The following is a 130,371-nucleotide window of genomic DNA, read 5'->3' as shown; positions in this document are numbered from 1 at the left end:
TGTTATCCTTTGCTCAGACATGAATTCAGAAGGGACAAATGAACCAACTGACACAAAACTGCATTAGCAAAAAATTCAAAGAGCTAGCGACTGTGTCATTCAGTAAATTTGTTTTATATTGCTCTATTCAGTCTTATTATAAACCACAAAAATATGAACCATTCCCAGCACATTATTTTGCATAAAATGAAACATATACAATGATGGATATGAATGAAGTGCTTGGACATTTTAGCATCACTTTAAGTTTAATCCTTTCCACCTTATTCTAGGAAATAGCAAACTGAAAACTAATAGTCTTACCATTTTCACAAAGGTGTCAAAATTACTTCTAAGATCTCATAAATTCTCTATAAATCCAGGCTACTCTAATTGATAATGTCCATCTGCAGCTGCTTTTGCTGCAAAATATAACAGTTGCAGCAAATGGCCCTTGAACTTTATCTAAGGTGAACAGATCAGGATGTCACATAGATCAGGATGAAAAATCTTCAGCAGTGCCTGGAGAATTCCTCACGCTCTCGCAAAGTGGCCAGGCAGACGTGGCCGACAGCCAGACCATATGTCTCCCCTGGACCCTCTTCTCATCTCTGTATTTAAACCTCCAACATCTGCCTTCCTCATCTCTCGGCTCAAGATGCTTTGGAGCTGTGCTGCTTCCTTGTGCATAAACAGTTAACATCTTATTCTTTGTTTGTTTGCATACAATACACAAATTTATATACATAAGAAGGAGAAGATAATCCACTTTGCAGTGAACTTTGAGAAATTTCTTTCTCTAACATGTCTTCCATTGTTCTCTTTCATTCGACATAATTTCCTGCAGGAAGCAAAATAGATAAATAAATAATGTATTCAAATAAAGTGTTACCGAGTTTTGTCTTGTTTGACTTTCTGATATTTTTCAACTTGTGAAGCTAAATAAGTTTTCTACGCTGCACTTCGGTCTAGTTTCTAGTGCAGATATGTTGGTGTACTTGAAATAATAATATACAAACTTATATTTCCTGCTGAAAAGCTACTTGTAAGGTAGTTCTGTCTTATTTCATGTGTACTAATATATTTCCACTAGAAACTAAATCAAAAATACTTTAAAAGATTTTATTTTTATTTTTTTGCAGTGTGCCGTTATCTTACGAAAAAGCTAAATGACTTTAGAACACAACATCTTGCCTCAATAATCTAATAAATTTTTTTCCTGTGTTGTGAACACAGCTTGATGCCATGATGACGGTGTTGAGCACATCTGATGAGGTTGAGCAGCTGGTTCTGAGGAACACCGAACTGACAGATGACCTTTTGTTCAGTCTCGCGGGGGTTCTGAAGAACAGTCCGTCTGAAGTCACGTTGCTCAATCTCAACCTGAACCTCATCGGCCCCTACGGCGCTCACATCCTGCTGGACGTCCTGAGAGTAAAGCCGCAGGTCCAACGCTTACAGTAAGTCCATGGTTCCACCCACTTGTATTATATCGGATTAAAATCTGGCGTAGAAATGAATTATCTAAAAATCACAACATGTCATGCAGTCATGAGATTATTTAAAATGGCTTACCCTGACAAAAAAAGACGGTTATATAAATTAAAGAGACAGGGCAAGCATTTCTACTGGCTAACTTTCTTTTTTTTTTTATATGAACAGAGATTCCCCTCTATAAACTCACCTCTATAACTTTCTGAGTTATGTCCTTTTTCCACAATAAACAGTCTTGCTACAGCTTTATGTGAATTTATACTGACTCAACAAAAAGTGCTTTACATTTACATTGAACCACTCTTTAGCAATGCATACTTTGCTTCCCAGTGCCCAGATATCTCTGTTTTTTCAAATGTTACATCTTTAAAGAAGAAATGGAAAAAATCTTGATGCCGGACTGGAGTGAGCCATCCTCAAGTTGTCAGCTCTCAGTGTCTTTGTGACACTGATGGCAACAACGTGACTAACCGTCTTATTTAAACTTGGATATGAGCTAATTTGTTGACACGACTAGTCCCTGGAGTTTTTCATTCTTTTCACATTCACATGACTCAGACGCCAGAGAGGGCAGACTTAGCAGTCACAAAACATTTTTTATGAAAACTGTCAGGTCTAAAACTGAGTTAAAAGCAAAACGTCCGTGCTCAAAGCAAATGTTTCGACATATAAACTAAAAATAATTATCAAAACTACTTTTGATTTAAAAAAAATTAAAGTAAAACAAAAAAGAAATTAACCACTCAAATATTTGAAGTTTACTGCAATTGTATTATTATTTGTAACAAAATTTGGAAATAGATAAACATAGGAACATACATTTTTCTGCATCTACTCCTACATTGCTTCTTCTTTATTTTTGCAGCTTGTTTGGGAACAAACTGCGTGACCACGGAGTGCTGACCCTCTTGAGTGGCATAGCGGAGCTGCAGGATCAAACTGCAGCAGCTGCCGCAGCCGTCTACCAGACACTGCTTTTCCCATTAGAGCAAAATGCGCTGCTGCAGCTCCCCACCGGGTGGAGCTCTTTTAGGGCTTTTACGCTTCTGGAACTGGATATTGGTGGAAATGGCCTCGGCAGCGACGGGGTCAAGGTTTTAGCATCGTACATGAGATCCCACTCACAGCTGCAGTACTTGGGGCTGGCACAAACGCGTAGCGCGGATCTGTCTGCGTGGAAGGAACTTTTCGACAGCCTGAAAGGCAACAACTCTCTGACTCAGATCATCTTAGATGAGAACAATCTGGGGGACCCCGGAGTCAGGCTGCTGGCAGACATGTTGAAAGAGAACACGAGTCTGCGGCAGGTGGACCTCGACAGGAACGGCATCAGCGATGTGGGAGGAAATGACATCATGGGGGCGCTGCTCTGCAGAACTCAGGTATCCCTGACACATCTTAGCCTTGATGAGAACGCCATGAGTGAAGGATTGATGAGCAGGATACAGGAGCAGATAAAATGCAAATAAAACCTGCAAGAGCGACTGAGTGAGGTTGGAAAACACCAAAAAGTTGTGCAGATTAAACAGCCTTGATCCCTGGTGTTCACTGTTTGATGACAGATGAACAAGCTGACTCATTTAATTTGTTTTATCATCAAACACATACACTCACACAAATGTCTGTTCCTTCCTTTAAGTGGGTGGCCTTCCGAAGAAACGCTGCCTCTCGGTTTAGTGCAGGCAGGTAGTGTAGGAGGTCTGTTTGCTTTTGAGCCGCGCTGCGGTGTGGAGGCATTTTCAAAGACGTTTCAATGAACTGAACCTTTCTTCTGTGCAGCGAGGTTACATCTGCACCTTCACCTTCCCAGCAGCATGCCCCCTTGCGACTCAACACCCACCTCTTCTAAAACCGACTTCATCGCGGGGCTCACCGATCCCTCTGTCGTTTTTTATTGAATAATTTGCTACCTCTTCACCAAAAAGAAACCGCTATGAATCATTCCACCCACAATATTTACGAGTGGATGACTTACCCGCAGCATTTCCACCTCAGAACTTTACAGCAGTCGTCAACACATGCCGATCTTCACTCCTCCATATCAGAAGATTGGTACAGACGGCAAAGCCGTGGCACATCACCAACCCTCATTTACTTCTTCTTGTCTTTTCACGTGCTAGACAGAGCTTCTATTCAGAGGGCGACGGAGAAAAAAAGACAGAACTGGGGAGAATTTATGTGAATCTCAAGGCCATCATCTCATTGTTCCATCATCACAGACATTCTGAGAATAACTGTACCTGTGATCAAAGCTTGTCAGGGTGGTAATTATCTCATCCTCTCAGGGCTGCCGTCGGTGAATCTGCCGAAACCAACCCGTCCATATTTCATCTGCAGTCTTAGCAAATTCCTTTCTGTGGAGCCCTGATAAAGATGCCTCCAGAAGGATGACAGATAAATGAGACTGACGTTTCTGAAGATCGCATCCACGCTTTGCTGTTTTAGACGGAGCTTCTGTTTGGGATGTCACAAGGTGCCATGAAAAAGTTTCTGCCTCCTTAACGGTTTGTTTTTTCAGCTTTTTAAAACCACTTAAATGTTTCAGATCAAACTAATTTTACAGTCTGACCAAAATGACCAGAGTAAAAATAAAATGGACAAATCAACAATTCCTCTACTAGGAGGCTTCAGGTAGCTTGGTTTAGACCAATACTCTGTTCTTCACAGTCGTCATTTGAAAACTGCATGTTGTATTTCACCAAAACCTTATTCAAGACGCTGTACATTTCTCAGCCTAGGAAATTTGTCACGACACAGATTTTTTCCCCCTAACTTTTTACTATTTTAAGGCCTCTGAACCCACATTTGAATTAAAGAAAGAGATACACCATTAAGCCTGGATAAGCACAGGCTGGTAAACAGGACCTGCCCTGTAATTCAAAGACTCTTTTGGTTGGGGCGTTGTGCGTCTCTGTTACAACTGAACCTCACATCACTGATCCCATTGTCTGTCTCCTAATGTACTTGAAAGAAATCCTGCAGCATCACAAGCTTCTTTCAGCTACTTTTCAAAGAACAAGACCTTCAACCACAAAGACTCAATCTGGAAGGAATTTTCTGTGCGCTGTTCAGCCACCTGAGGTTGTTCAGTCTGTCCGTTTATTGTGGAACAATGAAGTTAAATGCACAGTTCATTGGTTTTCTGCAATTTCCGTGCTACTAGTGAATAAATGCCTTAAAACTTTGAAAAGAGAATGAATTATTTATCCTGTTACATGGTAAATCCCTTGTTTGTGCAAACACCCTGAGCCAATAAAGCTGCTTCTAATTCTTCTGAGCAGGCTGCAGCTGATACACAGGACTTCATTTTCAGGTAACTGATACTTTGCTAGAAGCAAGCTGCAAAATAAAAAAAAAAGGTCTTGGAAATTGAGTTTCTTGACTCTGACTGAAGGCAAAAATAAAACAAATAAAGTGAACAATGGTTCACTGTCCAGACTTTGTTTAGGTTTTCAGGGCAGGAGGATGTAATTTATTCTCACTCAACTCAAAGGTCAGTGTCTGTTTGCTGAACCGGTTCTTTTTTTCGTGTCCTTACAAACTCAGTTTTTGGATGAATAATGGTGCGCTTCAACATCTTTAGTTAGTTTGCAGAAATCCTTTTGGCGTGAGGAAGATCATTCTTGACAGAAGTTTAATCTGCAGATGGAGGTAACTTTAAAATGGGTAAACAGACATTGGATTCCACAACCATGTTTATGACAACATCTTATGTTATACATACAATAAGAAATACTATTTGATAGTTGTTTACATAGTGGCTGCAACTCTAAATTTCCCCTGATTTTCCCTTTAGTCATTTTGAACTAAGTTGCTTGACCACTGTCTGGAAACCATTGCGTTTCGGTCAGGATAAGTTCATACTTTAACACTTTTTCAAACAGGAAAGTATTCTTGACAGCAGCTTTTAAATTACACCCTTTCCAAATTGAAGACTAAAGTTCTTCATAACACAAACCTCGTTCCGTGATAATTTAGTTCAGAAGGGTGGGCAAGTCGGTGTATGTTTGTGAATGATAAACAAAGCATCCAACTTTTCATGTGGTGTACTTTCATTTACAGAAAACAAAGAATCGAGGGGTAACTGCAAGGTCGTCAAACCCTTTGTGTCATACAAGTTGGCTCTGGATTTGTTTTATCCGCTCAATCCAAAGAGGTTTTAATTCGGTATCTTTTTTTCCCCAACTACCCCTGAGACACGCTACCAGCCCCAAACTCTTGCCAGGCTTGGTTGCATGCTAATTAGGCAGACTCAGTTCAGATTAAGACAATAATGAACAAATTAAAGCGGAGAACATCTGAGCTGTTGTGGTAAACACGGAGAGGAGGGCAGGAAGTTCACGTCGTCTTGTATTTGAAGCCTGCAATGCAGCTGCAGGTGAAACAGCATGACAGAGGATGAATGTGGGAGTCTCCTTTTCCACTCAAAATTAGGATCATGTGTTCAGGCTTACGTAAAATTTGTTTTCATTAAAGTTGGGGCAATGTGCTACTACACAAAACCATCAGGGAGGAAGTCATTTAACGTTTCCATTTCCTTAACTCCTAATGTTAAACTTTTCTCTGTTGTTGTAAACTGGCACGTTCTCTGCGTTGTAGAACAAAACATTCGGATGTTGTTGAAGTGAAAGTTTCGCTGTCTACTCCTCAAACAAAGGATCCCGCTGCCGTTTGACATTCGGCAGAGAGAGCTGGTTTTTCAAGATGGATTATTCAGCAGCAGTTTGATCCTCTGCTCAAATGTCACCACAACAATACGTCCAACTTGGCGGCCGCGCTCGTCTTTCTGCAGCTCTGTCTTTCTTCTGTCTGAAGGCTATGTGGCCTTCAGACAGATTAAGACGGTTTTGTCCTCGCGCATTGTTTTCCATTCTGTTGAAGTAAAATCCTTGTACAGTGACGTACAGTTTTCTGAATAAAATTTAGAGATCACAACACAAAAAGTATCTAAATTAACAGGGTCATGTAGGATACAGAAAAAAGTAAATTACCATAGATATAACAAAAATATTTAACTTGGTCCGCAAATGAAGTGGACTTATTTACGTAAATATGTTTAGTGGCATTAAATGGTGGCTCCTAGAAGAACGTGCCTTACATTCAAGATGCAAAATAAGTACACAAACCATAAATAGACTTTTAAATGACCAGGGGCTTACCATAGCCTGCAACTCATTCTCTCCTATGGACATATCACATTAAATCTGAATTCAGGTCCTGCTGATTGAAAACGAGCCCAGGGGTCTTCAAAATCCAGTAATTATCAGTCGTTCTTGCATTAATTTGGTGTGAAACGATTTAGATAAGATGTCTGACCATAAAATACAAATACCCATATGTTGCAACCCTAATATAATAGAAGAGTCATAAACATGGTGAAATGATATGTGCTGCAGCTGGGTCCCCTAAACAAATTGACAGGAACAGGAATGTATCACTTCTTAAGAGTTCAGTATCCCTATTTAATCTCTGATTGATTCAATAAAACTTTAAGAACCGTTGTTTTTGTGTACTTTGTGGGAAGAGAGAGCAGCAACCTTTGCTAAAAAGCAGTTTGTTTCCTCTTTTAACTCAGGTTTATTGATTTTTTTTCATCACTTGGGGTTGCACAATACAACTTACATCACCATATTAAGATGAAAATTGCTCTTGTGTTAGCCAAAATTTGTCTTTTTACACATTTACCCAAACGCAGAGCAGCTTTATAATTTATTGCAGTTGGACTTTGCTCCCTTGCTGTCTGCAAAATGTTCCACTCTCGTAATGACCAGCCCTTATATTCATAAATCTGCAGCTTGTATAGCCTGTAAGGCACTTGTTTCACTCAAATATGCTGCCAGTAGTGGTGACAGTGTTGGTGGCAGCAGTGAAATTGAATCAAATTTGCGATGCTGTGTGGCAAAAAGCCCAAACATGACAATGAACAAACTGTTTATTTGAAGGAAGACAATAAAACGTTAGCTCAAAAACTAATTACTCTCTCGTTTTCGAGTTGCTCCTGGTCATTACTTTTATTATCCATCGATCTTCCAAATATTTCAACCTGGGGGTTGGTGTGGATCACACTTCTGCTGCTGATGTGCTTTCCTCACACCTTCACCTTCATACCTGCCTTTAGGGAAACTCCTTCAGTCATCTAAATGTCCCTTCCAGCTCCTCAGTTCTTCCCTGACCTGCTTCACCTCTATATCCCTTCTAAAATCTTTGACCTCTTGATGCTGCTGGCAGATGCCTTTTCCTTTGTCCAGTTTTCTCTCAGGGGAAAAATAAATTTCAAAGTCCAGTCTTTAACCCTAATAAACCCTCGCCCTCATTTTGATCTTAAAGGGCAACACAACTCAATTCTAAGCTCATCTTGTGTTTCTTCCTCCAGTTTTATTTGCACTGTGGGAGCCATTTTTTTGATTCACGAAAGAACAGGGTTTTAATTTTTAGTTGTTTTTTTTTTAAAGCAACAATTCAGCATGTTCATTCATATAGGGGCACTCAAAAGTAAACCCCAAAAAAATGCATTAATTTTAAAATATAAATATATTAGCTTTATAATTTGATAACAGATAATATTTTCTGCTTACGGCTTGACTTCTTGGGGCAAATTTCCTGTCCTAATGTATGGAATGAGTAAATGGAGCACCAGGGCATGATCTTATTGGATCCAGCTGTGCCTCCTCAGAGGTTGCCTGCACTCAAATTCCCAGGATACAAGAGTACAACAGCAGAGGTCTGTGTTTATCTGACCAGAGTTTCCATCACTGGAAAATGGCGGGGAAGGATGTGTGTGAAATGCAATTTTTTGGTACTTCTTGTAAAAATAGAACTAAGGAACTTCAAGTGCTTTCAATCTTACCAAGTTCTATATGTAATAACATGTCAATCATTCAGTGAATGAAATAGAATTATATGGATATTTTACACACCTGATTTTGACACTGGATTGCAGGAAAATTTTCTGAACAGCAGGCAGGGAAGGAAAATAAGATTTATTTGCAAAATACTTGTTTAAAATATAACCCTCCATTGGTCAGCACTGCATTAGCTCTAAAAATGTTTTCTATTCTGGACCACCAGCATGGCTCTGTCTGCAAAAACACCTGTCTCTAGAAAATGATTACATGAAAAAGTTTAGCTAAGTAATTTTAAGCAGTAGTCTGTATCTTTATGCATTTTGTTCAAACTGATACGACTCAAGAGTTAAATGTTTGAAATGACTCTTACTAAATGATATTGAGAAATACCTGAGTAAAATGTAAGGAACCTTTATATTTACAGGAGAAATAAAAGGTCTTGGAGTTGAGCTCCTGGGGATTCTGAAAGAGTGACAACTGCACTGATGGTTTTGGTTGTTGACAGTAAAGCTTAAGCTGCAGGAACCCTTTAAAGGTTCCTAGTTCATGTCTTTCTGGATTTCCATCACAGCAACCTTGAAGTAAACCAAAGCCAGTCTCAGGTCCCAGTTTGATACACCAACCTCGTGAAACCTTACTCTCCAGATTGGAGATCTTCATCTCGGCTCCTCCGCATGCTCTGAGGACATTGCCTTTCCTGTCTGTGAACTTAAATTTGTGGTAACAAAAGCTGACATCTGATGTTGCTCAGACAGGTAGATGGGAAGTGATCTTTCAAGGTGGTGGGCTCCCTTACTTCCTGACCACGAGACGATAAACTGGGCTCTGTGTGAGGAGGAGGGATCCAGTTGCAGGCAGCTGAATCGGGGCTCTGTTGGTTCTCTCCTGGACACTGTCACAGCTTGTTTGTTGAAGGTGGGTCAATGAGGACTTTCTTTGGCAGAGGAATTTCACTTACACACACACACACACACCAGAACCTGTGCACCGTATATCCCTCTATGTACAATGAGAATGGATGTGAATGCAGGTGTCAGGTGGAGGGAGTTTGTCAAAAGTAGGCATTTTGATAAAAGTTTAAAGCCGTTAAGTAATTGTTAAATTCTATTGTCAGGTAAGTGTTATGTTTGTTTTTGTGTAATTAGACCTAACGGAGACAGAGCAGGTGTGAAGTGCAAACAGGCTAATTGTTACCAGGTCAAATAATTTTCCAAGTATCTCACCACAACATGATTTATTTTGGTGAGTTGTCACCAAATGCGACGTTTTTAAAGCCAAAGAGCTAGTGGGTTTTAATAGAGCCATGAAAAGGTATTTATCCACATTTTTTGCTACACTTATGTTTTTTAATATCAGCCAAAGATAACCTCAGTAAAAACAAAATGCAGATAAATGACAGGATGTTTTAAAAGTATGGATCAAAATCACATATTTTGTCCAAAATTGTTATATTTTTTGAGAATTCACTTATTTTCTGTCAGAAACAAACATCTTGGTTCAATGGGAAACTATCTATCCATTATCCCAGCAATGCTGCTTGGGGGGGCTGGTAATTGAGGATTTCACATCTACATCACTCAAATGCTGTAACTACTACTATCCCTAAAATAAGTGAAAAAAAGAAGAAGTTATTTTTAATTTCAGTGTTGGGTGGGCACTGTGGGGGCTTTTGCACGTGCCTCTGGAATGCTTGCTGCGGCCCTGTGCACGTTTTAAACGTAACATTCACGTAGTAAGGAAGAACATTTTATCACAGTTGACCACGTGCAGCCTGAGGGGGAAGACACACCTTCAGCTGCAGCTCCAAAGTGTGTTTCCCTGGATGTCAGCTGAGGGCGATAGAGGGAGGTGCCCCCTCCCCCAGCTCCCCCACCTTCTCCCGGTTCTCAAGATTTCCCTGAGTCCACAATAAACTTTCATTTTGGAAAGTCGTCACACACATACACACTTCATCCTTGCGCGTCATCCTGTATCGACAGGAAAGCTGCACAGCATTATTTTATTCTTGCTGTTGCTGATATATTACAGAACTCATGGAGAAGAGACGGAAAACTAAATAAAAGAGCGCACAGGTGGAGCGTCTTTTTTTTTTTTTTTTAAATCCAGTAGTCATCTTCTTGGAGACTGCAGAGAAAATGAAGACACGACAATGACATCAAACGGCATTATCAGTGTTTGATTCTCGCTTTGTTTATTTTTTTTTAATTCTTACTTTATTTTATTTTATTTTATTTATTTTTTTGCGCTTTTGCTCTGCGCACAGCTCCCCAAGGAACACCTGGGATGGAAAAACTTTGCCTCCTCTGCACTCTGGATAATAAAATCTCCCGGGAAAGAATGAAGTAACCGCTATGGAGCCGGACAATGCCCCGAACTCCAAACTCAAAGCCACTGGAGTCGGGGGGTGAGTCGACACACTAAATCAGCGCTTTCCTTTAATACATTTCATGGTTGAAAAGGTTCAAGATGAAATCCTAAATGTCTTCTTAAACATGTTGGAGTCTGAACTAACGAGTGTTTAGAGGGGGGCGGGGGAGATGCTGTTTGTAATGTGCGTGTAGCGTTGTAAAAGCTCGCAAAAGTACTTGCTGAGCTGAGAAGTTTAGATTTGTATGCAGATATGAAGTGGAGCGGGCGGGATTCTTTAATACGTTGCAGATAAACGTGTGGAAACAATTCCGCCTGTTCTCTCTGCACAGTTCAATGAAAGTCTGAGCTGTTCGCCTGAACTGCTCCTCAACTTGTTTCAGAATGAATTGCCAAACGATCTGGGACTGATTTGTGGGAGATGTGCGAGAGGCGGAGACGGTAATCATCTCCTCCTTCCTCTTTCCCTCTCATCCCCGCTGTGCGTCTCACTCAGCTGGCCGACCGGCTGTCCCGGAGGGAGGGGGGGGGGGCATTAGTTTTTTAATAAGGCCAAAATGTTGCATCGTTCTGAACTTGTTGAACAAAAGAGTTTTGGTCACACACTGTTTCTGCTGCTAATTTATGTTTAGTTTAGCAAGTAAAGTGTTTTAAATGAGTTTTAAATGTTAAAGATTCCCTGCCACAGCTTCCACATTCAACAAACACACTGCAAAACTACTGAATTAAACCATTAATCAGTTTCAGTTAAAAAAAAAAAAATCCAACATGATCCAGACAATGGTTTAGATTTTCATACTGTACAGTCGAAATATGTTGGATTAATGTCAATATGTAATTTACTCAATAGGAAATCTCTCATGGGAAAAACAAATCCCAAACCACTCACTGTAAAGATGTGGTTAAGTGATTACAGGGAGAATGTTTATGGGGTTTTGCTGGTCTAAATTAGTTTTCACTTTACTTTATTCACACTTGTGAAACAATGTGTTAAGTATTGTATTAGATAGTTGTTTTATGTAGACCAATGCTAAGTGTTGCCAATTCGTGAAGTAAAAACAGAACAACAAAAAAAAATCCCATTGAATTCCCAACTGAAGTAAAACAATAAATCTGAAAAGTGCGGCAAGAATTTGCATACTTCTTCAAGAGTGTGTATGTGGTAATTTATGGGTGTCTCATCCTTAAGGACTGATGTCCTGACATTTTTAGATATGTCTGTCCTTTTGTAAGTAAAACCTTATTTTCACCTGCCTGCCTCCTTCCTGCATTTGGGTCCAGCTCTTCAACATTTTAGAACAATTTTCAACACCACGCTGGGACCACCTACTCAGCTTAGAAGTACCAACTCTATATTGATTGCCCATTTACATAAGCATTAGAAAGCACATTTGTTTACATTTATGCGTGTGTCACTTATGCAGCTCCCTTTCTTTTGCTGCCCTGGGCAACTGCCCATATGACAATTATATAAAAAGCAAAAAGAAAAATGATAGAAAAAGCAATCACCGTCTCCTTAATGTGGTGATTTAAAAAGGTTGCACTGAATTGTATTTCAGGATTTTAAAGACTGAATACAAATGTCATATTTTTCATTTACATTTGTAAAAAAATTGAAAAATAATTCCTTCTTCCTCCTAAATGCAATAATTCATGTTGATCTTTCACATAGCATCCCAATACTGTACATTGACAAAAATGGTGTACCAATGCTTGAACAGCAATGCAATGGTTTATCTAGTCAGACAGAAAGATAAATAGATGTCAGTGTTTAATAAAATGAGTAAAAATATAACTTATGATCAGGTTTAGAGAATACAGGTCACATTGTATTTAACTTTACAGTCTGATATATATATATATATATATATATATATAAAAGTAAATGTCACAGTTAAATTAAAATATAACTGTCCTGCTGACCAGGCTTTTAAATTAAAAACATCTGAAGCTCTAAAATTTAGACTTTTTGAGACTTTTCTACAAAATAGTAAAGCTCCAATTTTAAGAAAATATAAAAACTTACTTGGACGATTAAAGAATGAACTTTTACTATTGGTGATGCTTTCCAAACTTCTCTGTCCTTGTTTTTAGGAGAGCTCTGATTCTTTGGACTGTACTGGTTTCTATCTGTTCTGTGAGGTTTGCACAAGCACAAGGTAAGAAAACCGAGGAGAAAGATGCAGAAGTAAGGTTTTTATTCCTACACACTGTTTATCTGGTGATATCTGAAATGTGAGGAATAAAGGATTAAAAATTTGGGATGCCTTCAGTGGATTGAGCTTTAACATACTGAACAGATAAAGTTTGAACTATTTATATGGAACAGCAGTAAAACATAGGATATATGTAGAATTAGTCAACTTGATTCAAATTGTTGTATATTTTAATTATATCAGGGGTGATAAGCACAATTAGTGGCTTGCATTATTCTTTTAGAAAGTCTCTCTTATATATTTATATTTATGATGCTATGTGATGCACTCTGATGTCAGCAGTTCTGTTTTTGCATCCCAAATTTTTAACAAACTTCAACCTTGTTTTGAATCCTTTACAAGAATGTTGCATAACTTTTAAGAAAAAAAAAAAAAAAATTCTAACTCTTTTTAATCTGACAAAATATTTTATATTTTTTATATTTCGTTTTAAAACGATCTCTTTTTTTTATAATTTTTTTCTCCTTGAGTTTTGATGACTGATCGCTGTGTGGCTTATAGAAAAAAAGCATCTGCTAATAAAATTAAAGGGCAGAAAGTTCTTGGAACGTAGCTAGTTATTTAAAAAAGAGCCTTAGTTTTAAATCAGAGCCTTATTATTCCATTTTTTTAGTGCTGAGATGATTAACAGGGTAAAAAAATGTTTGTAACTATCCAGGGTTTTGAAAACTCAATGCAATATAATTAAGTTAATCAGAGTTGAAGGTTCTTGTCTTTTTGACTGAAAACATTACATAGTGGCATGTGCAGGCTGAATAGACTGGATTCATGCAGAGAAATATCTGATATTTGAGTCTTACTCACACATGGATCAGAAAGAGATTCTAGCGATATTCTAACCTGGAGTAGAATGCCAGAGTTTCACAGTATGTAAGGACTTACACAGATGTTTTAAATAAAAACATGTGAGAAGATTGAATCCCTTTTTTATAATAGCAACAAAAGTTCATGCTGCAGCAAAATAATGCAATTTATTGACTATAAGGTTTTTTATGTTATGTGTAGATGTCGTCAGTGTGTACAAGTAAACTTGCTTATTGCAACATGTATAAAATAAGCATATGCTGAAATTTTTTGAAATTATTAGATTTTCAGCTGTTTGTCTTGTGTGTGTGGGGGGGGGGTAAAGGAACACTGTATCAACCATCTGACTCAGCAGTGCACAGCAACAGGTAGGGGAGGGGCTGCTTTATAATTCAGACAGTCAGATAAGTCACTCTGGAATTTCCTCTGCCATCTCATTAAAAGAATTCAAAACTTGACACTTCATTATCAAATAAAAAAAAATACATTTAAACATGGAGGACATTTACTGTACTTTATTACTCGATAGTTTTTTTTTCATTCATCCATATTCTTTCACTCATCCAAGGTTGGGTTACCACAGTAACGGGTCCAGGCTTGTAACCCTCGTGTTCGAAGACCATATAAAATATATTGTCCCTCTGATAATTTCTACACATGCAAACACTAAGACCCCAGATCAGGATTCAAACTTCTTGCTGCAAAGCAACAATGCTTCCAGCTGTTCAACTGTGCAGCCCTCTAACGGAACAATTTCTTTTATTTTCCTCTCGTACATGCAGGGAGAAACTGTAAAGGAACTGTAAAGGCTGCACCGAGTGCAGGGGAAAAGACTTACTCAGTGGCTGTTCTTCTGTATAAATTTTTCTTTCTGATTTAGTTACTTTCTTTCTTGCTGAACTTGTCTTTGCATCAAATTTTTATACACTTAATACTTTGTTATTTTTGTTCTGCTCATCAGGAGGTCACCAAGAGCTGCAGGCAGCCCGCCTACCCACTCAGATTAAAACATGATGTGCAGAAAACCCTGAGAAAACACACCACACAATCAAAGAGCAATTTTGCTTTCTCATACCTTATTAACAATTCAAATCAGTGCTGCATTAGAAATTGACTGTACATGGTCTTTTTATGGGATGTCAGGGATTTTTTCACTTTTTTTTTTCTCTTTTCCTGAGTTTCCAAATCTGGCTGATCTCCTGCTGCCTCTGCAAACCGAGCAGGGTTTCCCTCCTCCTAACAGGATGTGTGTCTATTCTTATTTTTCTTCTGCTGAGCTGGAATTTATTATTCAGCAGTTTAATTCAATCTAGCTCACATCTGTCTGTTTTTATAACATCCAGTGTGCGTGTGTGTGTGTGTGTGTGTGTGTGCGTGTGCGTGTGTGTGGGGGTGTGTGTGTGTGTGTGTGTAGGACCTAAATACACAATAAGCTGTTTTAGATTGTGCAGTGGTTAAAAAAAATCCCCCCTCCCATTTTCTCGTGTATGTTTAAACCTTTTGTAATACAAATGACTGCAAGTGTGACCTAAGACAAAGAGACTTTGTCTTAATGAGTTTTTAAAGCCACAAAGATCAGTTTTATCCTTACATTGTGTTTGTTTTTAGACAGTGGGGTAAAACCTGTTTTCTGTTTTTATAATTCATGAGGACTGAAAAGCAATTTGAGAAACCACAAATAGTTCTGCCCTGATGCTTCCTGTCATCAAAGTTAGTTTTGATCTTTGAATTATTTACTTGAATCATTTTTCTCTAGGGTGGAATAACAACAACACAAGCAACTTTATCTGTCCAAAAAAAGTAGAGATGGCTGCAAGAATGCACAGGTGTTAACCCTGAAAGCACAATGTCTTTTAGCAGAGGTGTATGTATATATTTGAGACTACATATGGAATAGAGGAAATCCACAGTAAATTCAAAGTTGTGCATCCAGTTCTGTAAAAATGAATCGCTGAAGCCGTTTGTGGTTCAGAAACTTGTTAAAAGAATGTCTGCCCATAGTGTCTGCATGGTGTAGCTGAACTTCTGATTTTAACTCTCTTTCGTACTACAGTTTTCTTGCCCATGCTACAGGATGTAGTTGCTTGAAGAACAGACATACTATCTGGAATGCAGCAAAAACAAAGTCTGCCTCCTTTTAAACTGAAATGTGGGTTTAATTAAGCTCTTCCTCAAAGGTGTGAATCCAATTTGGAGCAATACACCGTGCACACAGCACAGCAAGGTGCGAACATTACTCACATTTTCCTCCCATGAGATGCAAGTAGCAATTAAAACCTGCGGCAAGCACTGCAGTATGTTTCTGAGCACAGGCTCCCGTCAGAGGAATCATCTTTAATCAGCAGACATTACCAGATAACATTTCTAGCTATGCACCTTACATTCCCACAACCATCCCCTCCGGGGAACTGTTCAGCTTCTGTTTGCTGAGATTGTCCTAATTAAGTCTTGATGTAAGGATTACATAATATCCAGCAACCCCCTAAAGCAAATGACGTATGACCCCACATGCGGAGACTTTAATGCAGTCTTTTTGCTTTAGGTTTCAATTAGTCTGGCTTTGAAACGGTAAATTCCCAGTATTGCTTCACGACCCATTAAATATCACTTCAGTTCCTGCTTTTTTAATTTTGTTCAGTTCATGCTTTGATGCAGATCACTGGAGTGAAAGACGGAATGAAGAGTTTCACTCACTTTTTTACTTTGAACGTCTCCCACAGTGCGATGCAGTGTATGGAGTCGTTTTGTACATATCTAGGTTGAGCCTCCATCAAAGAGATGAAACTGGGAATTAAAAAATGACAGCAGTGCATCTTTCAAATCCCACCCAAAACACAATGACTTCTCTCCTGTTTTTATTACAGATGTGGACGTCTTGCAGCAGCTGGGGCTTTTCGGGCGAAGGCCGGGTGTGCCACCACCAACAGGGACTCGCTCCATTCCCGCCGGTGTCATCCCCGTTAAGTCCGGCTTCATCCTCACTCCGAGGGCCCGCCTCCAGGTGCCGCTCCGCACCATCATCCCTGCTAGCTACGACACCAGCAGCCTCTCCCTGATCCTCAGCCTCTCTGCTCATCGCTTCAACAGCGCCTTCCTTTTCTCTGTTCTGTCTAAGAGAAAGAAAGTTCAGCTCGGAGTGCAGTTCACACCGGGGAATGTTTTTGTACACGTGGGGCACAAGAACTCTGTGAGTTTTGACTACGACGTCTACGATGGACGGTGGCATAATTTTGCTGTGGCTGTACGAGACCGTCAGGTATTTTTGCACACATCCTGTGGTGAGAAGAGCTTACATGGAAATTTGTCCTCGAAAAAGGACCAGAGCCTGGATGCAGAGGGCTCCTTCTTGCTGGGCAAAATGAGCCACAACTCCGTGCCGTTTGAAGGTGCAATCTGTCAGTTTGACATTTATCCCTCGGCTGAGGCAGCTCATAACTATTGTGATCACATTAAGAAACACTGCAGAGAAGCTGACACATATCGGCCCGTTTTTCCACCCATGCTACCTCTACTCTCAGACCCGGATATTACTTTAACTCATGCAACTTCACCATCACTGACGGAGAGATCTTTAGCTACAGAATATGCTGTTGTGTCTATTTCTCCACCAGCTAATGTTGGATTGGAAAACCCGCCCAAATTTTCATCTCCGACTGTTGCCGCATCTCTTCGGATCATAAATCCACCGGATCAGAAACACTTCATCAAAAACACAAATCAGAGGGATAGTGAGTCTTCAGGAGCTTCTGGGAAAAGTTTACTTGTGCCTGTCTCCGTCAGACCGTCGGCAAATCTCAGGACCACGGCCCTTTCCACTCAGGAGTACGTTCCCCATGAAAGGGAACTGACCACAGTAGCTCCAAAGAAACCTGAGCCAGAAGTGACCAGCGATTTCAAACCAACCACACTCCCTGCGGTGACTCCAGTTGCAACAGATGGCTTTCAGACATTTGACCTGGAGCCGACCCAGTTCTCACTGCTGGCTGGACCACCTGGGCTGAAGGGAGAACCAGGACCTCCGGTGAGTGGTCAAACAAATGTGTATCAGAAATCTCTGAATTGATGTGCTCGTGTTTGGTGTGATGAAGTCCAGCTGGAAGAAATGAAACAAGGTGTTCGAACTGTAGCAAATCCAGAGTTTTGTTTTGAACTTTCCAGGGTCAGTCATGGAGAAAGTGAGCAGGTTGTTGTTTCAGTGTTATGTTGTTTTCTTTTGTTCATTCATTGCCTGTATCTGAAATAGGTGAAAGCTTGGATTATATAACCATTAAAGTGTGTGGTGAAGTGATCTTGACAGTGTGGCTAATGCTAATGGTAGAGAGTTTTCCACTTGCCTCAGTCCTTTGTTTATTTTCCAAGTTGCCAGTCATGCATGTGTGAGGTCTTAGGTGCTCTCAGTCCACACCACTTTGGTGCTCATTATTGGGTGATCATTCCTTTCAACAGCTGTGCAATGATCGAACTTTGAAGCTCACTTAGTGTGTGCAGTGAGGTGTAAGATTTCTCCGAGGCAATGTGTTACTACTTACGCCAACTTCTGGAATGGGTTAAAACAGTTTAATGGATAAAACACTACTATGCTTTCAACTATTAAAATTTGTGTTGTTTAAAGCAGAGAAGCTTTTAGGCTCAGGTAGGACTTGGTGGTAGCAGGATTTTCTCCTTTAAAGAAATCTTTGCTTAAATCCAGTGGATTAATTATCAAAGTACTATTGGTTTTCATTATTTTTTATTGCAGAAGTCAAGACCAGAAAATAAACACTGAGCAAACCTAAAATAAAGCAGTTTATTAAAAAAAAGAGATTTCTTTTGTTCACCAACAGATCAGACAAAGTTAGCAACAAGTGAATATCTGTGTTTTTAAGGTAAGGTGTTGGGGGTATTTGTGAATTTATTACAGCTACACCCCTTGTTGTTCACTTCCACTTCAAGGAATTTATAAGAAAAAACAACACAAATCTGTTGCTATAACAATCAAAGTAACTGTGGGACAATGTGTTGTAGGCTCATCCAGTCAAGGTTTGCCTTCTCCATACATTATTTTTGTTCAATGGTAAGGTGGTGTTATTGTCTGAGATACATTGAACATGCTCCTTTGTTCTTCAAAAAGATTTCATTAATCTCCAACAATAGCATGTTTTCAACAATCAACAATTAGTTCACTAAGGTCTACTGAGTGCTGTTATTTTCAGTTTTTAACTGCAGATAAATAAGTTAAGGCTGTTGTTTCTTTTTTCCTAAATGCTGTCTGATAAAAGATGTAAAAGAAGTCAGGGTTTTTTTTAGATGCTAAATTAACTTAGTATTTTCTGCAAGTCCAACAAATAGTCTTTAATCGTTAACTCTGCCAACACATCAGGACTTCCTTTTTTACTCCAAAATAAAAGCCCCAAACATTAATGCAAAATGTCATGTAGTAAGTACTTACTTTCATGTTTGGGGCTCATAATAGCTTACACTTATGTCACCTAATTAGGTCACATGATGACAACACTTTGCAAAACAGACTTCATTTTGTCAAGCATACTATGACACTTTCGTATCATGAGACTTTTTAGCAGTCTGGTTAGGACTTTCCGAAAGTCTTAACCAATCCTAAAAGGGAGAAAAATCCCTCTCCATATGTGTCCTACATCAGTTCTCAAGGGCTGGTATCCTGCATGTTTTTCATCCTTTCCCTGGGTCAACATCTGAATCAAATGAGGTTGCATTAGCAGACCTCTGCAGAACTCTACAATTTTAAAGAGGTAGTTGGACCATTGGAATTAGCTGTGTTGAAGCAGCGCACATGTGGAACTGCCAGACCACTTCAAGACTGGAACTGATCACCCGTGTACTGCACCGACTGGCAAGATCTTGTTCAGCCAAGTCTCGGTGAAGGCTGGGTTATGCTGTCAGATGCAATTGAAGAATGACTTCAGCTCCAACGTTCTGCAAAGTTGATGTTGCAACAGAAAGCAGTGCATGCAGTGTGAAAGATTCCCTACTGATTGTATCCATCATCAAAACTGGTTCCAATAGTTACATGAGAATCAGAACAGGGCCAATGAGCAATGAAATACAAAGACATCATCTAATAATTCTGGTTTTCTTTTAAATAGTGTGCATTTCTGTCTTGCTTGCTCATTTGAGAAGTACGTATAGAGGTACGGCAAGCTGGAGGTGTCAAAACCTTGGGCAATGTTCTGCTGGAAAACCTGAATCCTGCCCTTCAAATGACACCATCAACTTTGCAGTGAAGTTTGAGGTATTAACTTATCTTGATGCCAGTTGACCATCAAAGATGCGGTGGAGTTCTCGTCTGAATTGTCAAAGTTTTTCTTGCAAGATAAAAGGTCACCTACTCAGGCGCTTACAAGAATTTACTGCAAATGCTTGCGGATGCAAAATGTAAAAGTTTGGATAAGTTCTTAGGAAATTGGCTGAAGCCGTGACTTGGCTCTGACCTGATTAGTGGCTGAAGCTTAAACTGCTTTGTCACGTGTGGATCGCCTGATGGTTGCAATCGACAGGATCTAAAGTTTGCTAAAAAGCCTTCTGGCTTGTTAGACTATTTGCCGGTTAATTATAATCAAACATGGATTTCTTTCCAACAGATGTAAAAGTCGTCAGTGTGTTTGGGATTATTACATAAACACAGAAGACGCCATCGAGTTGTTCTTGGGCCTGTTCTCCTCTTTTTTGTTTAACTGCTTCAGCTGTGAGAAAGTAACTTAAAATCCCACGATATCAAACAAAATCAGGTTCCACAGACTTGACCCCTCATTAAATTTGACCTTTCGGAGCTTTGTTAATCCATGTGTGAAATTGTTTTAAAGCTAGCTGATGCTTGTAATTAATGTGATTGGTTGAGGCTGGAACCTGCAGCGACCTCCCTGCCAGTACAATGACTCAGACTTGCAGTCTATGCAGTGTTGAAATAATGTTGGTTGAATGAGGGCCTGCATCAACTTTTAATAGGAAATCCTCACACAAGGAACAACACAGTGACTGCAAGTAACACCTATCTAACTTCACCAAACATGATAAAGTGGAAAAAATGTATTTAACTGAGTGAATGTCACTCAAAGAGTGCGTGCCTTCTTTCTGTGTTTTTCTCCTGACATGACTAAAGGCTGTATCTTTAATTTTGTATTTTGTATTCATAGCACTGATTCATTTTGACTCTTGACTATTTTTAAATATTTTCCTTTCAGGGTCCCCAAGGATTTCCAGGATTGCCAGGAATCCCAGGAAAAAGGGGCCCCAGGGTAAGTGACAAGTTTGTCATGTTGAGTCTTCAAAAGAAGAACAACCCTTGAAGTTTTTCACACTTTGTCAGGGTTTAAGCACATAATTCAGTGGAATTCTTTGTGGTTTTATGTGATGGAGCAACACAGTTTAGCACATAATTTGTCAAGTGGAATGAAAACAATAAAACGTTAAGCTTAGCTTTTCTTTTTTATTCTTTTACAATAAACACCTGAAAACTGTGACATAGTTTTGTATTCAGCCTTTCTGAGTCAATTATTTCCAGAACAGTCTTTTCCTGTAATAATACCAACTTGTCTTTTGCAGCTTCTTTTCCTTCAGAGTTAACATTAGTTTATCTCTGTCCATCTTCCAATTAGTCTTTTCTTTTGCTGCTGAAGAAAAGCATCTCCATCAAGACACTTTCTGAACATATTCATGAGGATGGGGAGTGTAGTTTTCTGACTTGTGATGTTCAGCCTTTATTGTCATCTGGTCAAAGTTGTGGTAAACTTTATATAAACATAACTCTAATGACTTCTTTTAAATATGTCTTTCTTTGTTCCACTCTTCCATAAAGGTCAGATTTGTGGAGGTCACAGTTAATAGTTGTCCTACTGGCAGATACTACAAATTTAACTTAACTCAAGGGACTTAGAGAAAGAAGTTAGACTTTCTTGTTTTGAGGAAGTTGCTTTATTGTGGAGGGATAAATAGACAAGTTAATTTTACATTTAATGGGCAACCATTTCCATCCTGTGCAATTCCGCTTGATTAAAATCTGGCGTTACAGACAGTCTGGGCTTTCTCCTGTTTCCTTGGATTATTTTTGGTAGAATTTCAACCGAGCCAATCAGCGAACAGGACAAATCGTGGACGGTGATGTTGATTTTCTGCATTGGTTTAGAACTGTAGTCTGCCTGTAGTTTTAGCATTGACAGAGGAGAAGGTGAACGGAGCCGTTAGTCCATGTTGGCCATGCTTCCAAATATTGAATCAACATTAACAGCCACCTTGTTGGGCTCGGCACTTCTCTCTTTGCAGTGGAGGATGGTGGCTTAAAGCTTCGTAGCATCGAATCGGCACATTACGTACGTCACGACTCACTTGAACAGACTCCACGGCTCCAGGAAGCAGTCAACAGCCAAGTGTCCTGCACCTCTGTACGAAGCAAATAACGTAGAACAAGAGGCTGCTGTTGGAAAGAAGCTAAAACTGCTGTAATATGATCTCTTTCTTGAGTGTCCATGGAGCCTCACAACATCTGAACTATGAATCTTTAGCTCCTCCAGAGTTACGCTGAGTCTCTGTGATTATTCCAGTTTACATGGATAATGATGTCTTGTCAGGTTTGTTTTGGGAGGTTTGCTTAAAACCTGACGTTGCATTAAACCTCTCCACAACTTTCTGCCTTACTTTTCTGCTGTGTTCCCCAGTCTTCATGTTTGTTCACTCATGCTGCCTAACAATACTCTGAGGCCTTCACGGGACAGTTGTGTTTATGATGTTTATATTGAGATAAAAATACACACTGACAATCTCTGTTTACACAGTTGCAATGCATTTTATTTAGACGTATTCGAGTAAAATGGGTTAAATATTGCTTCTTACTTCAGAATTATATGCTGTTTGTTGGTGTGTCACATAAAATCCCCATTAAATACAATAAAATTTGTAGTTGCAACCTGACAAAATGTGAGAAAAGTTCACTTTTCTTCTTTTGCATGGCATTATACCTTCAGACAATTACTCTCCTTTCCATTTTCCCTTCTTAGTTCGCCTTTAATATTTGCTGCATTCTCTAATTCCTGTGATGCTTTCATCAAAGCAAAGTGACACCCATTAGTTGAGTACTGACATAGAAAACTTTTTAGCACTCTGCTTTTGATCACACTGAACATGCAGAAGGCTCTTTGAAGTGTGGAGAATTACTTAGCCAGGCGTTCGTTTGCTTTGGCTCTGGGTTTGTTCAGGCTGCGCTTCACTGCTGCCAAGGTCAATTTGTAAATTTGAAGTGCAAACAACCACAATCTACAGATCTGTGGACTGTCTGCATAGAAAAAGGAAAAAAAAACTGATGTTGCTACCAGTGTGCATTTACATTTTCAGAACCAGCAAAAATAATGATTGTTAGAATTATACTATAATGCAGGCAACATGTTATAATGGAGGGACACTTCTCACGTGTTGGGTCTGCAACCTTTCCCTTAATTTCAAATTAAAGTTTATTTGTACAACAGAAACAAGGCAGTTCAAAGTACATTAAGCATAAAGCACTTTGTGTGTATTGATGATTTTAACGATGACTCTTGACAAAATGTGATGTTTGTTACTGGTTTTCACAGCTGTTGAATATATGATATGTTAATGATGTTTTTTATGCTTTCATGATGTGAAGCACTTTGAACTGTTATGTTGCTGAAATGTGCTACACAAATGAATGTGATTTATTCATAAAAAACATCCGATAGTCACCAATTGTGAAACAAGTAATAGATATTATATTTTATCAAATGCCATCATCAGAATCATCAATGCACATCAAATAAGCAGGTGGGTTTTTAGCATTGATTTAAAGGAACTCAGTGTTTCAGCTGTTTTGCAGTTTTCTGGATGTTTGTTTCAGAACCTTTAATCCGAGCTTTACATTGAGCTGAGGCTTTCAAACTACCTAAAAAATCCCAGTAGAAACTGTTACCGGTGTGTTTTTATGTTGATGCTGCACGCTAAGGCAGCACTCATCTGTTGAATTAAATCAAGCAGAAGTGAAGCTTCGTATTTCAGTGGTAGGACGCCTGTTAGCAGACCTTCTGATGGAGGCCTTGCACTGCTGGGATTTGTCTGTGTGCTACCTACTGTAGCCGAGCCGTGGGGCCTCAGGGGTGGGTCCAGGGAACCCAATCTCTTTAAACACAGAAGAAAGAAAGCTTTGTCCCCATCTTATTTAAGGCATTTAAAACCCTGTCTGGAGCTCAGTCGTCCTGTGCAGTAAAATCTATAGAGCTCATTCATCATCAAACTTTTGAAATCCAACAAGTCATGCCGGCACAGAATCGAAGGGTATTTAAGTTTCCCTTTTTTTTAACTTTTATTTTTTTTGGCTGTGTGAAATATCCTACATGATTCAGATGATTAGGGGAAAATGCTCAACAGCTCCACAACTTAATCCACAGAAACTCACAAGTGGACTCTGGAATAAGGAGTTTCCTGATTCTATTTTTAGAGTTTATACTTATTAAATGGACATCAAGACTCTTTCATTTCCTCTTATTTGCAACAATTTGTTAAAAAAAGAATAAATAGACAAATGTTTGAAGAGAAAGATGTATTTAAAAAATGATTCAAATAAATTACAGAAGGGCAAACATGTAAGTCTGTTTACCAAGTAAGATTTGATTCACACAGAAACGCAGGCTGAAGCCCAGGCCACGTCCAGTGATGAAAAAACTCATTCTTTGCCATCGTGCACATCATAATTCAACTGCACCATTAGCTGTGACCTGAAGTCATCCATTTCTAGTAAAGCATTTGATCCAGGCTGAGGTCTGGACTTTGACTGGGCCGCTGCAGCACTTTGATTAATCTATAATACTTTGGCATACAGAGTTCATGGTCAGTTAACCGACTGAAAGCTGCCAAGGTCCAGTGGCTACAAAATGAAATTTAAAATCATCACCCCTTTGCCACCACAGCAGGCAGTTGGTGTGAGCGTTTTCTGCTGATACGCTGTGTTAATTTTCACCAGCATATCAGCAGGGAAATTTCTCCACTGTTAAAAGTAACATTGCTGCAGACATTTTGCGGTTTATTCAGCTGAATCTTTGCAAACATTTTGGATCAAAACTGGGGTAAAAGTTTTATTTTAAGATGTTTAAAGAACACGTTGCATGGAAGCACAAAATGATCCCTAAATTAATTAATCGATGCATTTACAACTTTTCCAGCATTGACTTGTTCTTTAAGTGGGGCAGTAAGTAAAGAGGAATTATAGAGCGTTGGTGCTCTCATCTAATTTTATTCTTATATGGTGACACAGTTTCTGAATTCCCAGTTATTCCATTATATATATGGAATGTAAACTGAAACACTTGACAGCACCCACAATCCTTCTAGTATTTGTAAAGGTTAGATGCTCCAAGAAGCTTGGGATGTTTGTGATGAATTTTACCCTCATCAGGAATCTCTGATGTTCAAAGAAAAAGTCCAATCTGCAGCAGACCATGACCTCATTCCAGCTCTTCTTCCTAGGCTGGATATTGAACAGACTGCAGGGAGGCACAAACTAAGCAACTCAAAAATATTGGCAAACTATGAATAAAAATGTGCAGCATGTCCTGAAAGCTGCAGGCATTCTTACTCATCATAAAAGCTGAAGCAGCTGGAATCACACAGTGCTGTTAGGAGTGTTACCTTTCAAACAGCAGGGTGTCATGTCTGACTGGTCAGACGGTCTCACCACCGCTTCCACCTTGCAGCGGCTCTAACTCATGAAAACATCCACGTTCCGCAGCCGGCTATAAGCCTGCCGAGAGCCAAAGTTTAGCCGGCCCTGTAGGGAATGCTTGAGAGTGGATCAAACGAGGCTTTGTGAAGGGAAGCTGACCTGCAAGCATGCAGTCGGTACGTGATGCAGAGTTCGTGCAAAGCCGGGCCCATTTGCATAAATGTCTTGAGAATGATTGACACTACATAACATAAAACACAGTCTATAGAGAGTAGAGTTTTGGCAGCACTGTTCTGCCACTGTTTGGCTGGTGAAGAAAGTTGAACTGATAAATGAAAGTCATGTGTTTGCATGCTTTCACGGTTCCTCGGAGAGCTCTGTCATCATTATTGACTGGGATATTTTCCATTGATGCTTACGCTTTAGCTAACAGGGAGCACATTTAGAGCTGAAATTACATTTTAGTGGCTTACAAAACATTCCAGTATTACAATAAGCAATTCATGCCATGCAAAAGTAGCATGTGCCAATCTGTAGATTTTTAATTTGCTCAATATTTCATTGATATTCTAAACATAAACTCTCTGTGCTACATAAACTTAAGAGATGTTTAGTGGTACCAACATATGGTGCATCTGGCTAGCAGACATTACTGTTGGTCCAGAGGGGAAGATTTAGTTCACATTTCCATCTGTTAGAAGCAGATGTTTGGTTAAAAGAATTTATTAAATGAAAGCATTAGTGTTATTGTTTATGAAAATTGTTGCAGTGAGGAAAAGGTGAGCAAGCAAGTCAGATTATCAGTTGTTAAATGAAAAGACAAAACATTTATTAGTTTAACGACGCAAAAGAGGACTGTCATCAAAATAATGTCGACATGGAGGCAAGATTTCTCTGAAGACCTGATCATTGAATCAGAGGAGGTGATCAGCTCCTCAAAAAATACTTATACAGCAATCTTTTATATTACAACTACAAAATTTGTTACATTTCATTGGGATTTAGTTCCCAGACCAATACAAAGGAAAGCAAAATTGTGAAGTGAAAAATTATACAATTTCAAAACTTTAACAAATACATTTCTTAAGTGTGGCATGCACACGTTAGAATGGGACCAACTTTTGCTGCACTTGCTGCAGATTTGTTCATCGTGGGAATGGATTGAACTCTGCACTCTGGTTTTCCTCCCGTCTGTACATTCATCTCACCTATTCTTTAAGGGTGACAGGGGAGCTGGTGTTTATCTCCAGCGGTTATCGGGCAAGGGGCGGGGTCGCCAGTCCATCACAGGGCAACACAGAGACACACAATACAAACAACCATACAGACACACTCTTTCTCCCAAACGCAATAGAGAAAGATTAAAATCTACTTACAAGAGTGCGGGAGGAAATCGGACTACCTGGAAAGAACCCACTCATGCACAGGGACAACATGCAACTCCATGCATAATGACAGCCTTTGTTGCTCTGAGGCAACACTGATGCCAACTGAGTCAGTTCTAACTAATTGACTTGATCTGATTTAAACCGTCCTGTTGTAGGTCTGACTGTACTTTGTTGTCCTGCAGCAACATAAGCATCCACTCTTGTTCTTTGCAACCTCTAACAGGATGAATATTATTTAGCTCTGTCCATCTTCCCATTAGCTTTGACCAGCTTCTCTGTCTCTGCTGAGAAAGGAATCCCCTAAGTATAACACCATCATCACCGTGCATCCTGATGGAGATGGTGTGGTAAAGTTTAGACTGAAAATAGGTGATTTTTTTTTGCACTCTTCCTGAAAGTCCAGATTTATGGAGTGCACCAATAGTACCATGCATAATATTTTGTGGATCTCTGTAGCATCTCCAGTATTACCATGAACCTCTTGATTGCTTCTCTAATGCCCTCCTGCCAGGCCTGTCAGTTTAGGTAAATGGCCATGTTTTGGTAGGTTTGCTCTTTCCATTTTAGGAAGATGGTTTGGACATGCTGAACAAGATGTGTAAAGCTTGGCATATTTTTTTTCCAACCCAACTCTGTCTTATTTTTCACCACAACTTTTTTTCCTGCCCTGTCTGCCAAACTTCTGGGGTCTTTTACATAACCAGAGTATGTGTACTGAGATTAAAGTACACACAGATGAACTCTATTTAGTGAGGAGGTGACGTTCGTGTATCATAATAAAAGCTGGCTGAATACTGAGTGCTGAACTTCACTGCATTGTTTGAAAAATAGGATCAAATTGAAATATGTCATTGAATCTGTCTGGATTATTGGATGATTTCCCCCCTCGTCCCCCCCTTTTTTTTTTTTTTGCAAAGAACCTGTAAAATTGAACTGAATACAAACACATACTCTTCACACTTTTCAAACCGACTTTTATTTTTGTTTTATTTTACGATTTTGTGCTATTTTTGTTGACGTTTCACTTTAAATCCCAATAAATAGATTAAAGTTTGGCTTTGATAGAGTGAGAAAAATTACTTTTGCAAGTCACTGTGTTTGGCTTTAAATGACTTACTTTGAAATAAAACAAGTGCAACCTTTTATCTTTTATGATTCCCCCCAGTTGCATAATTGTTGTGCAAATGATGCAGTGTTTCCAGTCGTTGTGTCCAAAGATTTCAATTGGTGTGTTGTGGCTTTATGGCCAATAAAAAACAGTGGCACCTTTGTTAAAGCCATCAACTCTTGTTGCAAACCATGCACACAAATGCCCCTCCATCTGCAAGCCTTAGGTGTAACGGTGTGTGTTTGTGTGTGTGTGTGTGTCTCGTCAGCGTTAATCTGCTTGTGTTTAGCTGCTGGTTCCCACCTAATGGTTCCTTGTCAGGAGCTCATTCCAGTAATTATTCTAAGCACAAAGGATCTCCATTCCTCCTCTCACCTACCTGAAGACGGATGGACCGAGAGACTCGTTCTCACCAATATTGCTGCCCCCTCTGGGATGCCACCCGCCCAGCCTCTCATCAGCTCTCTGCCTCCTTATCCTATGTACGGCAAGAATGCAATTTGTAACACTCTGTCCCAGCCTCCTTATTTCTCTCCTTCTCCTTTCGCTCTCTATCTGGAGGTAATGACTTCCATACGTTTTCATATTGCAAGTGAAAGGGGGAATGGTCTGAACAGAGGAGAGGGTGGAGGAAATCTATAGATGAGCTTCTGTTAAGTGTCTCCATATGTCCAGCAGCCAGCGCCGGGGAGGAAAGAGGCTTGGCCAGCTCGGGGGAAGAGGAACTGCCTCGGCTGTTTGACTCCTTTCCACAGCGTGATAACAGACAGACGGTGTCTGAATCCACCCAGCTGCAGACTTACACCTCTGCTCCCTAGTCTGCTGCGCTCACAGTAATTCTATCCAATGACTCCCACCTCCAGCTTAGTGGGGGGAAAAAATGCCTTTGCTTGCAACCCATGGAAATTCTGACCAAGATGAAAAACTGAGAAAAGATACAGTAGCTCGCTTTTCCAAGCCATCTGAACATGTTTCGGGCTTTTTTGTTTTTGCCTGAGAGGATTTTTTTCCATGCTCAGCATTTCATTCGCGCTTCACTCAAGCACCTGGTTGAAAGGAAAACTCTTGGATTGATATTGAAACTTTGATTGCTCAAATATTTCCACTTTGTCACTGCTTGCAATTGTGATCCTCTCAAACCACCAGCAAAAAAAAAAAAAAAAAGAAAAAAGAAAAAGTCCTCTTTTCTCCTGTGCGTTAAACTCCCTTGCATGATGCTAACATTTCAGATTCCTGATTCAAAGCATTTCAGGAAAATATGTAGATAGAGCGGTCATCATTTATTGAAGGATTAGGAAGAAGATAATCCACATGCAATAACTTTACCTGCAACACAGACACACTAGGCACCTTTACTCAAACCAAAAGGACCTGCCAGGCTGAGCTGTACAGTGGAATGAGAATAGCACACGTGTAGCATGTAGCATTAACTCCTCCTTTGACCAAGGGTCTTCCAAATCATCCACATGATCATCATCACCATGTGTCCTCCTAAGTCATGCTTTTCTTTGTTTGCAGGGCCCTCCTGGTTCTCATGGAAACCCTGGTCGACCTGGACCGCCCGGAGTGAAGGTGAGGACATAAGTGTCTCCGATTACGTTAACACAACATTTTGCAATACGCACCACATTAATGTGATCCAGATTACTCCTGCTTAGGTTTTTTTTTTTCCCAAGTTGAAGATGAAGCTGATTGCAGTTTGGTTTCAGGTTCTACAATCCAACTTGAAATTGTTCTCAAGTCTGTCATTCCTTTGACAATATGGCTTCTAATGAAAGCAGTCTTGTGCTCTGTATGCAATTATGGTTATAAATGACAGGATAATACTGGGGAATATTTTTATTCCTCCTCATCAAAAAACAAAGAGAAAAAAACTGGAACTGATCATATTTTTCTGACAGTAAGCATTTCCTTGTTTTTCGTGCAAAGGACCACAATGACGCTCTAAAATAATTACATCAGGGTTTTTCAGGATTGTTTTAGTTAAGCAGTTGTTTTAGTCTATTAAAACATTGCTAGCCCATTTTTGTAAATACTCTTATGTGGACGTCTCTTGATCTGTGTCCAGTAAATGTGTTGTACATCTGTCAATATATGCGTGCCATGCAAAATCTGACTCAGAACTGTATGAGAAAATTAGTCAGCTCTTGGGAAGAGTAACATTGCTGCATGTTTGTGCCGTTTGTTGGATATCTTACCAACAGGAACTGCAAACCTTTATTCTGAACTATATAGTCAGAACTGAGACAGATCAGATTGTTTGTATGATCGTTGAATCATGAGATATTTATAACTTATAGAATGATCAGCTTTTGATTTACATGATCAATTAAACACTCTTGTCTGGATTTTATAGCTAAATCGCTGTCTAAAGTGTTCACAAGCTTTTGAGACTTTAATGTGAAAATGTTACCAGAAAATAACAATCAAATATGTCAGAGAGGAAAATGTAAAAAGTAAAAAAGCTGTAATAACCTTGCATATAGGTGTGCACACCCTTATACTAATATTTTGTTCAGTTAATCTGATTTATTTAAAACATCCTATCTTGTTTAGCTGTTTATCTGTTTGATTTTCAGGACTGTCTTTTATTGAAATCAAAGAATCAAAGTGATGTAATTGTACATAGGTATCAGTCAGGGGAAGGAAACAAAAAATAATTGCAATATTACAACAACCTGCTGTGTTCTTCTTTAGTCTGAATGAAGAGGTAGGGTCACAGTACAAGAAAGAACCCTTTTATTTAAATGAAAACATAGTTTATTTGTTAAAATCTCTCACAATGTGTTATGGTCCAAAGGAACCAAACTGCATGTGTTGGGCCATAATCCCAAATAGTGCTACGTGTGTTTATGTAGATCTGCCTCACTAAAAAGATCACCACTGAAAATAAAACAGGGTATTGCTGTGGGGGTCACCTTTCTTCAAATAAAATAAATTTTTTTGTTAAAGTGGATTAAATTATGGAGAATTCAAAATGCTGCGTAGTTTTGACTCAAATCTTTTTTAGAGATCTGCTTGAAGGCTGAAGAAGGTTTTAGTATTGTTTTTATCATGTAAGTGTATCAAAAATAATGGGTTTTCTAGAATGATCAATATAAGATATTAATTGTTTCATTAAATGTAGAAAATATGTGGAAATTATTAATCATGACTTAATTTTTTCAGATCCCAAAAACCTGTAACTATAACAGTGGTGTTTAAACTTTTGAGAGCCGTGGCATTTTTACATTCTGCCTGCACCAATGCAACAATTAAGATACTTAATGTTTAAATTAGTTCTAATAGAGGCTAATTCAGTTTGTCCTTCATCTGTTGAAGTGAGAATGACTTCCACTGGTGTCTCTAGTTAACGTGTGTGTGTATTTTGATTTGTGTTCTTGCATTTTGAAACATCTAAAATTTAGTGCCCAAAGGTTTAGCAAAAGTTTATTGTGTGTGAACATCTAAAAACTCAGAATATTGTGGTTCCAAGCCAGCAGCAAATTACAGTTGCACTGGTGTTGTTTCTTCTTTTAAGGTTCTGTTGTCTTGCTAAACCGATTATTGTTCTGTTTAGGGATATTTTGAATGGATTTCATGCATTTTGATGCATGCATATTCTTGTATCTCCTCCTAAGTTTGGCTTCTCTGTTCGCTGCTTTTGTCCTTGGAGGTCATCATTACCTCATCTTGTTCTTAATTCAACTTGGCACCGCTCGGTACTCCTCGACAGCAACTCAAACTCTTTTATATACCCCTTAGTTCTCTCTGTTCCTTGTTGGATTCTTGTTGTTCTCTGCTTGTCTGCCTGCCACATTTTACTCTCTCAGGAAATCCATGCTCTACACTGACCTTGTATACTGTGCAGTTGGAGTCTTCTTCTTTTTATTTAGAGCAGCCGTAATATTCAAGCCAGAAAGCATGCAAGGAGTTGAGAGAACACTGTGGTTTAAAATGCAGTTCAAATGACTTGCCTGTTCTTGATTCACTAAAGTTCAGGGAGTTCAATGATGGCATTGTTATACCAAAATCACTAACACCTCTTTTAAAGATGTACAAAAAGCTAGAGGATTACATCTGTCCCAGTAAGTTTATTTTGTCTGTAATATTGATCTGAGTCAAAGATAAAGGGTTTCTCTATACCTGCAAATCATTGCTTCATTAAAATTAGTCAAATTATATTTTATTTATTCTAGAAGAGCAAGAAGCTTAGAACTGAATTAAAATAACACACTGCATTTCATCAGCATTACCCTATTCACTCCCCAAGAATGTGGTGGGCACTGCTGTCTCTGTCCGTTTATGACCTCATCAGAGTTTCTGCAGGTCAGCGTCAGTGTGAACCTACAAAATGGTTAAGAAAGCTACAGAAATGTATCACCTTAAACATGCACTGCTTCATAAAGTTTGTATTCACTCCCTGTGGAGCCGTTTGCTGAAGCGCTAGGCTAATGTTAGCAGGCTTTTTCCTTGTTTTGATAACAGATTCATAATCTGTCTCATTATATTTTTAAGGTGACAACAATAAACTTGAGTCTTTTAGCTTTTTTCGGTCACTGTTTAGGCTTTATGTTTAAACAGGTTTGGTGAGTTTTTTTATATTTATAGTTTTTTCTTGGGGAACACCTGCCTTACTTGAATTTATTTATTATTACTATTCATTAGTAGTATTAAGATAATAACATATTTTTAAATGAGGGCAGTGAGGCAAAATTTTTGTCTTAAAACAATATCTGGTTAAAAACGGTTAAATCAAACTTTTTAAATGTGTTTTTGATAAAATAGCCTGGATGTTATACAATGTTATATGGTATAAATGAGGAACATTTTCACAGCAGGAGCCTTAAACAGGATAAACCAGATATTGTAAATGAATAAAGGAAAGGAGCCTCTTTCCGTGTTTTTGTGTCTTAGTCATCCAGTGTTTGTGATTTTGCTCACTTTGCATTTTTGTGGTCAACCCTTCTTGGCTTTCTGTTGCTTTCTGAAAAGGTCATTCGTTTCCTTTCTGGGAGAAACTAGCATTTTAGCTTTTTTTCTGTCTCACTAATTTGCATGAACCCAACACAGCCTGTATTCCAGCTGAGCACTTCTGTCAACAGGGAGGCATTTTTTAGCTCCATAATATTTTAGCCTGCCATAAGAAAGAGAACGGTCCTCTAGACAATATCACTCAGTGAGTGATCAATAAAAAAAGCACATTACATTTCTGCTTTTCAAATTATTTCTGGCTGAAAAATCACAATTAGCAGGTTCTTTGGGCTTATTTAAACAGAATGTGCTCTTCTGTTGTTCATGGATATTTGCTAAGCCAAGCAATAAAACCGTGACTTGATTTAATTTGAAGTATTTGCACACAATTTTCAAACTGCAAACTGTCAGCTTGAAGACAGATCTCTGGATTTATAAAACTGACCCACACAAACAAAATCGTATTGTGTATTAAAAGAACTTTATCTCCTAGATTTCATTATTATGTAATCATGATATATTTTTGACTGGGTCATTTTTCAATTATCTGCTGCTATAAGTAGGATGTCTTGCAGTTCAGCAATGCTCTTTCCTTTTCCTGATGATAGTTAAAAAAAATGCTGTGCAAGACTTCCAACATTAGGAATATTACTTTATAACCTAATCCTGCCTTAAGTTTCATCACAACTTTATACCTGACATGCTAAGTGCTGTCTTTGGTTTTCAAAATGCTGTTTGATCACTCATACAAACTCCTCAGGTTTCCACAGACGAGAGATAAAATTACATACAAGTCAACTCTTTTTTTTTTATCTGAGGGAATTGAATTATTTATTTATTTTGTTTTAAGATATGAGAGAAAAAATCCACTGAATACAAATACTTGCCACAGTGTTTTTTTTATTTGGAAAATTAAATTTTGTGAAATTCTTTACTGGTTTGTGTTGGTCTGTTTCAGAAAATCATAATGAAATGTTTTGAAGTTGAACTGTAATTTCACAAAATGTTGAATATTTCAAGGCTTCTAAATATTTGCAAGGCATTGTAAAAGTTCATTGAACAACTGCATTGACAATGATTGAATTACGCAGGATCTTTAGATACAAATGTTTATTTACCTCTCCTGACATAAACATTTTGGACAACATATTTGAGCTGAATACCTGCTAGGAAAACAATGAAGTATGCATACGATTCGAAGCTTTTCAGATTTAGTTTTTGTTGCAACTTCAGTTTTGTTTCTTGACATTTATGAGTAAGGTAAACACAAAGTGGGGCAAAACTGTGAAGTATAAGGAAAAGGGTGTGCAGTTTTTAAAATTTTAGACAAATGCAGTCTGAAAAGCATTTATTTAAAATCTGATGGTGTTTGTTTTCCATCAAACCTCTCAGGCCTTCGTGGAACAGCTGCTGTAGTGATGTTAAATTACACACAAATGAACATCTGTAGACAGTTTGTTGCATTTATTTTATTGAGTGGCGTTAGAGTAAGGGGAATTGATTTCAAGAGCACTTTTCCAAACCTTTCAGTTTTTTTTCAAGGAATACATATATCTTTTAAATCATTTTTCTTGCATTTCACAACTATGTGTTACTTTGTGTTATTCTGGTGGAATTTCATGCAGAATTTACAAAAGCAAATCGGGATGAATGGAGATTTTTGTGTCAGTTTCATCAGCCAAAGATAACCCACTCATGAACCTTCTCAGCTGCAGGATTGTGTGAAATTCATCACAGTACAGGACGGTGAACTTCCACAGTTGTGTGATTTAATTCCAGCCAACTCAACCCTGTAGCGTTTTTATTCGTGTTTCTGCTTTGCGATAAGCACTCACACAGGAAATGGTCTGGTCCTCCTCGGAGCTGTTGTGTTGTAATTGCTCAGATTACAGGGAGGCTCCTTCACCAGACACACTGGACCTTGAATGCTGACCCAGACCGCTCGGCCAGGATTCCCACTGCCTGAAAAGGGAGAAGAATGTTCACCATTACTCCCCATCTCTTCTTGCTGGCTTGTTGTAAACTGAGTTACGGGAAGGAATAAACTGACTGCTCGTTTGTGTAAATACAAGCACTGGACTCCTCCAATAAGTACAATGAACTCATTACACTGTAACAGTGTCAGTAGAATGTAAACAGCAAAGTTTCCTGCTCCTTCTCACAGGAAATATTGTTGCAATGCAGGGAATATTCAATAAACACCAGCTCCTGTTTGAGGAAATATGTTGTAAATTTTGAAAACATAATAATTCTTTGTTGTTTATTTTGTAGGGACAAAAAGGAGATCCTGGAATGTCACCTGGTCAAGCCCAGAAAGGACAAAAAGTATGCAATGGTACCATCTTTAAAAAAACAACTTGACGTTGTTATGACATAATGATGGTTCGTTGTGTGTGACCTAATTGATATTTCCAGGGAGAACCTGGAATGATCGGCCCACCTGGACCGCCCGGCCAAGACGGACAAAAGGTAAAAACATTAAAAGTTAACAGATCTTATGTGTGAGTAAGATTTCTGAGCCTAGTGATATAATTTCAGTCATAAGAAATGAATGTTCTGCTTGTTGAAGTTAAGTGAACATACACTGCGAAAGGAGCTGGTGTGGAAGCTGAATGATCATAACATACGAATGAACGATCACACCTGTAGAAAGTTTAAACAGGATTTGCTGCCTCACATGTAATACTGTAATACATCGTCAGTATTACAGGCCTCTGGTTTTCTAAAACATCTCAACTGAAGTGGATTACTGGGTGAAAAGTTTTACCCGCCGTCTCCAAACGTTATGTCACTCGTTCCTTGGAGAGCTCTCCTCTGAAAAGTAGGACAAGTTTGGAATGTGTCTCAGTTCTGTGATGTGATTCTTCTCATGATGTAAAATATTTGACTTTCTCTGCATACTGCTGAGTTGTTGCTGCAGAGAGAGAGAGAGACTTTTTGCAGCAGTGTCCTCCACGGTGTTATTTTGTCGCTGGCCTTTTCCCAAGCCCTTCACAGTAATTACAGACATCAATAGAGGATATGCCTGTTGGGGTTTTCTACCAAGCATTATAGGAAATGACTAATTTTGTTTTTGCATTAAGGTTTTTTTTTTCTAAATTAGTTTTTTTAATTATTCATCTTTTTTTGCTTACCTATGTGTAAAGAAGCTCAGTTCTTACGAAAGTTGAAAACCTTTTTAAAAGTAACAAAGTTGACCAAAGTCTTTGTTAGTTAAAACACATGCAGTAACAAACATAGTAACATTTATAAAAGGAAAACGAGCAAAAACATAGAGGACAATACATAAAATGCCTGTTAGGAGTCAAACATAAGTCCCAATAAAAGCTGGTGTACATTAAAAATAAGTTTAAAAGTCTGATTAGACTTTTCAATATCAATTGTCAGGTTATTCCAGAGTCTCTTTGTTTAGATTTCAGCTGTGCTGAGAGCATCTGGTTGGTGATCCTGTGCTCCTTTAGGGTCAGACAGGTCAAGCAGCTGGACCAAGCCGTCATAAACCTTAAAGTAAAACAAAATAACGAGACGATCAAGTCCAAAATATGGAGTATTTGTTAAAATTTCCTAAAGCAAGAGTGTCTTTCTTGTAACTGTGCCCCTCTGCTTTTCTAATTTTGAAAATTTTAATTTCAAATCTGTCTATAAACATTTCAACTACAAGGATATAAGACATAGTTCTTCCAAAAGGGAACCAGATGATCAAATACAGTATTCTTATGTACCCTGTTTTCACTTAGTGTTTAAAAATGATGTGTTATCCAACCACTGACATCTTGTAGACAGATAAAGAGAGCATCCAAGATGGGGAAACAAGCATATGATTTAAAAAAGAAATAAACCTGGATGTCATCAACATAAAATAGAGTACTATATTCCAATTTTTTCTCTCCAACTAAAATAAACAAAATAAATCATCTTGGTTCTGCTGAAGATTAGCATATACCTCCTTGCTTGCAGCTGTGTTTTCTCGCAGTAATTTAGTTTTTTTGGATTATTCCCTGTGACAGAAAGTTCCTGTAAAGCTAAATCTTGCTGCACCTGAAGCATTTGCTCTGTAGTTGTCCAAGCAGCCAGTAAATCTCTGGACCACTTCCACCTGATAGATCTCTTACACCGAGACGTCTAAGTCCAGCAGAACGATGAGAAGGAAGAGAGGTGAGGATGTTAAGTTGTTAACCACAGGAGCAGGATTTCCAAATACAATAAATGTGTGTGAAGCACACTTATACAGCTAAATGAAGGTCACAGAGGGTGAAAAATATCCAATTTCAAAGAGAAATAAATCTGAATGTCATCAGCATAGCAATCAACAAAATGTTTGCACTTCCTGCTTTGATTTGATTTGATTTGAGTTGATTTATCAGAAGTTTTAGTTTATGTATTCTTAATCAGTTTGTTGAACATTTAAATGAATATTTCTGCAAGAATGTTGCTCATTTTGTTGGATTCCTATGGTTGCTTGATTTTACACAGAATTCAAATTTTCTAAAAGATGCAGTTTAAACACAGAAACATTCCCTTTGATTCTCCTTCTCATTAAAATGCTTTAATGGTTCTCATTAAAATATCCTCACTCACTTTCTCCCAATCAAATTAAACTTTTTGTTTTTACAGAGCTTTCCTAGCTGGTAAAATACGCTGTTCTTAAGTAGGTGAAGAGTTAAAGCTCTTCAGACATTTGGTTATTTTTGCCAGTAGGCTGAGAATTGAACTGAAAGAGTCTGGTGGATAAAATGAGACAGAAGAAGGGAAACTTTCAATAAGAGAAACGCAGATCTTTTGCAAAACAGCATAAATAATTATGACTGAAACTAAACTTCTTTTTAATTACGCTGGAGGGTTTGTGTCTTTTGAAAGCTGCTGTCAGAGTCAACCCTGAAGGAGACGGAAGCAAATAAAAAGAAAAGGTTGTTGTGGGGTGAGGATTTAGATGCTGCATCCGTGGTAATTAAAACAAAAAGCATGACAAATCTTTGTCATTAGCTTTCTGTTTTCATAGAGAAACTTTCTCGAACTACTTTAAATGTATCCTCAGCATAATGAGGTCTTCGTGAGTTCTCCAGCCATCTGTTACGCAATCAGACGTTGCTGACAGGAAAAAAGTTCTTCCATTTAAGAACGTAATGGGAAGCGTTATGTTAAAAAAGAAAGAATTGCGTCTTGCGTTATGACTCATGGAACATGGAACCATGGGAAAAGGCTGATAATCTCCTGAGTGATTCATGGTCAGCGTGGACCTTTACTGGACATGGAGCAGCTTGTTATTGCTACTACGGTCCTGTCGGCTGGGTTTCTCAATCCACTGTTACAAGCCTGCGTTAGCCTGTAAGAATTCAACTTTGCACAAGGATCAGCCGACAGCCATTCAGCGTATTACAAGTCTTATCCAGCTAATTAAAACAAGACAGATCCACTTGGCTCTGCGCAAGGCCACCAGACACCTCCTTGCTTGCAGCTGTTTCTACTCTCAGGATTTTCTTTGTTTAATCATTCTCAGGCACACAAAGCCCCCCAGAAATCGGAGTATCGCTGAAATTCCACCAGATGCAGATGAAACTCAAGCATTTGCTTTCTAGCTGTCCAAGCAGCCAGTGAAACTTTGACCCAGTGCAGCATGATAGATCTCTTATTACTGAGTTTTCTGCTCAGAAAGTGGCCCACTGCCAAAAAAAAGTCTTTCCTCACTGTGGGAAATGTGTAACGATGTAATGGGAAGGTTGCCGGGGAGTCATTCAGTGGTCTGAGCTGTAAAATAGGAAAGGACTCGTGTATGTGTGAGTGTGTAAAATTCAAACACTGTGGAGAATATTACCAATTCTGGACCATAGAGTCCTTTATACAGCCAGCTTCAAACTTTGGCAGACTGAAATAAAACTGTATTTTTCATGAGGTGTGCAGTTTTTCTTCCCTGTCCTGCTCCCCAGTTTTGCAGAGTCAAAGCTGTGTTTGCTGATTGATTTATGAAAGCGAACAGAGAAAGGCCTGCCTGTTGTGGCTGGGGGTTTGTGTCACATTGAAAATAAAAAATCTGTGTAAAGAATAATGCATTATTTGTCTGACAGGTGTAGTCTGTTTCTTCTGCTGTAGACGGGGGAGACAGTGAAGCTGGCCCAGTTTGCTGCTGGCAGCAGGGTTGCTCTTTTGTGATTCAAATCGATAAACAGCAGCTTGAAGTTGTTCACATTTTGTCACATTACAAACTCAAGCTTGAGTGTGTTTAGGGGGGATTCATGTGATCAGCCACTGGCTCATCTGCACATCTAGAGACAGAGATTTTTGACTATTTATCTTTTTCAAAAACAGATCAAGCTGAATCAGATTTATTTGAGTGTCTAAAACAATTGTTTTCAAGTGTTGCCAGACATTCGGCCAGACTGCATTTGAACTTTGACTGGTCCATTGTACAGGATTTGATCTTAATTAGTTAATTATAACTCTACCATGTTGGCTGTAATGTTTAGTTTGTTTACACTTTGTTCCACATGTTTGCTGTGTCTTCTACATGACTTGTGGCAAACTTGTTCATCCTGTGGCTTTCATTCAATGTTGGCTTTCTTGCCACTCTTTAAAATTGCCAGACTTGCTAATTATTATGTTGATAGACTTTGCAGCCCAGAGTTGCCACCAGGAGGCACATGGTGACCTAATGATGCTTTAACCTTCACGGCTTCCTCCCTGAACTGTTTGCTGTGTTCCTTGGTCTCCATGATGCTAATTGTTCACTAATGTTCTCCAATAAATCTCTGAGGCCTTTACAGAACAGCTGGACTAAAAATGAGATTAAATTACACACAAGCAGACTCTACTCAGTAATTAGATGACCTCTGAAGGCATTTGTGTTCACCGAATTGGATTTAGGATTATCAGAAAAATTAGGGTGAATACAAATGCACAACGGCTGTTTAGATTTTTAATTGAACGGAAGTGAATACCTTGTAGCATTTTCCTTTCACTTCACAGTAATGCACTCCTTTGTGTTGGTCTGTCAAACAAACAGAAGTGCAGTTGTAATGCGTCAGAATGTGTGTAAGTTAAAGTGACGGGAATCATTTTGCAAGGTTCTGCATGCGCAAATGAAACCTTTTTTCCCCCTTTGTTTTCTGCTTCACATTTGCTCACAAAAACACTTTCTAGCTTTCCAAATCACTGCATCATTTTACCTGTTTGCAGATAAACAGCCAAAAAAAAAAGAGATGGACTGTGTACAATTTGACTAAAGTAATTAAAATTCTTGGCACCTTGAAAAGAAACAAAGAAAATTGTTGCCTACTCTTTCAGTGTGAGGAAAGTGTGGAATCACTTGTGAAGCTCTTTTAAAAGATTCAGGCCCAATTTCTTGTTTTGGCCTTGCACCTCCATTTCGATGGATTACAGTGCCTCTTTTCTTTTGGGGATCAAGGAGAAATGGTCATTCGGCTGTTTAAATGGGCCCACAACATCCCGACCCAAGGACTCCTTTCAAGAGGGGCACCTCATTCTTGTCAAGAGGAAAAGTAAGGCCATGTGGGATTGGTTATTTTTTTTATACTCTTAGCAAACGCTTTGAGTATCTTTGTGTTGTAAATGGCTTTGATTGGCTGATATTGATCTATTTTTTCAGTTAAATGTATTTTTGCAGTGAGTAACTAAAAATGAAATGACCTTTTATCTTATTCTGAGAGATCGACCTGTCAGGATGATTTTTCTCAACAGCTTCCTGCCTGTCAGTCTCGCTCTGCTTCAGACTTTCAGATCTGCCTCTGTGTCCATCAATATTAACTTTCGCTGTGAAGTCAAACTATTTTCAAACCAAACTTACCTCTCAATCAGCACCATTTTACTGTGAAAGGCTGAGACAGCCATATGGAGGGAATAAAAGAGTGTTTTAGAGCTTCCTGGCCTTCCATAAGCACGCCCGACATATGCTTCCTCTTCTTGGAAGCAAAGGCTATTAGACTAGAACAGCTTGCAGCTTATATAAACTATCCTGCATGTTGTGTGTCTGTTGAATATGATGAATAGGATCAGCTGAGTAAATGCTGATGTACTTCATCATTTAGATCAGCTGGAGGAGTGACGTGTGAGCTGCACCTGACTGGACTTGCTTGAAATAACTCCATGACGTTGGTGTCATAAGTACAACAAAATTTTTAAAGGCAAGTTTATGCTTCTCAGGCGGCTCAGCTGCAAATAAACGACGCAAGGTTTTATCTGAACCTGCAGTTCACAATGAGTCTCTGTAGATATCAGAACCAAGTCGAGTTTATTTGTATATTTCAGTGACAAGACAGTGCTTTCCATCATAAAAACATCAAACATGAGTTACAAAACAAGCAATAAGCATTATATTTTGTCAAATGCCATCATCAAAATCATTAAGCAAATGTACTATGAATCAAAGGGAACTCTGAGCAGGTGGGTTTTAAGCCTTGAGTTAAAAGAACTCATTGTTTCAGCTGTTTTCCAGTTTTCTGGAAGTTTGTTCCAGATATTAACATGCTGCCCAAGCTAATCTGATAAGTGGGTTTCACACATTCGATGTGTGAAAACATGCAATATGTGACAGAGCTAATGAATGTTACAAAGATGATATGACTTGAGATAAACAAAGGAATACTGAAATGGCGGTTTAGGTGTTCAAACTGTGTAATTTTACTCCTACTAATAATAATACCAACAAAGAAGAGGTACAGGATGGTGCACTGTTGCCTTGCAGCTAAAGTTGGGTTCTGATCCTGGCCTGAGGTCTTTCTGCATTCAGTTTGCATGTTCTCTGTGGATATTTCAGCCACCCCCCACGTCCCAAAAATAGCATATTAGGCAAATTGGTCTCCACTTATTTCCCTTGGGAGTAAGTGTGTGTATATGGTTGTTTGTGCTGTGTGTGTGCCTCTGTGTGGCCCTGTGATGGATTGGCAACCTGTCTGGGGTCTGCTTTACCTTTGGTCCAATGACAACTGGGCCCTGCATGGATAACTGGGTGTAGATAATTGATGGATGGAACAGTAAAGGCATAACAGAACATCTGGAAGTCCTCGTAAAACATTTGCTGCTGCTTTAGAAACATCACCAACAATTTATTGCCACAGGGAGCATGAATGCTTGGTATGCATTGTCCAAGTGGTTCTTTCTGTTATTCATACTGATGACAGCGGAATGACAGTGCAATCCTGCTGTGAATTTACCTTTAAAAATAAATACCTGCATGCAGTGGTGGAGAAAGTACTCAAAAAATTTACTTAAGTAAAAGTACAAATACACAGTCAAAAATGTACTCAAGTAAAAGTCAAAGTACCACATTAACATTTTACTTAAGTAAAAGTAAAAAAGTACTGGCTTTTAAAAATACTTAAGTATTAAAAGTAAAAGTACTTGCTGAATACATAACCTAATCGCTAATATCATTAAGTGAACTGATCATATTTAATTTTAATACATAAGAAATGTGCCATTTTAATGAACAATGCCACAGATTAAACATGTTCTTATTGTGTTTATCTGTAACAGTTTATACTTAGATATGTGATTCTATGAATCATAATTTCAGGGATGGAAACATCTTGTCTCCTGTCCTAACATAGCATGAACTTCATTAGTGACATTTATTTAGAAAGAAATCCAACAGAAAGGGGATGGAAAGAAGGTGGGTGAGGGAGAACATGCAACCAAGGAGCCACGTAGCAGAGTTGTAGTCAAGACCACTGAACCCGAGACCAAGACCAGCGCCCTGTGCTACATGACACAATAAAATTAAGTTTATCAAAATTGGTTCTCGGATTGATCTGAAAGATCCACATTCCCATAAAAACACCTAGATGTTAAATACTTAGAGCTGAAATTTATTTAACCAGTATCAATTAAAACTCATTTCATTCTGTTTTGCTTTCATCGCTGTGCTACAATCCGCAGAGGTCTCCTGCTATCCCTAGAAAAATAACACCCTGGACGGTTGCCTATATTGCCCATGTCAGAAACCACAACTGAAACATCGCAATTAACGGTAAATATTCAACTATGAACACTGTCCAACGGCCCAACAAGAAACCAAGCAGAAGGAGCACCGTGACTGTTCTTGCCCTCCCTCCCCACTGCGATGTTTGCCACCATGACAGGAGACGAAATCAATCAATGAGCATGCTCTGTGTTCATTCAACTTTTACTTATTCGGCGATTAAATAAACGTGTGTATGTGTTAGCTACTGCAGTGTACACAAGAACCCAGAGAGGCTTCGGTCCTTAGGACTTAGTAGAGATTGGTCCAGAAGAATCGGATCGTTCCTGAATGTCATATTATACTATATTGCACTTTGGTCACAGCGTTGTCCCATATATGCGACACCTCAGTCAACACACAATGGCATGAGTGACAACTTTTTTTCATCGCAGATGCAGCATGTGTCTCAGTCAGTACAGCTAGCTTTGCTAGCATCACGTCCACAGATCTTACCTTTTAAGTTTTCCTTCCAAGTGACGCTAAAAGTTGCACGAAGTCCCCACCGTCTGTGAAAGCGAAGCGTTGCTGATTTTACATGTCACCATATCTCATGGTTTATGCAGCGCTATTATATTACTGACGATTAGACGGATATCCACCACTGCGCATGTCTGGAGCTCCGCGTGCGAGTAAAGGTGGAGGCGATGGGTGACAACAGACAGTAAGTCATTGCTTGGATTTTACGGCGCCACCTTAAGTCCCTGAACGTCACATTTTAACGGACAAAAAGCTCAATGCGACGTGGATGTAACGAGTAACGCGACGGTTCTGTAGAAATGTAGTGAAGTAGAAAGTACAGATACTTACTGTAAAATGTAGTGGAGTAAAAGTAGAAAGTATCCATTATTAAATCTACTTAAGTAAAGTACAGATACACGAAAACTGTACTTAAGTACAGTAACGAACCACTGCCTGCATGCAGCCTAAATGAGAGAAAATGGCCCTCTATATTTGGAAACCCAAAAAGAGGAGAAAAATTCCCCATAAAACATGCAACATATGGAAAATACTTGATTTTATTGCTGGTAAGCACTTAAAAAGTGTAATCTAATAATAAAGGCAGATGTATATTTCATAGGGTGACACACTGAAACCAAGTTTAGAACAAAAGTGCTTAAGGAGCTTCTTTTTCTACAATGAAATTGAGCGACTAATAAGCACCAGCTATGACTGTGACTTTCCATCCTGTCACAAATCCTTGAGCTTGTTTACATTTTCCTAGCGTTTGGATCCATCAGTCATGTTCTTTTAAGAGCTGACACCTGCTTTGCATCCAGTACTTTTAGATATCTCACCTCACACTCATGTAAGAACATTTTAATATTATCCTCTTTAGTACAACCTGCTGACAGGAGTGCATGCTTTGTATGACATTATTGTCTACATTGATGCTACTTTTCCAGCCTTTTGCCGCCTGTTGTTTACTCGATCTGCCGCTGACAGGCTGACACAGCTGGCGGCTAATGACTTCACACTTGAGAGGACAGCCTTGTTCATTCCTCAGAGATAATTTCACATCTCTATCTTTGCTACTTGTGAGCCTTGATTGGAAGAAGATTAATATATTTTATAACCAGCTGGTGGAGCCATTGGAGATCAGAGGGTGTGAAGATGACCATTAAATATCCTTCTGGGTGTCAGGTGTTACTGCCTAATTGGTTTACTGGCTTTATTAATTTTAAACAGAGTGCAGAGGTGGCAGTTACTAAGCAAACACACCAATAGCTGAGCTGCTACAATTAAAGTCGGTATAACTCCTGTGTGTAAATAGTAAAGAACTGCTTTATTAAGGACTGCACAGTCAACACAGCTGATAAGTGGTCTATTAGTTTAGCAGCTGTTAAATTTGTCTTACCTGAGCAGCGTTGTAAATGCATCTCTCCGTACTTTAGTAAAATATTTGTTAGCAAACAGAAGTTCCTCTTTTCTATGGAAAAATGTAATTTTTCCCCCATGCAGTGGTGACTGCGGCACTCGTGAATACAAACCTTACTGCTGTGTAATTCATTTGTTTGATATCTTAAATGTGTTGAATGAGAACAGGAACAGGAACAATTTAAGCTTCTAAACTGATTTTAGATGCAAAATGAAGTCCAAGTTTAACAATTAGAACCGCAGAGTTCTGGTTTGATGTTCAGCAAAGTGTGATTTAGATGCCAACTGAACTTCTTAAATACTTTTTGCTGCCAAGAAACAAGAAAAGAAATCCAGTTGCTCTCCTTCAGTTCTGCTCTGCCTAACATTAGGACATTAAAAGGGTTGATTAGAGATTTGTGTATTTACAAATGAATGCACTTCACAGTACTTTTGTAAAAAAAAAAAAAAAAAATGAAGACAATTCAGACTTGCAAACAGCTAAGCTATATTTTTTTCTTCATCAACAGGGACAAAAAGGCTTTTCTGGTCCTTGTGGTCATCCGGGCGAACCTGTGAGTAAGCTTTATTTCAACTGATGCAAAAGGTGCGTCAACTTGTTGCAGACGCTCTCTGCAACAAGAAAGCAGTTGTTGCTGCTGTGAATGGAGACGTCAACACAGACGTGACATGTTTAATCCCTCATCTGAAGACCTTCTGTGCCTGCAAGAGAGAAAGCTGATCTAAAAGAACCACCAGTAAATTGTTACAAATTTAAATTCAAAAATAAGTAGCTTTTAAAAAAAAAAAGAGTCAAATCATTCCGACAAGCTATATGTAGTTCACAGGCAGTTGTTAGTATCAGCAAGAGATTTTTGGCTGAAGTACAAGTAGGGCAAATAGTTTGAACATCAAGAGTCATTCCTCCTCCATAACATCCTCCGTCTCTTCTCACCACTTTCTAAACTTTGCCTAATCTCTCTTTTAAGGAATGTGCTGTCTCACAAGCAGAATAGGAAGAAATTTATCCTTTTATTTTCTAACTAAATTATATATTTTAGCTTAATTATGTGTTTTAAACTTTTCCTTTTAAAAACAGCTCCTTCTCAGAAAGGTTTTGATATGCCTTGGTAGCCAGCTCAGTTCCTGCCTGCTTAAGTATGTTTTTTGTGTATTTTCTTTGTGTATTTAATAACCTAATATGTTCATAAATTTTTACTGGATCACTGTGGAATAAATTACATGTTTTTCCATAACCTGTGGCTCTTGGACAGTGTGTAAGATTGTAGGGTTTGGAGCTAGACAGAAAGGCAAGAACATGCTGGGATTTGTTGCAAGGCAGGGGAATTTTTTAATTAATGGAAAACCGGATCGGGAGCCAACTAACATGAACAACGACTGACCAGATGTTCCAGGGTCAGGCCGGATTCTGAAGATGCTTTAAAGGTACAGCAAATGCTCACTGGCAGCCCACCGCCGACCCCACAAAACGTGACATCAGTCTTCAATATAGATACAGAACATCATTCTTTGCTTGAACTTACAGATTATTTTCCGGAGCCTGCAGTTAAGGGACTTTAATGTTTTATTTCTGTAATTCGAAGGTTACTTTTCTGGGGTTTACAGGCTGTATAAAAAATCCGTTATTAAATTATCCGTGGTCTTTTGCCCCTATGTTTAAATCTTTTGCTGTATAAACGTTGTGTTATTTCTTCCATTTGATACTTCAGAATTGTTGTGCCTCTTAACGCATGACTTGCTCGGTTTTAAAAGGCCACTGAAACGGCTGAGACGTAACTGTAGCCAGCGTATGTCATAAATGTGGTTCGCTGTGTGTATACTGTAAGAACAGCCTATAATTTGTGGCATGCCTTCACTTATTGACTTTGTTTAGTTTTTCTTATAAACAACATGTAATATTAAACATTCCTCTCAGAGAGACGCATTTACTTTGGTCTTGCCACAAGGGAGGAATGACTCATGTGTTCATCTGTGCATTATTGAAGATAAATGGATGAAAGCCAAACTGGTCCCACAGTAGTCGTGCCAGCAAGTGACTTGACCACATTGTAATCTCACTTGCTGTCAGATTAAATAGTCTGAGTGGCGATCTTTGTTGTGGCGCCTCAGAATTGACTTGACTAAACAAAAGGCCTTTACTGAAAGTTTGGAGAGTTTAATGGTGTAATATCGGCAACTGCCAATTGTTGGAACACAAACACGTCACTTATTATTATCAAGTTTTATTTCTACATTTGCTTGTTCTCTGATACTGCAGTCAGGCTGAAAGAGAAGCTATCTGCACATAAAAAACAATTTTCCAGAGAAATGCTGGCTCCTTCTGCCGATCAGCTGCTCCTTCTTCTTTTTGTTTTCCACCTTGATCCTTGTCCTCTTCTACCTCTGACTTCTGTGCTGCCTTTGTTTCCACAGGGTGGGCAGGGAGATGACGGAAGCCCTGGGGCCAAAGGCTATCCTGGCAGGCAGGTGCAGTAAATCTAGTGTTGCGGTGCTGATTGAGCAGGGACAAGCACACACACACACGCACACACACATGCACACGCACACACACACACACACACACACACACACACACACACACACACACACACGCACACACACACACGCATAGAGTGAATAAAAGTTGGTGATATTTTATATATTGGTATTTCTTCTTGAGACTTTTGTGCTTCCTTTGGCTTTTCAAAATAGTTTTTTGATAAGTAAGACAAAAAATAATAATATTGCTAAAAGTCCTAGCAATATTAATATGTAAGGTATTGTTTAGTACAACACAAACAAACTATGCTTAAATTATCCTCTCACATAAATATTGATCATATTTTGACAACTCCAAATAAAATGTTTCCAGGGTTTACATAAAAGGAACAAGAACCAGAGCAACAGTGCTGAGCATGAAATCTCTCCCTGGAAATTCCAGGACTTGTTAGGAATGATGTCAAAGGTTTCCAAAGTAAGCGCTACCCTGAAAGGAAGAGAGTAATAAAAGTGTGACTAATGCCACAGCTCTCTGGGCACAAATAGGCTTCCTCTGTCCAGTTCGAACTGTGGGCGTCATCTCCTGTTCCAATTCGTTGTAAAGTCTTTAACATAAGAAGTCAGAGCGGTACAGCTTTACAGTTCCTTAACATTTCATTTATGTTTTGTCTCAGCTTTAAGCAAAATCCATTAAAAACGTTTGGATGACTGCCGACATCTTTCAAGGTTATGATAAAGTTTGGGCGCAAGTCTCTGTGCTTTCTGCTTCATCGTGCACAAACAGTAAAATGTAGTGGATTAGGTTTTAGCACCCCCTACCATTTCTACATTATGAATCACTCAGGCTTTTGTGGTCATCATTATGATACTCTGGTGAGATGCATTGAGCTCAGGATTTATGTTTTTGATTGCAGAGAGAGAATGGTGAATTGAATTATTGTATTTATAGGTAATAAAGTTATAGATGTTGTAAACTGCAGTCATAATTATTATCAGATGTTTCAAAGGCTTAAATTCTTATTGTAATTTATCCCCATGCATAACTATTTTTTATCACATTTCGTTTTTTTCAATCACAATAGGTAAATCTCTTTTGCTATTTGCGTTGACAGAAATGTTTTACTGTGTTTAACCTCAGGGTTTGCCTGGACCTGTAGGAAAAACTGGACCAAAAGGCATCAGTGTAAGTAGATACTGAAACGATATCCAGTGTTTTTGTTGTCCCCTTTATTACAGACTGTTTAAGATCCGGACCTGAAATATCTCTACCACGCTAATGACTATATAATTGGTTGTTTGTACTTTATGTAATTGTTATGCCTCATTTAAATAAAATGTGAAATGTTTACTGCATGCCTGTTAACCCAGTGTAGCCACATGAAACCTACATAATAACACATTTACAATACCTTGTAAAAGGATTCATAACCCTTGAACTTATTTTGTCTTGAATATTATGCGATAATGCAACACAAATTAGTACGTATTTGTAAAGTGGAAGATAAAAATATTCACAGTTTTCAGAACTTTACAGTTTAAAACCCTGAAAATGTTGAGCCAGTTTCCTCTGATATCCTGTGAAAGTTTACATTTCAACAGAACTGCGATACCGAATGTGTAGCTGGAGATGAAAAGGAATAGTTTAGAGTGTTCATGTGCTCGAACAGCAGAGTCGGAGTCATTAAACCGGCTGTTCATGGATGTTTTCCATCCAGTCTGTCAGAGCTCAGGGTGTTCTGCAAAGACAAATGTGGAACGGTGTCAGACTCTGCATGTAAAAAGCTGATGGAGACAAACAGCAAAAGATGTGGCTACAAACAGGTACTGTATGCAGTGCTTTGAGTTGTTTTGTCATATTAAAGCCCAATAAATTACCATGAAGTTTGACTGTAATATTACAAAAAGTGTAAAAGTTCAAGGTTGTGAATGCTTTTGCAACACACTGACATTGGTAAATTCTCAGTGATAACAGTACACAGTTTATTTTATTTTATTTTTTTCAGAAAATGATTCATAATTTTCTAAGTAAAAGTAGGGTGGATGTTACCATGTCTGCTTTTCTGCTGGTTAGGTTTTACACAAAGATCTTCAGAGATCCCTGATGCGAGGGTATGTGCCCTTGGACTACATCGTGGAAGCCAGCACCATGCAGTCCATGGGCATATACACTTACCTCAAGGCCTGGCTCCTCAAGACTTCAGCCTGTGTCAGAAACCTGGCAGAACTGTCACAGATGGCAGAGAAATCTGCGTTAGTTGTTCTGATAACTCACCCTCCTGAACAATGTCACCTATCTTTTTCTTACTCCCGCTTTGTCCTGTTTTATCATCCTTTTTCTCATTTCATTTATGTGTGCTTTTTCCATTTCTCTCCTCCATCTTTTATTCATCTCTCCAGGGTCACATTGGTGTCCCGGGGCTTTTTGGCTTTTCTGGTCCTGATGGAGAGAGAGTAAGTATTAGTGGCTGCAGAGTCTTGCCTGCAGGGTTGCACTGTGACAGTCCATGGGCCAAATGATGAAATAGAAATACATTTCATTGTTGCAGAAATGAGACACTTGAGGCAGATTTTTACCAAACTAGTAATCTTTAAATAGTGTTTGGACCGGCCCTCACACCACAGCCTACATACAGTGGTGGATAATTCTTGAGTGTAGAAGATGAATATACTTTTATAGAAATCCAGCTATAAATCAAATCCACACCATCAAACCACTGAATCAAAACAAAAGGATTCATGTGACTTTATCACATTTTTTTTTTACGTTAGCTGATGTGGATAATGACCAAATTACTGAAAGCAGGAGTAGAATTTGTTTTTGTATCTAAAAAAACAAACAAACAAAAAACAAGTGTTATTGTTTTTATCATGTGCAAATTTGTCAGAGTTGTTGCGTCTTGCGGGCAGAAATCATGCTCTGATTTCTGTCTCCTTTACAGGGAATTCCTGGTGTGCGTGGGAAGAAGGGCAAGATGGGTAGGCCGGTAAAGTTTTCTCTCAACATACTTTTCATTGTTAAGGCAGCCTTGTGGCAGTGACTTTGTTTGTGATCTATGGGATATAACAGTAATGCAGTGATACTGTAAAGTCTTTCAAAATACCGCTCCTCAGGCCCACTCTTTGATGGTAAATCCCTTTTGGCTTTTCAAGTTGATATGCAGAAAATGTTGCTGAGCAGCATGCTAATGCACTGGCTTGTGGGGAATGTGAGTATTTTGAGGAGGCATGGTACAAGCTTGCAAAAGTATTCATACCTCACATTTTGTCACATTATAATCTCAATATGTTTCATTGGGATTTTACATGATTGACAAACAGAGAAGTTAATAAATCAAAGTCATGCTATTGTATGTTTTTTCTTTTTATTTTGAGCTATACTGTTGTAAACCTTTTGCAGCTGTTTTCAGGCTTTTTTGTTCTGATACCCCTAAATGAAATTCAGCATGATGTTTAGAAGTCACCTTATTGTATTCAGGTTGTTTTACTCTGATAAAGTGAAGTACAACCTTGACAAGTGTCCAGGCATGCAGCTCTTCTGTGAAGACCTCAGGGGTATTCATTCGTTTGTACTAAACAGCTTCGTGAATGTTATTGGGTCATGAGGGTTCATGTGTCTGCAGTGCATCGTGGTTCTTGCTGAGTTTCAGGAATAACTTGGCCCATTTTATACTGGAGCTCTGTGATTCGTTTTCTGTGCTTGGCCTTAATAAGAAAACTTTGTATTTTTGACAGTTTGGTTATTACTGGGCTGTGGTGACATCATCTATCTATCTATCTATCTATCTATCTATCTATCTATCTATCTATCTATCTATCTATCTATCTATCTATCTATCTATCTATCTATCTATCTATCTATCTATCTATCTATCTATCTATCTATCTATCTATCTATCTATCTATCTATCTATCTATCTATCTGTCTGTCTATCTGTCTGTCTAATGGGTTTGGCTCTCTGGTGACTTTACCCGCAGACAAAGAAAGTCTGATGTCATCGGCGCCTGGAAGCAAACTTCCCGTTATTCCTTGCTAACGCGGAAAAAACAGTAATGTGCTCATGGACACGTGTAGAAACAGGATACTTCCCATGCGCTGTCTGGTAGTACATGATTACTAAATATTGTTACGCAATTACGGTCTATGACATATCCTGAGGTTGAAAAGTATGCATGTGATAGCCAAGTCATGAGCGTGCTGTTTCTCTTCCTCTGCAGTGGGAAGCAAAGTCTGGTGTTTTCTTTCCCGAGTCAGGAGTAAAGTGGAAGAGAAAAGACATAAAAAAAGGACATTTCAAACTGATTTTCTTCCTGCAACAGTTTCTTTAGTCAGAGCTGGATTCATAGCTTCATAAATGCTTTACAAAAGTATTTATAAGTTTTCACATGTTGTCACATTGCAACCACAAATGTGTTTCAGAGAAATTTTATGCAATGCACATAGTAGTGCAAAGTTGAAAAGTACAAAAATTCTATTTTTTACAACTGAAAACCTGAGAAGTTTATTTGACTTTTTCCAGGATTGCCTCGTATTTAGCTCCACTTATTTTTCTGTCAACCCGAATGAACTTCCCTTTCCTTGGTGAAGAAAAACATCTCTACTGCATGATGCTGCCTCCACCATGTTTCACTTCATGTAGGGTTTTCTGGATGATGTCAAACGTTAGTTTTCTTTGACACACGGCAAAGTTTTGAATGTAGGTTATAAAGTGTCTCATTGGTCTCATCTGACCAGAGCCCCATTTCCCCCCCTACATGTCTGTTTTATAACTTTACATGAAGGTCAGGTTTACCGACTACATCACGAATAGTTGTACTAACAGATTCTCTTGCTGCTCCTCTAGTATTCAACTGGATGCCCTGACTGATTCTTGAAGCAATGCCCATTTTTGCCAATTAGCTTAGTTCAGTGAAAGTGGACAGCCATATTTTGGTTGGATATTGTTTTATAATGTAATCCTACTTTGAATTATTGGTCTTCAATTCTGCTGTTTGTTTACAGATTGCCTAGGAAAGCAATGGGTAGTCTACACTAAACTTGTAACTCTTCAGTAATTTTTCTATTTTTGCAATGAAACCTAAGACGTTCTTAATACACACGATCCTCTCCTCTCAGCCTGCCAACAGGAAGTGAGGCAGATCTCTTCTTTGCTGCCATCTGTCATTTGTGTCCCAACAGCTCTCACTTTCTGTAGCCAAGCATTGATTCATGATATGTGGCAGATTGCATGTTGACCTTGGCGTTCTGACAGGCACATGATGAGCATGTGGCGTCACGGCTGCATTACATACCTCTTGTTCTGTTTCTATAGTTGAAGACAGAGGACCATGCATCAAAAAAAAAAAAAAAAAAGGCACAGTCAGCAGTTTCTTGTCCAAAGCAGCTTTATTCAGCCATTTAGGCAAGTCCTGGGGGTTTTGCTTTGGGGGCTGAGCGCACATATAGACTCTCGTCACTTGAAAACACTCAGCCACGGAATTTCCTCAGAGTCTCCCAGGAATGGAAGCACTGGGAGAATGTTTAATGGGATTTGCTTGGCTTGACTCTGCAAACTTCTGTTTTGGGAGCCACTTTGTCGATCCCCAGTGTTTGGTGTAATCACTTAAATGGCAAATCATGTGATTTCTGAATACATTCAGCATTAAAATGAACACTCTGAGTGTGTAAACATTGCAATGCCACACACTTCCCTTTCTGGTTAGCTAACCATTTTGTTTGCGTGTGTTCTCAGGGGTTTCCTGGTGACTTTGGAGAGCGGGGACCGCCTGGCCCTGATGGGAACCCAGTGAGTGGAACTACATTAAAATGAAATACGCCTTTCATGCAAACACAATTATACCCCAAAGAGATTTAAATTGATTTCAACTGCTGATTACACAGTGCACTGTAATTTCACACACACACACACAAAAAATCAACATTGGTTCTCGTCACGTCTGCTGCAGCTGCAAAAAAGCTGCATCATTTCTCAGAGATCCAGAGTAACGGAGTCTAAGCTCTCTTGCATATTCAGGACCATTTCAGTTCGATACAGGAATGACCACAAAGCAACTCCCTGCAGTTGTCCCACTCACCCATCATCATCCATGCTGATGTGAGGGCAGCAGCAGTTTGACTCACTGCTCCTCTTTTCGTAGTTTGACCCTAACTGCTTGTGATTGACAGGGTCAGTGTCAGATTAAAGACTGGCTGACCTCCAACAGCCTGCTGCAGGCTACATTTCCTCTCCCTGCAGTGGGAAGCAGGGATTTTCCATTTGGCCTGATTCATGTTGTTTCATTCTCAGAGAGACCCAAGGAGGTGACAGGAAGGCCACACTGTGCTGTGTCCTCCATCTCTCCCCTTTTTGCGATGTTTAGAGTGGATGGAGGCAGGGTTTGGACAACAAGCCAGCCTGTATTAGGAGCCAAATCGTTGAAAAGCTAAACGTAGTGGGGAAGAATTTTATTCAGCTTATTAGAGGGGATAGGTCCAGCATTTATCAACAAGAAATATAAAACATATTGTATTCTTTGAAATGGTTGACTAATAGAGACCCACAATCAGGATAAAACGAGAGTACGCCGTTTTTGGAGCGTAAGAACATGATAAAAATGATCTGTTTTTGGGCATTTTCTAACTTATATACATGTAATTTTGACTCTAGAAGAGTTTTGTAGCAAAACCAAAGCCAAAATAAAAAGCTGTTTAAAAATCAAGAACACCCTTGCTGCATCTGTAGGATTTAAGAAGAGAGGGAGAGCTGCTAATCAAAAGACCTGGAATACGTGAGAATCAGCAAGATTGACCAGCTTTAAACATCTATCAAAACCAGCAGAAAGTGTCTTTCCCTTGAAAGTATGTTGCTGTTTAACTTGGCTTTGCACCGTTTGATCTGAACAAAGGAACAGAGTAATTAGGACATATGAGACCAAAGCGTGTGGGCATAATACATTTCATATGACAAAACAAAACAAAACAAACAAACATGCAAACCAAATGCATCACCTTGGTACAAACACAGGGCATTGTGAAGTCATAAAGGACCAGGTGTTGTGCAGCCAAATGTGAAGCCAGAAGCTGGACACATGGATTCACTAAAACTGAGTAATCAACAGCAAAATGATCCCAGACCTCAACATGATTGAAATGCTCTGTTGTGACTTTAAAGAGTGTGTGTTACCTAAAATTTACTTTATTTACTTTTTTTTTTTTTTGCTTTATATCATGTTATAATATTGAGGTATGTTTTTCTCATCAAAAACATATCTGTAGTTTTGCTTTGATTCTTTCATGCATGTTAGATAAATCCTTGAATCTCCTGTGGCAACCATTCAGGGCTGCATAAACATTTACTTTCACAAAGCTGGGCGTCTCCAGCTTTGTGAAAAGTGGGGGGTCTCCTGCCGAGCTTCTGTCTCACAGGGCTTCCCTCCCCCATGGTTCCCTCGCTTAGCTCCTCCAGACTAGTGGCAGCAGAAATTACCCGGTGAAATTGCACATCTGCTGAATTTATCAAACAAGCTTCTTCTCAGTCAATAATGACTGGAAACATCATAATGGAGGAGCATTGTTGTGATGAAGATGGATTGTCAGAAAGAACTACAGCTTCTTAAAGAGACAGAGGCCCAATTTCAAGTTGTCAAACTGTAAAGTCTTTCTTTTGAGATATGTTTAGTATATGCAGCATTTTATAACTGAAGCTAACATATGTACTGTACCTGAAAAATACATAATGCTGCCCCTTTATAAGAATTATGCAGCAATACAATTTTGCCAGTATAATGAGCGATAGCAATGGAGAAAAATGGGCCAAAATTCTCCCTTAATGATTTGAGAAACGGATAAATTCATACGAAAAATGACTTTATGTAGTTGCTGCTAAAGGAGGTTGTAGAAAACATTTGAATTTGATTAACCACAGGCCTCTCATGCAGTTTTTCCATTTTGGCTATGTCTTTGTTTAGTCAATAACAGCATGGTGTTGTGTGCTATGTTTGACTTGATCTTTTTTATTAGGTTCTAATATTTTCAAGATTAGAACTGAGAGAAGGTGTTTCACCCTGTTTCCCCTGACCACATAAACTTATCTTAGTTGCATCTGATCTCCTGGTTCTTGTTTGTTCAGGGTGAGCTGGGAGCCCCAGGTCCATGTGGAGTCACTGGCCTCATTGTAAGTGGTGATGAATCTTTTTCTGCTTCTGATCTTTTAAAAAATACTTTATTTTCTCATGTAATGTTGCTTTAAGCTGCAGTTTTAAAATGAAATTGAAGGCATTAATTGAAATGAAATGTAACAATCGTCTCTCTTTAATTACAGAGAAGATAATAAATAAATGTCTTAGATATTTGTGAAGATTTTTTTTTAATTATGTTTTTCAAAAGTGATGTGGAATTTGTGTTTTGAACGTTGTGTTGGTTTCAGGGAGACATGGGCCCTAGCGGCATGATGGGCTTACCGGGGTTTCCAGGACTCAAGGTGAATCCAACCGTTTGGTTTGTAGATTTGGTACATTATGACAGATTTAGTTGCTTGGATGGATTATGATTCAAATATGAGTTTTATTGATCAATGAATCCTTTCTGTTGATTTTTGCTTTGCATTTGCTTTAAAGGGAGTACCTGGAAATCCAGGGGTAGCAGGACTGAAAGGTGATAAGGTGATCTGCATATGTATTTCTCATATTATTATTTGTCTGTATACAGGAATATCTGAGGTGCTAATATATAAATGTCATTTTCTGGATTCTGATCAAAATGAATGAATTCACACCTTGTACAGCTGATCATTGAGTAGTAAATTGGTGTTTCCTTTGTGAATAATTTTGATGCATCCTGTTTGTCAAAGGGGGACGTGGGCTTAACGGGAGAACAGGGCGATTGTGGATTCCAAGGGGACAAGGTAAGAGTTTACTGATCTGACTACAGCCAGATTGTTTTTCAGTGACTATACATGGTCTGCCTCGAGTTAAATCAACTGTTTGTGTGTCAAGGACAAAAGTGTGCTTTTCATTATTGTTATAGATTTATAAACCTGCTCCTGTTCTTTGCTTCCTGGTGATATTTGAAGTAAATGTGGACTTTATGCTGCAGGGCCGCCGGGGTTCCCCTGGGTTACCTGGTCCTCGTGGAAAACCTGGACCACAGGTATTTTCTGTACATCTATGACACAATAAAATACTGAGGCAAAAATGTCCACTTCGAACAGCTCCTTCAAATGCATATTCTAACTTTATGCAGAACTCGTATGTGTCTGAGGATAGTTTTATCTTTTTTGACCACATGCTAGCTTTGTTGTAGCATTTGGCTAATGGGCTTTAAAGGGTTTGTTTTATTGTTGAAAGATAGAACATTAATAGTGCTGGTTTATTTGCTGAAGAGCAAATAAACTTTATGATCTTGCATTTGTGACCAAGCATCAATGATACTAATTTACCCCCCAAAAAAGAAATTTTAAACAGAAAACTCAGTTTCTTGCATTTGCACCCTATAAAAATAAACCACTTGGTTCCTGTGTAATTCTTTTAGCTACAGACATTTGTCATTTTAATGTGCAGCCTTAATGCACATTAAAATGATAATGTGTGTCATTGTCATCTTTATAATTGCATAAAGATGGTGTGGGTGTTTTTTCATGTTTCACAAGGTGAAACAAGTTGTTACGTTTTCAAATAATATCTTATTTACTTTAACTTACCAAATTATTTTCAAGGTTTTAGTGCCTGTGTCTCTTCATAGGGCAAACCTGGAGAAAAAGGCCCTGATGGCATTCCTGGTCCTCTTGGTTCAGAGGTAAATTGACCGTATGTTCTACTTCGGTAAAGAATGGCCAAATAAAATGAATAATTTTATACAGTATATGTCTCTGCACAGTTGTGTGGTTGTAAAGCAGTGGCTCATTTGCTGTGATTTTCAAAGGGCTTCCCAGGTGACATTGGCCCACCAGGACAAAATGGTCTAGAGGGACCGAAGGTTAGTAGAGGGACATGTACTCATTTCCACCAGAAGAAATGAAGTGAATTTGTGCCCTCAATGTTTCCTCCACAGGGAAAGGAAGGGACAAGAGGTTTGCCAGGTCCGACAGGAGCACCTGGACTTCAGGTGAGGTTACTTGTACTTATTCTGCAAACAAGCTAAATATGTGTGAAATGTATTTTCCTTTCAGCTTCGGCAACTTTCTTTTCATCAGGGTGACGAGGGGCCAGTTGGGCCAGCTGGACCCGCTGGAGCCGAGGTGAGTGCTGATTGGATAAGCTCTGCAACCTAACACCAGACAGAAAATAAAGTGACACTGCAGGAACTCTCACAGAGCGCCGTAAAGCGTGCTGAGCGGAAGCACACATGTGGCTCTGCCTAAATTTAGCTTCGGATGAATGAGTAGTTTGGGTCTGTTAGTTCTTTGGCTGACTGCGCTTTCTATTGTTGTAAAGCTGTTTTGAAAGAGGTCCTACTGGACAATGTGTCCCCATATTACCAGACTGGTCAGCAAATTGCTATTTACTATGACTGAAAAATATATATAATTGTAAACAAAAACGGTTATAAAATTTAAACCCAAGTCTTCAGATTGACCAGAGAAAGGAAGTGTTGTTTTAAATCAAAACTTTTTTTTTCATTATAATGATAGACCAAAGTTTACTTATGTAATATGCTCAATATATAGTACTTACTATATCGCTATCTCAATATTAACAGTATGGAGTGTATTCAAGTTAACTTTCTTTTAATTCAATGCTCTTTACCTACTAGCACCGATGTCCTCTAAAGTCATTTTACAAAACAAACAGGTTCAGTTCATATAATATCATATTGAAGCCAAATCAAACCAAACTCAAGTTTTACTGGTCCAAGATATTCCAGCGTAGCAAGATCTTACAACCACATCCAGAAATACAGTCCAATGTATCCAATTCTTTTACAGTACAGTCAAGTTGATAATTTACTGCCAATTAGTAAAAAGTATCTACCTAAGGTAGTCCAGACAATTGCATTGAGTAGTTGACTTCGCAGAAATCCCTCCTCTGTAGCAAAAATGAATGGCAACAGCAGACGGGCCTCAATTGGAACCAGACCCTGCATGAGTGGCCATTTGTCATCGCTGGGGGTAAAGAAGAGAGAAACAGACAGAAAACAACAAAGTCCTGGCTGGCTCATGCATACTTTCTATTGGAAAGAAAAACAAGTAACTTGGATAATAGCAGCAGTATGTTAGTCAATGGTTCAAACAAGGAAAGGGACACAATTAACGGTCACTAAGTCTAAACCTATAGCTGCATAATTTAAGCTGGAATAATCAGCCAAACAAATTATAAACTTCATTAAAAGAAAGTTTGAACCCTGCTGCTTTAAAGATCTGCCTATGAACCACCAGGAAACATGAGAGAGCAAAGTACTCCTTTAAAACAAATACAGATCTTTAAATGCAAGATAGAGATTATTTACTCAGAGCTTTAGATGTGGAAAGAAGAGTTTTAAATTGGCATTTGGCATCTTTTTTTCCAAATATATAAAAACAAAAACATTCCTCCCAAGCTAAACTACTGCACAAAGTTTGCCAGATTTCATCTCATTGAGGTTTACTTTAGTTTGTCATCTCCCAAAACCATAAATGATAGAAGAAAACAAACACAGATGACCAAAAGAGTTTTGTTAGTAATGAGGCCTTTGATGCTGGAAACCGATCTTTGTTGTCTGAATTATTAAGATTCCTTAAGGGATCTCTTTGTTTTGGCGACAGATGTCTGTTCCTTTTGTGCCTCATCCTCTGAAGGGAGAGTTAGACTGACACATGACAGGCTTCCCTGAAGAGATATACTTTATTTCAATTTGTGTGGAGGTGTACACTTCTCTGATTTTTGTTTTCTGTTCAGGGCAGGCCTGGGAGGCAGGGATTCCCTGGACCGACGGGCTCAGAAGGACCCAAGGTCAGACTTCAAAGTGGCACAATCACTGCTGAACTACTGTCATCTTTAAATGAACATTTTCTATCCAGTTCTCTTTTATAGCAGCGTATCAACGGAGTGTGTGTAAATTAGATGTTAATTCTCAGATACCACAGGGGAACTAACTTCTAAGCTCATTTCATCTGAACCAAAAGGAAAAAAAAACTAAATGGCTGAATAAGTTTGTGAAATGTTAATTTAGCTACTTTGCTGTAGGGCGAGACGGGGATAACCGGCGAGGTCGGCAAGCTTGGCGAGAGGGTAAAGGCTTTTCTCTCTGTTTTCTAGTAATTTGTGTTTGACACCCACTGTGCGTGTCTGTTATATTCGAGCCCCTTAGATGAGTTGTCATTGTTGGGTAGTCTATAATAAAGTTCACAGATTCAAAACACAAGAAAGATTATTTGTTTCTCTTCTTTAGGGACTGCCAGGCTTTATCGGACCTATTGGGGAGGCAGGAATGGCTGCAGAAAAGGTTATTCTAGTCCTGATTCTTCATACTTTGCATGGATCCTGACCTCCAGAATATGTCCAGTGACAATAATTCAGTCAATGGACAGAAAATGCCATTTGAAATTCAATACAACAGCATGGTTAGGAATGGTGGTTGTCATTTGCAGTGTGACATTTGTTGATGACCTTTGGTTTCTCAGGGGGATCGAGGGAAAACGGGTGTCCCCGGACCTCCAGGTGAACCTGGGCCGATGGTAAGGAGTAAGTCTGGACCCCGTCTCTAGGACCAGGGGATATTCAGTTCAACATTTAGAAGGGATGTGGGAGAGATTTCCTCAGAAACACTGATTTAAACAAGTATTTTAGGATTCAGAATCAGCTTTTTCAGGGATTTATTTCATGATTAAGTTAGTAAAAATTATTATATGATTTGCATTGCATGCTCAATCTATCAGGGTCACTCTGGACTACCTGGAGAGACAGGCCCACCGGGACTGGAAGGGATTCCAGTAAGTTTACTATTACTTCAGGTTCATCTAAAGTATTCATCTATTTGTGGGCGGTTGTGGTTCCTAAACTCTACAAATACTGGATTACACTGTATTTATTTCATAGAAATGGCTTGGGTTCCACTAAGATGTCATGCAAGACACCTTATCTAAATTAAACAAATACCTGACAATAATTTACACATCGAAAGTTAACACTTTTAAATCAGATTCTAAATTTTCTCATGCATGAAAATACATTTCTAATTGGTGACTCATTTCGAAACAGATGGATAATAGTCGGTGCTGGTGAAACTAATGGTTAGAAAATTAATACTGTGCTTTAACTCCATTCTGTGTTTGTAATTAGCTACGTCTAATTAAGATAAGAACATAGCTGTTCACTGTATATCAGTTTCAATGGTATTGGATGGTGGAGCTAAAATAATGTTTTTGCACACATGCAGGGCCCAACTGGTTCACGAGGATCTGCTGGCATCAGAGGACCCAAAGGCAGGAGAGTAAGTGACTGGAGTAAACATTAACAGTAAATGATTAACTATTGGTGCTGCATATGATATCATGATGTGTTTGTTACTACTTCTACTGTTTGTGCAGATATACACAAAAAATTGTATATTTAGGATCTTACTAGTTATTTCTCATCTCACAATAAACATCAGCCAAAATCCTTGGGTTTTTGCATGTTGTTGCCATCAAATGGAAAACTTGTATTTTCAAACTGTAATTTTTCAGGACATGAAAATAACATCTTGCTTCTAAATCTACATTTTTGCTGTTTGGCTGAAGTTGCATGTGTACAGAGATGATCTAGGTTTAGTTTATGTGATGTATTTGACAGGGACCATGAACAGGACCGTTTATCAGAAACAATGAAAGATGCTTTTTACCAGACTTCAGCTCTTTGCACTAATTTCCATCTGCAGTTCATCAACTTATAGAACATTTTACATAAACACATAAAACAATAGGGCTGCACAGTGGCGCATTTGGTAGAGCTGTTGCCTTGCATCAAGAAGGTTCTGGGTTTGATTCCCAGCACCGGTCTTTCTGCATGGAGTTTGCATGTTCTCCCTGTGCATGCGTAGGTTTTCTCCAGGTACTCCGGTTTCCTCCCGCAGTCCAAAAACATGACTGTCAGGTTAATTGGCCTCTCCAAATTGCCCTTAGGTGTGAGTGTGTGAGTGTGTGTGTGCATGGTTGTGTGTCTGTGTTGCCCTGTGACAGACTGGCGACCTGTCCAGGGTGACCCCGCCTCTCGCCCGGAACGTCAGCAGCAACCCTCCCGACCCCACTGAGGGACAAGGGTGCAAAGGAAATGGATGGATGGACATAAAACAATACAATTTGTACTGTTTACAGACACATTCAGTTATACATATTGTAAAAAGTACATTCAGTAAAACGTAATAAAAATATTATATATCCTGTATTCATCCCTTACCTTTTTGATATTATCTAATCAAGTAGAGTCTAATGTAGTTTTGTGTAATTTTGGGTTTGTTTGTTATTTTTTTCCTTTTTAATGCTGGCACATCTGCATTCCTATAAAGTCTTATTTCAAAGCTAGACTACATATTTTTGAGCCTTTGTGTAATTTTAGCTGTGTTAGGAGTTTATTCCTTTCAGTGATAAAGGAAAAAGGCAGATTGTCCTAATACTGTGTTTAGGACAGTTTGAGAATGGCACATTGTGCATAGTTGCTACAACTAAATATCTGCCAATATCATAGTTTTCTGCTCCAGAGTGCTGTTAGTTAAACATTTAGTGCTTGTACCATTAAAACAAACATCAATAAACAACAAGCACTGGCAGTTATACTGCTGAGATTTGTGCTTCTGTCTCCCCTTCTGGGCAGTAAAATGAAAGTAAAATGGTCTGCACTCACGCTAATATTAACAAGTGACAACGCCACAACAAACCTTTTTTACTGTGAACCGTCATTAATTAAGTGTTTATGCGTAAAATTGGAAGAAAAGCCAAAAAGCTAATACAAGAATAAAAGAAGAGTTTACTATTTCAGTGCAACAAAGTAAAAACATATGTTAGTGACATTTCTAAAGCATTTTTTAAAGAACTTTTAAAAATCACTAACTGAGCAGGTCCTGCCTGGAAGGAAGATATTCATATCTTGTGTCGTAGTCTTTGAGTAGGCTGCCATCATTTCTAAATCCCTTATGCTCCATGGCAGATAGAGGCTGGAAGTTTAAAAAAACAAACAAAAAAATAAATATTCTGTATTTCAGTTAACCTTTCTGCTGCTCCTCTATTGACCTCCAGCAACAGAAAATTATGTTTTCTGGGTTGGATCTTCAGCACGATGTCTGATCCAAGAGTTAAATGCATGGATTCAATAACTACGTTTTGAATCCATGCAAAAAAATCGCTAGAATTCAGAACAAAGTCGATAACAGTCTAAAATGCTTGCATTGGTTAATCGATCTGGGCACATCTCTTTTTCAGATGTGTCATCTCAGTTGAAACTCAGAGGCTTCTTCCTTGTTTGTTGGCTTAACACTGAAGTTCAGCCCTACAGCAGTCTCGTCTTATCCTTCAAATTGTTTTAAAAGCCAAATTTTGCTGTCAGAAAAATAGCTCCTCAAAATTCACAGTTCTCTGTGCTTAACTTGATGCATTTCTGCTGTGATTTGGGCTCTTTGTAAGTCAGTCATCACTGTCATTTCCTCTCATGTGTCTCTGCTGGAAAGGCTTTCCAAAGTGAAAGTAGCAGAGCTCCAAGTCGACTGAGTACTTGTTCCATTAATTTGAAAAATGGGCAATATATATATGTGAAAAAGTGAAGGAAATGAAATATAAATCAAGTTTGTAGTCAGTCGTCTCTCTTTCCCTCTTGCTCTCTCTTGCTCTCTCTCTCTTAATGAATAAAATCGGGGTATCTGTCAGCTTGTAGATTAATTAGTTTTCCTTATCTGGGAGCTTTAATTGGATATTTGGCAGAAAGGAATTTAGGAGATACGTATACCATAAATGTGAATTTTGAAAATACAATATTGACATTTCAATTGGACTCACATAGATGGACTACAAGATACTTCTTGATTCAGTGATTAACCTATTAGTAATTTCATGATTAATTCGGTAAAGAAACAAAAGGGAATCAAAGAAACATCAAACTATTTACTATGTTGGATATATTCCAAGCAATTCAACACTCCAGTAAAAACACTTTTATCAACAAACTCACTGACCTAGAAAAACTCAAATGAAATACTATATGCAAAATTTTCATGCATAATTTGGAGGTATACGCATCTGACTGAAATCTGAGGAAAAGTGTGAAAAAGAAAACGGAGATAATTGAAAAAGAGGAATTAGCTATGGTGAGCAACCTTGATCTGGAGCTCAAGGTACCAGTAAATCGGCCTGATAAAACTAATGAGGAGACCTCACTTGGTTCTGAAGCCAGATTGATGTGTAACCTCTGTGGGACGGCTGAATTTGAACCTCACCAGGCGTTTTTTTCACACTGTCAAACTCTGTCAACTGGAAAATCGCTAGAATTCAGAACAAAGTCGATAACAGTCTAAAATGCTTGCATTTATGACATTTGCATGATATTTTATATATAAAAAAAATAGCCTTGCTGGAACTTTAATTTTTTATAGACTACAAATCATCACACATCCTGGATGAAATCGTGTCGAACATTTTTAACAGACAAGTAATCGATTCAGAAATATTAGACAAAAATCCAGATATTAAACACAACTACATGCCACCAAATCTTTAACAAGTTGATTGGGATTGATAAATGTGATCAAGGTTTTCTTGGTTCTCTGGGTTTTCTCAGGCCATTCCAAACTCTTCTCTGTGTCTGCATGTGACAGCCACTGTGATGTTTTCAAGCTCTCATCATAGAGGAGTTGGTTCTGCGCTACTGTGCACCATTTCTGTCTGTAGCCTATTATTATTTAAGTTTTCAGGAAGAGGCAGCTCCAAAGCACTACATGATATGTTACTGGCTGGAAAAAGGATGTAGAGGGTTTGCAATGTATTTGGAAGAAGTTTCCATTTCTAATCGCACATTAAATCCGTACTTAAAATGATAACTTATAAGAAAAAAAAATTCAAAAGTGTGCAGATTTCTAAACAGGCAGAAAAAGATCATTACTCTAAAATGCATTATTTGACATGTGCTGACATGCATCTACATGAACAAGCCCAACAGCTTCAGGGTCATAAACAGTTTGGAGAATCTCCTCTGGAGAACAAAACATTATTACAGATCAGTTTGAGGTGATGATCAAGGCATTTTGTATACATCTTGCTCAGAGATGATTCATGTTTATCCATTGTTTAAGCTACTGATATATGCATACCGCTTTTATGAACAAAAACAGCTCCTTTAACTCCCAACATTACAATGTCCCCAAGTTAACACTATAATTTATTAATGATGCTTATACTGAAAATATTTGATGTGTGGATCTTTAAAAAGCGATTTAAATTCATCCTGTTACTCCATGTTCAAAAAACTGATTATAAATTTTATTTGTGATCTCGCTTTTTATCACTTGAGAGCCGTTTTAGGAATTATGTAAGAAGCAGTTTTATTCTGGCTGGGTTCAATTTATATTTCTTATTTAGAATGCTTTTAGGAATATTTCCAGAAGTACTCTATTTTTCAACTGAATAGCTTCACTCAATTTTAGGGGCAAGAATAACTGAGCTTCAGGACAGCAATTTCACTCTGCAGGCAGTACCACAGTTATGCTTGTGGAAAAGTGGGGATAAACTTCTACACAGTGGGATTTGGGCGCACCACGGAGCTAAATTGCAGATGCCAAGCATTTGCTAAGTAGCTACAGTCTGTTTCTCCTGAGTGGGGAAAATCTAAAGGACACAATACGAACAAAACTGTCCCAGCTTTCCTTAGAGTGGATATGGAAATGTAATTTATTCAACAACATCAGCTTCTGGGTCATTAAAGGACATCTTTCTAATGCTGTTGATCAATAATAACTATTATTTTTTTAAACAGGGTCCAAGAGGTCCTGATGGTCCACTGGGGGCAAAGGGGTCAGCAGGGGTCAAGGTGAGCATGGGATAACACACTGAAAAGTGACCGTAGCGCAAAATGTTCAAGGTGTGTTGATTTTTTTGTACTGAAACTTACTGTGATGTTTGGCCTCAGGTTTTCATAACTGCATATATGAAAATAAAAAAAAATACAAAAATTGAACCTATAGAAAAACAAGTAGTCTGTTAATCTTAACATTTTTTTCCCCAGCTGAAGGACGTTGCAAGACACTCTTAGAAATAAACACCTAAAATGCCGAGTTGTTTATCAAGGAGCTTTAAATAATAATGCTGTTGGTAGCACATTATGACTTGAGGGGGATTTCAGGAAGCTCATTTATCTCATGCTGTTTCTTCGCAGGGGCCTGATGGTCCACCAGGAAAATTGGGCCTCCCTGGGGAAATGGTGAGAGAAAAGAAAAACATCAATGTTTTTCTCTGCTAACAAAAAGTGTTTGAGCACAACCTCCAGTCCTGGTTGTGCATTTGTTCAAGTGGTTTTTCTAAAAACTTCAGATCAAAGAACTAGTGTGTTGGCTTGAGATGTTATAAAACAGATACCATGTCTGTTTGATCACATAGTAAAATCATGTGAAGGTAGGACACCTCTTAATATTCAGTACTGAACAAGGACATTTGTCCATATTAATGCCCAATCATTTAAGCCAAAGAGATTTAACTGCTGGTGAAAGTTTGGTAGAAACTTATTATTTTTTTTACTAGAATGCCCACCTTTTGAATAAAATAGCATTTATCTATTTCACATATTTTCACATTACAACTATAAACCTAAACCAACTAAAAATGGTAATTATGCTTAATTTGTTAAATATCTTTGCCAGAGTCTTTATCATAATTATTATTGTTATTATTTTTGATCATTCAAGTAATTTGCACTTAATGACAGACAAGTAACCAATAATTACCCTGCATTGTGTAATATAAAACTCATGATTTCTGTAGAAAATGCCATAAAATGCCAGAAACCATATTAACCATATTAACCTAGAATATTTGTCTTGTCCTGTGATCACATTCTTCCCATTTTTGTGGTTTTGCTGCAGGGAAAGCTTGGTGAGCCAGGCGAAGCCGGGCCGAAGGGATTTCCAGTAAGTGATTAAGGCTAACAGAGTTGTCTATTAGATTGGCTCAGATCAGTTTTAGTTTTTAAATGTGTATTAATACCATCAATGCCATAATTTCAGGGTATCCCGGGCCCCTCAGGACCACCTGGAGCCAAAGGAATTGTAGGAGAACCAGTGAGTTGATTATTCAAATTCAGCTTCTATGTATTTTAGTAGTGTCACCCTTTAACTGTCAGTCTACGGGAGAACTACAGTGTTAGTTATGTTTTTTGGCTCTTGCATGAATTCTTTTCTTTTCCTGAGCTTTTCCTAGAAACGTCTATCCAGTTGGAAAAGCTTAAAAACATCCTAATCCTCTTCTTCCTCCCTCTGTCCAGACCTCATGGACATGAACAGCAAAGTATGGTGAAGCAGGGACAATTTGATTTACTCCATTTCCTCTTTGTAGAGGCAGCTTTATTGTAGTTTCAGTGTGCCTCTATATCAGTGGGTCAGTTTTACTCACATTCAGAAGCTTTGGTTTATTGTTTGAAAGATTCTGAGCCCTCCAGATGATCTTGCCCCCACAAATACTCACTTTCTGCTTAGTTCTTATCCATTTTCCCATTTTTTCCCATTTGCTGTCACTGCCAGAGGTGTTTATCTTACGCCAGAAAACGCTCTTAACCATTTTTATTGATGCCTCTGCTGTGCTGCTGCAGGGGTCATCAGGGCCGGCAGGAACGATCGGGCCACTGGGGGCAATTGGACCAACGGTTAGTTGATCACACAGCTGGCATCAGAACTCAAGCAGCGTTTTACATTAGTGCCAAATATTAAAGGCTGTAACTGTTTCTGAAAGGGACCTGCTGGAAATGATGGGGAAAAAGGGCCGCCGGGTGAATCTGGAGAGAAGGTGAGGAGAACAAGATATGAAAAATGAAATGCCGTGGAATTAGAGCTGCTCAGTGCTCCAGATGTACATGTGGAGGTTTAAAAACACGCTGCCTTTGCTTTAGTTTTCATATCCCTTAAACTGAATTACATTTTAACCTGTTACAAACACAAAATTCAGTTTTCTTAACTGAGATTTAGACCAACACAATGTGGCGCAAATGTGTGATGTAAAAAGAGAGCTGTACCTGGTTCTTAAAGTTTCTTTAAGTATGACTTCAACCCTCTTTTTTTCTGAAACCCCAAAATAAAAACAAGTGTAAACAATCGCCTCTCGATTGCCTTTTGCCTAATCTGTCCACATGAGCGTTAAAATTCAGTAGAAATCCAGTTCTTCTCCAGAAATCTCAGAGGTTTAATACAGAACATTTGCAAACAAACATTATAAAGATTAAAATAGAACGGTTTTCATTAAAATATATTCAAGTCAAATGAAAGTCAGTAGGACGATTTGAAGATTGCTGCTCCAGATTTAGCTAGTTGATTGTACATGTAGAAAGTTAGTTTCTACATGTACAAAGCTGGCTGAGACATTCTAAAAAAGACAGTAGCTGTAATTGTTGTGAAATGTAATTTTATTGACGTGGGGGTGGTTAATGCAAATCACTCATCTGTAATAAAATATGAAAACCATCTCATATTTTGTAAGTGGTATAATTTTGTGGACAATCAAGGTGAATGATTGTTTTTTTTTTAACTCCAGCTGCTTTAATTAAAGTGCCACGTTTGGGTATGCATCCTGCAGGAAAGTGGGAAGCACAGATTTAACTTTGCAGTCAAAGGTGGTAGCTATATTTTGGGGCATTGAAAAATATAAAGCAAATACTTCATAGTCTTGATGGTTTGCTTAACAGGGTTCTGTTGGCTCGCCTGGCAGCATTGGGGAGCAGGGCTTGATTGGCCAGAGAGTGAGTATCATGTTTTCTTCATGCAGTTTTCATCCTGAAAAACTCTCAACATTACTATTGTTCATTTACACAAAGGTGAATGCTAAAAGGAGGATCAAGCACCATGATATCACAGTTTAAATGTGCTTCTTGTTCATTGATTCTCCAGAATGGGGTGAGACTTCGTAGTCGTCTGTAAAATTTACGTTGAACTGAACTCGGGTTGTACCTATTAAAGTGGCAATAAAAGTGTGAGACCTCTGAACTTCAGTATTTATTGGATGTCAAACATTATTTCTAAATGATCATTGCAAGCATATGTTTTTGAGGAGACACTTGGAATGAATAACGTATAAAGAAGTAAAAACATTTACTTTTTATACATTTTCTTGTCATCATATGAAAACTATATATATTTTATGATTTGTATTTCAGGGTGAGACAGGCATTGATGGGGAGGCTGGACTAAGTGGACCACATGGTACCTTGGTAAGTCTAAAAAAACACTAAAATTTTACAATTTCAAACCCTGTTGAACTCTTTTTTTATTGCACTAACTTACTGCCACTAAATGAAGCATATTCGGCATGTTGGCTGCACAGTGTTGATGCTTGGGGAACAAAGTGAGCAGAAGTTATTAAAGCTGTCTGTCATACATTGCAACTTGAGCAAAAAGCTGTTTCTAAAATAACTGAACAGCCCAAGACTCTGCTGAGCTTATGGTTGTACAAGGCAGTTTTAGTTACACAGAATTGGAAAATGCTGCAAATGGATTCTGGCCTTCGTGGAACATTTTGGTGGAAATCTTGGAAACATTTTCAGCTTTTGTTATTTTTTAAGAGCCAAATTTTGTGTGCTTGTGGAACATCCAACTTGAGATTTTACAAAGAAAATAAAGGGAAGAAAAAAAAAAACCAGTATGTTGATAGCAGAACACAATAAAACTCACAACCTTATGTTTCGTCATTTTAGTCATGAGCCGAATTTGAGAATATTATTTCTTATACTTTGCCTATATTTGCAGTGCCTAAGGCTCAGTACCATTTCTCTCATTACTGTCTCCACCTTGTGTTTCAGTGATTTGGTTGAGGGCAAAGGTCAAATGCTTACAAACCCTTAAAAACAGTCCACTTGGAAACAATGGGGTTGAAGCTGTGCTTGTAGAAACCTCTCATAACTGAGAAAATAACTGAATAAACATTTTCTCTAATAACATTTTACATCTACATAGATATGTTTGCAATTACTATATTCAGATTTGCTGGTAATCTGTGTTAATCTGCATTAAGATTACATTATCGCCACAACAATGAATAAAATATGTAAATTGACACAAGCCAAAGTATTTTGTCTCATCAATTTTTGGTCTTGACTTCTGACCTATAGAATCAGGAAATTACTTAAACAGAACCTGTCTGTCAATATAAGATTAGAGAAAATATCTGAGAAAGCAGCAAAATATGTAAAGAAATTCAAGAAGACATGAGAAACAAAGTAACTGAATTCTGTCGGAGTGGAGCGAGTTACAAAACCAATCCTAAGACTTTGAGACTCCAGTAAACCACAGTGGGAGCTATTATCCACAAAAGTAGAAAAGATGGAGCAGTGGGAAACCTTCCCAGGAGTGGCCAGCCTATCGAAACTGATGACTCATCCAGAAGGTCAGAAAAGAACCTGAAACAGAATCTGCAGCTCTGCAGGCCTCGCTTGACCCAGTTAAGGTCAATGTTCCTGATTCAACAGCAAGAAAGAAGTTAAATCCAATTTAGATGTTTTGGCATTACTTTGAAGAGACTCATAGATCTTGCTGCCCAGAGTGAAACAATCTGATTTTAGGTTTAGGAGATCTTTCACGTTGGGCCAGGTTGGCTTGGTTAGTTTTTCCCCACCTTAATGCATCAAACTAACATTTAAAACGTTATGTTTTTTATTTCCTTAGCCTATCTTTGAGGGATGTATTTGTTTTCATGATGCAAAACATTTCAAAAGCAAAAACAAGAAATCTGACAGGACATTTTCACACACCATTTTACATCAGCTTGCAATACAAAATAATGTGTGCTGCAGGATTGGTCACTGTTTACATGATGCAGTCATATTAAGTCAAATATGTTTACACATTAGAAATCATTAGGAACTGACTAGTTTTTCAAGAAATATTCTACCCACTCCCTGAATTAAACAGGATTTTTTATTTGTATTTCCATATGCTGCAAAACTACTGTACATGCAAAAATACTGTACACCTTGAAGGATATACATTTATTTACTTAACAAGTTTTCCACCACATGCTTTTCTTGCAAACACATGCCTTGAGTGGGAAGGAAACAAAAGCTTCTTGTTCTGATTATCAGACATGAAATAGTGGGAGAAATGTGTGTGAACAAGTGTGAAATAAATAAAAGAAACAGTGAAGATAAAAAGAAAAGACTTGTTTTCTATTCTCTTTGAAGAAATAATAATTTGGATTTTTGGTTAAAATCATGTGTTTTAGTCTCACCTTCTTTGTCCCTTTATCAGGCTATGTCTTTCACTTTCTTTTTTGTTTTTCATTCATTTTTGATTATATTTCCTTTGATTTTACACAGAGATCTGTTCTACGGTTGCATTAATTTGGTTCTTTACGAAGAGGTTTTTATAATTTAAAGACTCAAAAAGACCAATCTTCTTCTTTCAGACAAAAAATCCTTTAGGGCTGAAGTTCTTGTGCTTTGGCCTATTTTACTGTGACATAAAATGTTGAGGGATCATAAACACCTTGGAAAAAAACAAGTCAAGTCATTTTTCTGTATTTCATCTTTGAAATATCTCCAATTCACAGCTTGCTGTGTCTAACTGATAAATAAGTCATGGTTTTGTGTCATTGTAGTTCCACTACTGCGACTCTTTGTTTACATGCCTGAGCTGTCACTGCAGAAACTTCACGCTGCAGCTCTGAGCGCTGCAGCAAAACTTTTAAGTAGAGTCTATTGAGTGTGAGGCACACAACTTCTCACTGTAGGCCTTTTCAGACACCTGTGAATAATGGATACATTTTAAGGTTTTATTTGTAACCTTGAGCATTTGGTTGATATTAGCACCATTTACAGATTGAGCATCTCTGCGCTCACCAGGTAAAGGTTTACTAGCTATACTACTGAGAAAATAGATGAATATAAGAGGCCTAACTTTTGTGGCTGTGGATCCTCGGGCTCTGCAGTAACTGGTGTTCTGGTATTTGTTCATTTGATGATGTAGAAAATTGAAAGCGGGGAATATAAGGCTGAAAGGACAAGCTAAAGTTTTACTGCACCATCACCACTTTTTGGCACTTGGGGATAAAGATGTGTGAAAATCCCAAAGATAAATGACTTCTTTACTGAAGCAGGTAGTTGGAAAAAAATCCCCCTTTAATATGAGTAAAATTATTTAAGGGGGAAACATTCCAGTGCTAAGAAAATCTATTTTTATAATAAATACATTGCTTGCTATCATCCCTGCTGAACATGTCGTATAATCTCCTTTTTCCAATTAATGCTCAAGAGTTAATTTATTTTAGGAATTAAATTAACTCTAGCAGCACCTTTATGACGTTTTTCTTAGATAAAGAATGATGATTTAAAAAACAACTTTTCTTTCACTCAGTTGGAAAAAGCCATTTTTTTTCTCAGACATTTGTGATTTGTGATTGCTTTTTTGAATCACCATATCATCACAAACCTGCTCAATAAATGTCAAACTCTCTCAGGGCATCTAAACTGATGAGCAAAACATTATTATTATTTTTATTTTTTTGCTCATTTTGTTTGATATAAACACAGAATTCAGTCTCTCAGAAAATTAAATTGTCTTGAATTGTAACTCACACCATTAAATAACATCAAGAAAAACAAGAATTTTAGATTCAGAAAGTGTATCTGTGTGTGTGCACTCAGCGGTTGTTTTGGGCTCCTTCAGCATGAATTACAGTGAAGGCCGTCATGAAGCCGGTGGTTCTGCTGAGCTGTTAAGGAAGTCCAGCTTGCATTGTACAACTTGCATTGTAGACGGGTGCTGAAAAATGTAATGTGAGGTCGTTATCTCATAAAGCTTGTCAGCAGGTGGAAGCATTTCCTGCCACCGACTTTATGCTGATGTCCTTGATTTCCAGAGTAAAAGCTATTTTTACTTTCTCCTGAATGAATTACTAAATTTACGAAGTCTCAGCAGCTGAGAATCCCCTCTAAGAGTTTGTCTGCAGCTTAACTCAAAGGTGTCACCTTTTTATTTTCTCAGGGCGAGAAAGGAGATGGCGGTCCAGATGGGGCCGGTGGGGACAGAGGTGAAATTGGCCTGAAAGGAAAGGAAGGCAGACCTGGTCCTCCTGGACTTGTGGGGGTCAGAGTGAGTATCTCAAGAGCGATCTTTGATTCCCTTTCAGTTCTAATGAAGACGGCTCTTTTTGTCCACTAAAAGCCCTCTGCTCTATCTCTCGGTTAACAGGGTCAGGAGGGCACGCCCGGCAAAATCGGGGAAAGAGGAAAGCCAGGAGAAAAGGTCTACCAGTTCACTTGCCTGCAGCAAAGCACACCTTTCATTGTAGTCGGCTCTCAATTTGCTCTGTTGGACAGGGACTTGAATATTCCTTTGATGAAGCTGAAAACAAACTAGGAACTTAGTATGCTCCATAACAGCAGAAGTGGAGGTTCTTGACAAATAGATTTTCAGCATTTGAATGTTTGAATTGTCAGATTCCTCCCACATGCGTTCAGGCGTGTTGGTACATACCTGATTATTGGTATGCTTTCTCCAGGGGAGCAAAGGTCAGCAAGGTCACTTAGGTGAGAGTGGACCAATCGGGGAGCATGGAGAGCCTGGGTTTATTGGACAGAAAGGGGCAAGAGGAACCACCGGCCCCGTGGTACGTTTTCATCTGGGGGAGGGAAGGACTTTGCCTTTAATTTTGGTCAAACTTATTATTTCTATCATATTTTTTGTCAGGGTGTTCCTGGACGAATGGGCCAACAAGGTGATCCAGGCATAGCAGGTTATGAGGTAACACAAGTTTTTATCAGAAGAATCTATGATAAACCTTTAAGCCTTTTGTTTTAAAGCTTTTAAAAGGATATCAAATGCACTTTAGTCCTGAAGACATTTGTCTTAGGCTGCCATAAAAATTGTTTTGTTTGTTTTTAAACAAAAAATAAACAAAAAACGCCTTGAGAAACAAGTCTCCTGGGTTTGACATGTCTTTTTTATTTGTGTTGTATGTTAAGAATCGTCTGTTCTTGTCTGGTGGATTAAACAGAAAGAAAGATAAAGATCAGATTGAGAAAAATGATTTATTTTAAAATTTTACTTAATATCAAAAATATTTTTTTATATATCATGTCCATAATTCAAATGACAAAATAAAAAAAATAGTTTAGTACGGTGTTATTTACTTACAGATCCTTTAAAATGACGATCTCATTCTGTAAACCCTGTAGTTGTCATGATTACTGTGTGAATTTATCCTTTACAATTCACTCCTGCTGAGCCTGAAGCAGCCATCTGCCACAGTTTCTTTTCCCAATTTATGCTTTACAGGCCGTTCATTTTGCATGTGTTGATAGCTTTAGAAATACCAAAGTCTACATCAGACAATGGATCATAGCCCACCAAGTGAGTTCAACTGAAATTACTTTAGGGTTGTTTTATTGATGTAATAATGGAGATCAAAGTTATTTAGCATTGTGGCTCAAAATCTGCAGAAATCTTCTTTCTAACAGTGAGGCCAAATGTGAAATTACAATGTTTAGGATAAAATATATATATTTACCAAGTTCTGTGTTAGATTCAAAATCGTTCTCCCCTTTACTCGTCTTGTTGTCAGTAAATCCATTGGCAAGAAACCCGGGAGTCAACTTCACCAGCAGTGACTGGCAGCTTGACTCCTTAAGTTTCCGTTATATCAACTAAGACAATAAATTTATTAGAACTGCTTTCTGGGTCAGATCCCGTCTTGGAAATCCATGCTAGTGGTCAGAGGTGTTTATAAGTTTTTAACCTTTTGACAATTAATCTAACCATATAAATGACTTAAAAACACTTAAACCAGAGTTTGTGTGGCTTCATTTCTCATTACTGGTTTGTCTTGTTTTTAACACTGTGGCAAAGAAATGTACTGCAAAGTATTTAAATTACACGTTATTCTTGATGCATTGGTCTTTAAACTTAACCAAAAAGTCTCAAATGTATTAGATTTTGTTACCGAGAGACTAAATCTGCATCTCAAAAACATGTAGAGGTTATAGTTAGTATCACCAAGTGGAAGGCTGCCGCTACGCCAACCTGGACTTAAAGCAGGACCACAGGCTGACTGCCTCCATGCTGTGGTGCATTGATGCTGTAATTCACACAAAAGGAGTTTTGACCAAGCACTTTAAGATTTTTTTCTTCTTAAAAATCATTCTGTATCTGTAAATTCATGTTATCAAAATGAGCAGAAATAAACACCTGAAATATTTTACGTTGTGTGTAATGATGCTACATAATATACCAGCTTTATTATTTAATTGAATACCTGAAATAAATTATATTTTCAATGATGTTATAATTAATTGAGATGTAACTCTATTTGCTGATGAATTTGAAAATGTGATTGGTTTTGCTCCGTTTGTGTAAAAGCATTTAGTTTGTCTTTCTGTTTTTGTAGGGTTATGTGGGACCACCAGGACCGCTTGGACCCCCTGGATCGAAAGGTGAAAAGGTATTTCAACCATTTATTTGCCGCCTATAAGCCACCGGCTGTCAAATTCTGTTATGAGCCCCGGGGGACTTGTCATATATCAGATTGTTTTGGTGCACAACTACTTGTTTGAGACCAGATCTCTGTTCCTAATTATTGCCTTCTTGCTCTGTCTTAGTGTCATTGTCTGTCCCCAAAGTTACCCCTAATTTAATCTGTGATATGAACCTGGACAAAGCCAATTAACTCAGCACAGTCAAATGTGTATAATTAGCCAGGCACCTGGACTTCTTCTCATAATTTTGCAGATATTAGCCACATAATTTGTGTTTATTTGACAGGAGCACTGTGTAATATGTGTATACACTGTGCACCAGAGTTTAGTGATACACTCATTTGCATTTTTTTAGTCCCTGGGCAGAAGCCATCTGGATGCGGTTATTTGTTGTTTTCTCATTCCCAGTATCCTCTATATAATTGCTGTTGCCTGCGCTCTAATTAATGCAGTATCACGCTGTCGCCCAGGCCATTGTAGAATTTATGATTGTCAATTTAGCGCCAGGTACTTCTGGCACTGAAACTACAATGTCAATACAAATCTAAATGATAGTTGAAGGTACGGCTTATTGCTTTTCATCTGTGCAGTTGTCAGGTGTCTTTGCCCCCTAGCCTTAACTATTTATCCCTCTTACAGTTGCATTGTTGGGATCTGTATTTATTTATTTCATTCCCCGCATGTGCAGCATGTAATTGCTTAAATTATACACACATCTATTTCTATTGTTTAATGAATACCATGAAAGCTCCCAGAGCAAACCAGCTTCATTTATGTGTAATAGGATCATTGCAGGTAATAGTTTGGAGAATGACTTGCCTTTCTTTAAAAGACGACCCCCTGCTTTTAAAGAAACATGCAGCACTGCCACTCCTTCTGTTCAGGTCACTGGATTTAATAGTGAAAACCTCTGACTCTTGTCTTTGGCTTCTTGCTCAGGGTGAACAGGGAGATGACGGCAAAGTAGAGGGTCTTCCAGGTCCCCAAGGTGACAGAGTGAGTTTCCATCCTGGACCAGGTCTTTGTGTGCCATGTGTTAGCAGCACACATGGCACACATTGTTTTCATCTGAATTCAGGGTTCTCCCGGAGACAGAGGGGAACGAGGAGAGCCAGGTGACCCAGGACGCATAGTAAGTTGGCATAAGACGACAATAATATCCCCCAAATCTATAATTACAAAAATGAGCTAAAAACAAAGAGACAATGACCTTTGTTTGTTAGGGTGAAATTGGTTTCAATGGGCCTAGAGGTGAAGCAGGTGCATCAGGTCTTCCTGTAGGTATCCACTTTCTGGCTTCTAACATGTTAAGTATCATTTTACCAGTCATATATCAGCTAAGTCATACAAAGTCCAATAATGTTTATATGAATGATCCTTTTCAGGGACATCCTGGGCTGAAGGGACAACCAGGTCTGAAAGGATCCAAAGGTGATCAGGTAAAGGCATAAATTAAATAGTTTTGTGGGATTGAGTGAGAATGTGAGATTATTTGTTCAATTTCATATACATTTTTTTAACCACAAATTCAGAAGATGGCTTTTTGTTGCTTTAGGGTCCTAAAGGAAAATCAGGCGTAACTGGAGCATCTGGGAACAGAGGACCACCAGTGAGTTGCACTGACACGAGGTCTAAAGTGTATCCACCCCTTTGTGCTTATCTCTGACAAAAAACAAAAAAACATGAACACTGTCAATTTGATACAGTAGAGGCTTCCACACTTCCCATATTTGTGTCCTCTGTCACTTTTATCAGCAGTTAAAACTGTTTAATCCGTTGTTAACATGTTGTAACCTGTTTTTCCGAGCCGCCTTTAAACGCAACATGAGCGACGCTCGCGCTGGGTTTCCACCTGTGAAGGAGACCTGCTGCTGCTGTGCGGAGCTACGTAGGTTTGTGTTAGAATCACGGCAGCAAACCAGCAAAACGCAAAGAACTTTTCACAGTTTTTCACCCAAACTAACCGACTGAGTTGAGTAAAGCTGTTGGATGCAGGTAATGTTAGCTAAAAGATGACTAGCTAATATCAATACAGAACCTTAAGCTTAACAAGTACCTTGTAGGCTACCGATGTTGGTGTCTATTTTCAGCTATGTACATTCATTTTGCCCCCAAAAAAGTCGATTTTCCCCCGTCACAGGCGTCGTTTCAACCAGACAGCCATTTGTAATCCATAGGGGGGGGGCGCAGAAAATGTTTGGAAACCACTGCTCTAACTGATGATGTGTTGAACCTCCACCTTAATGCCACCTCTCAGCTTACCAAGGCTGGTCACACCACCCTGCAGAAGTTCTGCTAATCTTCCAGATTATGTTGTTCACAGTCTTCCTCAGGTCATTTCACACAGTTTATGTCAGAAGTAGTTCTGGACTCTTGTGTTGTTTTGGATGTATGCTTGGGTGCAGAAGGTCATGAGCAGGGGTCCCCAAACTTTTTCCTGCGAGGGCCACATAGCTGTTCCTTTCTGTGGTCGGGGGCCGGTCTTAGTTTTTGCAGTAAAAAAAAACAAAGAAATTCTTGTCGACGGGGGGGGGGGGGGGGGGTTCTGTATTTGAAACTGTCGAGCGGGGGGGGGCGGGGGGGGGGGGGGGGACGACGACGACGACGACGAAACATTCGTGCTTTTGGATAGATTTTTACCCAGAATGCAAATGGAAAAAACCGTGAGTGAAACGGTGACTGACGAGTATATATTCCATTGAGGGAAAGTAAGTTTCACATTTGCTCAAAAGCTCCCTGGTGGTTGAAGAAAAATCCACATATAAACCGGAAAATACAATATATGAAAAAAAACACTGAATGCTCTCTGGTATGAGCAGGCGGGCCGGATCCGGCATTGTTCAGGGGGCCGGACCAAATGACGTGGCGGGCCGGATCCGGCCCGCGGGCCGTAGTTTGGGGACCCCTGGTCATGAGCATGATTTCACTAAATATTAGCTTAACCTTATGTAACCAGGTTTTGCAAACTAATTTTACAGAATATATTTGCTTTTTTTTCATTTATAGGACAAGGTTTTGATTATTTTAATCTGTTTTTTACACCACAAAAAAATGACCTTTTAACAGGGGTGCATACACTTTTTAGATCTACCATATTTTTTTTGTCAAGGAGTTGTTGTACATATTAAACAGGATTTATTTTGAGTTTTTTTTTTGTCCTGAGGGCCCACAGGGGCCGTCTGGCCCACATGGGGTCCTGGGCAGGGAGGGACTGGAGGGCCCACCTGGGATGGATGGCTTACCTGGTAAAGATGGAAGTAATGGAGTCAAGGTGAGCTCACTGTCTGAGAAACATATTTAAATGAGAGAGAAATAATAATAAAAGAAAATGTATATATTTTTTCTGTTGCTCACTATTGGTGCTTTGGAATTAGGGGGATCAAGGAGAGGACGGAGAAGTTGGTTTACCTGGAAAACCTGGGATGCCAGGCGGAAAGGGGGTGACGGGACTTTCAGGAAGCCAAGGCTCCTTTGGCTCAAAGGTTTGAAGGCTGGGTTAACCACCTTTTTTCATTTTAACTGGTTGTGCTAAAATGATAAAATGAACTTCTCTAAATAAGAATGCACAAATGTATTTCCATTGACAGTCATAACAGCCAACAAGCTTTAATCTGTTGGAACAGCCTCTCTTCGCATTTATGTTGCCTGTTTATGCTACTTCTTTATTGTGCCTGACTCCACTTCAAGTCCTTATGGCCTCTCTTACAACACCCCCATTCAATGCAGTAATCAGTGCTGCAAAATAGATGACAATATTTATTTGAATGGCCGTTCCAGGAATATAAAAATGCAAAGTTCATGACGTTTGAGAAGAGAATTAATGACACCCACAGAGAAGCTGCATTTATTAGTTCTGCAGTTATAATGAGTTTTTATCTCCTGGGCGACTCCTGGGATAGGAAATAAAATTCTGTTTAGGTCATATTTTGGAAACGTGTTGGATTTATTAGAGTTGAAGCTTTGATTGTTGTTTTGTACCCCAATGTCAAATACATATTTTAAGAATGCACCTGAATGACATTATGGAAAGTAACTTGGGAGTTGCATTTTCAGCAGTAATATTTTCATCCAGCCCACACTAATGGGGTTGTGAACTATAAATTTGTTGTAGTAGTAACTTCCACTAGTTTGTCAACATAAAAGTGCCCAAGCTGTGGCGTAGTGGCAAAGGAAGATGTTCATGTGTGTGTTTCAGGGGGAGAGGGGTCTGCCAGGTCAGGTGGGCCCAGCGGGGAAGAGAGGTTTTGTCGGTGTGATGGGATTACCGGGAAAGCCAGGAGACCTGGGAGCAAAAGGCCAAACAGTTAGCAGAGATTTCCTTTCAGTTGACCAAATTCCTTTAAATGACATTATTATTTTATTTTCTAATGGCTGCTATTTTATTTTTGTCAGGGGGATAGCGGTGAGCAGGGCTACCCAGGAGTACTGGGCATGTTCGGCCCAAAGGTGAGTAACTAAGGACTCCTTGTATCAAGTCTTCAACTTTTGCATTTCCAAACATCAGTCTGGAGTTTAGGCTTAGCATTTAGCAGCAGAATGTCCTAAAAATTATGTTCAGGGTTACCCAAGGTACTTTTGTTAAGATTAACAACCTAAAATTATCTGGAAGTACCAATGATTATGTTGTGTTTGAGAGAATTAGGCATCAAAGCCAAGAGTATTATTGTATAATGCCCCTGGGTGGCCTCTGCTCAGCCACAACTCAGTTTTATTTTTAGTCATTTTGTACTTTAGATAAAACCAGCTGATAAAGCTGGATGGAGTTTATTAGTTTAAGTCTTTCATATGAAACCCTCTGAGTGATGCCAAAAAACTATCCTGTAATGGAGCTCTTTGTAAATAACTGTTGTTAATGCTCAGTAGTTGATCTAACTGTGAAGCTTTTAGCAAAGATAGAAACAGTAAAAGTGGGATTAAAGTCTAGAGCACATGTGTCAAACTCAAGGCCCGCGGGCCACATGTGGCCCGCCATGTCATTTTATGTGCCCCCCCAGCATTTTATAGGCTGATGATTGACTTAAAATTGGTTTTGAGCACGAATTGATTAAAAACTACGTCTCCCACAATGCATTCCGATTGTTACCAGTCAACATTGTTATCCGTTATCTTGACCGACAACATAAAAAAAAAATCGGTCATGTACTATTTTTATCCGTGAAATTACAATCATATTAATATCGGCTATTTAGTCGCATTTTATGTGGTTTATTTAATCTCCGTGAATCCAGATCCCATCACAAATTACATTTTTCTCCGTAGTGACAAAAACCACTGACTGAGGCCCCAATAACTTAATAAATTAAATTAAGTGGATTTACTTAAATTAGCATCACTTCACCCGCTGGGGTCTGAACGCACTTCCTCCTGGTTCCCATCTGCAGAAAAATCTGTGCTAATTCATCAGTCAGTTGGATCTGTCTGATCCAAACAGATCAACTGAACTCTGTTTTACCCTGTGCGGTCCGGTGTGCGCTTTTACTAGGATTTATTTATTTATTTGCGTGGTTTCGCTTCTCTGAAACGGACAGATGTTACGTCTGCAGCTCCTCCAGAACGCCGCTCTCCTGGGTAACGTGAACCCAGAAGGCTCCATTTGTTAAATCCGCTGGATGAGTTACTTCCAGCGGTTTCTAAGTCTTCGCAGTCTGCAGTGGTTGAGCAGCGAACTGTGCATGTTACAGTCTAATTAACTTTTGCATTGTAATTTATTTCCTCAAGATAAACTACTGGCTCCTCTAATGGATTAACACAACCAGGTGGATGGGAAAACATAAATGAACCATTTTTAATTTTGAAGTGTTGATTTTATTTTTGAACCCTTATTTATTGTGAAGTGTTGATTTTATTTTTGAACCATTTTTAAGTGTTGATTTTATTTTTGAAACCTTGTTTATTTTGAAGTGCTGATTTTATTTTTGAACCCTTTATTTTGAAGTGTTGATTGTGTGAAAGACCTTAGACATGAACTACCCCGTATGGGGTTTGAACCGATGACCTCAGCATTGCCAGCACGGTGCTCTAACCAGCTGAGCTAACTCACCTACCTTACAAACTGTTGAGTTTCCATGGATTTAAGAAGAACTTACCACAATGAAGATTTGATAAAATGCTTATATTCTAATGTTTTTCAAAACAACATACATAATATTTTATTTTCCAGAGATTTTGTATTTTGAAGTGTTGATATTATTTTTGAACCATTTTTAATTTTGAAGTGTTGATTGTATTTCAGAGATATTTTTTTATTTTAATGTGTTGAACCATCTTTTATTTGTAACAATTGATTTTATTTTATAGCCATTTAGCCAAGTCTCTGTAGAACCATTTGTCTCTGCTAATGACATTTTCTGATCCCAGGCTTAGTTTATGGACTGTAATGTGAAATTAGGCACAATTATAAGTCTGACAGTTTGTTCACCAAGTTCCTGTGCTCTCTGAGAGGATCTGTGGTATAAGGATTTGACTTTGTTCCATGCCCATTGTTGACATTAGTCTCTAACAAAATGTGGATCATCTACCAGGAACAGTGGAAAGAGCATGAGTTTCTGTAGTGTAGTGGTTATCACGTTTGCTTCACACGCAAAAGGTCTCTGGTTCGAAACCAGACAGAAGCAGATTTAGTATGTTCTATTCATCACAGGTGTTTACTAAAGGTCAACAAGGGTCTGTGGTGTCATGGTCTGTACTCTGAATCCAGGCATCTGAGTGCAAGCCTCAATTGAAATTTTCATGCGTCGCATCTCACATCATCAACTTTGGAACCTCAAATTGAAACAGAGCAGAGAAGTTCAGTTCCTGTAGTGTAGTGGCTATCACGTTTGCTTTACACGCAATAGGTCTCTGGTTCAGAAACAGTTTTTGTAGGTTCTGCATCTTTTGGGGTGCAGTGAGACAATAAGAGTCTTCCCCTTTCGTGTTCCATGCCAAGTTGATTGGTTCATTTGCCAATCGACTTCAATGTAGGCTTCTTTGAAATCAAAGTTACTTTACTTCAATTACCAATTGGCAGTTCTATGGGGTAATGCACATGTGTCAAACTCAAGGCCCGCGTGCCACATGTGGCCCCACAGCATTTTATAGGCCGATGATTGACTTAAAATAGATTTTGAGCACAAATTGACTACAAACTACATTTCAACCAAAGGTTTGTAATGCGCTTCCTAACCAGACGCTCCAAAGCATCCGGTCCATAACTCTTCAACACGCCGTCAGCTCCCGGTCAGAAAGAGGCATTTAGTTCAGAGACCATGAGATAATATTCAGAAAGGCTGTTTTTAATTAATTGATTTCAGTTGCCTCTGAGACTAAATCTTTGCGTAAAGTCTATATTGTCTGCCCATGTGACTTGTTTTTATTATTTGCTTGCTCACCTTTAAACACTGATTTAAATAATGTAATTTTTAAACTGAGCAGTAATTTTTACATCCATGGAAACTCAAATGTAATATTTAAAACTTCAATACATAAAATCAGTTATTTAACAATATGAGGTGTTTAATTTATTTTTAACATTGATGCTAGGGGTGCCCAAGTCTAGTTTTCCAGAGCTACCATCTGCAACTTTAGATGCATTCCTTCTCTAACACACCTGGACCATTGAATCATTATAAGCCTCTTCAGACCTGAATGAGGGAAGTCAACCTTTTGTCTGGGGTGTGTTTTAGCAGGGATGCCCTCCTGATCTGTACCTTCAATGTGGCCCATTGAGGGGGGCCAATATGCTGCAGTGGCCCTCGGTGAAATTGAGTTTGACACCCCTGGTCTAGAGGCTCTAAAATGTCTGGTGATTGTCTGGTAAAGCAACGCTAGTGGAGGATTTGAAGCTGAAAAGACACAAAAATGACACAAAAAATCTTATTGAAGTAGTTCTGACAATCAGTGCAAGAGTAAAAAGGGTAATCTGCTCTATCTTGTATTTAGGGGATGTAACAAAGTTAAAACTGCATTAGAATATTGATTTTCATAAAACAATTTGTCTCATAACTTATGAAAATCAATCTGAAGAGAAAATACTTTTCATTTCCAATCATCTGATTACGTCACATTGACAGAGAACATGATATTTGTTTGTTTATTTAAAATCAACACACAATTAGTTTCAGCTATGAATGAAAATGTTTAAACTAATAAACAAAATTAGCAATCTAACATGTTTTCAGCCAATCAATATCAATCAATATCAACTTGCTACTGATAGAGATGTTAACCTAGGTAAACATTTTTTAAGATGATCTTCTTCCCTTCAAAATTTGTGAATGAAAAGGTTACCTACCCCCGGCTTTAATCAAAGTTTCTGAATTCAGCTCAGTGGACGAGTTAACTTTGGAGGGAGTTGAACAATTTACTATGAAATCACTGTGTCCTTTTATGCATAAAGACCATAACTGCTTGCACATGTGCTATCACACAAACCAACAAGATAATAACAACCTAACTGGATCATTAACTCTTTATTTGAGATACTGTGCTGTCATTAGTGTGTTACCTTTGACTAACTACAGCCTTTAAAGGCCATTTCAATTGAAAGATTACAGTTCATATCTGATAATCTCTACATATCCTTTGCACCACAAAGATTTCTTATTACTTTTCCTGAGGTCTGTTTTTTAACTTGCGTGTCTTCTGCACTGAGATGTGTTGATGTGTTTCCAGGGACCCCCAGGGGACATTGGCCTGGCAGGAATACAGGGACCAAAAGGACCGCGAGGATTGATGGTAAGCTGATAACAAATAACAGCTTGCCAGCTCAGTGCAGTATTTCAGCCAACTCTGGGCCGCTGAACTCTCCCAAACTGCACATTTGGCATGAAAAATAAGTGCGGCCTCATCAGAAGCTTCATCACATGTGTCCTTAGTCACTTACATGCCTCTGCTTTTCAGGGTGCGGTGGGAGCCTTGGGCCCTGTTGGCATCATTGGGCCCAGCGGTCATCCAGTATGTACCTCATCCCTCATCCGGTGTGCCAGGCTTTATGTGACTCCTTTCTGCCTTCCTAGCAGTGATGGAGTGATCGTCTGTCTTTTTTCTCCTCACCAGGGACCTCAGGGTGACAAAGGAAGTCGCGGGGAGACGGTGCGTGGCGCTGTTTTGATGAATCCTTGTCTGTCTGTACTGTGAGCACAGAATAGGATACTTAGCAAGGAGACAGCACACCACTCAGCCTCCTCCTGCCCTTCAGCACTTTTCATTTCCTATTGTGTTTCCGCTGTTTGTTGTTACACTCGCAGTGACACTTAGCTGCTGTGGAAATCCTGTCATTGTGATAAATGTTAGGCCTCTTGCACGTCTCAGAGCTTTTTAAGAGGTTTGTTGAGCGCTCGCGCGCAGCATAATTTACGGGCGCTCTCCGAAAACGCCTACATTCACATCCAGGTCTGTGGTGTGAAAATTGGATTTGCTGTGTGGAAGAAGATTTTTAAGTAAGAAGTTGGAACAGGCAAAAGAATAATTTTAGCAATATAATACACCAGATAAAGATGGTAAATTGCTGGAGGTTTTTTTTTTTTTTTTTAGAAATGATAAAGCTTTTCTGCCTTTATTCTTGTTTCATAATCAGTTTGTCTTCTTTTTCTCCCTAAGGGGTTACCAGGACCAAATGTAAGTAGTTTTTAAGAACAAAATTACTATATGTTGTTATATAAAATATAAATGTTTTAATTTCTTGATTTTTTTTAAATTATTTTTTAGGGATCTCCTGGTCCTCGAGGACCACCTGGGCCACCAGTAGGTTTTCCCTTTCGCATGTTAAACATATGGAAAATAGATACATTACTTTCACGTTCATTAATACTTCATACAGTGTCAGCTTGTCACAGTCTATAGACAACTTTCAGTTTTGTGTTGTGCACTGATTTGCAAAACTACTAATTTCTCTAGAACTTTTCCACATTTGGCACATTAAAGACACAACTTTCAACGTATTTATATTGTAACCATTTGTCATAAACCAAGCACATAACTGCTCTGTGTTGGTTTATAAAATAAATCCTAATGCTGTAAAATGCCATTATGTGCCTGGAAAATCCATAATGCTGCACCTTTAACTTGCATGCAAAATATACATGGTGGAAAACTAACACTGTTCTCTGATGTTTAGGGATTTTCTTCTAGTGGTGGATGTGTTCCAGCTTATCAGCAGCAACATAAAGTGTGTCATAACATAGTGTTACTTCACTCTTTCTCCCTGGGCTTTTATTTGTGGCTATCTGGTGTCTGTGACGCACACACACACATACACACGCACACGCACACACTGTGTGTGCTTTTGGTGCTTTTGATGAATTTTTAAGAGGCAGATCAGTGTTTTTCAAACCACACAGAGGAAGCTAGTGGGAACTCTCTACTTTCTTTGTTCATTTTTTTCTCCTGTTTTGTGGTCAGCAAGGGAGCACAGTCTTCATAGTTTTTTGTCTTCTTTTTGGGCATATTTCTTTTATTTTGAGTTAGTAAATGTCGCAATATTCTGCAGTGGGGATACTTTTCTTTAGCAGGGGCAGGGAACCTGGTCAGAGCTGATGGGCATGTGGATGGAGAGAAGCTCAGAGCAACCCTAAAAGAAAATTTGCAATAGACTTTGCAACTGGGATACAGCAACAAAGCATGTCTATGTCCAAACCCAAACTGAATTCAGAATCTGTCAGAACTTAAAAACTGTTATTCAAATGTTGATGTTTGTCAAAACAGTTTGCAAAGGTTGTCAAAATCTTGATTAGTTCATTTTTAAAACTGGGACAATGCATATTAATGAACAATGACATGGGGTTATAGCCAGGTAGCTAATTTCCATCTCTAGTCCCAGCTGCTGGTTTCTTGGTCGGCATGAGGTGACCACACACTAAAATGTCTAAAAGTCAGATTTTAAGATTAGATTTCATTTTCCATATGTGGAAAATGATACATTTTAGACGCACTGAAAACTATTGGAGGAATAAAAATGCAGGAGGTGAGCTGTGACTGTGTTATTTGGAGCAGATAATCTTTCTTTTCAGGCCTGCTTTTGTTCCTTTGTGATCAGCTGTGTTATAGCCGGCCGCTCGTCTCCTCTGCAGTTATGGATAATTTATTTTCTATTCATGCATCATTTCCTGTGCATCATTAATTTCTCTCTGCTTATCTGCATGTTTAGTGAGAATAGGACACCATAACTACTAGATTATAGATTATTATAAAGACGCTTGACACACACAGTAGGAGAAGGCTAACAAAAAGAGCAGATGGGGCTGGGATTGCTCTATTAATGCCTCTTTTCTTTTGCTGGTTTGAAGGGCCTTCCAAGTTCTGAGCATTTACTAGTAAGTTTGTTTCTTCTCACGTCATAATTTGGGGTTTAATGCTGACAAAATACAAACTAAATGTGTCTTCTGGCTGCAGAGAAATGAAGCTCTCAGTCCTGCTTTGGAAATCATCATGGAGCCTCCTGCTGTTTTACAGCAAGAGGTCAGTTTTTAATGGAACTGTAAGCCATGATATGATTTTCTTCTATTATAAACTGCAGAACATTTTGACCCTAAACTGTGTAAAAACTCACATTAACACTAGAATTATCAAAGCATGGACTTGCCCATGTTAGACCAAGGCACGGAGATCTTGAAGACGCTTCACCACCTCAGCACATTGATCCACAGCCTGAAGAACCCGCTGGGAACCAGACGCAACCCGGCTCGAACCTGCCTGGACCTTTACAACTGTGAGCAGCGGATGTACGACGGTGAGGAGTCGTTTAACTGGATGCTGTGTCTTATGCACTTGTTCTGTGTCAGTTAGTCAGATTTTGTTTGGATTTCTTTTTTCGCAGGAGCTTACTGGATCGATCCAAATCTTGGATGCAGTGCAGACAGCATTGAAGTGATGTGTAACTTCACTGGTGGAGGACAAACTTGTCTGAAACCTATTACAGTTTCAAAGGTTTGAACTTCTTTGCATTCCCTCTTCACCAAATCTACAGGGCCTTCCACACTGTAATGACAAACATCATTGTTTATATGAAACGTAAAGAGAATGGTTGAACTTTTTATTACAAATGAAGATCTAAAAAGTGAGGCATGCATTTGTTTCCAGCCCCCTTTAGTCTACTATCCCTAAATGAAATCTACAAATTTGACTTATGGTACAAGTGCAAGAAGAAAGTTATTGTTGGAATTCAACCTGTTGAGCCATTAGAACTCTGCATATTGTGAAAAAACTGACATTCTACATTACTATTCAGATGGTAAAAAATGGTGGGATGATCTGGGCGTGGCGATGCTTTCCCTCAGGAGAGACAGGGACATGATAAGAGATTATGGACAGATGGAGGGTGGTAAATACAGGTCGTTCATGGAACAAACTGCTTTGTAGGGTCACTTTCCATTAGGACAAATATAAACATTCAACTTGAGTTGCAACACAGTATTTTAGATGAAAGTAATCTAATTTAGAATCTATGATATGACTTGAAGATTGATATTCAATAATGCATTTCATCCCATTTGACTGAGCTTGAGCTATTTTGAGCCATAAATTCAAAAGGTTTGCAAAGCTGGTGGAGACATGCACCAAAAGGCTTTCTACTGTAGTTATAACGAAAAATTGGTTCAGGCTTAATACATGATGCATGTTTAAAATTTGTATTTGCATAAAATTCTCAAAGTATGAACTGTCTGGATTGGTATGTCACACAAAATCCAATTAAAGTACACTGAAGATTGTCAACTGACAAAATATGAAAAAAAAAAAAAAAGTTCCTAGAGGTATGAATACTTTTACAAAGCTCTGTAGATGAAGCTGTAATGAACATTTACCACTCAGATTCTACAGAGGGCACAAGTAGGGGAATGAACACATAAATGTTCCAAATAAATCTCGAAAAGGGATATCCAACAAAAAAGCTGAAGAAGCAAAGAGTTTAAGACTGTAAATATCATTTGTGACAAACATGAGCGTAGCCGTCCAGGTTTTTGCTGTTAAGCATGTTTTTGGAACAATTTGGATGGCCTGTTAGAACAGTAAATCTAAATGTATTGCATTAAGTCTCCAGAGTTGGATGCAATCAAAAGCACTCTCATCTGGAAAGTAAATCTCTTTATCTAACCTTCATCTGTTGGCGTTATTTTATCTTTAACATGCAGAGTTAAACGTCTGGATTCCACACAATGGCAAAGACGTATGCCAGAATACTTCCAGCAGAAGGAGCAAAAAAAAAAAAATATATATATATATATATATATATATATATATATATAAACAAATGTCATTCTTAATTCAGAATCTGTCATACAGATGTAAGTGATTCTTAGAATAACCAGTTTATTTTTATGCTTAGACCAGCAAGAATGACTTAAGAGCTTTGAAAAAGCAGTAGTTGATCAGATTTCTAAGTTACTTACGTCAATGTAAGTTCTGTTTCAAAGAAAGCACACACATTAGATCAAACTAGACCACCAACATCTGCGGTTTATTTGAATGTGGTGGACTTCGTTGAAAAGTTGTGCCGTTTTTTAGGGGACATTTTAAAAAGATTAATGTGGCTTAATAAATCCAAACATCTATTCGTTTATCCATCCGTTACCTGTAACTGCTTGTCTGTGCCGGGTTACGGTGAGTTTTGGTGGCTCGGGTAAACAGAGCTGAACAGAGACACAAACACACACAGGACAAACAAACATGCACACACACTCACAAATGCAGAGACCATTTGACTTAAGAGTCATTGTTTGGACTGTTGAAAGAGGCCAAAGCTCCATAAGCTTGTGCTTATGGGGAGAAAATGCAAACTGTTTGCAGAAACACCTCAGGAATTCAAACCCAGAATGTTGTAGCTGCACAGCAACAGTGCAACCAACTGCTGGCACTCCCTGAATCCAGACAACAATCAACAATTACTAAATCTCTCATGAACACGAAAATGAAGGCCTGGCAAAAAAAAAAGGTAAAATGAAGCTCAGAGACGATAGAATATTTTACATTAAGCACTTTGATCAGTTCTATGTTCCAAGGATAAAAGCTGAGTGTTGCTTTATGTGTCAGAATTTATTTACTTATAAAATATTCATCTGATGGTGAAGAGCAATGGCTGCTACAAACAGAGTCATCATCGGTGGCTGTGTTGAGCATGCAAATATATATTAAGTTTTTTCTTATAGACTGACCTTAAAAAAAGGAATGATGTGAGATGGTTTCTATAGAGCATAAGTGCAAGAAACCAGATTGTGATTCACAAATGTATAAAGTGTGGAGACCAGAACCAGTCAGGCTGTAGTTTATAGAACCGCGTTTAAATGCAGATATTTTTGAGGTATGCATCTGCCATCTTTACATAACGAAAGACCAACATTTGAGCCCATTCTTTGTAAAATAATTCAAGCTCAGTCAGAACATATTGAAAGTATCTGTAAGCATGCATTTTCACGCCATGCCACCGAATCTCTGTTGGACTTTGATAAAAGACCTTAACTGGCCCATTTTTCATACAACTGCTTTGATCTAAACCACCCGATTACATGTCCAGCTGTATGTTTTACAGCTCTTCTTGGTATGCATTCAGTCTAGGTAGGTGGCCATGTCTTGGTAGGTCTGCAGTTGTGCCAAACTATTTTCATTTTTAGACTTTGGCTTGCAGATATGAAGTTTGACACGTTAATAACTAAACCTTCTCCCTGATGTGTCTGCTGTATTCTTTGGTCTTCATGATGCTATTTGTTCTCTAATGGTCTTAAGAAACCTTTGAGGCCTTCAGTTTTATTTAAAGTGAGATTTACTTACACAAATGCAGACATTGTTAATAGTTAGGTAATGTATGAAGGGAATTGGTTGGTCTGGATTTGACTTGGAGGCATCAGAGTGAAGAGGTTTAACAACCAATGAATGCTGCCACTGTCTGAGTATAAAAAGTTTTGAAAGGCATTGAGAAGCTCTGATTTGTTTTTGGTCTGTAAGTTGCCTTAGCTTTTTCCAGGCAAATGACAAAAAACTTAATGTGATGTGATAACCACAAAATGTGTTTTTATTCCCCATATGTTAGAGCTCATTTCAAGAGGTGTCCATATTTTAGTACTAAAGTATCCTTTCTTGATACACTAAACCACATTAATCAGTCTGAAGTGTTCCAGATTGTTTTCAATGTCTTCCAGTTTTTCAGTACTTTACAGCAGTGCCTGGTCATTTGTTTTCTCTGTAGTTGGAAATCGGAGTGGGTCGAATCCAGATGAATTTTATCCACCTGCTGAGCACCGAGGCTGTGCAGCACATCATAATTCACTGCCTCAACGCCTCTGTGTGGGCCGAAGGTCCCACCCAGCAGCCTTCACCCAGGTCTGTAAGCTTCAAGGCCTGGACCGGGGAGGAGATCCAGGCAGGGGACCTTCTGGAGCCTCAGATACCCAGGGACGACTGCTGCGTATGGCTCTTTTTATTAGCACGCTGTACATAGGTTGACAGTAACAATATGATGACCTTTCTAACATTAATGAATGTTGGGATGCATTGATGCTTCATTTAGCAGATGACTGGCTGCACAGTCTACCGCAGACCAAACTGATGAACTTTTTGTTCTGACGCTGTGCTGTGACAACAACCATAACTAATTTGCAATAATGCTGATGTTTATGCATATAAATAAGTTTGTGGTCTTAATAGCTACAGTAGTGGAGATGTTTAGATTTTTAACAAAGCTCTTCAGATCCGTCGTTTTGCACATTATAGGGGTTCAAATAACCACTATAATCAAAACTTTAGTAATCAGTTTTAATTACTAAAAGTTAAATTGCTGCCTAAACTGTGTGATGAGATCCATGACTCTCAAATTAACTGATTTGAGTTCACATTCAGTAAAGTATGGCTGATTAAGGCCAAGGATTTAACTTTGACAAATTTATACAGCAGCAGCCCTTATATATGAAGCATTTTTCAAAGCTTTTCCTGCACACAGTTGAAGCTAATTTTGTCTCTGCTTTTGCCTTTCATCTTCACAGAAAACAAACGTTTTGAAAAGCTCCCTTCAGGGTTAAGATTTTCATTAATTCTTGTTTGCAGTATTGATGTCTAGACAGGAAAACAAGAGACTTTTGGCAAGTTTGCAGTGCAATCGCCTTTGTTTACAGGAGGTGATTCCTCTGGTGCAGAAGCTGGCAGTATAATTGTTTTTTGCAATCAACCATAAAACACAAAGAAGTAAAAGATGGAAAGGGTCTGTTAGCTTGGCAGCTGCTGACAGCGTTTTAGTTTAGTTTTTTATTGTGTTTTTGCATTTTTACGTGGACAGACTTTATGAGAAACAATCCTCTATAAGGGAGAGTATTTAAGAAGGAAAGGGAAAGGCAGTTTTAAAAAATACCTTCTGTAGAACTGGCTCAACTAAAAGTCATAAACTAAGCCATTTCCTATCCATTTTATCGCTAAACAGTAAACAATAGCTTTTTAATTGGATCCATAAATACATAAAATGTTAGACATTTTTACCAGTTTGTGCATGAATGAAACGTAATGAAACTTTTAAAGTGATTCTGCTAGACCATTTTAGATAGTTGAGCTGAACCACAACTAGCCTTTCATTAGAAATGCACAAATTATATTGATATATTGTAACATGGCGTTTTATTTGATAGAGTTTGGAATTCAATAAAAAAAATAAAAAAAGATCTCCTTATACACTTCAATTAGAAATGGCAGAATACATTAAGCTGCAGTTTTAATCTAATGTTTGTCTCTGCTGTAGCTGCAAACACAAAGCTGGCTTGCCTGCAGCAGGCTCCTGCACAATAACAGAGACTCGGGCACACAGGCAGGAGCTGCACGATGACATGGTGGCATCGTGCAGCTCCTGCAGATTTGTAAGCTGATCCACCACATCCCAGAGTTACGATGGATTGAGGTCTGGTGACTGTGGAGATTTATGCTCTATTTCTAAGGCCGGTAGTTTCTGGAATACTCAGTCAATGTCTGAACATGGCAACGATGCAAGTCACTGAAATCTCTTGGCCCCCATTCTGAAGCCTGGTTTGACCGCAAACAAGTTGCTTTTACCATGTCTTAATGTTTACAGGAGTTAAATTACTATCCTGTGATTGGTTGAGTCAATATTTTTGTAGGGTAATTGAACAGGTATCCAATTACGTGATCCATGAGTGTTTGTGTACAATGGCCAAAACCACATTTGGTGTGTATGTTTAGAAAAACTGAACACAGACTTTCCAGATGCAGAGAGTAAATTCACAACTCTTCTGTACATGAAGAAGCAACAGTTTGTCCTCAAAACGTCTCAGTCTATAGAAGATCACTCCCAAATACTTTTTTTTTTTGAAGCAAGGAGACGTGCTCACTTCGAGTTCTCCAGAAATCATACGCCATTCACGCCTGAGCTCATTTGAACTTCTCTGTTCATCTGGAAAGTTTTCACAGCTCTTTAGTTTTTACACATTTTATGCTACAGCTTTATTACGAATTGTTTCAAATTTATCCCTTCCATCTTTTGAATGTGTTATTAAATTGAAAACCAAGATATCAGATTTATGAACATATTCACAGCCTTTACTTACACTTTTTTGATCCACTTTAGGCAGCAATTACAACCTCAAGTCCTTTTGAATATGACAGCACAAGCTTAGCTCACCTGTCTTTAGGCAATTTGGCCCATTCTTCTTTGAAGAACTTCTCAAGCTCCATTAAACCATGAGATCTTCAACATGTGCCTTGTGCTCTCTGGAGCAGGTTTTCATCCAGGATATCTCTGCTTTGAATACTTTCTGGATGCACAGCACCAAAAATAAAGGGATCATTTCCACTGGAAACTGTTACCTGGTAGCTCTGTTCATTATTCAAAGTGACTCGTGATCTTTTAATAGAAAGGCAGGCTATATATCTAAAAAAAAAACAAAGCTGATTAAATTTAGACCTTGCGTTAATCTCTGGAATAGAAATCAGAAATTTGCCTCCACTTTCAATATTCCTGTAGAAAAGGTAGAAGTGGATTTTTCCCATCATTTTGTGTTCTGCCTCATGTGTTATATAATCGTGTCTTTCAGATCAGAGATGGACGCTGGCATCAGACCCACTTCATTTTCCAGAGCCAAGACCCAACTTTGCTTCCCATCATAGATGTGCACAATTTGCCAACCACAGAGCCCGGCGCGCGGTTTCACCTCGAGGTCGGACCTGTTTGCTTCCTGTAGCGCCGACTCTGAACACTTCACAAAGGAGCGACTGCATTAAAGCTTTGAAACGGAGGAAGAACATCAATGATTTTTGTACTTTCCAAAACAACAAAACCCTCCGCCCTCCCTATGAAAAATGCTTGGACTGCAAAAAATAAAAACAAGACAAAAACAACAGCAGGGGCACTATAAAAAGACAGCTCATTGAAATTGCAGAGAGAAAACTTCTGGCCCAACTGATAGCAGAGACTTGGTTGTGTGACACAAGAGCTGGCTGCCTCCTTCGGAAAAATTAGACGGGCTTCTTAATCTTGTCATCTCTGAAACCTTGTATATTTTTATTCAAGGTCTGACGAACCGTTCTGCAAAAAACTGTACAGAAATATGGAAATTATACATCTTGAGATGAAGTACTATTTATAGATGTAAATGTACTTTGTACTGTGCGTTGAAGTGCAATTGCTATAGTTTGCGACGTGTAGGGATATACAGTCATATCACCCATTCAGGTATGCAGCGTTACTCCAGGTGTTTCTGCGTGAGCCTCAATTAGCAGCTCGGTGATGAGTGTTTGTGCAGGTATGTTCACAGTGTTGCGTGGCACTTTCAGTGCAAACGTGGAGCAAAGATGTCAAAAATGCTACCTCGCTCTGCACCGCTCAACTCGACAAAACTGAAGCCACGACCTGAAGCTGTTCACACTCTGGGGATAAACTCTTGTCAGTGCTCATCCAAGCTATCTCTGTGCTTTAAAAGGGAAGAATGTAAAGTACACACACGCAAAATGTCTTGAAGTATCATCTTGATGGTTTATTTGTATAATTTCAACACTATAAGTTAAGTTTTTCTTTTCAAAATGTAAGTTTATTATCTGCAACCATTTAGTATCAATAATTTCTATTTAAAAGTTATTTAAGTATTCAGTAGCTCTCCACCTCAGAAGCAGGCACCAGCGCTTTAAAGGTTATTTAAGATGCAACAAATATGATTGGTCTCGCCAGTCTGTGATCTCAGAGGACTTCTAACATGACAGAATACAATGTAAATCTCACAGTGTTTGTTGTGTGATCAATCTTTTTTTAATGCTGAATAACGTCTTAATGACTCCACAGGTAATTGAGATAAAGTGTGAAATTCTTTAGAAACAACTTTTATATACGGGATTTGACAAGATAAAATAATTTTCAAAGAATATGAAAAACATGACTCAATGATCCTCATAGTGTTAAATATCCAAGTTTACATAAAGTTGTAAACTTGCATAGTAAAAACGTTAAAAGAATACAATGAGTATGCTGCATAGCAATCATTTTCCTATTTTTAATGAGCCAACTGTATGAAAAACAAAATGTCACAAAGCCCTATTGATATGTTTTCAGCTGCATATGTTGGATTTACAGTACATTTTTTAATGCTATACCTTTAACATATTAACCAACAAAATGTTACTACATCCAACAATATTACACTTGAACTTTTTTACATTTTAGATGGCCAAAGTTGTTACATTATTTGCAGACATTAAATTACTCTAAGTTACTATAATACGTCTACTTCTCCTTCCTGGCTTCTGTGATAAAACAAACAAACCAACAAAAACCTCATTGTGACCCTTTATTCAAATGCCTTTATTCTCAGGCTTTTGCATTTGAACATCCCTCATCTTGGGCACATGGCATGGCGACCCCCATCAATCGGTAGGTTCACCCCAGTGATGAAGCTGGCAGCGTCGGACGCCAGGAAGGCGATGCTGTGCGCCACCTCGTCCACCTCACCCGGCCGGCCCAGGGCGTGCGTCTGCTTGCACTTTTCAAGAAACTGCGGATGGAAAGTCAACAAAATATCAAAAATGTTTAGATGTGTGAAGAGCGTTGGGCAAATTCATGTAACAATGAAATCCAATTCAGAGTGTAACGGCTAATATTTTTAATAATCAAGTATTTGTTAGGACGTATAATAAATGGCGCACAAATAAACTGCGATTGGTACCGATAAATGGACTGTTACGAGCCCTAATCTTAAACAGACCAATTCCATTCATCATTTCTTATGATCTTGTGACTTGAACCGGTCAGGAAAAGAAGTGTTGCAACTACTGACTGTACAGAGTTTTCCTGTTTTTACAACAGAGTATAACAAATCTGTTTTAACAGTGGTGTGCTTGCAGTCCAATTTAAACAGATTGCAATTTGAAATTTGTTTCAAAAAAGCCTACATCAGGTAAAACAGACACCAATGACATAAAACGCTGTCTGTTCAAAAGTCTCTCATACAAAATAGACTCAGTTCGACCAGCATTTGTTGTTTTATCACCTGGGCATACTGGTCCTCATCCAGTCCAGCTCTTCTGTGGACATCTGTGATAATCACTCCAGGACTACAGAGATTAAAAACACAAATACAGAATAAACATCTTATAACAGAACACATATTTAGTTCTGTGGAAGTAATAATTTCAGAAAAAGAAACGACAAATGCTTCCAGTCACGTACCAGACAGAGTTTACTCTGACATGCTTCGATGCCAGCTCTACAGGTAAAATGAAGCAGTTACATAATGCTCAGTATACGTAAATGCAGTGCAGTACTTTCTATTAAAAATGATATTTATCTTACCAAGAGCTATACAACGTGTAAACTGGTCAATTGCGGACTTGGACATGCAGTAAGCCAACACACCAGGGAACTGAAAAGAAGAAACATCTCAATTTTTACAACGTTTAAAACAAAACATATGATGCACATGTTTTACAGTGTTTAAATTAACAGTTTGCATCCCAATGGATGAACTTTATCAATCCCTCCATAGGAAAATGTAGCAAAAAACAAAACCGCAAACTGCAATAAACGACTCACAATGGCAATCAAATCACAAAAAAATCCAATTTCAGTAGGAAACAATGTAAGATGACTAAAAGCTATACACCATTTTAAAAAAATAGTTGATTAAGAAGGATACCCACAGATCTCTGCCCATTCACACTGGAAACATTGACGATGGAGCCTTTGGTCTTGATCAGGTGGGGTACACAGAGCTGAGTCAGGTGGTAGACCGATCTGATCAGGGAAACAGAAAAGATACAGTCCCAGAAAAATCAGCTTAAGAATCAAATATGAAGTCACTATCATCTAAAAGTGGGTCTAAAATGACAGATTCCTTGACAGGAAAGGTATTATCATTGCTGAAGGGAAAATAATCCCACATCTGTGACTGGATTCAGCAGTGTGATAACAGCAATATCACTCCTGCCCACAAACATTCACACGATTTGTCAGGCGGCTTTTTGCTGCTGCTGAGATCTGATGTTTGTGTTGAGTTAATGCTGTTTGGGAAGCTGTGGGTAAAGGGAATGTTTTTTATGACATGCTGCTTTCTTTCAATGTTCACCTTCATTTAACACACAAATTGAACTGATGTTCTGGAAAGTGTGATAAATGAAACAAGAGAGAGAAAACATCAAATGCTACTCCAAAGGTCTCTTTGTCCTTCATTTCGGTTCAACTTAGTTTATATTTATAGCATTCATTCACAACGACGATTGTCTCAAGCTGATACATTTCTAGTTTATGTTTGGAAATATGGATTTAAACAGGAATACAAAAAAACAGAGAATCACTGGCCCTGAGGTACTTTCTATGTTAAAACACGTTCAAGTGTTTTATCTATACAGAGAACAGATTAAGTTACGGACAGCAGTAGCTCAGGTCCTTTTGTTGAATGGTGTCACAGCTAAAAAGAAATGCTGTTGTCGATGATGTAATATGCTACCCAGAGAGAAAACAGAACAGAAATGTAACAGAAGCATAACCTCAAATAATGAGTAATTGGAGAGTAGTAGGAAACGGTAGTATAGTGAGGAAAGATGTCATGTATGTATGTTTACACTGGAATGACTGGAATTAATATTAATGTTTTTGAGTTTGTGGAAGAACTTGTAGCCAAATGTAAATGGTCAAAATGTCACTGGAAACGTCCAAGAAGATGTTTGTGATTATGTTTCCAGTAATTATTGAGAAAGGTATGAGTAATTTTAGACACATTATTTTCAGTAATGTAGAACATTAGAAATGTGGAATGTAACCCAAAGCCCTTAACAACAAAAATAATCTTCTGGCCAGAAACAAACTTATTGCTGCCTAAAAATCTTTGGGGGGCTTAACCCTATTTTATTCTACTGGAGCAAAATAATATATTAAAAAAAGCAAAAGTCTATAAAAAGGTTTATCTAGAGAAAGTAGTAATATATGTTTACATTTAATGTCCCACTACAAATAGTCATAGCCAATAATCATACAATTGCAAAACAGGCATGCAAGATTGGAAAAACAATAGATTAAATTAAAATGTACTAAGCTTCTTTAAAAAATATGCAATAACAAATGGATTTTCTTAATACAGTGGGTACATCATCACAAACATTTTCAAGACAAGGTTCACAATACATTTGCATAATAGCAGTTTTTCCACCTCTGAATAAATAAACACATGTAAGACTGAAAAAGCTGCTTCATGGTGGGGAGAAAAATTCATAACAGGATTTTTTTTTCTTTTTTATAAATTCACAGATGCCACAATTATCACTACCTCAAACAGCCTCTAAAAATAAACGTCATTAAATCATTATTATTATCTATACTTTAAATGTTTCAGCTCATTGGATTATTTTAATTAGTAAACCTAGACTGTTTTTGTCTGGGGTGTCAATATAAAACTACAGAGACCTCATTTCTCTGTCCACCAGGCCGCATGAGCGTCATGTTTGTCCTGTCACCATGTTCAGCACGGAAGGTGCTGAGAGGTTAAAAAAAATCTCTAATGTTGACAGTGAACTGTAGAAAAGAATAGCATTGGTGTCATCAAGTCTCCATTAAAACTTAAAATAAAACCCATCTTCATGCTAACTAGTTGTTTAGGAGTGATGGAAGGAAAAGCATTTTTAGTCCACAAACTTAAAAATGTGAAATTTGCTAAAAACCTTCTAGGATTTACCTAGAATGCAACAAAATGAAGAAGTTTATTGCTCAGTGAGAGATTATGCTACTGCAATAAAAGATGAATTTATTTTTGGACGTTTTAAACCTCTTTATCAGGGGTACTGATAAAAGAAGAGGGCAGAGATGGAGCATATGGCTTAAAAAAATTAATAAACTGCTTTTACTGGTATTAAATGGTAAAACAAGCAAATTCATTGGTTCAATTATCAGAAGAATAAAAGTTTTTCTTTTTTACATTTTTGAATAGAATTGGAAGACATTTAAGAATTTGTTCTATTATCTAAAGAAGTGAAAATTGTATTTCTTATATGCCTTTTCAAAATACAATTTTAGGGGTTAGTTCACCTGATTCAGTTACTCTAAACTTGGTGCCTTTTGCAAAGCTTTAGTATCAACACCCTACTGTCTTGCAAACTAAATCTATATATAAGGCACTAACAGAAAAGACAAGATTGATAAGGTAAAGCCCTCCCCACACTCCTCTGATATCTTATATTAAAACGTCTGATGTTTTAATATAATATATATGTATAATTAATCCAAGAGGTGATGACAGTTTGGATGCCGAGGAAAAATGAGACTAAACCTATCAGGTTACAAGCAACATGAAAGAACCGTCAGATATTTTTTTGAGAGGGGTGAGAAGATTTTTTCCTCGTAGTTTTAAAACCGTAAAACATGCGATACAAAAACACCAAATGCTAAACTACAAATTTCCCCCTAGACTCATCATCTGACATATAAAGGGGAACACAAGAAAGAAAAACAACTGATACCAATCTGAGATTATTCCTGAGAGTCGTTCTTTTAATAATCGAGAAGGCAATAAAAGTATTTTGCCCGGAGCTGCAGCAGCAACAGCTCAAGGAGAAAATAATGAATTTTTATCACATGGAAAACAGAAACACAAGGTTATGATTAAAAAACTCCTTTTTCCCTCCTAAATTGTATTCATAATTCTTCAAATGATGTGAAACTTTCATATTATAATGAATGTAATCTATTAATGCCTAATGGGATTTTATTTTTAAACTGTACTCAATGGCTGCACATGATCAAAAACAGCATTAGGAGTTCATACAATAAGGATACAAACTTCCATTATTCTTCAAGGTGCATGAAAGTAAATTAAAAAATGATTAAAACCTTTTTACTTCCAGTAATTGTTGCAGATATGTGTGCTTCCCTCTGCTGAAAAGCTTTCTGAAGATGCAGATTTCATCTTGATTATTGACTAGGGAGTATATGTTCTTGACTTGCCAGGAAACACATGTGACCAATAGGGATTATATGGAATGTTTTTCAATAAGAGGATGAGATAAGCTGAACACAACAATGCAGACAAGCTAAAGGACGCTATTAAAGCAACCGGCGCTTCCTTAGCACCCCAGGAGCAGATCTGTTTCAGTCTTTCAGCTAATTTACTGAAATAAATTAACTTTTCTATGATGAACTGACCAAAACCAATCTCTTACAACAAATAGCCCAAAATTAAATTGTTGAATTTTAAATTTTATGATTCCAAATGTATTGAAACCTGAAATCTGATGGCTGAAAGTTTCAGCCGTCACGGAAACCTTCTCTGGGAGAAATATATAAAGTGTGTTATTAGAAACAATCAACATAAAAATCAGACAAACTCATTAGGTATGCCACACAACAGACGAGGCTGAAAATAAATATTAAATGGCTTTGAGGCCCCTAAGAAAGCTCTGGAATAAAGAGAAATAGCAGAGCAGAGGAAAGTGCAGCAAGGCATAAAACACTGTTTAAACTGTACCTTGAAACAAACACTTATAAATGATCAAGATAAATAAATGCAGCTGCCTTGCAGGCACCTTGAGGTCACATAAAACGAGCTAAAGTGTTGAAGCATCTTTTGGTTGTACCACACAAAATTACCTTTTAAAGAAAAAGGGAAAAAAAACAACATCAGATTGATTTTAATCTCATGAGAAAAGTTCCTTTTGTGACATCTAAATCAGTGTGAAACTGAGTATCACAAATATCTTCTGAGTTTGAGTTACTAACAGTCTGTGGTGACTGAAAAAAACAGACTGATTAGACATTAAAACAATGCATTTCTATGTATTTTGTGCACTCAGAAATATAAATCCAAAAATGAGTTTAGCAGACTTTCTAAATGTAGTCTGAAAAGGATTTTAAATCATTAATATTTATTCTTTCCTTAAGGAATAGGTATAGTATAAGATTATAAAAATGGGATTTGTCAGTCTCTACTTTTTTGAAAAAAGAAATTGTCGATTTTATGTGCTGATTAGTTTCCACAGTTCAATCTTTGTAAGTCTTTTTCTATCACCTTCATCAATATTAAACCTTTGGAAGAAAGAAAAAATTAACACAAGAATTAAAAACATAACTTGAGAGAACTGATGGTATGTTACTGAACACAGAGTTAACTGGGGTCCTTAGAAAAAAAAGATAGTTGAAGAAGCAGGATTCTGGCCACGCCAAGTTCTACATTTACATGGATTTGAGTAGTGTCTCCTGTGAATCCTACCTGACGTTAACATTCATGATCTTGTCATACTGAGCCAAGTCTGAGGTCTCAATGCTGCCCATAGCCAGGATGCCAGCGCTGTTAACCAGGACATCCAGCCGGCCAAAGCGGCTAATGGTTTGATCCACAGTCTTCCTCACTGTGTCTTCATCAGTCAGGTCTCCAGGAACAAGCAGAGGCTGTAGAAGAAAACTGATGCTATATTATTATTCATTTGATAAAAACCTAAAATAAATAAATAAATAAAAATTTTACACTTGCAGTAAAATGTTTTTTTTTTTTTTTTTTTACAATACAATCCTGAAGCAGTAAAATGTAGTCATGGTGAACTAGGAGAAGATCATTCACATAGTTTTCATTCATACAGAATTCTGATAAGCAATAAATATGTTTAACAAACACTGACACCCTAGCCAATCTGCTCACATTTACTAGATATTGGCTAATTATTGTGGTTATTAACGGAAATTGTTTAAATGCACCTGTTTATACTTTTGGCTCAATGCAAATTTGTACACAGTTGTACCTCAGCAGCGCCACATTCGACGCACTGCTTGGCTATTTTCTGCAGGTTCTGAACGTCTCGGCCGTTCAAAGCCAGCAGAGCTCCGAGTTTAGCAAACAGCACGCTGGTACCAGCCCCGATCCCAGAGCTGGCCCCCGTTATCAGGGCCACCTTCCCCCTCAGTGATGACACCTGCAAAAAAACAAAACAACAACAAAACAAATAGAAACTGAAACTATCAGATGACTCTGTACCCAAAGGTAAACAAACATGCAGAAGTAAGATTTTCTTCAACTGCATTTCATGAAAAAGCCGAATTACCCATCCAAAAGTATATGGACTCACTTTAAACGCGTCCTCTGAAGCCATTTTTGGACGCTTTGCCAGAAATGTCTATGGCTTCGAATCCAGGACCAGCATGGTCTGTCCACTATTGATGACGTAATATGACGAACCAGCACTAGATTTGTAGTTTATTAAACGAACTGATGCTACAGGTGCCTCCCAAAAAAACAAGAATCAATTCTAAAAGTAAAACTTTTGTCTTTTAGACACGCAGTGATATAATTTGGTAGTTTATTTTTGTTTATCTTAATAACTATGGCGTCATAAGACGGACCACAAGGTCATTTACGACTACAATTCAAGAGTGTTGCAAATTTGCCCCAAATTAGGGTATTTCACTGAATTGTTACAGTATTTCTACAAATGGAAAATGTTTGTACAACGTAAAGTATTAGTTTTTTTGCTTTCATTTTGACATGAAAATGTGTTATTAGGGCCACATGGGAAAAAGTTTGTACACCCCTGTGTACAGGTAGCAAAACCCCAAATCCCTTGAGAACATGAAAAAGGTAGGAAAAAAGGTTTTGGTATCACATACCTTCCTGGAATTATTGGAGGCTATTTTAACCCAATAATAAATTCTTCAAACATGCTAGAAACAGTCAAAGGAACACTCCAGGTTTGTCAAAATTACATTATGACATGACACAGCTAAAAAAAGTTTAATTTTAGATAAAAGCCCCCCCTTTAAGTAACCAACAGTGGATTATTTAAATTGGATTCAGTTTGTTATTAAACTAGTAACTTTTCAGCAGTAGTCTTGACCACATATATCATGTCAGGCAGATTTTGTGTCCATGCAACGCTGCACCTATGCTTTAATGCAAAAAGGAGCCCTGATCTAGTATTGGGAACATAGAACACATTTATTTTTCACTAGGTTATTATTTATGTATTAAAATTTTTCATTTTTTTATGTAATATAGAATATTAATTTTCAAACAGAAAAAGGTGCATGAAATATATCCAATGAATCAATAGGAGTTTGATTTGTTGAGCTAAATTATAGAAATTGATCAACTTTTCAATGACATTCCAATAAAATGAGATGCACCTGGAATTCTGCCCAAACTTAAGCTTCTCAGCAAGTTTTCTCAATAGCATAATGCAATACCAGACAACACACAAGTATACTGAAAAATGTATTTATCTTTTTATTAATAAGATCAAAAAAAGAAAATGAAGCAGGAGAAGGGTTTGACTACGTATCCAGGTCAGGCTTGATTGTGAACAATTTTAGAAGAACAGATAAAAAAGAAAAACCTTTTATGAAAGAACTTGAGTTTCATACATGGAACTAAAAAAAAGTGTCTAAAGCACAAGCAAGTTGTGTATTTCCTTATCAAAACAACTACTAAGAACTTTGGAGCTTCATAGTCAGTTCTTGCCCGGTGTAGCTGTGTTTTTTTTTTTTTGTTGCAGTTACTTTTCTCCCTTTGACAAGCAATCCATTTTAACTTTGGAAAGGCATTGTATCTTCTGCCTCACTGAAGCAACAAAGAACAGGTCTGAATATCTGTGCCGAGAGTCGTCTATCCAGCAAATGGGTTGGCATGAATGGTCACGTCCTTTATCCGGCTCTCAGTGAGCGGCCGGAATGTCTTCTCATTCACTGGCAGCTTCTCCAGCTCATCCAGCGTTTCCAGACCATCAATAATCCTGCAAGAGGAAATAAAGGGAAAAGGAAATTAACTTCAGAAGATATATTAAAAGTGTCTCCTTTGTGTTCAAATTAGAATAAATCAATAGGTAATCTAAGAATCATTACAGCTGTATTTTGTATAAGTCTCATACTTTCCAAACACGGTGTACTTCATGTCCAGATGAGGTTGTTTGGCATATGTGAAGAAAAACTGGGAACCATTGGTGTTGGGGCCATTATTTGCCATCGACACCACTCCTCTGACATTGTGCTGCAAAGTAAGAGAAACCAAGTAATCCTGCTGCACTCTTATGTTTAAGCTGGTCCCAAACAACACTTTGCTCACCTTTAAGTGCTCACTGAATTCATCTTCAAATTTACGACCCCATATACTTGTTCCTCCTTTGCCTGTACCTGAAGAATTTTTTAAAAAATCAAATAATCAATCAAGAAAAAAATCCAGAGATAGTGAGAATGTCAGGAAAAGGTCATGTTTGTGTGTAATAAACTCCATACCTGTCGGGTCTCCGGTTTGAACCATAAAGCCTTTTATGTTTCGATGAAAGGAGCAACCATTATACAACCCACTTGCACACAAAGCCAGGAAGTTCTGTGAAGTAAATAAGATCCCAGTGATTTCCACATGAAATCAAGATTGAGTCTTCTGCTGCCTTTTCTACTCTAACTTTTTAGGTTTGCAATCACAAAACTGGCTGCTCTGTGTCTTCAATTACAACTTTCCTTGTCGTAAGAGGCCGCAAACAAAGATGTTCTCACACCTGGTACAGAATGGAGGACGACTTACAATACATTCTTCCTTTACTGTGGCAAGTCTCACAGTGAAAAATAACTATACCTAAAAGCAATATTGCTACATATGAAAGAGCTTATGTTGAACAACTGCATGGCAAATAAACAAATAGAAATAGAATATCCTTCTGTTTGAACACAGAAGGATATTCTGTATTCTCAACAGAGCAAAACTCCTATACAAATCTTTACTAGAGTCGGTAATAAAGCTGTCTGGGTTTGTACCTAATGACAAAACAAATCATCTCAGAGCTCAATGTTGTTAGATTCTAACATTTACTGTCCTAGCACGTTTCAATTTTCTGAGCTCAGTCTAAACATACTAAGTGAATACAGCTATTCCAGAGATACTGTCGAGGCTTTATCAGATCCTAAAAGCAGCTTTAAAACTCACCTCACACGATTTAGGAGCCCGCTCACAGAACAGCTCAATCTTAATGTCTCCCAGATCTGTGTGGAGGGTAACTGCCTAAACATGAACATGAAATTAAAAACAAATATTACAAACAACGGAATCAATGAGGCTTATTTGACACACCGAGCATTTTAGCTCAAATTGACAAATAACGCTGTTACACCCGCGGTGTTAATATAGTCATTAGGTCATTGGTATCTGTAAAACACGCCGTCCCTTAATCGATTAGGAGAATGTTAAACTATTTGAAACGCATCCCAAACTTTTTATAAAATGTTACAAAGCAATTACCATTTCAAATGTTGCGTCTATGCTGTGGTGCATACAACAAACCCATCCGGCTGGAATAGAGTACCTCGGTTAATGGTTCCGCGAAGAACTACTGAGCGTTGCTTGTCAGGACTGTTCGTGTCTATGTTCAGGGCAAGCTGAGTAAAATTTTAGTTCTGTGAAAATGCATCCGTTTACAGCTAACTCAAAACATTTTTTTTCGTTGGGTTATTTTGTTGGTTTATATCAAAAGAAAACAATCAAATGTTCACAATGTGTGTGAAAATTAGTATTATTAAGATGTCCCAACAGGATCTTGAGCAACTCATCCTCGCAGGTCTGTCTAAAAAATGTGACTCCTTCAGCTGGTCCAGAATACAGCTGCTCACATTCTTATTAAGGTTAGGAATATAGAGGACAAACCCCCAACTCTAAAGTCCTTAAACTAGATCCCTGTAGCTCTGAAAATACTTTTATTAGTTTTTATATTACTGAATGTTTTACCACCAAATACATTAAATATCTGCTTTTGTTTTCTTAACCTTTCAGATCAATCAGTCCAGTTTCAGAAACCAGGATAAATGAAAATCCTGAGGAAGTTCTGGGGTAACTATGTGCAAGTCCTGGGTTTTCACTTTCAGAAAGAAATGATTTATTTGTGTTAATGTTAATACATAAACACAATGAAGAACAATTTGTACCAGAAATGAAAGATCAGACAATTTTCTTTCAACCTAGTTTATTTTGTTGTTCTGGGTGGTACACAAGAAAACGAGAAGCAAGTTTAAATAAAACAGCAAGACACTATAGCATGAATAATAATAGTGTTGCAAAAAATATTCAAGATTCTTTTTTTTCTTCATGTTTTGGCAACAAAAAGTTACTCAATAAAACTTAATGAGCACACCTTATTGGAAAAGAGAAACACTAATGATTTTTGTACCCACAAAAAAAACTATCATGAACAACAGGAGAAAGCCCTATAATTCAAACACACATACTTGTCCTTTGTAATACAACACATCTAAAAAGTAGCTAATTTATACATGATCAATGGTAAAAATTTTGTTATTAAGCCAAGGGTTTTATTTTTTCAAAACATCTTTAAAAAATAATGAAAATAGCACACAAAATGTTCATAGCAGTTTAGATCTAAACAAAAACCATGTGCATTACAAAAAGTGAACAAAAAACAAAACAAAAAACAATAGGCAACCAATAGAAGATTTCTAGCTGGATTCCTGAGAAACTATTTCAATATAATACCTGACATAATAGAAGAAAAGTTACAAAAAGTTTAAAAAAAGAGAATGAGACAAACATGGTCTATGCACAACTTTCCAAGCAAACTATGGGAAATGTTAACTCACAACAATTTCACTTTTTATTTTACACTTGGTCAAAAATGTTGATTGTCTTAGTGAGAGGACTATGTCCAACACGTTTTGTAAGTTTTAAAGGTAATGAATCCTAATTTACACACTTTGTTTTCCTGTATGCAATCACCCAACAGCAAGACAAACAACACGTACAATACATCTCGTATATGTTAGTTTTGTGCCATTATTGCATTTGCAAAATGTAACATTGTGGGAAAAGGTGCTAGAGCGCAAAAGCATTCTCCAGAAAAACATAATTTTAAATGACCTACTTCACCTACAATATTTTAAATCCTTGTAAAAAACAACCCCCCCACCCCCCCCCAAAAAAAAACAGTGCATCAAAAAGGATGCTGATGCCCTCACACCTGTAAAACCCACATTTAGTTTAAATGAAGGCAATATTGCACAATTTATCATAACTACACATGCTACTGAATTAGATGCACATGGCTTAAAATATGTTTCATACTTCTCAGCAGAGTTGAAATATTGTAGACTTCTATTTGTCTGAGTGTTTTTTCACCGTCTTCCCTGACTGCTTCACTTCATGAAACACCAAATAGCAACAAAGGTTTTTTTCTTGTTTTAATATTAGAAACCCTAGAAAAGTGACCTTCAAACATAAAAAAAACATTTTTACTTCAATTTGAACACTTAAAACAGTTGAGGAAAAAAACCCTTTAAATTAAAACAACATAATTGGGTACATAAACATGAGATCCATGTGACAGAAAAAAAAGTGAACAATAAATGAATTTAGCACATTTTAGGTCAACAAACTCAAGTTAGATTTCCAAACCTTTACTTGTCAGCTTATATGAAAATAAAGTTATGACCGGTATTGTAACAAAGCAAGAATGCAATATTATGAAATGTCTAGCTTAGCTGCAAAAGTAACTACTGGTGCCAAATGTAGTAATAGTTGAATGAGTAAAAATGACATGAGTTACACAGAAGAGCAACACAAAGGGCAGGCGTATCTCCTTCTATAAGAAATGATATGGAGTGCTGACGACTAAAGATGAATATTTGGACTCAAGGATGACATAAAACAAAATTTCTAACTGTATGAATTAGGACTGGGCCTGTGTGACGGTATCAAGGTACAGAAAAGCTTTCAAGAGTCAGTCCTAGGAGCTGACTCTTCAAGAGTCAGACCTGCTGTAGATGCCTATGTAACACCAAACCACACAACAAAGACAAACCCTAACTGTTAAGACAGATAATCCTACAATTTCTTTACTAATTAATTTGAAGCAATGTTTTTCTTTTTACGTAAAGGAAGTTTTTCACAAAAGTGACAATGTGCAAAGGTTAAAATATCATTATACACTGCTAAAAATATATTTATCTTCCCAAAATGTTTCCTTGGCCCAGCCCTGATGGATGTTAGCTTAACTATAATTGGATTGAATTTATGCAGCGCTTTTCAAGTTATACCTACGACTCAAAGTGTTTGTGGTTAAGTGCCTTTTAAAAAAATCGCACATCCTGGAATCAAACCCACAACTTTTAGATTACAAGACTACTACTATTCCTACTGGACACAAGTCACCCTGATTAAATAATCCAAGCTTCTTCTCTAAAATGTTATCAGCAGCTGCAGCAAGTAAGATAAATGTTCTCATTCTCTCCACTAAATCCGACTTCAAAAGTCACAAATTTTTAAACAACTTTTGTTCAAAATCTACTTACATTCTAAATTTTCTTTTTCTTTTCTTCTTTAATTTCAAACACAGCACACCGAACAGAATTTGATCCACTCCACCTAAAAAACCCCCAACAGGCCCTGAGTCTTAGTTGTACAAAACATTCCTTAATGATGCCTCTTTAAGTAACATTTTGTGGAAAGATTTATCCTTAAACTTGAGGATAAGGACACAAATAGCTTCAGAATGAGGTCAAAAATCCAAAGTATTTTCAAACCTCAATCCAAGTCTGACCATGCAGTCATTTTGCTGCAGTAATGCCACCAAAATTTCCCTAAAGACAACTTTATATCTCTGACTACAGCACTTTCAGTTACCTCTAATGTGTTTCATATCATATTTTCAAGACTTTACCAACCAAGTCAGCACAGGTATCTGAGAACCAGGGCCCACAATGCAGAGCAGAAACACTTTGATCCATGTCGTAATTAGGCTAACATTAGTGTTGTACAAGGGATACGCTGCTACACCTTGTAGAAAAGTGTTTACTTTGTAAGGTTGGCAATTTAGCTTTGGTTGTTCATATAAACCCCCAAGAGTAAACATGATATTTTCAAAAGAAAAGTATAAATAGGGAACTATTTTGGAATTCAGAGCAGCCCACATATGTTCAGTTGGCCAGTAGTTTTCTTTTTACAGTTTTTTCCTCTAAACCATTAATACCACAAAATAATACTGTAAACAAAAGATCGAGATCATAATGGCACTGGCCTCGGAGGTTTTACAAAAGAGAAATAAAAAAACAAGCAGCAGATGCCAGAGTCAGCATTTGCTCTGCTAAACTGGCACTGGTTTAATACCTAACTTTACTGGCAGAACACTGAAGCGGTCACATCCTGTTTCTTTGTGCCTCAGGGACACCATGGGCTTCCACTCTGTATCCTGACCAAAGCACGAGGCATCGTTTGGTTTCCTCACAAACGAGTTCATGCTTGTTCTTTGTCAGCTTTCCACAATTGCTCCTTAGCCTCTGTGGGCAGCGTGTTGAAGAGGTCCTCTTCGACCACAAGACCACTTCTCTTCAGCAGTCTGCACTCTCCCAGCTCCACAGGCAAACACTCCAGACGGTTTCCTCTGAGCTCCAGCTGAGTCAGTGCGGTCAGCTCTCCGAAACGCGATGGGAGGGACTGGAGGCAGTTGTTCCCCAGGTTCAAGGTGCGAAGCTTTTTGCAGTGGAACAGCTCATTCGGCAATGTTTCGATCTTTATTTTACAGAGTGTGGAGAGTTGCATTGGGGACAAAAAAAAGAGAAGAAAATCATTAAATGAAGGCACTAAAGCTTAACATATGTAATATACAATAATATAAAATGGAACATCTTGTAAAAGTTTTACCATTCATTGAACGTCTCCACATTCTGTCACATTTTAAACATAAACCTCAATGTATTTTACTGGGATTTTATGTAATAGACCGACATAAAGTAGTGGGGAGACTTAAAAAATGGGTTGGACTTCCTGGCAAGGTACAGGCCTAGTTCAAGTTTTACTTAAAAAAAAACAAGGTATTCCTTGTGTCACTAAGTAACTTTTCATCGGAGTTGTTACAAATCACATGCGGGGTCCCCCAGGATCAATCTTAGGACCCCTCCTATTTAATATCTACACACTGCTGTGTGTAGATATTAAATACATAGCAAGATAAGTTACCATAAATATGCAGATGATGCCTAGCTCTAAATCACAATGTCACAGGGTGACTATGAACCCATTCAAGCATTCATTGAGTAGATGCAAAAAAACAAATCAATGACTGGATGTGGTACAACATTCTTCTGCTGAATAAAACCAAAAGTTAAGTAATTATTTTTGAACCAAAGGTGGAGTGATTAAGAGTGACGATTTCAATTATTACAGCTAGAAACTACAGATCAGGCCCAAAATCAGGGTGTAGTGATGGACTCAGATCTGAACCATTAGAGACACTTAAAGGCATTTAAAAAGTCAGTCTTCTATCACCTGAAGGATATTTCCAGGATTACTTACAAGAAGTTGAAAAGCATATGTGTTTATGTTTAGTCACATTGTTTACGGAAACAGTATCTTCAGTGGTCTGCCTAAAAAAAAAAATATCAATCTGATCTAGAATGCCGCTACCCATGTCATCACAAGTACCTAAAATAGAAAATATCCCCTGTAGCTGAGACATTAAGTTTTATTTTGCTGGTTTATAAATCACTCAATAACTCAGCATCAAAATATATTCGAGACTTGTCGTATTAACCCTCCAGATCTCTCAGGTCTTTTGGTTCAAGCCTACTTTCAGTTTTTATGCTTCTTTAATTTGAAGCAAACTTTCAGTAAACTGATTTTGCTCCCCACTACTTTATGTCAGTCTATTACATAAAATCCCAGTAAAATACATGTATTTTTTGAGTTCCTTTACCTCACGGCTAAAACCCCATAAGAGTAACCTGCAATAATTATTGACCGGGACATCATTAATTTTAAGTCTGCATTTCAGCATTTCATTACTTTCCAATAAAGTTTGTTTTATGTTTTTTTTCCGCACATAATGCTCTTATAAATTCTTGCTGAAATGTGAAAAATAAGCTTCCTGTGCCATTGCTTTGATAAAATCTCAAATCGAATACATTTGTGGTCCTGTTACGAAATGAGGAGTGCATACTTTTGCGAAGCAGTTGGAACAAAGAAGAGTGAATTTCAACAACTCACCCGGTTGGCTGTCACTGCCATGTACTGTAGATTCTGAAGGTAACCAATGTCTGTTGGAATGTATGTCAAGTTGTTGTGGCTCAAGTCCAAGACTCGTAGCTTCCGGCAATAAAACAGCTGGCTGGGAATCTTCTCAATCTTGTTTCTGTTCAGATGCAGCTTCTCCAGGTTGGTCAGAGTGCCAATCTGAATGGGAATGTAGGCGATCTGGTTGTACCAGAGCTTTAAGCACACCAGCCGATGAAGGTGCTGGAAGCTGATTATCTCCTCGATGGTCTTTAGGTTGTTGTCCTTCAGATCAATCTCCTGTAGGTTGTGCAAACTGAAGATGGAGTGTGGGATGCGCTCCAGGTCACAGCGAATGAGCTCCAGCTCGGTGAGGTTCACCATCTTCTTCAGGCTGTTCAGCACCATTAGCTTGGTGCCTTCATTGTTGATAGAGAGCTTCTGGAGGTGTAAACCCACGTCGGTCACAACTTGAGGTAGCTTGGTGAGGTTGCTCTTCAGGCGGAGAACTTTGAGCCTCTTGAGCTCGCGGAGCCCATCGATGACAATGTAACGGTTGTTCTCAGCACTCAGGTTCCCTGTGAGATGAAGCTCACTGAGGTTCTTTAAACTGTAAATCCATAAAGGAATTTCTTTAATGTCGGTGAACTTGATGTGAAGAGACTTGAGGTTCTCTCGCAAAAAAGCCAAGGCGGGAGCTTCGATTTTGGCTGGAGTGTGATAGAGCCACATCTCTCTGAGGTTGACGAGCTGCGCAATGATTGGTGGGATGGTAACATCTGGGATAAGCTCCAGTTTGAGAACCTCCAACTCCATCAGATCGAACACCGTATCTGGAATGCCGCTCAGCATGAACAGGTGCAACTCCAACTTCTCCTGAGAGTTCTTGGTTATCCTCTGCCTGAGCTTGTCAAGCGTCCACTCATTGTTCAGGTTGAGCTGTCTCAGCTTATTTTCACTGACTTCTGAGAGGAACACAGCGAAACGTTTGGAGTACAGAGGATCATACTGGTCTATCATGTGCAACATAAATGCAAAGTCATTCTTCACGTCGGGTATATCGCTGTAACTGCTCTCTTCCCTGATAGATTCGAAGGAGTACTTCTTCAGAGAGCGCCGCAGCATCCAGCAGAGTGTGTACATGCAGATAAGTCCATACACGACCACTAAGCAAATGTAGAAACACGCCAAGATTTTAAAAAGTGTCGCCAGTGGATGAGCACAGTGGTACACTCTGTAACCAGTCAGGTTTTCTATATTCACAGAGCAGTCCACATTAAACTGAATGTCTTGAACATAATACCCCGTGTAGCAGATTATTAAAATGAACTTGATTACTTTGATGATAGTCTGGCGAATGTATAATCTGTACACGATGTCTCCTTCTTCCACGTGGATACGGAACTTCTTTACTTTTTCAAACAGGGCTTTTGCCTGTTCTCCTTCTTTCTTGTCCAAAACTCCCGTTTCAGTCCTATCAACGATGCCTTGCTCAAAACGCGTCTTTGTTTTCTGAATCATTGGAACGCTTGCTTCAACATCCTCACTTATCACAGACGCCTTGTGGTCAAACGATCCATTCATCTTCATTGGTTTGGGATCGCTTTCTTCGACCACCGTCTCCGACAGTGCCCTTGTTGTCCATGGAGAGTCAAAACATTTAAGCAAGATGGATACAAAGTGTTCTAGTTTGGAGCTAGTCCGAGGAAATTTAAACCAAAAGTTGCTACAGGCTAGAAAAATAAGAGTGTGGAGTAATACCAAATAGGGAAAGTACTTGGCAAACCAGTGCAACTTATTTTCATAGCACACTGCATCAACGTAATTGTACTGATGGCGGTCCAGATTGTACTGGATCCCTTTCGGTTCCAATAGGAAGGATGTGGACATGGTGGAGCTGAAGTTCTTTTTACAGGTTTCATTGACGATCCATTTGCAGGGAAGGCAGATCATTTTGTCCTGGGTGATCTGAAGTGTGCCGCCAAACACCGAAATCATGAGCATAACAATGGAGATGTAGTCGGTGAACACATCCCACCATGGTTTCAGGATGCGGTAAGCTGGCTGTGTGTCCACAAAGTACCGCAGCTCAGTGATGGGGATCATGGCTCATCTGTGAGAGGGAAAAAGAAAGAGTTAATGTCACTGGTCTGCAGGAAACAATTCCTTTTTTTTCAGTTCTGACAAAAACAACAAAATTAAACTGGCAATTTAATACCTCCCAAAATTTAACCCTTCCAAAAATCCAAAAATAGAGTCGAGCATTCATATCAGAAAGTACCCATCTTTGATTCTAGAGCTTATTGTATTAATGATCTCATAAATTACCTTTTGAACAAATATGGTTTATATCATAGGTTGAATTATTTTACATCCATGCCGTGTTTTACTTTGAAGGCTTATTTGAGAGTACCTTCTGAAATGAGGCACTTAAAGGTGAAACACAAGCAATTCAAGGTTGGTTCATATTTTAAAAAGTAATGTGCATTGCTTTTATGAATATTACAGTGATAAAGTCACTCATGAACCATCGGTTTGAGAGTTGGTCATTGTTTCTGACAAAGGAGATTCTGCACTAAAAATGTATTTAAAAAAAAAATAAAACCATGAATTTTTCAGGAGGCAGACTTTCTTTTCACAACCACTCTACATAACCCACTTCCAGACACAACAAGGCTTAAAGGTTTCTAAAATAATGGAACAAAGCATGAGAAAAACAAAAAAAACAAACATATATATATATATATATATATATATATATATATATATATATATATATATATATATATATATATATATATATATATATATATATAATATATATATATAGGTGTGTGTGTGTGTGTGTGTGTGTGTTGTTGTATAATGTTTCAGTTTCAATCAATCAGTGTTTCAATTAACTGAGTGAGCTACACTTTTATTGATTTAAGCACCAATTAATAAGATATGATTTATCTAGCAACAAAGGGAAACAGAAGAACATCTAAATGTTACATCAAATGTCAAAGCATTCATTCATAAAATATAAATGTCAATTTGTTTTGAATTCTACAATTATTTATTAAAGATAATGACCCGTCTACATTAAGAAAAGCGATTGGAACAAATTACAGGCTCAGAGATTGGTGCTTTCCATATAAATTAAAGCTACGAAAACAGCCTGTGCCCGCTAGAGTTTCAGAGCAGTCTGACTGGTCAGAATGTTATAAAAACACCAGAGTATTTTATTTAAAAAAAAATCAACAAAAAAAACAAAAATACATGATAATTATGATCAGCAAGAAAGTAAAAAAATGAAAAGATTGGTTATATATTAGCATTATGCAAACAGGTTAGCATAATGACAGCATGCAGTGAAGAAAACATACAGAAAAACTTACCATGCATTCAGAAATATTTTACAAAATGAAAAAAAAAGCTATAACCCTTTATGTATGCTTTGAATTCCCTTTATGCAAGTTAAAGATTTAGTAAAATGTTGCAACAGCATTTCACAGGCAATGTGGAACTTAACTATAACCAACAGCAGTGCAGGTACTTTGCTTGTTCTGCAGCTAAAGAAATGAGTGATAAACATTTTCAACATAAAACTGAACAATAAAGCTTGCATGTTGCTCCGTTAATGTAAGTATTTAGCACTGATGTTGAACACAGATATTAAGCAGCTCCATTACTCTGCTCATTATGGTAGTTAAACAGAGGTCTGATCATGATTATTCATCACATTTATCCACATGGAGCGGTTTAGAGCCGTCCTCCCATTATGACAAATTGTTAAATCTTCACCTGTTGCAGTTTTTATTACACCTGAGTGGAAGCCTGTCGCAGGGCTGCATAATAAGGAAAATTATACAGCTGGAATATTAGTATTATTGTAATGTTACAGCACAGTTCAACAATTGTAATTATCACTTTTTAAGATTCACGTATTTCAATTTGTTTTCTAGAAATTGTCTAATCACTCTACATTGCTGATTTAATTTAATTTATTTTTTATATAACATTCTGCAATTAAATAAAAAAAAAAAAACAATTGTCAGTTTTTTTCAGTTAAGGGAAGATTTAAGAAGAAGGTATCAGGCAATATTTTGATTTTCAAGGCAAGTCAGTTCTTGGAGGACAAAATGAAAATGCATTTTTTTTTTACATTAAACGATTGATGGTTTTAAATAATTATGGCTTCCATATCAACCCAGTCCCCGCATCATCCCAAAAAAGAAAACGAAATCAAGATTATTCTTTTTGTAGGACAATAATGTGATAATGTCTTCTTTATCAAAATCACACAGATAAGAGAAACACTATTTTGATTAATATGAAATAACTGCTTTGTACTTAAAGAATATTGCAATAGTGGCATCAGTGGTGATAATATTTTTCAAACCTTTCTCTTTTTTATCCGCCATTTGTTGCTTCTAACTTTTTCTGTAACCTTTAGCATTTGAGGCGCTATCACTGGAGCCAGGTTTCTGGATTACCCTAAAACAAGCCTTACAATGTTTTTTTTTTCTAAATTATGTTACTCACTGATCTGTCATTCCTCTTACATAATTATGCAAACATTACATCACAACTGATGCTGCACATGTGAAACGAACTAACCCCACCTAATAGAAAGGTTTTAATCCACTGCTAAGCAGGAATAAATCCTTGCTGCATGCAAATTTAATCCACACGCTAAGCGCAGACGTGAAATATGCCCAACTCAAAAGTAGCAAAATGCTGACAAGACATAGATGAAATGCAAAACTGTCTTAGATGGAGATGAAAAACAGAATTACTTACAAATCCAAACTGTGAAGCCCAACAAAGCCATTTAAAAAGAAGAGCAGAACTCTCCGTAGCTACCGTCCTTTGTCTCCGCTGTCCATGAAAGCCTGATCCAGCCCTTCGGATCAACCTCTCGCCTCGTGTGACTGCACCACACCCAACATGCACGCTAAAGAAGGCCTTCTTCTAAGAAGACATTCCGTTTTGGCGTGTTTAACCCAAACAACGCGAGCACCAGAGGAGCCACCTCGCTCCCCTCCTCTCTATTCTTAGCCATTTCCGTTAATAATACCCAGAGTATTGTCTGTGGGGGCCTTGAGAAGCACCTCCCTCGACCTTCAGGAGAAGATCCTGTTTACCTTACGGATGCTTCTGTCTCCATCCACTGTCTCTCCGGAATACTCTGCCATCACCCCTTGAACTCCCACCTCCCCCACACACACACACACACACACACACACACACACACACACACACACACACACACACACACACACACACACACACACACACACACACACAACAAGAATAGGGGCTGGCATTCGTCACTGCTTGTACTTTGTCAGGAAACTGTATAGTCGAGGAGCCGAGGCGCCTAGTGTGATCTTTTGCCAAAAAAGCAAGCACACCCTGGCTTCAGTGCTGAGGAACTTTTACTCACCTAACAGCATCTCAGATGCAGCAACTTGGATGGGTGGATAGATTAAGCAGCACCAGGTCCACCAAGATAATAAAACACTGGCCAGTTCGGAGGCGTTATCTGAGCTCCAGCCCCTGATGATGTCCCGGGTGAAGCAGCCACTCTCTCAGCAGCCAACAGTCTTCATGGGCCATTTCCTTTTTCATCGCCATGCCAGTTCAACGGGAGACCTGAACAGAAGACATTTAGGGGATGAAAATGTGGTTCCTGCTATTTTCTATTTTATGTGAACATGGTAAGGCTCAACAGATCTGACAAAGAAATGTATTCAAGCATATATGATGCTTTGAAGAGAGCAACTATACAGGTTCTTATTTTAATGTTATGAGCCAGGTGTTTTTTTTTTTTTATCTCAATCAAACTCACAAAGTATAAATAAATAAAACAAATAAAGCAAGCTGAAGTTTATTTTTCTATTTATTTTTGCTATTTTGGTGGAAATCCTTATATAATCACATTATTTCTCTTCTCATCCTACCCTTTGGTGACATCAAAAGGCAGTCAATCAGAGTTCTTTGGAGGATGTACATGTGTGTATGTTTAAATTAATTTCCTCCATCTGAGGTATTTAATTGTATTGTCTAAGGTTGCCACAGGTTGTTTGAAAACACTACATGGACTTCAGAAAGAAATTATCAAAAGAAAATGAACGGACACCGTTTATGATGTGGATAAAAGCGGACTGGAATGACAAATTTCAATACCGTCTCGTAATTTACTATTGACATATTATCAATCAAGTCAACAAACTTTTTCCGCGATCTACGAAATTGTGTAAATACCTACGGCAATGCAAGCAGAACACACTGCTTACTAATTTTACCAGTGTTTTAATGTAGTTTCTTCATTTACAGGAGCGTCTTTCATGGCTTCATGCGAGTAGTCTCTGGGAGAGACTTGTATAGATTCTAGTTTCAGTATAACTAGAATCTATACTGAACAATGCACTTAATTCCTCATTAATGTTGATCAGCTCAATTCTTGTGCCAAATTTGTAGTTTTCTGTTCAATGCACTCCAAAAACCTCCTGCAAAAATAATTACGGGACTGTTGTTGGTTCAATATTTACTTCATATTGAAACGAGATATTCCAGTCATCTTTAACTTTTAACGTACTACCTTGCCAAAGAACACAACTGACGACAGACGGTAAAACAAATTCCTTTAACTTTTCGCCAAAGTAGTTGATCCAGTTATTTACAGAAAGTTAGAGGCAGGTGACTTTTCTTTTGGAATTATTCGATGAAATTATGCGACATTAAAATCTCACCGGTATCTGATAAAGAAAAAAAACACCTGACCTGCAAGAGATTTACTTTTTGCAAAGATCAAAGAAAAAAAAAAAACATATTTGCAATTAAAATACATTAGCAAGCAAAGCTATCCCAGCCACTAGCTCATAAGCTATATGCTAGCAGCTCCTTCTGTTTCTACAATCGGAAGTTTGCATTCTGACAATCGCTTTAGCTCATAGGAAAGGTGGACTTTTAATCCTAAAATGAAGCGGTTGGAATCTGTAACTTACTTTGAATGGTGATCCGCATTCGAACCGAACGTTAAATTTTAATACTATTTATTGCTGACTAAATATGCGCTTGCTAGTTAGCCATCGTCCAAGGCATCTTTGCAACTTTCGTGACTGAAGCGAGCGGTGGCGCTGTGGTGTGCAACCGATTTCGAAGAAGAAACCGTCTTCTTCTGCTTTTCGCTGACAGAGAGATATTTGTTTTGATCCAGAGCTTTTTATTACTTTTGGTTGACATCATAGCAGCCAATAGGATGTTTCACACTAACTGTCTGCTGCGGGTTTCGTCTTCGCTCCGGGCGGCACGCTGCCTGATGCCGAACCGACACGCCGCTCCTAAAACTGTTACATGTTCACATCACTGCATGTCAACATTCCACAAAAAGGACACTGAACACAGGGATGCGAACTTTGGAGGACCAGGTTACCGCACCAATAAGGTCTTTTCGTCGAGGAGTTATTCCACAAGCGAAGCTAAACTTAACTGCTGGAACTGCAAACAACTTCTTGACAGAACTCCTTCTTTCTTTTGCGACTCATGCAAAGCAATCCAACCCCCAGAGGAAGGGGCGTCCTACTTCAAGATCCTGGACTGGTCAGTGTAACTATTTGTCCTACTTGATTGTGTCTCTGTCAGTCTGTCAGCAAAAATATTTAAGTTCACCAGCTGTTTCCTTTCTTGCAGTGACTACACATTCACATTGGACACACATAAGCTCCAGAAAAGATACTTGCAGCTTCAGCGGACTCTTCATCCAGACAACTTCAGCCAGAAATCTGTGGTAGGCAGATGATCTTGTAAGGTGCAGGGAGATCAGCTGAGTCAGAGAGAGGCTTTCCTGTGTGAGTCACCCTGTGGCTCAGGAAAGCTCAGCACTCCAGTGTTACTTGTTCTGTTTTCCTGTTGGCCAGTTTAATATACTTAGGCAATAACTCTATTTTATAGCAAAAATATCCAAAATATAAGTAATGTCAACAACATGTTTTAAATTAAATGTTAATAAATAGAATGAGAAGCAAATATGTTTTATAATAATATCATTGTACCAATATCAGTCACTTCATTATATCCTAACATCACAAAGTATTGCTTGGGTATTTGTTTTGTCATTATTTTTTATATTTCTTGCTCTACAGTCTATCGTAAAACGATTTAATCTTTTGCTATGACCTAATTAAATAAACCCAGTGTGGGAGGAGATTATCACTTAAATGCAGAGCGAGGTTAGAGACAACCTCTCAAGAACAATCCAATTTTATGACATCATCGTTGGCAATGTTAAGTTGGACTAATAACATGCAAAACACTGGGAAACACACATACAATATGGAATTTAACATACATAATGGTTCTGTTTAGGAATAAAAAATGGTGCGGCACCATTTTTTTCCATTGGTGAGCCTCGACTTTTGCAACTGAATTATTTATTTACTGTGTAGTTTTTTTAATGGATAACTCAGTCCTGGTTTAAATACTCCATAAAGTGTGGTTTTCATGCTTGTCTGAATTGGCCCCAAGGTCAAACATGAGAAAAAACATTGAATATTTCTTTTTGTGTCTTAAGAAAAAAATCGGAGGCTACAGTAGTCTTAAATATCTCTGTTCAATGTTGTATATCCACATTAGGATCTGAAAATCAAAGTAATCTATATTTTGGACTGGAGATCATCAAATTTAACGCGTCCATCCAAGTGCAAGTGTCATGAGAGTGGGGACGGGGCTGAGGACAAACAACCTCACACTCATTCACACCTAAGAACACAGTCCAAGCAGAAAGACCCCAGGTCAGGATTCAAACGACCTTCAAAAGACCTTCTTGCTGCAAGGCAAAAGTTCTACCATCATTTTGCAGGCTACAAAAAAATCTACCCAGATTACTTAATAACAGTGGAAAAGCCCTCTGACTTGATGACGAACTGGACTCCATGACTTTGGTGTATCTTCTTACAGTTCCTACACCATAGCATTCACAATACCTGTTGACTGGACATGTTTGTAAAAAAAGAAAATGTTGTTAATTGCTTACTCCATAGACTGGTGGTATAGCAATCTGAATACTGAGCAGTGCAGCCCATAATGTATATGACTGATTTGCATATCAGTTCAACTGTAGACCTGTGTTATCAACGTCTGCAGACTTTGATGGATAGGCTCACAGATAAAATATATTCCTAATAATATGCAAGGCAGGACTGTAAAATACTAAATAGAATAAATAAATAAACGGTTACATGACTATCTACTATCTATCGAAATAATGTACCTAAAAAGACAGTGTTGCCTGTAATAAGTTAAAAAATAAACTATGTAGAGAATGATCCATGGCATCAAAAATTAAACAACAAAAACAAAAGAAAAATGGTCTCTACAACGGTTTTCCCATTGTACTTTGATTTCATTCCTTGTTTTACTCCTCCTGTTAGAGTAGATCGGTGGTTATAGCCGATTCACTTGAATAATTTAAAGAGCAAAATATTGGCTCACATTATTCAAAAGAGCTGCTAGAAGGTCTGCTTGGACAAGTGAGAAAAATATACTCAGTAGGCAAAAATATAATATTATTTTAGAACTAGAGCATCTGAACAGCTTAAAAGACTCTTCTAAGAAAAGAGCTCTGTCTTCTGAGAGGGGTTTAACTTTAAGTGGGCATCATTTGAAAGGGGCGCGATTTGAAGATGGTCTATTGCAGAGCATTACCAAAAAAAGCACACAGCAGATAAATTGCTAAAATCATTTCCATAACCCTCAATTTGAACACAGAGAGTGAAAATATACAAAGCCTGGCAAAAATATGTATGCGTCTTCAATCTTTTTACATTTGGTCATGTTACCGCCATTCCAGTTCAGCTTATTTGCACAGCACCCATTCACATCACAAGGCACTTCATCAAAATAACCCATCAATTTATATACAGAAATGCGTCGTTTCTGTATATGTCATTCAGATGGATTCAAAGTCAGATTCTAGTTATCAAACAATGCAGTCAAGGTCAGTTTATTACTCAAATTAGTAAAACACGTTTTCTCCCTCCTGCTCCTGATGACCATGTAGTGACAGTGGACAGCAATCCCTCTCTCAGAGCATTTCTTATAGGCTGTAAAAGGCTTGAGACAAGAGAGCATGTTCACTTTCCGGCAGCCATAGCTACAGTGCAGTTGTTTTGATCATAGCATATGTCTGTGTTAGAATGGTGCAGTCAAAGTCCACACTTAAATCCAATTGAAAATGTGTTGTTAGGTTTGCAGATTCCTGTTTACCGATGTCCAATCTGATTGAACTTTGGCTGCTTTGCAAAGAAGAGTGAGAAAAAAGAAATCATTGCTGGTTGAGGAAAGCTGGTAGATACCTACAAAACAACTTGCATTTTAATCCCAGCTACATGTTGTTGACTTAGGTGGACTAAATAAAAGCACACACTGCCATAAAAAAAAAGCATGCATACTTAACTGTTATGCAGTGTTTTGTTTTGGTCAACAACATTAAGTCTAAATAAAATCCAGTGAAGTTTGTGGTTGTAACATGACAAAATGTGGAAAAATTAAAGGTTATGAATAATTTTGCAGGACATTGTATCGACACAGTCTTAAGACTTAATGTTTTCTATAAAATGGCATCATTACAAATCTTTATATAACATGTAAGAGCAATAACAAGACAGCTCTTATTTCTATAAGACTCTTTGAGAAATAATTTAAAAAACAAATCATAAAGAAAGACTCAAATATGCTTAAAGTCATCACCCAAGTTAACTTGTAGGGTAAGCATTTTCAGATCTATTAATTAATTTTTCTTTACAAAAATGCTTCGTTTAGCATTGTTCATGTTTTACAGAAAATGTCTTATTTAGATTTAATTAAGCTTTGTGCTGCCAAGTAGGAGCTCTGATGAAACTGGAATGGGATTATTTGGATTTAATAGTCTTTAATTACTATTTGATCTTTGTTCAAGGATTGTATGCAATTATTCACAGCTAACATCAAAGAGGTGAGGATACTTTGTTACTTAGAAGCAGGATAATATAAAATAATGCTGTCTTGTCTTAAGGTTAATTAAAAAATATAAATTTTATATGAACAAAAAAATTCTTATAATTATGAAGTCCAGTTCCCAAAGTGTTAATATACTCTCTCTCCTGTTATCACCCTTTGTCGGAGCGTCCAGCACAAATCTGTTGTCCTCTGCGTATCGAAGGTCAGGTCTCCGGGGGTAACAGGTTCAGGAAAGAAACGCAGACACCCTTTTCCCCAGCAACACTCTCCTTCTCCACATGTTGGATCTCAAGCTGTTCCCAGACCAGAAGGGGATATATAGTCGAGCTCTTGGCTGCCCCCAGGGTCTCCTCCTAGTGAGACGTGGCCAGAAAACCTCCAACAGGAGCAGCTCAGGAGGCATCCTAATCAGATGCCTCCACCACCTCCACTGACTCCTTTCAATGCAGAGGCGCGTCTGTACACTATATTGTAGCACATACTAATTCCCCCAGCTGTTATTATAGACTTATAACAGATCGGAGATATATACCCCTTCATTTGTTGACTCACATGTGGCCTCTAAAAATTCCTCTGCAATAAGACTATTGATTGTTTTGCTAGAATAAACACAGATCTATCCGTGTTTATTTCTTACTTAACCTTCTTTTGCCAGAGTAAGGAGAAAAATTCAACATCTTAGTTTTTCACCTACCATTTTGTGTTGTAATAAAGAGTCTTTACAAGCCAACATGCTACGGTTGGATAAACAATGAGAAAAGATGATTAAACGTAATCAACAATTGTCACTGTTGATTTACATGCTGATTATTTTCCTTATTAGTCATTATGCTGTTTTCTTGCTGAGGGTGGCTGCTACTTAGATGGAGTGTTTTGTCACATGTCGAGGATGAGATTGGCTGTTTGTGTCACTGGAACTACATGGCCCTGAACACTTGTTGGCAGTCGTTATGTGTAAAAGGATTCAAATAAACGGATCATTTTGCAGAAGCATAATCTTTAAAAATTCAACCAATGATGCCACACTTTTAGGCACATTTAGCAACTCTTATAAAATAAATGTGACTGAATTATTGAAGATATTAGAATTTGTGCTTTAGGTTTTGTTCTGGTTCATGAAGTGTTGATTTAGTTATCCATGACTCTCCCCTAGTTATGGATAACTAAATCCACAGATTTAATTATTCATGCCTTTTGCCCTATTATCTTACACAGTTTCACCTGGCCTTTCCAGAAACTTCCACTTTTTTCTTGTGAATACTTTCCCACAATTCTTTGGGCTCATGAAGATTGTGGGGAATGTAAAATGGCCTTTTGTGTTCTTTTTGGTCAGTAGTGGTTTTAACTGTGGATATTCTATATAGATGTGATTTTTGCCCAGTCTCTTTCATGTTTTAGAATAATGTATATTGACAATAGCTTTTTCTACAAAGTGGTTCTTTTTGGCACATTTTTACATTATCTAGAGTTTTCTATGGATATCCATATGAAAAAGTAAGCAGATGTTTTTAAAAAAGTAATCCAAGTCCAAGGACAGAGAGGAGATAATCTTCTTTTTGGTAAAGACGACCAAATGCTTTTATATTCTCACATGAAATTAAACTAGGAAACAGCAGAATGTGTGGTGACATATCAAAGACATATAAAGCCCAACTTGTCCAATATTATCTTTACTCTGTTTTATTTCTCATCCCCTCTTATCATTTTTTTTATTAACTAGGCATCTTCTTGCCCCTGGGGTCTTAAACCTATACACAAAGAAGCTCATTACTTTTACAAGGTTACAAGGCAGCCGCCTACTCCATTGGTTATTACTACTGGAAAAGATTTGTGCTACAAGCCCATGGGCCAGAGCGTGAGACTATTGATTTTCACTCGAGCTGACAGACCCGATAGCTGCAAAATGTGCTAAGATCTACCAAGCATTTCCTACATATTTTTCTCCCCATCTCATGTCAACAGATCTCATATCAAACTCACACTTACACCCATTGTAGAGCCCCAAACCATGAGACTACAAAAGACGCTGTGTGTCATGCATCTAATTGTTAGTGTCGCCAAGGATTTGGTGTTTGGCAGTGGTGTAGATCAGGCAATGTGGTAAAGTAGCTCTTATGTTCTGTTCTGTCAAAGTTTTATGTTTTTCACTCTGCACTGAGATTATTGCTTATTTCAGATAAAAAGCACAATTGCTGTTATTCAATGTAGATTTTTTAAAACATTTATAATGACTAAATATAACTTGTGTTGCTTAATTGAACTGAATTGAATCTTTTGCAGAAAGAACAGGAGTATTCAGGAAGTCAGTCTGCCCTCGTGAACAAAGCATACAAGACTTTGCTGAAGCCGTTGAGTCGTGGTCTTTACATGGTGAGTGTAAATCTCTTCCTCATCTTCCAATAAGTAGTTAATTTTATGAACGTACGCTCTGATCGCCTCACCGCTTGTTTATTACAACTTTACAACAAAGCATTTATTTAGAAGAGCAGTGAGTTTGATGGACTTCCTGTGTGCGTTGCAGCTGGAACTTGAGGGCATGCATCTGAAGGAGGGTACTGACTCTGTAGCTGACTCACACTTCCTAATGGAGTTGATGGAGATCAATGAAGCCCTGGAGGAAGCCCAGACTCCTGAAGAAGTCAATAAGATCGGCCAAGACACAAAAGGTAGAGGTTTACACTCCTAAGCTCTGCTGATTGTCATAAAGTTGCAAGAAGGAGCACATGATTAAAAGGAAAAGTGTAACCTGCTTACATCCCTCAGATATAAAATGATGTTAAATTTTCTTGCTAATGATGTTAGCAAATGACAAAACATATGAGATAAAAGGGATGCCGGATCTAAATGTCTCTCTCACAGTGTAGTGGGTGGTTTTGAGGACTAAGGTTTTAATTTTACCAACACTTTTCCTCTGGGGAATTGTAAAGCACTTTTTAGTAACATCAAGACCGGTGTACAGCAGGGGTGTCCAACTCCAGTCCTCAAAGCCTCGGCATGTCCCGCCGGTTTTAAATGTGGCCCTGCTCCACCTGAAGTAATTCAAAGGATTCCTCAGCATGTCATCAACTTCTGCAGGAGCCTGATAATGAACCACCATTTGATTCAGGTGTGTTGAACCATAGGATGGTATAAAACATGAAAGATGCCGGCCTATGACGATTGGCTTTGGACGGCACTAGTTTATAATCCCACACAGTTTGGAAAAGTCTGAAATATAATTCAAGTATTTCTCAAGGATGACTAAGCATGACAGAAAATTAAAGTAGATAGTTGAATTTCCAGACTTTATTCCTTCTATCCAGTGGTGATTGCAGGTGGCTATTATAGAAATATCCACATAAATCCACAATGAAATTTTGGATATTTTTATGCTTTATAAATGGCAATGAAATACGGAGAACTTTGGAAATTTGTGTGTTGAGAAGTGTGTAGGAGTCCTAAATGAAACAATGTCCTTCACAAGTAAGAAAAAATGTGATGACCTGCTCTCTCTTATCGTCACTCCATCACTCAGTCATGTCTGCTGTTGGATCGACACGTGGGTGTCAAACATTTCACTGATGAAACCATTTTCATTTCTAACCTTTTCTGATCTGCGCTCTGATGGTTCTTCAATTATGTGTTAAGTATCACTCTTCAGCTCCAATAAAAGCTTTTCCAAATATAGTCTCTTCTGGCTTCAAAAGCATCAAGGTGGTGACTGCCAAATAAGGAAAATGAAACTTCCAAAAGGCAGCCCACATACCAGTTGGTGATGCCTCACTGTGCTACATCCTGGTCCTACTTATAGTCTGAGTAAAATGCAATATCATCTAAAAATAATCTGTAGATTTGAGTTTATTACAGAAGCAACATGTCAGCCAATAAAAATTACACAATAAAAGCTGATGTTTTTGCAGCCCTACCTGAAAAGTTCTGCATTGTTTAATCTGTTTCTTATTATTTTGACACTTTTATTATTGTTAAAAAGAGAATTCTATTATTATAAATATTATTTTTAGTACAGTAGTTGTTAAAAACAACTGAGCTTTACAAAAGTTGAACAAAGGGACTACAAAATAAAGAAGTACTTGCTTTCAGTCCATAACCATCCTGCATTATTCATTGCTTAAGGAACACCAACAAAACAAATAAATCCAATCAACCAAATGTGATGAATGTGAAACTGATGTTGTGAAATGTGCCCTTAATTTGAAACGTAATGTGAAACTGATTGCTTGACTTACTTCCTGATTAATTTGAGCTAATAATTATCTCACTCTTTGGGAGCACTGAGAGCATTAAAATCAAAATCTTATGCACTCAGTTGATACATAAAAATATAATAAAATACAAAAAACAATAAAAAGGTGATGTGATGACACAATTATTGCATCCCCTCCTGACATACGTGACCCCTGTGAATTACACACCCTTGATCCTGATATACATGCACTATTCCTACCAGTGGTGCCTCAAAAGTGACAGCTATGCTTTAAGGACATGACAGGATTTATACATTGTTAGCAAAAAAAACTGAAACCATATGTGAACCATTAGACAATGGAGGAAAAATTACCTGGTTTCAATATTCAAACTAAAAGTTCAGCCTAGGCTTTAAAACCTGAATAGAATGAACATATCTGATATCATACAGCAGCTGCTCCATAAACCTGGGGGAGGAACTAAAAAGGCTGTTTCCTTAGCGCTTAAAATGTGAGTTTTTTCATTGATCTAAGAGTTACAACTGAGAACAATTATGGTGTTTGGTCTGAATGGAGATCTGAACGTAGAGAAACTCTGTTCTTTTGAGACATGGAGCATGATCGTATGGCTTGTTGGCAAGGAAACGAGAAAGTTGGTGCATTTCTGTTCATCTGTAAATATTATGAAGTTCATGCCACAGCTGATGATTGTGTCTCAACTCTTACCACGACACAGTTCAGTTTCAGTTTTAATCACTTGAAATTTCTGTCGTGGTTGTATTTGAAAAGTATCCATATCTGATTGTTGGTGATGCCTACAAAGGAAAACCAAAAGTTACCTCAGCTTAGACCGTACCATGCAATTAAAAAAGCTACTTCAGGACATCCTAGCCATGACTGCACCAGCTGGCTTGAGTTGTGCCAGTTTGACAGACAGGAAACATTCATGTGTTAGAGTGGCTTCATCAAAGTCTATTCTATTCTTTCTAAGAAGATTTAAACAGATTTAAACAGATTCTGCAGTTTTAATTTGATATACTTAACAATTTGCTCCACCGATGAGTTTTACGCTGCATATTTTAAACTGTGTTAACAAGGCGCTTGTCTTTGATTCTTACAAACATGGTTTGTTACTTCAAATAAAGCAGGGAGGCTGGTGTGCTGTTGGGTGTGTAGGAATAAAAAGCAACAGACTGAAAATGCCTCGTCTTATTAGCACATGCAGAATTGGAACTTGTCTTCTTCTCCCCTGCAGGGAAACTCGCAGACTTGACGGAGCTGATAGATGCTGCCCTTCATGAAGGTATTATGATCAGATCTTCCCGTGAAAACATGATGTATTCCTCGCACTTGAATATTTTGTTTGCATTTTGATCTTTGCACAATCTCTTCTTTGTTACTGAGTGAGCGATTGATTGAGCTTTCTGGTTTTGTTTTTGAACAGGGAAGCTTGACACAGCCAAGGAACTGCTCACACAAATGAAATACTATGCAAACATTGAAGAAAAGGTGAAAGCAAAGCTTTCAGATTTTATGTAATTTTTCTCTCTATTTAATGTTTAATGCCCCCTTTTAAAGCTTTGTTTTAAATTACATAAAATATTGCATATTAATGTCATTATATTATTTTATGTTTCCTGTGGCAGAATAAAAGTGGATTGTATTCAGCCTAATTATTGTGTATTTAATTCTAAACTAGTCATTTTTAAGTTAAAAATAGAATAAATCCATGGCTCTAATTACATGGCTACATTATCTCCCTGGAATGTCGCTAATTTCACAAACCTAATCATATCCTCTTGTACCTAATGTGTCATCAAATGAGACAGAGATCTATAATTGGCGCTGATTTAAATGCTGCTCTGTGTTTATATGATTATCCTGCCTATCAGTTCAGCGTTTCATCATGTGAAACACACACACACATGCAGACGCAGGGCTCTTGCTTAGTTCTTCGGGTTACCTTTAGGGGGAGACATAGCACCTTGACAACCGTCCTGCAGGAGAGCATCAGACTTTGCACTAACAGAATATTAGACCTGACTATAGGGAGGTCCTTAATTGAGGTAGACAAGGTCTTGAATTATTAATGGTGCCTTCATATGTAGCATTAATGCTATGATAATCAGGAGAACCGCACTGAATGAAGATAACTCAATGAGCCCAAACATCTGTGATCCTCTTAATTTAGAACTCATAAACTGAAGTGGATTTATATTGTGCATTAAGGCTCGCAGCACACTGATAGATGCATCAAAACAGAAATCCATCCATCCTCTCATTTAATTTTCTTCTTATTTTTTTCAATACCAGTGATGAACAAAACTCATAAAACCCAATTACCTACAAATAGAAGCTCAAATCATATCAGGGCCTTTGATCTGAGGAACTCTCCTGAAATATGAGAAGTCTGACATATTCTGACAGCTTGGAGTTAACCTTTAGATTACATATCAAATATTATTCTGTGGTTAAAGGTTTCACACTGGTGGTGTTTAACATTGTTTTCGTCTTGCTGGAAACTCAACCTGACTGCCTCTTTATTATGCCCGGAACAACAATGTCATATGTTTGACTCTGGTGTTGCTTTTTTTAATTACGGAGCAGCGGTAACCTTAATATTCTTGGATAGACAGTGAATTAAACGGGGGCCTCTCCCACCACAAGGAGACTAAAAGACCTATTCATTATTCATGTCGTTATCGGAAGGCATCTTCGGTGGCTTTAAATTAATGAGAAAATGTGATCGAACAACAGTCAGGCCGCTGCCGTCTCCCACAACTCTTTGAAATTGAGTTTGAAAGAGACAAAATGGGGAAAAACTCACTACAGCTGAGCTGTGAAATTGACTTGGATGGGAAATCTTGGCAATTGAACTCGGTACATGGGACCACCTCGCAGCTTCTGGAATGACTTAGGTCAACATCAGGCAGACTAAACAAATTACAACTGCTGCTGTAGAATTTGAAGTCACGGTTGACTGGGTTGTTTCACCTGTTTCACACAGGTAATCAGGATGCCAACTTTTAAACCGTTTTGGTTATTACAAGTGATTTAATCATTCAGAAAAGTAATAGAACTAACAGATGAGAGTGAGTTGTTTAGACCGCTGTTAAGGATGTTTTAAAAGCCTTGTAAGTATTATTAATACATCTAAACAAAAGGAATAACTTGCAAAAAGGTGAGAGTTACTATTACTTTTCTTGCAATAAAAATTTTGTGATTTATTCCTGAAAATTAACCGTAACTTAAGTGTCAGCTTTTTATAAAGAATATCCATATGGAGCTTTACAAATAGATTAACATTAAGTAAAATGCAAAATGTATAATTGTTCAAAAACTCAAGGGATACTTTTTATAGATTCAGATTGATGGGGGCACAGCTGGTACAATCTTAGTTTTTACTCAACATGCCCTTTGTTTTCTCAGCAGCTGAAATAAATCAGACTGAATAAGCAAACTGAAAATGCTGGAAGACACGAAGAGTTTTTTTTCCACAGCAGTTCATCATCAGCATAGAGCTTTACTCAAACAGTTTTAATATTTTGACCAACATTTTTCATAAAAGTTATAAAACAGTGACTGACACACGTGGAACACCTTTGACAAACATTAGTCTGATGAACGGCCACTGCAGCGCACAATCTGATTAGAACCTAAAATATAGTTTGAAAACCAGTCAACAGTTTAGTCTGAGAAGCTGATATCCAAAAGTCTGTGACATAAAACAATGAGATGAACCAACTAAACAAAAAGGCCGTCCAGGCTTATGACTCATCACCACAGATAAATCACCTAATTAAACATCCAAAAACCATAAAATTATGAAAACGGTTTTGGTTCTGTTACCAATGAAGGCTTTTCTAGAGATTATCAAGGGATCCAAATGAATTTTAAGGACCATTTTTTTCCCTAATAAAATGTATACAATATAAACAGCCAATTTTTTTTTTTAAGTTGACATTGTTTTATCTTTTCTATCATTAAGAAATGTTTCGTTTGAATGAAGACAGATTTTTTTTAATCATTTCTCAACTGTAATTGAAACCTCAGCAATCGGAGGATTGCAAAACTTGGATTTTTAGCTTGGATTGGCTTCACTCTTCTCTCTGAAGTCAGTGTTATGTAAGTGAACGCATTCAAGAGTGGAGTTAACTTTTTTCTTTGAATCTTTAACTCAGCAGTGCTGGGTTTTTTTACGTGATGAACTTGAAGTGAGGGCACATCATCCTGAAACCACTGAGCAGAGTGCTCCATCTAGGAGTGGACAAAAAATTTACAAACATTGCAAATCATGGTTAAATGTTTTCATATTCCGGAAGAAATGTTATGATTTGATTACTGAAATAAACACATTCTTAAATAGCATTCTAATGTACTGAGATGCCTCTCGATCACCTTGATTTCATTCACACCTTTTTGTTTTTATTGGTAACGCACAGTATGAATAGAAAAAAGGCTGTGTTTAATGCATTGAATTGATGCAGGGTTCAATATTTTCTCCAAGGCTTATAAGGGAATAATCATGACAAAGGTTAAAACTTTCACCTTAGTTTGGTTCTTAAATGTTATTAGAACATTCCTCATTACTTAGTGATTCAAGGCATCCTCACTGTCTATTCGGTTGGGTTCAGGTGTACAAAGTCAAATAAAAGCAGTTAAACTGCCTTACAAAGCCCAAGATAACCAGAAAAATAAGCCTTATTAGCACTGTAGTCTGAGGCTCTGAGCTCACGTTAGCAGTACAGCCTTCATCGTTGCCCGGGGCAGGACCTGCTACCGTGGCAACTCAGCAGGCTGGTCTGACAGACAGATGTAAATTGAACAGGACTTCTTTACACGCTACAGCTGCTGGAGAAAAAGCATGCCACTTGCCAGGGCTCCGAAGTTCACACATTACTAGGCTTCACTATACAAGGCCTTGTTAGGACATTGTATGAGACAATTTGGAAAGCTTTTACATTAAAGTTTTGTGAAGGATCAAAGTCTTCCTCAAAATATATACTATGCCACAAATTGCATTCTTTTGTTTTATCTGAGACTGACAGTTCCATAAAAACAAAAGCACAAAAGCTATT

At 38.1% G+C, this 130,371-nt stretch overlaps 5 protein-coding genes and 1 non-coding gene across 9 annotated transcripts in view; 4 read left to right on the top strand and 2 right to left on the bottom strand.

Annotated features, from left to right (window-relative positions):
- LOC106922572 (uncharacterized) overlaps positions 1-3,106 on the top strand; it is an 11,376-nt gene extending 8,270 nt beyond the window's left edge. The window contains exons 10-11 of the mRNA XM_014995098.2: positions 1,216-1,439; positions 2,339-3,106. Of these exons, the coding sequence (XP_014850584.2) occupies positions 1,216-1,439; positions 2,339-2,942 (828 nt within the window). The 3' untranslated portion in view covers positions 2,943-3,106. The remainder of the gene's footprint in view (positions 1-1,215; positions 1,440-2,338) is intronic.
- A 6,928-nt stretch (positions 3,107-10,034) lies between these two features.
- Positions 10,035-93,900, top strand: col27a1b (collagen, type XXVII, alpha 1b). The gene is made up of 61 exons (XM_088008446.1): positions 10,035-10,722; positions 12,780-12,844; positions 16,570-17,726; positions 20,902-20,955; positions 29,394-29,447; positions 35,100-35,153; positions 35,244-35,297; positions 45,186-45,230; positions 47,089-47,142; positions 48,293-48,337; positions 49,552-49,605; positions 50,094-50,138; positions 52,884-52,937; positions 55,260-55,304; positions 55,557-55,610; positions 55,747-55,791; positions 55,980-56,033; positions 56,225-56,278; positions 56,870-56,923; positions 57,050-57,103; positions 57,179-57,232; positions 57,321-57,365; positions 59,002-59,055; positions 59,290-59,334; positions 59,495-59,548; positions 59,727-59,780; positions 59,982-60,035; positions 60,482-60,535; positions 65,038-65,103; positions 65,437-65,481; positions 66,140-66,184; positions 66,281-66,334; positions 66,862-66,915; positions 67,002-67,055; positions 67,948-68,001; positions 68,416-68,469; positions 72,236-72,343; positions 72,443-72,496; positions 72,753-72,860; positions 72,941-72,994; positions 74,637-74,690; positions 75,664-75,720; positions 75,803-75,856; positions 75,948-76,001; positions 76,110-76,163; positions 76,280-76,333; positions 77,888-77,995; positions 78,099-78,206; positions 78,920-79,027; positions 79,117-79,170; positions 83,377-83,439; positions 83,605-83,658; positions 83,761-83,796; positions 84,304-84,321; positions 84,412-84,447; positions 85,989-86,015; positions 86,095-86,160; positions 86,263-86,431; positions 86,519-86,628; positions 89,879-90,097; positions 92,721-93,900. Exons 1-61 carry the CDS (start codon positions 10,670-10,672, stop codon positions 92,865-92,867), a joined length of 4,962 nt encoding a protein of 1,653 aa, XP_087864572.1. The 5' UTR covers positions 10,035-10,669; the 3' UTR covers positions 92,868-93,900.
- On the top strand, positions 81,266-81,338 carry trnav-cac (transfer RNA valine (anticodon CAC)). Its single transcript has one exon. It is a non-coding gene; the product is annotated as a tRNA-Val (tRNA).
- A 550-nt stretch (positions 93,901-94,450) lies between the features above and the next one.
- On the bottom strand, positions 94,451-104,480 carry LOC106922571 (peptidyl-prolyl cis-trans isomerase-like 3). 3 transcript variants are annotated; one of them, XM_088008675.1, is made up of 9 exons: positions 104,373-104,479; positions 104,061-104,135; positions 100,891-101,061; positions 100,365-100,543; positions 95,812-95,905; positions 95,465-95,534; positions 95,342-95,378; positions 95,163-95,226; positions 94,451-94,667 (listed from the first exon to the last, which is right to left on the bottom strand). In XM_088008675.1, the coding sequence occupies exons 1-9, from the start codon at positions 104,403-104,405 to the stop codon at positions 94,509-94,511; spliced, it is 882 nt and encodes a 293-aa protein (XP_087864801.1). In that variant the 5' UTR covers positions 104,406-104,479; the 3' UTR covers positions 94,451-94,508. The 3 variants fall into 3 exon arrangements, with proteins under 3 accessions (XP_087864801.1, XP_014850583.2, XP_014850580.1); XM_014995097.2 differs by lacking the exons at positions 104,061-104,135; positions 104,373-104,479 and adding an exon at positions 101,215-101,332; XM_014995094.2 differs by lacking the exons at positions 94,451-94,667; positions 95,163-95,226; positions 95,342-95,378; ... (2 more) ...; positions 100,365-100,543; positions 100,891-101,061 and adding exons at positions 102,346-102,873; positions 103,009-103,127; positions 103,203-103,270; positions 103,373-103,466 and having other exon boundaries at positions 104,373-104,480.
- A 593-nt stretch (positions 104,481-105,073) lies between these two features.
- LOC106922566 (volume-regulated anion channel subunit LRRC8A) lies at positions 105,074-117,209 on the bottom strand. Of its 2 annotated transcripts, XM_014995092.2 has the most exons (4): positions 117,119-117,209; positions 115,555-115,763; positions 110,118-112,236; positions 105,074-108,644 (listed from the first exon to the last, which is right to left on the bottom strand). In XM_014995092.2, exons 3-4 carry the CDS (start codon positions 112,227-112,229, stop codon positions 108,369-108,371), a joined length of 2,388 nt encoding a protein of 795 aa, XP_014850578.1. In that variant the 5' UTR covers positions 112,230-112,236; positions 115,555-115,763; positions 117,119-117,209; the 3' UTR covers positions 105,074-108,368. The 2 variants fall into 2 exon arrangements, with proteins under 2 accessions (XP_014850578.1, XP_087864800.1); XM_088008674.1 differs by lacking the exon at positions 117,119-117,209 and having other exon boundaries at positions 115,555-117,108.
- Positions 117,210-117,307: 98 nt separating this feature from the next.
- Positions 117,308-126,966, top strand: hscb (HscB mitochondrial iron-sulfur cluster cochaperone). Its single transcript, XM_014995093.2, has 6 exons — positions 117,308-117,713; positions 117,804-117,900; positions 123,390-123,479; positions 123,631-123,775; positions 126,549-126,596; positions 126,738-126,966. The coding sequence occupies exons 1-6, from the start codon at positions 117,373-117,375 to the stop codon at positions 126,830-126,832; spliced, it is 816 nt and encodes a 271-aa protein (XP_014850579.2). The 5' UTR covers positions 117,308-117,372; the 3' UTR covers positions 126,833-126,966.
- The last annotated feature ends 3,405 nt before the right edge of the window (positions 126,967-130,371 follow it).

Source organism: Poecilia mexicana, unplaced genomic scaffold (genome assembly GCF_051168715.1).
Source record: "Poecilia mexicana isolate PSO_F unplaced genomic scaffold, ASM5116871v1 scaffold_9, whole genome shotgun sequence".
Taxonomy (NCBI): domain Eukaryota; kingdom Metazoa; phylum Chordata; class Actinopteri; order Cyprinodontiformes; family Poeciliidae; genus Poecilia; species Poecilia mexicana.
This window is presented reverse-complemented; position numbering and strand designations above follow the sequence as displayed.

What these genes read in the sequence shown, in the direction of transcription:
- col27a1b (XM_088008446.1), top strand. Translation starts at nt 10,670, where the DNA reads ATGGAGCCGGACAATGCCCCGAACTCCAAACTCAAAGCCACTGGAGTC. An exon ending in GTGGATTCCAAGGGGACAAG is followed by an intron (nt 56,034 to 56,224) that starts GTAAGAGTTTAC and finishes TTTATGCTGCAG; the next exon opens with GGCCGCCGGGGTTCCCCTGG. An exon ending in CAGGAGCACCTGGACTTCAG is followed by an intron (nt 57,233 to 57,320) that starts GTGAGGTTACTT and finishes TCTTTTCATCAG; the next exon opens with GGTGACGAGGGGCCAGTTGG.
- LOC106922566 (XM_014995092.2), bottom strand. Translation starts at nt 112,229, where the DNA reads ATGATCCCCATCACTGAGCTGCGGTACTTTGTGGACACACAGCCAGCT. An exon ending in TGGCAGTGACAGCCAACCGG is followed by an intron (nt 108,645 to 110,117) that starts GTGAGTTGTTGA and finishes TGTAAAATAAAG; the next exon opens with ATCGAAACATTGCCGAATGA.
- hscb (XM_014995093.2), top strand. Translation starts at nt 117,373, where the DNA reads ATGTTTCACACTAACTGTCTGCTGCGGGTTTCGTCTTCGCTCCGGGCG. An exon ending in ACTTCAGCCAGAAATCTGTG is followed by an intron (nt 117,901 to 123,389) that starts GTAGGCAGATGA and finishes AATCTTTTGCAG; the next exon opens with AAAGAACAGGAGTATTCAGG. An exon ending in TGAGTCGTGGTCTTTACATG is followed by an intron (nt 123,480 to 123,630) that starts GTGAGTGTAAAT and finishes TGTGCGTTGCAG; the next exon opens with CTGGAACTTGAGGGCATGCA.
- LOC106922571 (XM_088008675.1), bottom strand. Translation starts at nt 104,405, where the DNA reads ATGCACCACAGCATAGACGCAACATTTGAAATG. An exon ending in ATCATGAATGTTAACGTCAG is followed by an intron (nt 95,906 to 100,364) that starts GTAGGATTCACA and finishes TTCCCTGATCAG; the next exon opens with ATCGGTCTACCACCTGACTC. An exon ending in GTGTGAATGGGCAGAGATCT is followed by an intron (nt 95,535 to 95,811) that starts GTGGGTATCCTT and finishes TCTTCTTTTCAG; the next exon opens with TTCCCTGGTGTGTTGGCTTA.